We start from the raw sequence: 144,179 nt of genomic DNA on the forward strand, positions 1-144,179 counted from the left end.
CACATACATTATGCATGAGTGTCTCCATATGCACTTGGGCCATCATGCATGCCCTTGTAGAAATGCATTGACCACTGGCATGCAATTACATTCAACTTGTTTCAACCTTCTTTATGTGCACATTTACCTGCAATAATGGTGCAAGCTGAATCTGTGTATTCTCCTATTAAGTGGTAATAGCTTTCCATAATGATTACTGAAGAATTGAAACTGTTTGACTTGACTTATTGTTAACATTTGCATTTCAAATTTTCATCAGTGCCAGCGACGACACATTGAGATTTAAAAAAAAAAACAAAAAAAAACAAAACTATATTTTCACATCTGCAGAATCTTAGGTGCCAAATAATGATCTGGAATTAGTACTTTCACAAATTTTCACTAATTCACTGAGTGTTTTTTGTTTTTTTTTTTATCTTGACGTTTTGCTCAGGTTTCTTATTTCTCATTACAATCAGCTATTTTTTCTGAACTTTTATCCATATCCACTTAAATTACCTTTAGAGATGTTTAAGTCATCTTAAAAATTTGACAATGATGTTATGATGTAATCAGGTTACAATACATCTTTCAGAATGATTCTATTTGATTGTTTTTATTTTTTCCTTTAATTTATTATTTGTAGTAGAATTAGAATTATTAGTTTTTGCTTCTGAGTATTGAAAACTGATTATATTGCGTGTGAAATATGCTACTCTTCAGCTTAAAACCTGTTATTCAACAACTCCCCTGCTGGAGCTTATAGTCTCGTGTCAGAAGCAATGACTTCTCACCAGGACCAAAGGTGTGCGTGAGAGTTGCCTTTGGGTGTTTGAAAATAGTACTTCCATGGGATTGAACCACGATCACTCTGTCCACTGTATCTCTGTTGGCAATCTGTGATGGGAGATCTCCATCTCCAACACGTGGCACTTTAGCGCCCCTCGGAGAGAGAGCTAGTAATCGCAGATGGGTCTCCTGGGGAGTGAACACGAGTTATCAATCAGGGAGTGTAACGACACTGGGAGACCTAGCCCAGCAGCACAAGCTATCAGCTGTGATTGCGGAGAACTTTTGCTGCTTTAGTCAGAAAAAGCAGACCATGTGACTCCATGCAGCTGCTGTCGCTCCTAATGGAATTATATTCTGGCTATAGAATAAACAAATAGATTCCACCCCATCCTGTTCCTATTGCCTGTCCCAGCTCAGCATGGGAAGAGAACCAATAGTTTATTTGTGTTTGTAGTAGAGTGTCCTGGTGATGGTTGAGCTGCTGATTTAAAAAGGCTTCAAATCATTTCAAGTTTCATTCACTGTGAGGTAACATCATTCCTCACCAATCTTTCAAGTGAGCATCATTCAATTAAAACGCGATTGTCGCCGCGCCTGTGCGCGGATATTTAATTAGATTGGGGAGCAAGGCTTCCCGTGTTTTTGTTTTTTTTTTTCTTTTTCCCTTGCACAGCTCTTCGGATTTCACCTCTAAGGCATATTTTCACTCTGTTACTCGTTGGTTAAACAAGGGCATGTATCCATTTGTTAATTGATACAATTACGCATTACGCGTAATGGTCACGTAGGTCTCCAAGCGCACATCAATCACTGGTCTATTGACCTGCCAAAAACCCGCTCCTGCTGGGACTCCCCCTTCTCTCTAATAGAGAAAGATGAGAACATCATCGTCATTAGCTCCTGAATGGACCTGTGGACAGAGAGCCAGAGGCGAACAGAGGTCGTGATTAAAAAAAAAATAATAATAATAAAAATAAAGTAAAGAAAAAACATCTGTTTATTACAAACGTGAAATTGGCAATGGTACTTCATATTTAAGTGGGCAATGATGAATCACATAAAAAAAAATCCATAATACTTTTTAAATTTTTTTATTTATTTTTATTCAGCTTAACAGTGGGTTATCATGCTTTTTATTGCTTCAGTACAGGTTTACCAAACAGTAGGCTATCTCAGAGAAAAAACTAATAATTTCAAAAGGAAAGAAAGAAAAGGAAGTCTCTGAAAAAAAAGAGGGCAACAAGGTGTACAGTTCACCTTAAGAACATCCAGCGTTGGATGTGATTGGCAAAGACATTATTCTATCCTTGGTACCCTGCCGTTCCGGGATTACAGTGACGTCACGCTGATACCCTTGCATGGATGAATGCTAAAGAACTATAGAGCCACAAATAATAGCACAAGCAGAGTCCATATCTTGGAAGACTTACGTTATCCTTTAAGCCTCCTTCGGCTACCACATTTTTTTCCCTCTTAATGACGCTTAATTTCAAATCTTATCGGATCCTAACAGGGATTATTCATTCATATAAAACAATCCGCAGCTGGTGCCAGGCTAAAGTCTCCCTCCTTTGACTGAAGTCATCTATTATTGAGCGAAAGGCCGTGCGTGGAAATGTGTGCAAGACGGTGGATTTGAAGTAGAATTGCTTGCAATCGATCAAGGGTGAAGAATATTCCTGATGGTAACAAAAGAAGCAGCTATGTCTTTCTCCCAATTTGGATACCCTTACAATGCAACTTCACAGGTAAGCCACCACGCTTTTCATTTCTCCTAACTTTTCTGTCTTATCCAAGCAAGTGACTTTTGGCGTGTTTTCTTTCATTTCTCTTATCAGAGGGTTTTTCTTTTACAAGAAAAGGTGTTAATTGAGTGCCAGAATTGACAGCACTGTCAGTTGTTTCCGTATGCTGCTTTTGTTGTTGAAGCAAATATCGATATACACGCACCCGTGTCCAATTACACTGAATTATGAATGAACTCACGTGTTTTTCTGATGACAATAGAGATGAATGTCACCTACTGCACACCGCAAGATGTAACTGCCTTGTTACGCATGAAGATGCTGTGCATCACCACAAACCTTTCTGTGAGTTTAATGGGATCTCTGATTTGATTAATAAAAAAATAATAATAATTATATAAATATATATGTAAACTTTATTAGTTTTTTTCTCCAAATGACAGGTTCAATTAAGTTAATATAGGGACTCTGTCATTATAGTGACAAAAGTTCCTCTGTAGACAAAGTTCAGAAGAATAGCTGCTCATTTAAAAAAAAATAATAATAAAGTAATGTGGTGGTCACTTTTGCTCTGACTTCTCTTTATCAATATAAAAATTATTGTTCTATTTTCCAAACACCAAAAAATGGAGCAGTTCATTTTCACGTGCTTAAGCACAACTTTTATTTTTGTATTTTCTCCGGAAAAAAAATCTATTTGATATTTAGTTTAATGAAAGCAAAGCATCAGATTTTTGCAGCTGTTTCGGACGGCAGGTACTTTTTTTTTCTTCCTGAAATTCTCTGAAAGATGACTTACCTTTGATTAAGGCAGGTCAGAAGTTTAGACAGCGACACCTTGTTTTGTGATAAATCTGCTGTGAACTCCATTTCTCTCATATTTTAAGATACACAACGCTCAGACAGATCTATTTATGCCCCCCAGTCAATCAGTCGCTATAGAGTTGTCACAGATCCTGATATGAACTGAAACAGTCAAATGATCATATCTATCCACGGTTCTCTTCATGCAGTTTTTCGTGTCGGCAAACCCCAGTACGACTTGCTGCGATTCGATTTCCAGGTCGGTCTCTGACGGGACAGGCAGCTCCCAGACCGCCGCCGCCGCCGCTGCTGCCTCCTTCTGTTGTCCTCCCTATGAGAACCGGCTCCTGGCGAGCAGCCGGACGGAGCTGAACGCAGCGCTGGGGATGTACAGCTCTCCGTACGCCGCGGCGGCCGCAGCCAGCCAGAACTACGCCAACTACTTCCCCTACAGCACGGACCCATCCGCTATCTACTCCACTCTGGTGGGCTTCTCTGATGCGCAAAAGGAGGGAGGGAGGGGGGGTTCGGGTTGATCGATCAACTTGGTTTATCAATTTATCTCACACTGCAAAACACATCTTGTCGACAAGCCATTTAATCCAGCTGTCACTCTTATCTTTTCCCTTAAAAAAAAACCCGTGAAGCAATCCTCCTCATTGTGCCAAACGCACGAGCACTTGCTATTGGACCATATCTGGCATTATGTTGATTTATTTTCAAAATGTTCACCTGCAGAATTACTGCGTGTTGGAACAGGTGATTAAATGGTTTTCTTAGATGGAAATGTGGTTGTGGACTTAAACTTTCTTTTTATGTGTTATTACTATGTTATTACAATCATAAAACTTAAAAAAAATAAATTAAAAAAGTTTTTTTTAAAAAAAAAAAAAAAAAGGGAAAAAAGCCATAAAAATGCTGTGCAACAATAAACCTATTACCGATTGGCTGTGAAGAAATAAAAAAACTTTTTTAAATTTTTTTTTTTTATATCATTTGTTGCAATTATTGTTTGAAAACCCGCACATAAGGCACATTCATTTTCCAAGTCAACTTGAATGATTTAGTTGTGTTAAAAGACAGTAAAACTAAGAAATAATGTTAATCTACTAATGACATTTATCTTTAAAATCTTCACAAGCAGCAGTTTAGTCAAATCTGAAAATATTTCTATTATCTGATAAACTTTTTTTTCTCCTTTACAGAATCCACAGTATGATATCAAGGATAGCACAGGCACTTTACACTCTGGCATCACACAGACGGCTGCATACTATCCCTACGATCACTCGTTAGGACAGTATCAATATGACAGGTGAGTTTTACATTCACTTTTGTCGTGACCTGCATTAAATGAATCTCATTAAATGAATCTCCTAATGACTGCACAACTCTTTTTTTTTGTCCTGAATGTATCTTCCAGATATGGGACAGTAGACTTTAATGGCACAGCTCGAAGAAAGAATGCCACACGTGAAACCACCAGCACCCTCAAAACTTGGTTGTATGAGCACCGCAAGAACCCCTACCCCACCAAGGGAGAGAAGATCATGTTGGCCATCATCACCAAAATGACCCTCACCCAAGTTTCCACCTGGTTTGCCAATGCCAGGAGGAGGCTAAAGAAGGAGAACAAGATGACCTGGTCACCAAAGAATAAGGCTAATGATGACAGGAAGGATGACCTTCACAAGAGTGAACAAGACTGTATCACCAAAGGTAATTGTTTGCCTTTGCTGGCAACTAAATCTTTGTTAAACGAATAATGTATTTAAACTACTGGCAGAAAATGATTTTGTTATGTAAAAAAAAAAAGTAGTCAGTGTTTTAAAAAAAACAACTAGTTTCAGATAATTAGAAATGTAAACTTCAGTACATTTCCCCCCCTTGTATTCAGATTCTATTGATTGCAAAGAGGAGAAGGATCTACATCTGAGTGATTTGGATGATATGGATGAGGAAGACTGTGACAAGCTGGACAGTGACTGTGAAAAGGTGGCAGCAGATGAGCAGGACCTCCATAGAGCCATGGCAACTCCTCAAAAAAGAGACTGCAGCTCTGAACTGCACCTGAGTTTAACCAACAGCTTCCATTCATTCCCATGTGCCATCAAAAGCATCACCACCCTCCCCCCTCTCCCATCTGACTTCCTGGATCCTGCAGTGTCCAAGGCATCCTCTTTGATTGGCCAATCAGCAGGAACAGTATCCCTGTCTCACTTTGAAGCATCAGACAAGCCAAGGATCTGGTCCCTGGCTCGTACAGCGGCTTCAGGGGTCATACTGAGCCCTCAGGAGCATGGCTCTGAGCTGAGGACTGGGAGCACAACAGGAGAATGCCAGTTACAGAACAACAGGCTTTCTGGTGCACCGACTGGACAATGTGGAGCAGTGAGAGGCCTCCATGAATCTAGCAGTGTCACAAATGCAGACAGCCCCTTCCACGATGGCTCATCATTGCACTCAAAAGTCTATGGCACAAGCAACTACAGTCACAAAGGCCTCCAACTTAACTGTTCTTCATATGCTGCCCTCCCAGACACCTGCCAGTACTCCACTATTGAAGGTAAGTCCCCCTGTAGATTATGTTTGATACTTCATGCCTTTTTTTTTAAGAATCACATGCACAATCATACAGCACTGTACAGTTTAAATACTGTGGCTTACACCTGTTTTACTTATTGGGTTGCATGGCCCCACAGTTTTTTGGTATTTGAAAATGCATACTTGGGGTTCATGTAGTAAAAGTAAAAAAAGCTTTCAAAAGAAGCAATTTTCATGAGATATGGTTTTATTTGGGTGTGTAGGATTCTCTGGCGGCAAAGCAGAGCTTCAATCATCTGACCTCAGTGAAGCCTGTGGGAGCGTGCATGATGACAAGGTCACTGCATTCAGACCAGTCATGAAGAGGTGAAGCAGGTGAGAATCTGCTCTGAACTGGAAGAAACCATTGAAGTAATGACAGACACAAGAAGCATGAGAAAGCACAGTTCAAAGAATATGAGCATATATATATATATATATATATATATATATATATATATATATATATATATATATATATATATATATATATGCTCATATTCTTTGAACTGTGCTTTCTCATATACACACTCTCTAATACACACACACACACACATACACATACACACACACACACATATATATATATATATATATATATATATATATATATATATATATATATATATATATATATATATATATATATATATATATATATATATGTCAAAAGCACCTTCCAAAATCTTTGAAGTGTGACAAAATGAACTGTTTCAATCAATTTATCAACTTGCATGAAATATCCTTAAAGATACTCAGAATAAAAAAAAAAGTTATTTAATTACCTTCATTTTGGAGACATATTTTAATTCTCGTTTCTTTTTTTTTTCTTTTCATAGACTACTGGAGAGTGTACAACAATAAATAACGGGACATTTTATTATGCACTAAAGGACGAACTGGCCGAGTAGCGGCCTCTGGTATGACACATAGGAGCTACTGCAGTGACAGCTGTCACTGTGGACTTGACTATCATTTTGCACAACGTTTTTTTTTAAAGTGTTAAAGACTTTATGCAAAAATAATTCTAGATGCAAAAGAATGAGAATGCCCCGATGGAAATGGTCGAATTTGTGTAAGGCAATCGTGTAGTGCAGCAAACTTATTTATTTCTTTGTGTATTTATTTATTTTTGTGTTTCCGTCTATTTTTGCTTATTTAAACGAGTTGATTTGTTGGATTTGTACCTAAGTTTTTTTTTTTTTTTTTTTTTGTTAAGTGTTTAGTTTTACTGTGGCTTAGAGTCATTTTTGTCAGATGTAAAAGAGAAAAACCCCGTCAGACCAGCAGCTGACAGAAAAGGACTGGATCCGCTGTTTTGCGCGTCCACCTGGATATCTATATTTTTTGTCATTGTGTTCAACTGTGAGCTTCCCCTGTGTTTATCTTTCATTACATTTATTTCTAATACATTTTTTCCAAGAACTTTCTGTGTTCTGTCATGCTATTTATAGAAACGAGGAATACAAGCAGTCGATTAAAAAAAAATTTGCAGATGTGGATTTGATCAAAGTTTATATTCTTGACTCGACGCAGCGCCGATGGAAGGTCATAATTCAGAGGAGCGACGTGAGTGAAATCCACAAGTTGCGGAAGAAAGGGGACCTCCTCTCTCTATTGTCAGCATCTAATCGGAAGTGGCATCAAACACTTTGTTACTGTTCTGGCAGAGCAACCAGGCAGGAACGGTGGATGAATGCTGTTTTGTCCCTTGTGTAGCGCGATGCTGCACTAACTTAACATTGTGTTAATTAAAAGGTCATTTGTAGGATCAAACCCAACAGAGAGATTCACATGGTCCCTCAAAGTCCCTTTGATTTGAATGTTTTGCTGATGGACTATCTCGTTATGTTCTAACCATCCCTCTCCGCACAGACAAACGTAATAAGATGATCACTGTAGTGTGTGATCCATCCTGACGGTCTGGAAGCCCGTCAAACTTTTAAAATCAAACACTTCCGAAGGGGTGCTGTGCAAACTAATTGCTATTGGGATTTTAATTGTGATGCACTGATCTTCTGCAAAAACTTCCCAAAATCTACAAATGAACAATTCTAAACAATGCAAAGCAAACGTTCTAATGATTTGTATCCGGTTGTAAAGCTGTTCTTGAACTAAAACTTGGGACAATATAAGTATTAAAAGCTATGGTTTTCTAAATAGCTGTCATAAACTAAATTATTCAAACTTTGCTGTTTTGTCTGTCCACATCTCCTGTACTGATTCATGATATTTGTGAAATTTGATTTAATCAGATAGCGAAGATTCAGTTCTGTGAGTAAACTTGATTCCAAACCATTTCCAGAAAGATTTACAAACATTCGTCAACCTCACAAACTGTCATTTCAGGTTGTATTTGTGGGATTATGTTTGTAATAAAAAATGTTTTCTGTAGAGCAACTTATCTCACCTCTTTAGATTTTTTTTCCCCATTCGGTTTCTTTTCTGGGTTAATCTACAAATCAGTAAGGTGAAAGAAATAAATAAGTAATTACCAGATAAAAGAATCACTAGTTTAAATAAGGACAAGTCTATTCCACGTTTTCAAATCACATGCTAGATGCAATAAAGGCCATAGATGAAATCAAGAACTAAAACTTTTATTAAGTAACTAATGAGATAACAGGATGCTAAAAGTTGATTAAGGTCAAACAAACATGTAGGGTAATAAAATCACTAAATGTGAAATAACTAGTCACAATATACGCAGAGTTGAAAAGAAACAAAAACAAATGAGCTAATTGAAGTCTCAGCTCTGTTTCTGTCTCTGCATCAGGGGCTGACAACTGTAACTGCTGTCCTGGTAACGACAGGCTGCTAATAAGGAGCCACAACTTCTTTCTGCCCTTCTCGACAATAATCACCCATGACGCCTCATGCGTCACTCTCTCTCTGCATTAGGATGTTGGGCTGGCATGTATCAAATATTTAACACCAAATTTAATTAAATCGCAGGCTGTAAAGAAAAGCTGCCTTATACTGTTGAAGGTAATGATGCATGCTCAATGGGATTACGACCCTGGCAATGTACCTGAGGGGCAAAGCATGGGCTAGATAATGGCTGTGATGGGCTCATATAGCAGCATGGGCCTGAAGCAGCGAAAAGGTCAATTAGACTGTCCAATACTGTGTGTTATACAAGTTTGTGTGATTACGGCTGCCATATGAGTGAGTTTATGAATGGCAGCTCATCTGTACGTCATGGATAAGAAACATTCTTTTTTTGTTTTTAACATGAGTAGAAAGAAAAGGATTTGTTTGATAAAAATAAAACAGATTACCCAACAACTGAAGTGAGGGTGGGTAAATAGGCATTTTTACTATGTGTATTATTGTTATATTCAGGGGGAGGGGACATGGACAACGTTTTCTGTTTGTCTGATGTTTAATCTGAGGCGAGACATGAAATCTGTGGCAAACTACAATGTTACAGCATAATAATTTCTTAAGGTAGCCTATATGCACAGCCAGATCTCCCTAATACAAGCCTTCCTCTTGGTAAATTACATTTTTCATTAGTGAGAGATGGAGGGAGGGGGGCACGGTGGGAGCCTGTAAGAGCACGTTTGCATAATCCAAAACAGATTTTAGATTATCTGTGAAAGAGGAACAAATATGCAAAAAATAGAAAAACAAGCTATGGTAAACATGGATGCTTAAATTGGTTTGACAAGTTTAATCTGTGACCATCCCTTGTTTGAAACCAGAGGGTGTCTATATACCCTCACAGGTTTTAGTATGAAACAATTACATATGTTTACAGCTCCCCCATCCAGTAAAAAGGTACTGTCATGCATCATTGGTCTTTTTTGGGCCAACTTGCTGATTGCATTCTATGCTCTTTTCAAGTCAACAGGCCAACTTACTGTCAGCAGTGACAGGTGGTCTGTTAAGACAGTGTTTGGAGCACATGACAAATATAGAGGAGAAGACTTGTGATTAATTGTGATTATGTTTGTCTAAGATTGAGTCTCACCCCCTGCTGAGCTGCGTCTTCACTTTTAAACAAAGATTCAGATTCATAACTTTAAACAAACTTAATCCGTGACAGTAGCAAGACAAAACAATGTTTAATTAATGTGACTGATCTTTTTTTTTTTTTTCTAACAAACCCCATGTGATCTCGTTTGACTTGTGATACACAGAGAATAGCACATAAACACATGCGCTGATTTTATGTATTATTTAATTTTCCCTTACCCATGCTCATGAAGGGCCAAGCACCAGTACGAGTTTTGCATGTGTCAAGCTAAAGGTCAATGAGGGGTTAACTTCTGACAAAGCACCGACAGGGACATCCATCACATGTGCACTTTTCATTCATTTAGGCCCCCACTTAATGAGCATGTGCCTGCGATGTAAAAGAATAAGAATTATTCTGACACGATATCAATGGCCTCTTTGTATAAAAAGGAGCCTTAATAACAACAACAACATTGCAAACAATAATTTGCCCTCTAGTCTGACAAAAGAACCAGCATGGAGGTGCCGTTTGTTGTGTCCCATGCTGGGCAGCTCAGGCACATAAAACATAGTCTTTGTACCAATGGCTCAGAGTTCAGACGAGGGGGACGATATACACACTTCATTACATTTTGTCAAAAGGCGCAATGAAATGTGTGTGGGACATTGTTTCTGTGCATGTCTCCCTCCATGGAATTTCTGATTGCCGATGTTGCTACAAGGTCTCTGCTAATGAGTTTTGTCAAAGACAATTACAGACTTGGTGGAATGGACAGAGAGGGGATGAAAAGCTGGCTTTGTGTGGTTTGGGTAGATGTTGCACTGCGACCCTTGCTTCTAACTCTAACCTCTTTGTGACCTGTGTTTCGTGTCTGAAAATCCAGGCCTCAGTTCCATCATCAGTAAAGTACTCGAGGTTAAACAATCAGCTCTTGCTCATTTGATTGTTGAATCTGTGTCCCCAGTGGGATTTTACTGGACCAGTCCAGGTTTGAAGCATGGCACAAACTTACATTAGCGCTGCCATGCTTTGTTTCTCCATTTTATTCCCTTCAGAGTATGCAAGGCCATGTTGAGTGTGGGAATAGAGACTTTCAGATCAAAATGCTAATGAGTACCAAACTTTTCTGTTTCATCTCTAATTACAGGTCACTTCAAGTCTCTCATTGTCTAACTGAATGCAAAACTGCGTGGCTACTATTTAGCTCAAGTGATGCTACATCAAAGAGTAGCTTTCATTGCTTCTGCTTATCTTGTGATTCTTCAGTATTACATTCCTGTTTTAGCCTGTGTATAAGTATTTAAAATGGAGCTCGCACACTACTTTGTTCACACTGAAAGCAGATAATATATATGTATATGTTAAATAAATGTAAAAAATCCCAATAATTAATATCAAATTCACAAAATGTGTCATTGCACCATTCATTTATTCATTTTCTAGACTGCATAGTACAACTCAGGGTTGCAGGGAAGCTGGAGCATATCCCAGCAATTAGCAGAATGGAGGCAGGGTAAACCCTGAACAGGTCACCAGTCCATCACAAAGAGACAAACAACCACTCACGGTCACACATATGGAGAATTTAAAGGGACCGATTAACCTAACATGTATTTCTCTGGACGGAATGAACCAATGCAAGGAGGACACAAAAGCATGTGGTCAAACCAGCAACTTTCTTGCTGTGAGGCTGTGGTGCTAACCACGATACCACTGTGTATGTTGCACCTATGGACTATTAATTTGTATGCAGTCTTGTTCTAGTTTCTCAATTGTGCTATGTTTTTCTGTTGCACTGACAGTTTTTGCTCGCTGACCTTAGGATAGCGTCACCAACACCAGAATAATCTTCTGTGCCATTTAATGCCCTTTAATAATCCCCAGCATCTCAGCTTTTAATCTCTTGCTCTCCTTCTGTTTTTCTTCTCCTTTATGTTGGGCATCTGTTGGCCTTTAGTGCCTACTGCTGAATCCCAGTTTGCCTCTAAAACAGGGTATATTATGTTAAAAGCCGACTGCATATGGGCCATGCAAATCTCAAACACTGCTGTCTAGTCCGCCCATGTAACTGGTAAAAATTCCATATTATTTAATGTAATGAAGAAATCTACACATTATAGTTAATGTATTTACTGGCAGCAATAAAGCACCAGAAATTAGATGTCTAAGAGGGAACATACACTGACACCGAAATGTCATGATGGAGAGGAAATTTTACTAAGATGGTGAATGCAACACCAAATTAATTTGACTGCAAGACAGAGTGCCCATAGAGCAGTGTGGATTTCGCCCAGTTGTGAAACGGTGTACCAACTAACTGTGTTGGGTTATGGAGGGGTCATGGTAGTTCGCCCCACCGTACTACTTGTGTTTTGTGGAACTTGGCCAGCATTGCCTGCAGTAAGTAGAATTTGTTTCCAATGAGGGTTTAACTCAGCCAAGGCTGCCCTTTGTCACTGATTCTGTTCACAACTTTTATGGACAGAATGTCTAGGTGCAGTTGAAGTGTTGAAGGGGTTCATGTCCTCAGGATTGGCTGTCTGTTTGTGGATGATGTGGTTCTGCTGGCTTCATCAGGCCGTGATAACAAACTCTCACTGGAGCAATTCACAACTGATTGTGAAGTGGTTGCATTAAGAATTAGCACCTCCAAAACGGAGACATGGTCCTCAACTGGAAAAGGGTAGAGTGCCCTGTCTGGATCAGAAAAAGGCCCTGCCCCAAGTTAAGAAGGTCAATATCTTGATGTCTTGTAGACAAGCAGTGGAAGAATTGAGCAGGATATTGACAGGCTGATTGGTGCGCCATCTGCAGTGATGCCAACTCTGCATTGGTCTGTTGTCGTAAGGCAAAAGGCAAAGCTCTTAGTTTAGGATTCTATCTACACCTGTGGTCACGGGATGTGGATAGTGACTGGAAGAACGAGATCATGAATGCAAGTGGCCAAAATGAGTTTCCTCTGCAGGGTGGCTGGGTTCTCCCTCAGATTGAAGTGCTACTACTTCACATTGAGAGCGACCAGATGAGGTGGCTTCTAGTCAGAATACCCCCAGGGACCCCTTCCAGGTAAGGTGCCCTGGGCACGTCCCACTGAAAGGAGACCCCATAGAAGACTCAAAACAAGGGAGAAAACCCTATTCTTCTCAGAAAGATCAAGTCATGATAGTTTCATTTTCTTCGAGCTGCACAGGTGACAAGCTGCACAGCTGTTCATTCGCACTGCAGACAGAAACAATGCTCAGCAACAGTATTCTGCAAAGAACAGCAGCAGCATCAATTCTCTTCAATTTATGTCTCCAATTTCCTGAATGCAGCCTGTGCCAACATCACGGAGGATTTGACAGATGAAGTCCAGCAAGTGAAGCCAGCAGCTCATCTCTCTCTTGGAGACTCTGCACCAGTTTTTTTTTTTTTTTTTTCTTTGCTCTCACAAATATGCTGCAGTAGCAGATATAATGAACTACTTCCACCTAAACAGAGTATTTCCACCACATTAGTTTTGTTGGCATCATGCAGGCAGGAAGAAAACACACAGCAGGGCTGTGTAACACTATGGTGTCAACAGCACACTTCTTCACTGGGCTTCTCTTGGGGGCTTGCCTCTCCGTGTGAAGCTCTTGTGTAGGATTAGGTTGGTTGTGCAAGTCAAATGGTTCCTGTTAATAGAGTCTCCACACCTGCCTGATGTCTACATCAGATCTGCTTACTGTAACTCATGGCCCTCATATATCAAGCAGACACACCAAGGAATGCAGAGGCATTTCCAAGAACAGTATCTCCATGATTACAGAATGTATCATTACTGTGACATGTCTGACCTCAAAAACGTATGCATGCAGAGTGGATAAAAATGACAGAAAGCCACACTGAATACCTACCAAAGGCTCCTGATCAAAAACAAAAGTAATTTATGGTACTGGAGGGAAGCTTATGGCTTGTGAATCAAATTATGTCCTTTAGATATATTGTATGGAAGCCATGAAATGTGAAAAATAGCTTTGTTTATCACAAACAAACTGAATGGGCCCTCATCAAACAGTATCAATGTATGTCCCAAAACAAATTAACGAGGTGACGGACAACAAGGCATTATTGTTATTGTTGTTATGTGACTTTGATATAGCAGAGGAATAAGAGGAACCAAAAACTACTTATTGCAACACACTCAGTGTGTAGCGAGGTAAATAGCTGAGGCAAGAGAATGCGGAGTGGAAAAGGAGAAAGAAGGGGAGGAGGGAGGTGACACAGAGACCACACATTTTCAAAGTTCACTCTTAAATACATGTGCTCATAAAAGTACAGGTCCCATTATTCAGCCTGGGATTTTCTCCTTCTTTTGCTTACAGCATGCAGGCAAACAGCCCAAGACCCCTCGAGCTGTGTCAAATGATGGAGCGTCATAATTACACTCTTTTTATTGGCCATCTTATTCCAGCAATGACTGATGTAGCTCCCAACCCTAAAGTGTTTCCATTTGCACTTTCATGTGGCAAACGAGCAGAGAAGCCACGTCTCGCCTGCCTCTCAAAGGTAGGCTTGACAAATATTTATGGCCTGACGTGAAGTCACTTTTAATCAGAGCTGGTGACCTGTTCCAAAGGAATCTGGCTGCTGCAGCACGCTTATCTCCTCTGTAATAAATGAGCCTTCAAAGGGCCCACTGTGCTTGCATTATGTGGTTGTCTAAGAATAATAACTGACACATTTCTTTAGAATCACTCATAATCAAGAACCCCAAGGAGGCAAATGCAGATTCCCGCTGTATTACAGCAGAAACAAATCAGTGACCTCCCTCTACTGGTCAGAGGCCAAACTACAGTGGAATCTGAGTCTGCTTTCATGACAAGACGAAATACCAATAAAATAAAACTATGTGGTTCCATCACAGTGGATCCATTAATCCATTTTCTGTACCGCTTAGTTCAATTCAGGGTTGCGGGGAACAATTTGCAGGCGGGAGGCAGTGCACATCCTGGACAGGTTGCCAGTCCATCACAGTTAAGTAAACTAACCATTACTTTTTATTAGATTTGGATAACTACTTTATAAAATATTACATTTGTTTTCTAAATTCTGTTACAGAAATGGAAGTCCTCAAAAGTGGTATGGACAAAAATGGATTATTTAAAGGACAAATTTTCAACATCCCATGAGCCTTAAATCCATTTAAAACTCCAGGAAAGCATGAATTACCTGGCATAAATGAAAAGGTGAAACAAGTCCTTCATTTTTACAATCTGTTGTAAATCTCTTTTATATTATTTTGGGGCAGCTGAGGACGTGATGGATGGAAAAAGAAGCCAAGAAGAGATACACTGATGAAGTACACTAAAAGAAATTACTTCTAACTTCCAAGGTTCAAACTTGAGTGAGTCAAAACTGAAATCATTTGCTGTGGTCTAACTTTTTCACTGCTGTCACTGTCTAAAAACCTGCAGCATGTTTTAAGCTGTCTAGTTTGAAACCTAAATTTATGACACCAATATGTTCTTTTCCATGCTTTAACAACCTATAAGGCAATATGGGAGGGCGTCCATGGTGAAAACAGATATTTTCCTCCATATTAGGAGTTATGGGGTAAGCACTCCTTAAAAATGAAAGCCATAAATCATTTCCCTCCATGATTATACCATTAACAGGAGCATGGTTTTGTCGTTTAGGTCATGCTAATAGTTTGGGCTTGAGGTTGCGGCCATGCACGTTCCCATCTGCCAGCAAGAGGGAGTCGTTGCAAGAGCTGAGTTTGTCTTGGTGGTCCCGTGTTAGTGCTTCAGCTTTCTTTGCCTAAGCACTGCGGATGTTGTCGGCATCTGCTCTGGATTTTGCTTTTCCTTGATACTCCTCTGTTACAGTTGAAGTTTTCTATATTGGGCCCGGTTGTGGTCTTCCAGAGAGACCCCACGACAAACTATCAGAGCATTTTGCACTCAGCAAAAAACAGCAGATGCCAGCGGAGTATATATTAAATTTGTTACTAATTTTAAACTTGGCATGGTGGACCACGAAGCTGCCACTAGCTCACTGGAAGCAGGCGGATTCAGCCCGACTGAAACCTCAACCACAATACAAACAAAGCATATGGAACAGCAACTCCTAGTGTACTACTGACTGTAAATGTTTAGAAAAGGAACTTTTAAAAATAGCCCAGTGTAATAGCATTAGTGGGAGGGAGGCGCCTGCCAGCATGTTTTCTCCCCGTTTTTCACTTCTGTACCAGATTTAAATAACAGTTTAAGAAGCAAAACCAAACCTAAATACAGGAGGAGTCTGCTGTTGTGTTTTCAGTTCATTCTCATGAGTTGGCTGTGGCTCTGAAAATTTTAGCTGACTTACATGTGGGCTCAGGACAAAGCTTTGCAAAGCAACATTAAAACGTACTTGCTTATTTCAAGATTTCATAGGAGTTATTGACGACTAAGAAAGCAATTGTGATCGTATAAGACAAACAAAATACAGACAAAAAGTGTGACGCCACCACCATTAGCACCTTAAACTGCCTCACTTGGCTTTGGAACCATAGCTTTTGGTGACAAAGCTTCAAGGTTTATGTTTGGTGTTTGGTTATGTGTGGGGTTTCAAGTCTCTCTGAGTACATACTCACATGTCTTTAATCTTTTTCTTCTTCCTCTTGATTTCTGGCCTTTGTCTGAGCAGCTTGGTTAAACAGGATGTAATTGCCGGTCCCAACTGTCTGTCACCCATGGAACTGCAGTGACCTCTAGAGACAGTTTCCCCCACATACAGTGTGGAGGCAACCTGAAGTATTTTGGCACAAATTAGATGAGTTGAAAGTGTGTAACTGTATCTATGTGTATGTAAAAGAGATACATTGCAGGTCAGCTGAGGTTATAAGCGACTTAAAGGCCAAGGCTGGATTCTTTGTTAAATATGAACAGAGAACTGTGCTTAGAAAGCAAAACAAAAAACTAACAAAAAAATAAATTGATGATAAAAAGCATTGACTCACACATAATCAAAAGTGCATACCAACACTCACATACACTCATACAATAAAACAAACACTAAAAGACAAGACCTGGGGCCACCCTGCAGATCACTGTGATCAGTGTGAGAGCCATGTCTTCTCTGATCTAATATGTTTAGCAAACATTCATTTATTCTCCCCAATCAATAACACAGAGCAGCGTGTGTTTATGACTCTGCCTTAACTCACTCAGTTCATCTACAGTTCATTGGAGCTGAAACTATTCTCCCCTCTAGCCCACTTCAGTCAATGACTAGTTCATCACTTATCATTTTCTCACAAATTGGGGGGTGGGAATCTTATTTAATATCATATTTTCAGAACAAATGTGCCTGTCTAAAGCTGTGGGTTCAAATCTTTGACACAAATGCTGGAATGGGGAAGATGCCAAATGGTATTTTACACTTCCCTTCAGCAAACACACAATGGGTTTAAGAAGGAAGCAGACAGAGATTTACAAGTTTCCAGATGATTTTCTTGCACAAAACCGCCACACTAAGGAAGAATGTGTAACCTTCAGCTGTACTAAGGGGAGTAGAAGACTCTGGCTTAATAAAACGATTTTATGGTATCTCCAAACATGCTGAATGATTCGCCATGGAGCTTTTACACTTCAAAATTCCCGAGGTATAAAATTATCCTGAATAAAATGTTCCAAAACGCAGCCTTGAATCAATATCAGATGCAGGTTAGGTTTCGTTTGAGGGAAAGCTACCGTACTTGCTTTTTACTCTCCGCTGAGGAACACAGAGTATCTGATAACGATAAGAGTTTATTTACGCTCTGAAGTGTCTTAAAGGTTTTCATATGGGTAATTATGGACGCTATCACAGTTATCATTCTGTGTGTACCATAAAAGTGGATGATGGAGGATAAATGGATGGCTGAAGCTGAAAATAACAGTTGTGGTATAGGGTTGTTAAACTGTCTCTTCATTTCTGTGGTGGAATAAATAATGTGTGCATGTGTTTGGTGCACATCTGCATTCACCCTAAATATGTTCTGAGAGCTCGTCAATGTGATGCTAAGAATATTTGATGCATTTTCATGTTGAACAAAGTAGGAGAACTCATCCTAACTGAACACAAAGGAGCATTTGCAGACAACGCATGTCCCAGGTGTGACTGTGTCCAGTACTGAATGTGTATGTGAGTGTGTTTACAGTGTAGTTTGTACTTCCCCATTAGCAGTGTACTGTACAGTAGAGGGCCGATGCACAGATGCCCTGAGTGGTGCCATACGGCCGATGGCTCATTAGAGCTCAGATAGAAGACATGAATCAAAGGAGGAGAGAAGAGGAAACAATCAATCTGCCTAATGGGAATCCCCTGTGAGGAGCGTGGGCCAGCCGTCCCAGTGCAGCTGTAGCAGTTTTTATACGTGACCTCCCAGCTTAAACGACACACCAAAATGTCCTCAGCGACACTCAAGCTGCCTCCACTAGAGAACACGGGACACACTCTAAAAGACACTAATCCCCACAACAAGCTATTAGCGCAGGGCCTCCCACAGAGTATGTGGGCGCTGTGCGCTGGTGATGTGGTTTCTGAAGCAGTGGCTAGGAAACCTGACATTCCCATTTGTCTCCAAAACTCTCCAGCACATGTGTCGTCCATATCCTTCCAACCAGGGAGTGACAGCCAGCTTGATGTGGGGGGCAATCAAAGAAGCAACAGGGACGGGATTTATAGCATGGGGGGCGCATGTGCTCTGGGAGGTATGCACAAATTGTATGTTTACTGTCAGTGTGTGAGGTTGTGGCTAAGATTAACATATCATTGTTGTGGTTTAAGGTAACTAGCACTTCATGGGGTCAAGGTTAGGTTTCATGCTATAGTTTACCTGAACTTTGCCCCTTCCCACTTAAGTCTTCAGACAGCTTTCAGAGGCTAACCCTTTGATCTGCTACACCGCATGCCCGCAGACAACTACTTATCTATTCAGTGTGGAGTTGCCAGCAGCCCTTTAAGAATCGAGTTATGCTAAACAGAGGTTGATTTAAACCAGAGGTTGAACTCTAACCTTACCTTAGAGGATAATGTCCCAGGCAAGGAGAGCAAAGTCCTGTTACCATCCATGAATCAGGTCCCCACCGACATTATTTCAAAATTGCTTAGTTGCATGGAACTCCCTTTAGTGCTGAACGGACTTTCATAAAATTGATTTTCTGAGTACACCCTTTTAGCAGCTATAAGCTTGAAATATGAACCCTTCATTGCTGAAAGCATTTCATTTTTTTGCCCCTGTGACTAATGATCTAGGGAAGCAGTGCGTTTGAAATTCTCCTCGGCAGCCATTTCCATAATTAAACACTGCTAATTATAGAGCTTTGGCTGACTTTAAACAAACAGGCACAGTTGCCGAGCATGCTTCCATGCTTTTTCACTTGGAAATTTATGCAAATTGTGCCCATATTGTGCATTTTCTTAGATGAAACTGACAACATTAGGACTCATTGCTCATGCTGACAAAGATCAGATGGTTACGAAGAGAGTTATGCTGCTGAGAAGCTGTTGTGCAGTCGGTGGTTTGAAGGAAATACCTCGCACAGGTATGATGTTCTGCGCAATTAGATCAAAGTGTGGAATACTAAAGTATCAAACAGTAAAATATATTCACTTACATGTGTGTATCTGTGTTTGTGTATGCATGAATATGCATTCATTCATTACTATGAGTGCCCTGAGAAAGAAAAAAAAAGAATCGCGTCTTGGCCAACAAACATTTCTTCATTGTTGATTCTCCAGCTAGGATACTGCTTGTCAATTTATCAGCCTTTGACAACATGCCACTGGAAGCCATTATATCAGACAAACAAAAATTATATATGAAGATTAACATCCAGTCATTTGTTAGGGAGAAAATAGTACTGCTGGAAATAAACAAGCACAGAACTAAGAGCTATGCTGCCAGTAATTCACATATCAACAGCATTTAAATTATTAAAAAGATTGGAAATCATAATTGGCCATATATTTTTCCCATTCTTCTCCACACAAATGGCTCGCCTGGGGTACTTGACATTCAATGCTGGTTTGTAATGTAAATGACAGAATGTATTTTCCCCATATCTTAACAGCAGATGGAGTGATTGACTACTGAATATAAGCAAGCTACAGGTGGGGGTCAATTATCATTAGAATAATTGAGCATCAGTGACTTCCTAGTTTGATTGTGAAGTGTGACACATTTTTATCTCCATGCATTTCAATGAAGTCAGACTGGTACATAAAAGGTTATCACCAAGGAAACATATTTGCCTAGGCGCAAGTTAAACAGGCAAGTGAGATCAGCATAGATATTCAATTTAACCAGTCAACCCTGACCTATAAATATTTCAACAAAACCCAATGAGGACCCCTCCCTCTTCTCCAACCCCCTTCTTTCCTTCTTTGATCCAATTCCATTTCAGCAGCAGGAGATACAAGGGATGAGAGGGAGGAAGGACGTGGGGGAAAGAGGGGAGATGTGAGAAGAGAAAGTCAAGCACATTGCAGCTTATCTATTAAGTGAATTGTTCAATGCATCTGCCATCTTCTCACCCTGGGGACATGCGCTGAGTGAGAGGGGAAAGAGGGGACAGATTTACACTACAGGGCATTGGTGACTCCAAACTTGAGGAAGAGTCGTAGACTAATCTATAGTTGTGAGCTGACAAATCTGGCCTGACACGATGCTCTGTAGCAGGTAGACTCAGGAGATGGGCATTAATCACAGCGTGTGCTTGGCTGAGAACACGAGCACACTGGGGACGCCTCAAAGTGAGCTGGAGGTTATACAGGCAAGGGGATTAATCAATACAGCCCCGTAATAACAGCCAACCAGCAGCACTTAAAGCCCCACCAGTACCAAAGTACAACAACACTAACCTGGCCAACTTGCAAAGATATTTACTCACAAATACATTTAGGCAGAAGCTTGCATGCACACCTAAAACTAAAAATGGAAAAAAAAGAAACAAAAAAAAAACAGGACAGATGCTACACATTTATTTGATCTTTTTTCAAGAAGAGCTCATAATAGTGAAAACAAAAGTAAGCCTGAAAGACTGACAATTACATTAGAATGGGGAAATTACAAAAGCACAATTTTATCAATAATTTGAACTATTCTGACTTTTAAAAAAAAGGTTTAAGTCACAAGTATGATGTGGATTTTAACATTCCATCACTTTTGCATCAGACAGTTATTTATACTACAGTTAATCTACAGCACAATGTATGTGCTGCTGTAAAGTCTTTATTTCGTAACCTGGTCTGCAGTGAAATTTTACTATCTATATTCAACAACCAATCTAAATTTTATTAGTTTTAAGCTGCTTTAGATTGAATTTTTCTCATGAATCCCTTACCCATCCGGAAACCTTTTGGTACTCCCTACTGAAAGTGTTCTGATGGCTGTATACTAAAGGTAACGCTGACCATTCCTAATAATTCAAGCAACCTTACATGTAGGGGTTTCTTGAAGGGATGGCCCTCTCTTCTCAAGGGGAGAGCCATTTAGGCATTTAGGCATACTCTCAGTGGGTAACCTGATTTATCAGGTTAAAAGTTGCACTGAATTAGATTCATCCAGCTATTGTTGTGCAACATGTGGGGATGGTATATCCATGCCAGAGTGCATGTTTACCACATGGCTAATTCAAAGAGAAAGGCACATTTATTGGGTTTATTTTATGGTCATAAATTAACTAAATATAGATTTTTTTTTTTTTGTACAGTTGTACAGAAAAAAACTAGAGCACCTATGGAGAGTCCATACGGGCAAAGAGCATGCAAAAGTCAATGGCATGAAACTGTCTTTTTGTAAAATGCGCATGCCACCAGGTTTATTTCAAGCTACAAAATTCAAATTATATACTGTCTCAGTGATCATAAAAACAAAGAAAGATTTAGCTGACATGTTTGAAGCAGAGGCCCTTTGACATATAAACCTTCACATTACAGCTTCACCTCATCTGAGGATTATCTACATCTATACAAAACCACATTCTGCTGCGATTACACCACAGCCTCCAAAACAGCAAGCTGACAAGTCCCCTCAGCTGGAAGTATAGTATACTGAAAGGGGGGTTAGTGAGGCATGGGGGTTGAGAATCAGAGAGTGGCAGCAGCATGAGTAGTGTGAGATAGCTCCAGTCACCATCGTGCACTGAGCTCCAAAAACTGGCGCAAGTGTTCTGTCAATGACCGGCCCTCTCTCCTTGTTGGGGTCTGCCACCCAAAGAGACCTCGATCAGCAACCCCCTGCCTGACAGCAGATCTGTTAGACTTCTCCTCCCCCCCCCTCAGCCCCATCACTTCATACAGCCAGTAAGCAGACAGTGTAGCAGGAGGTGAAAACTCCAGCTATTTGTCAACGTGGCGCCCGTGTCAAAATGTCAGGCTGTGGGACATTCCCCGTGCAGCTGGGCTGTTAGCTAAGGAGACAGGCCGTATGGTCGGAGCAGGAGCATGCTGTCACCGACCAGTCAAAATGCCTGAGACCAGCAATCAAGGCGCTCTGTCTTCCTTTCCGGCGCTCCCTGTTTATCTATCTATCACAAATGCGACTTCTTTTCGTGGACTCTGACTATTTGTCCTGTTCACTCTCACATCCTCTACAGCATCCTCATCTATTCAGTCTGAATCTTTGAGCCCATCATTTTAATCTCCTTATCATAATTCATCTTCATCCCATTCTCTATTAATGTCCCTTCACCAAAATAAAAACAAATTACTTAAATTTGTGCAATCAGTGTTATCAAGGTGGGCCTGCTCTCCTTTGAACCTTGAAACAGAATGGAGAATCCAGGTTGAGAAAACAAACATAGAGGAACTTCCAGACTATGTAGGCCTGAGGCGAGAATCAAGATTTATTGACAGAGTTGTTGCTTCTAAATATAATCCAAACGTTGTGAAATTCTGTTGTTTGGCAGAATGATGAAAGCTGTTCTGGTAAAAAAGAAATCTCATATAGCAAAATGGTAAACATCTTCATGCTTGATGTGAAAGACTGCTGGTAATTTTATTGTCTTATCAACTGGCCTGAAACACACTTACGCTGGCAGAGACGCAATCCCAAAAGATTAAGAACTGAAATAACAATAACAGAAAATCAAATCAAGTAACGTATGAAACATGAAAAAACAACATTAACTGTATTCATGTGCAACAAATTTATTGCTCTATCTTTTCTTAAGCTTCTTTGACTTGGCATTTACGAAAGAGAGGGTGGAGGATTTACTCTGGCAAAAATGCAAACAGGGTATTTATGGGTCACACACAGCCTAGCTGGTTTTGTGGCAGATTATGCCTTTTTTTCCAGAAGAGACGACAAATTCAGTTTGATAGTGGTTTGATAACATTTGACAGTATTTCTGAATTGTTTTCAGTCACATAAACAGAACTAAGGCTAGCAGACAAGGTAAAACCTGAGGTGAGGATGGGTGATCTTTCCTGACAACTTTGATGATTGTTTTTGTGTGGGTGTTAATGTGTGCTGTGTCTCTTCCTCATGTTTTTCTGTCCATTTTGTTTTTCTCATCTTAACACCCCTCCCAGAGTCCATCTGGTACCTTTTGCTCCCCCTCAGAACGTGGGCCGGTGGAATTCCCTGGCCTAATTAATGAGCAGACACTCACAGACGGTCAAGGGCTCGCATGTCTGTCTCTGTGCACCACCTTGCCTCAGGAGGCCCTTTATTGAATAGGGAAATAAATTAGATCAACTGGACAGAATGTACAAGCCAACAGCGAGACATGTCACACACGCTTTTTGACTGATGTAGTTTTTTGAAAGGTGATGAGATCCTGTTAGACTCCCCTTGCTGATTTTCAATATGTTGAGTTAATACTCAAACACTTCCCTTTAGCCATTTTAATTGAACCTTCATTATGTTTCGGTGTATTCCAGGCAGTGCAGTGCATGACTGGATTATAAGGGTGCAATCTAATAAAGGAAAGTACTGTAAACAGTTACTATAAACAGAACAGTAAAGAGATCATGGTGACAGAGTGACTTTGTGGAATTGCACTTGCTCAATGTTTTCTTGTTTCCCCTTTTATTTGCTTTTGTCTTTATGATGAAGAATAATAAAAAGATGACAGACTGTGTCAGTCTTTTAAAAACTTCCATGACAAATCAAAGGTTTCTCACTAAAAGATTAGTTGACAGGTTAAAAAAAATACTAGTATGCTGTTGCTGCAAGCACACTCAAACAGTTCCCTGATTAATGAAAAGAAAACCATATCAATAATTGCATCAGTCTTTTACTCCCTAATTTCCTAACAAGTCCTATGGATATAGTTTACAAGTTAGCGAGGCAGGGTTTTTTTTTTCTCTTGCAGGCTGTCTGGCAGAGTGAAAGCGAACAAGAAATTATGTGTTTGAAAATATTTGCATTTTTCTTGTCTCCTTTTGAGTCATGACATTATTAGTCATGTGGTACATCAATCATGCAGTGAGTTAATGACACATCCAGCCCATGAATCTTTCAGCTCTTTTCCCTAACTTCAACAAGGCATGCTGGGGCTGTTCCTGCTCAGCAGCTGCTGGAGTAAGGCAGCGCCGGAGCCCGTGTGCATTTGCCAGCGCTGTCACTTTGATCTCAGCTTGTGGAACAGATAGCTGAGAGGCTGGACCTGGATCTGGCTAGGCTGGAGCCTGGATGCTGGACTGCATGGTGCACACACAGGAGCTCCATTCCCATAGGGCCCTTCCCCCCCTTTGCACACTGCCGTGACCCTTCTATTTCACAAAATACACTATACATATATATATACATATATATATATTTGACATGAGCACATAAAGCTTTCCCTGTACTTTCCAAGTTGTGTGCTACAAAAAACATATCAATACTCCTCTTGAAAACAAAACAAAAAAACTGGAAGTTTTATATTTCTTATTTGAAAACATGGCGCTTTACAATTTTGATATATTGCAACTGTTGGAACGTTCATGCTTGAAAATAAAATGGAAACTCTACTTCCTATGAATTTTGTTTATGAGGAGCCAGAATTTAGGAACAGCCGGCTTCATTCACACTCCCTGCGCAGCTCCACTGACACACTTTCTCTGCTAATGGGGCCACCTGCAGGTCTGTATAAGGCCCCGTCCGGACAGTGTCAGAGGGGAATGCAGACAGAGCAGGCGGTGACGTGGGTGGGTGGTGGTGCAGGGCATCTGTGACTGGCACCAGGATAAGAGCTCTTTCATTTCCCCCTGTTCTGCTGAGTGCCATGGGCACACATACAGAGCCAGGCACTGGTACAGGCCAGGGCACCAACACATGTCAGGAAATACTTTCTCTGTGATCTGAGTGCACAGGGCCCAAGTTAATGCTTTCCTGACATTTGGACAGCAGAGTGAAAGCTAGAATGTAAAGGAGGCGGGATCATACAGAAACTCCACAGGGGCAGTCCTCATTTTACTCTGACAAAGTATAAAGCTAAAAAAATGGGCTGAAGCTTTAATTAAGATGATTCCATGTGCTAGAAATACAAGATCAGGGATAGGAGCTGCCACACTGCAACATCATTTAAAATTCTAAGTTTTATCTTTTGAAGGTTGCTGAACTTTGACAATGATAAATTTGTGCTTGTTTGCATCTTCCCAACTTTTTAATCTCATCTAACTGAAATAATAATAGGAATACAACATTATTGACTACAACTCGGAGAACACAGTGTGACACAATGCAATACTGTTAGTCACATGATAATGCAACGGTATATTCCTATCAAAGAGGGGGTCTAAGTAGACATGGTTGAATGACAGCCCCTATGGATAGATGTAAGATCAGCTTTACTGTTTTAACACTCTCAGGTCTGTTAACAACCAGGATTATAAAGAAATAGACTGATCAAATCACAAAACAACTGTGTTAAGCTTTATATATTTAACTTTTGTTTACCCACCCACTAATTTACAACAACCTCCTTCCCACTCTAACTTTTTTTTTAGACTGACCTTATATTCCATCGGCCACTTCATTGTAAACATATGTTGTTTTGAGACACTTGTTGTCACTCTTGTTGGGAGGATAGTCTTAAAATATGACAGTGGATGATCCGAAATAATACCATGTACAAGAACACAATATCCCACACTAATATATTACTAACTATAAAAGATATGACACTGCACAATGTGACATGCAACACCATATGCTGCAATGTTATACTATCAAATAATTTTAATCCACTTTGTAATGATACTATGTGATGCAAAACAGTATAATATACTATAATAAATTGTACAACATTGCCATACAACAATATAAAACAAAAATGTAACAACATCCAGTTAGTGGTGCATTGACACTTTCTTAAACAATTCTTACATTAATGACAAATAACTGAATGTATTAAAACAGAAAAGAAAATAAACAAAAAAAAGAAAAGATTATTCAGCTTCTGTAGGATTTATTCATATGACAGCCAAAGCAATAACTAAAAGTCTAATAAGTTAAACAGAGCATAAAGACTGCAAATTTAAAATAGTGGACAGGGTTCTGAGCCCAATATTCTTGTCAGTATTGATAATTACAGTCAGCTTATACAGTAATCACTCTTTAATATGTGGACTTGCAGCAGTAATTATCCAAGGAGTAATTAAAGTATACAGCAGGAACCCCACAGACAGAAGTCATCAAAAGGGGCTTTCAGTGAACAAAGCCTGAGAACACCTGCTACCTGGGGTGTAATTTCTTTAAACACCATCCTAAGTGGGGTGGAAGGGTGAACACACGGTGCAGTCACAACACACGGAAGCCTGCCTTGAGGCATCCATGTAAATTTATAGGTGTAGTTCACCCATTACACCACAGAATCAGGCTCTTTACATAAACATTATTTTCTAATACACCAGAATGTATGGGTCCATTTATTTAGTCACTAGTCCCCTTGTAAATTTCAGGCAAGTACATAACTCTGTGTGTGACTGAGTACAGTTTGCTTTTAATTTTATATCTTTGTACAATTTTCTTTTGGTAAAGGGACCGTACCTGCTGTAATGACAAGGACTGCCACAAATAATAAGACATGACTATTATACAAACGTTCAAATAAAACACTATGATTAAGGACACATAAGGCAACATACAAAAGACACAACATATTCAAGATTTGATAGTATGCATGCATTTTCTTTTTTTATTCACAAAAGCCCTAACAAGACAGTTGAGTGCAAGAAAATTTACAGATCAAGTAAACAGTAAGCACCTAACGTGAAATGCTCTTCTTAATCCTATTTATTGTCAAGCAAATACGAGTATTAATCAATCAGTATCTTTACATCTAAAGCTTGAAAGTAGTTCATAAATTAGGTGTAATTCTTGTCAAGACTACAAGACAACCATACATTTATGCCCACCTCACAACACAGACCATCACTGAGAGTGGAAACTTGATTCCCTATTCAGAACAAAGTGGAAAAAACGAAGGTCGAGTAAGGAAGGAATCAAAAGGAGACCGATTTCGAAATTCAAGGGGATCAAATGGTAGCTTTATTAGTAGCTGAAGCCGCAGGCCTGGTTTGAATGAAAGCCCAGTCTGTGCTCTGCCTAAATGGCCAGGTCAGGCAAGACACCCAGAGAGAGAGTGCACTCAGGCCTGGAGAAGCCTTCACACCAACAACCAAACCTTTACAGATCATCCCACCCTCCTTAGCCTTACCATGCCACTGCACTAATGTCTTTCTCAACAGGTACAGTGAGCAGAGGGAAGCCAGGTAATCCTATGCTGATGGGATCACTCAGCCTCTCTGCAGGCAGGGCGGTCATTTTTTGTGATCATCGTGTTAGCATGGTTGCTCATGAGATGGCAAGCTTTCAAGTGAATGGGTTGAGTGAATGGGAAAGCCATTGCTCTGAGCTGCAAATGCAGGTGATGACAATTCAGGTCAAAGATTATCTTGCTTCTTGCAGGGGTGTGTGGAACAAATCCAATTTCTACTGCAGGGACAGAAAGTAAAGCAGGCCAAAGAGGATATCATTCATAATTACAAGGCTTAGCCAAAGCAAATGCTCCCCCACAGAGCACTGCAACAATGGCCTTAATTGCATTTTTTTCCTCCAACCCTACCTCAAAGTAAAAACATGGATGACAAATTTGGCATTGGGATTCCGGCTCATGGCTACTCCCTGTGCCAATTTCATTTTTTTTATTGTCTTTTTTTTTTTTTATTGTCTTTTTTTTTTTTTAAACGTGTTGCCAAGACAAATCATATTAACATACTACTAAAGAATACTAAAACCTTTTGGCTTCACACCAACCTACCATTGCCAGTAACTTCATTAAAGCAAAAAAATGCTTTTAGGAAACCTTTCCTCAGTTGCAATTACAAATAAGTTCCTTTACGGACCCCCACCCCCCACCCCCCTTCCTCCTCCTCCCATCATGGGTGGGCTCGAAGCCCAGGGGCCACTGGCGTGCAGACAACTGATCACTAGTCTGAAAGGAAAGCAAGTCCAGGGAGCCAGCTCAAGTAACTGCTTTTTTGCTGAATAAATGTCACCAGCAACAAAGTTCACAAAAGCCTATTTGTCAACATGTTTTTGCATTGGAGGTCGATAACAATGGTGATGATGCCCACCTATAAATAAGTGTCTAAACCAATCAAGGAGAGGACAACTCTAATAACACTCCAATAACACAAAGCAACCTTGTTGGGGACCGGCAATATTGCTTGGGTTGAGCCACACAAAGGAGTGCTTGAGTGCTTGAACCAGTGTGAATGTGTAAGGTGAGAAGACAAGTGTTTCTGAGAACACTACAGGAGACTCCTACATATTTTCCTGCCAAAGGCTTGAGTCTCTGCAGGCCCTCAACTAATGATAAAAATGAAAGTCTCCCTGAGCTGCTTCCCCTAATTAAACCTAACTAAAACACACTGAATTTGCAATTCATAAGTGTTTCACAAAGCTGGCAACGCTAACAGTTTTTCAGCCTCCTTACAGACCCCAAAGGTATGGGCAGGCACATAATAACATATTAATTTTGTTTAAAATTGCATTATTTATGGCTTTTTTTTCAGCAGCCCTTTTTTACAGTGAAATCTGCACAGTTGCTTTCCATGTAAAGAATCACCGAAAGATGATTGGTGAACAGTACTGAAAAAAACAAAGGTGGACAGAGAAAGACCTGCAAAGCTGCCTCACCTAAAAATTAATCTTGTGAATGGAAGTAGTTTATCAACATAAAATGCTGTCTTTTGCATTGAGTTACGGCTTTAGCTATGGCTTTGATCCTCCCAAACTTTTCTTTAAAGAACTCAGCCTTCATTGAATTTTGTAAAGACAAGAGTGCTTTTATGTATTTTGTGTCAACATGTTTTTCTCTTGTACAAACTGTTCAACTTGACACTTTTCAAAAAACTTGCAGAAGAAGAACTGGAAGTTTGCGTGGTTTCAGCTGCTATTCAAGCTTATTTTTCTATAAGGAGAGCCGCTGAGTCTTAAGGCCCTTTGACAATCTTTTAGGCCAATTTTCATCTACAGGAGGCCCCCTGAGACTCACTAGAGACTCAGTTATGAATGGGTGAGCTGTTTGAAGAAGCCAGCCCAAAGCAGGATGCTGTCCTTGCCACTCCATCATTCAGTGACGCATCCACAGGGCTCACCAAACCAATCAGCAGAGAGGCCTTAAAAAAATCACCCAACCTGTCTGATGAAATCCCTAGTCAGTCAGTAGACCCTTCCGTGATCTGATCCGCAGGGTTGGGGCAAGTAGAGGAAGGCGTTTATTTCAGAGAAGCCATTAATCTTTCTTCCCTTCTCCTCCTGACACCAGAATCAGACCCACCCAACTGCCAGCTGCTGAACAACAGCTTCCTCTCTAAGCTCAATAAGATCTGATTGGAGCCACGTGGCAAGCCCCCTGAAACATTATGCCACTTCCAAACACATGAATGAGCACATATGTACTGTATAACTACTGCACATACACAAATGTACACTTCTTCACTGCTCACGAACATAAACTCATCAGAGAGTAACTCTGACAGCAAGCCGATCCCTTCCCATCATCTCCCACACAGTCGCACGTACAAAAACATCTCTAACTGAAAATGCATATTATTGTAGTCAGATGCCAAACGACTGGGAGCTGGGGAGGTTTTAGAGATGACTTCCAACACAGTTGCCAAATGATGCACATTTAAGATGCTCTTGAGGATGGGGGGGTGGGGGGTGGGGGGGGGGGGGGGGGGGGGTAAATGCGTGTTTGAACATACATAGGTGCTCTGAATCCCAGATGTTATTCCTGTGTTACTGACACTAAAATGTTTTTTTTTTTTACATCTAAAAAAACCCGATAATGATGTTTTCTCATAAACTGGGTGGATGATGTGATGACAGTAAGTTCAGAGGATGCTGATGATGTGCAGTGATACGACAGCTTACAGCTGTGATACCTGTTTAGACAAACCCTCTGACAACAGCATGTGTCACTAAGCAAGGCTTTAGCGCAACCGATTCCCTCATAACAAGATGCGGATTTTCTTACCTTAGAGGTGTGAAGACTTGTCTCGAAGCCTCACTTATGACAGTTAGCGCTAAGCCAGAATGTTTACACAGCCCCTCTGGGCTATTTCACTTTCTAGCACCAAAATAGCAGTCATCTCCCAAATCTCCCTGTGAGGAGAAAAGTCTCATTGATGAGGATCAGAGGAGAAGGGGACAAGACAAGCTTGGGGATTAGAGGCCCTAAACTCCTGCACAGCACACTCCACCGTCTGGTACTGTGCATTGAGCTGTCTTGACAGGAGAGATCCGTATGGCAATTGAAGAGGTTAGATGGGGTCATGAAGCGTTGCTCAGCGGGGATTAGGAGGCGTGTGGCCCCCTTCACTTTTAATCAAAACCTTCCAATCAGGTCAGATTATAATGGGATAAGTAGGTTCAGCACTTTGTGTGGTGCACCATCTTCTACAGAATCTCCCAAAATCTTTTCTCCTTGCAGGAAGAGGACATCTGCATTATGTCAAGAAAGTGCAAGTTGCTTTAAAAATGATTTTTAATGAAGTTGTCTAAACAGTTTAATCTTTGAAAATGCCCTTAGTTTTAGTTAAATTCTCTTTTTGTGTTACATCTTATGGGTTTTGTAAAAAGAGCAACTGTCCCTCAGGGCATTTAATGCTGCCCTTGTGCAACAAATCAAATTTGAAGTAACTTTATATCAGACAAGTTAGCCATGGCTAGTTTTGTATTAACTGGTCATGAACAACATCTGGCTGTCAGACAGGATAAAGTATTTTTGGACTTTATTAGTATAGGAAAGAAAATTGTCTTGACGTTCGAGGCTGCTGGTTTGATTCACTTGCACGTCTTTAGATCGATACGAGGCAGATCACAGAGGGGTTTTGTCCCAAATTCTTCTTTAACTGGTTGTTTCAACTTTGCAGAGATTTTCTGAAGAGCTGGATAAACAGTGTTAACAAGGTAGAGGTTTTTCATGGTCTGACTGAACAAAAGCCAGCGATGAGGCATTCTGCCTGCCCGACCATTCAGCACGATCAGTAACCTTAATCTTGGAGTCAGGCTGCATACCTTCTGATTTCTCTGTTAGAACATGGATATAAGAGCGGTCCGTGGAACTTCAAAGGGGCAGGGAGACGCACATGGCTGCTAATTTTTCAGACTGGGCATATGTGGCGGAGAGCATGGATTTGAGGCTCTCCTCTCACTTCAAAGTCAGGCGCCTTAAAAGGTCTGGCTGTGTTTTGACGTGGATCTGCAGAGGTGAATGAGAATCAAGCACCCGCTACAGACCCTTCAGAAGTCAGGCTCACTCTGTTTAACCCCCCCCCACTCCCCAGTTCTCCCTCTGCACACACGCTCTCCTCCCTGCCTTGACAAAGAGAAGAAGAAAAACAAGAAAATTCAATAATGCCTTTGAGAGGCAGGATTACCTGAGGAGACGCCTGCACTGCTACGCCGCGAGTGAAATCTCATGTGCCCTCCTCTCCTTCTGCTCTCACCACATCCCTTCCTCTTTTTCACTCCTCTCTCCCTTTTTACTCCCTATAGCTTGGTTAAAGACAGCCCTCGAAAAGCACATCAAAACTCTCCTTTGATGTCATGGCAGGCAATTAACCCCTGGAGTCCAAAATTACAGATTGCCTGGGATGTGACATATTTTGGAAGGGTGGAGTGGCATGTGTGTTTGCCTGATTCCATGGGATGGGTGGGATCGAGAAGGGTGGGTGTATTGTTTGTTTGTTTTAAAGGAGGCTACTTCTCTAATGAAGTGATGCTGTGGCAGATTTGAGACAACCCATTTCTGTCAGTTTGAAAAGTAAAGTAGGGTAAACCTCCAGAGAAAGGGCTGGCTTCACCAGAGGAAGTGTTTGCCCTCCATTATTTGTACTCCTGCTCACTTCTGATGAACAATGCTGCAATAGAGAGGGAACAAAGGAGCCAGGCTCCTTGCGAATTTTAATTAAGTTGTGGGCGCAGCCAAACAATGATGAGGTCTATCCCAATTTCAACTCTGTTTTTGTGTCACTCACTCCTTTGTGATGCTTAGCATAAAAAATAATTAGGCTGGGATGGAGCGGCAACGTTGGATGGAGCTTGTGGATAAACCTCTGCATTCCCATGACTGATGTAGGTGATGAAGTACGTAACACGTCACAGGGTATTTACTCAAAGTGAGTGCCATGTGTGGCTTTGGCACAGCAAAACGATTTACAAAATGACTCCATTGACTCAAATGACTTGTCAGTTGCAGGGCAGGTGTGTGAAAAGAGTTGCCAAGTTATGTAACTATGACATAATGTGAATAGCTACATTGGTCCATAGCACTAAATATGGCTGTTTCACAATTAAGATAAAACTTTGTACATCCAAAACAGAGATCAGTAACACCAGTCCTGCAAGTTCTGACACACATCTGTGCAGAGTTTGAAATCAACTCTGCACAAGTCTGCTAATTTCCCATTGATTTGAGTAATGTGTGTCAGCTGTGTTGCAGCAGGGAAACTCCTAACACTTTCAGGACTGAGGACCTCAAGGCCTGGAGTTGCCCACCACTGATCTAACTTTTTTTTTTTCAACCTGCTTTGTTTTGACATCCATTTTTACTTGTTATTAGTCTTTAACAAAACTTTAAGGGATGAAGGCAGGGATTGGGGAGGTCAATCATCCACCAACCTTTGAGCAGAGGTTTCTGTTTCCAAACTCCTCAACAATGTTTTCAATAGTCATTTTACTTTTCAGTTCTTTATGAGTCATTTGTGCTTTGTTGTTTTTCTGTCAAAACAACACTGTCATGCAATACACAGGTGGTGCATTTGACAAATGCACATATGTAAAGTGCTGTTTGAAAAACAAAAATAGCTGCAGGGAAGACTGTGGAAGCAGGTCTCTCCTCCATTTATCTGTACGGCCTACCAAAACCTGAGATGGCGCAAGAATTGTTTATATACAACAAATCAAATATTCAAATACTAATTAAAAATAAACAAAAACAGTAACACTTTTATGTTTTTGTTTGCATAATGTTCTTCTGTTATGACTTCTTTTGCAATACCTCTATGAGATTAATGTTTTGTTGTTTTTTTTTCATTTCATTGTTTATTTATTCTAATGGCAACAGTTTTTGCAGCATAATATGACAAAATTCAGCTGTGCGTATGTATGACGTTAGATTAAACAATTCAGTTTGGGAGCCTGCCAGCATGTCTTAAAGACATACAGGCATGGATGTCTGAATTTTCTGCTTCTGACACAGACCCAGGATATTGTCTTTGGAATACGCTTCTCAATAATTACTCTTGATGGCATTACCATGGCTACCAGAGCACCTGAGAGTTGTTTTACACTAGAATCTTTCTTTAACTTGCACATAGGACATGTTTCTACCTGCCACCGTCTATTATCACAGAACTTGGGAACAGTCTCTGTCAGAGTCATGAGGAAAAAGTTGTCCATGTTTTTTAACTCCAGATTGGATGACTGCTTCTCATGTTTTTTTGGTCCCAAATAGTCTGAAAAGCTTCATTTTCTGTTTTTTTTGTTTTTTTTTTTTTACTGCATTCCTTTGACTGGCTCTGCATTAAATACAGAAAAGCATTTAAACATTTCTTTTTCTCTCCTAAATTTTTTGTACTTTTTTCTGTGCATATAAGACATTATTTCTATCAGTCAGCAGGTACCCCTGGCCTGGATTTATCGTACTTATTGTCATTTGCTTTCATACCTGATCTGGACTAGGAAGATGACCTCCTGCATGAAAATGTTTCTACTGGAGGTTTCTTTTTTTCTGTTAGTGTTTCATTGCTACTGTCATCTGTCACTCTCTGCATGCCAAACACAGACAAAGTCAAAGTCTAGATTCAATGGAACTTGTTGGTGTTCTTAGTTGGGTGATATTCCACAATCAGACATTGTACAGTAAAAGGACAGCTAAAATTAAATTGAATGATTTGAATAAGCAGTAATCGGATTTGATTAGATTCTAATGAACAGAATTGAATTATAATTTATTGTAGCTTGATCAAATTAAACTGGATTTTAGTTTGTTTGATTTGGATTGTATCTTTTAAGTGCCTTGAGATAACTTTCATGAACTGACAGTTTAGTGATAAGCTCAACTTCTATAGAGGTGTGACAAACGGCACACAAGGTCATGTCAACAGTCGACTCTAAGCTCAACTCATCCAGTGTACAATGACCAATAAACTGTGGCCTCTGCAGAAAATGTAACAGACAGCCCCATACCTTGTGAATGATATTACAAAGATGAAAGCAGATTCCGCTTGGTTTGAACAGTCTACATAATATCAGCACCGGCCTTTTGAGCTTTATGCCAATATGCTCCCTTTTTGTTTGTGCATTCTATTGTTTATGTGAAAAGAAAATCAACCATCATCATGATGGCTCTCGTCATGGTGAGTTCTGTTTGTGGCTCACACCCAAAGTTAGTTATTACACTTTAAGTTATCTTAATTCAAACAATCACACAGTGACGGATCTAAACAATCAGTGCATGGTGCAGAAGTCAGGTACGCAACGTGAATGTGCAGCTTCACCTTGCTGAAAACAAGTCATATTTCCTTCTTTCCCTGCCTTCTTTTACTGCTAGATTAGGCAAAGGCTTCTGATCTCCAAGATATTGTTTTACAGCAAGCTATCGCGCCGCCCTCCCCTGGCAGACGGAGAGATTACAGTGTGATTATAAGCGCCTCAATTTTGTATGACAGCCTCTTCCATTTGAGGGACTTACAATCATGTTTCATTAATTCAGCTTGAATGAAGCCTCATTTCAAGCATAGAGAAGCTTAGAATTTATGTGAAATTTATAACATAACAGATGTCTTCTGAATATCCTATCTCTAGTATAAATAAGGGAAATCAGTTTTTATTGAATGAATTAATAAAAACTTTAGACGTGCATACAGCAAGCCTAACAAGGGCGGCACCTGAGGGTTCAAGAGCTCTTCACTTACATCATGCACTGACAGATACCTCAAGGGGTGTCAAGTGACATTTTTTTTGTTTAATCAAATGGCCTTATTTAACACTGCCTTTGAGTTCTAATACCAGCAAACCGAAACAACCATTGTGTTGGATATCTCAATGGGATGCGATCACCGGGGGAGTTTGCTGAAACATGGTATGCATCACAGCTTTCCCTTTTTTTAATTTTCATGAATTGCCATTACTTCTCATCCATTCTTTTCTTCTGTAACAAAATGCATCTGTGTTTCGAAAATGTCGAACACACTTTGTTCAAGCTCGGGGAGCCCTGCACAAGATAGCCTCAGGCCAGAGCTGCTGTACTCTCTTTCCCTTTTGTATGCTCTGTGTCTCTGCATAGACTAAATATGGGGACATGAGCTTCACAGTCTACTGTCTTGCATGCTGCTGCCCTCCCCAGGTACTCTACCAGCGCAGCTCAAACAGAGGCAGCAGGGAGACAGCGTTTCTCAGCTTCAAAGAGGGGGGAAAAGATAAATCATTCAGGTTGGGCTTTTGTTCCAATATGCCATGAAGATGCGATCACAATCCCTTTTTCCACTTTCTTTGTTTCCCAAACTAAAGCATCTGGATGTGACAGTGAATCTAACTTCCTCTGCAGGTTGTTTATGCAGCTCAATCACGAGAGTTCCTCAAATTTGAAATGACACCATTGACATTCTTTTAAGAAGAGTGGCACAGTGAGATATTTATGTATAAAGATTATACACAGGATCTTTATATATGTCTGACAGAAGTTACACTGATAAAAATGATAGTAAATTCTGAACCTATTTCAGCTCCAGTGGATATCGATTTACTTTTAATCTAATCACATTTATTCTGCTTCAAGAAGTTAGCTGAAGCAGGAATCTAACTTTATGACACTCTCATTGAAGTGGGCCTTTATTTATCCTCAGTCTCTGTCACTGAAGTAAATCCTGTGTGTGTCTTTGTCAAGCTGAGCTGCAGAACTCCAGTCTATGCCAGCCTGTCATCCTGCCCCGTTAAGCCATTTAAAGGAGTACAATGCAAACAGAAAAAAACAATAAAGTAAAATCAGAGTTATTAAATTGGATATTGCGGTAATTTATAATCTAACTTCATCTCGATGGATCTGATGGAAATTCATTGTTGAGCCAGAGAGAGCAGAAGCACTCCAGTCATTGAAAAACCAATTGAAATTTATACGAGAGCCTGCTGTATGCAAAAACTGGTGGATGGAGGAATGAGGTGTAGGGAAGCATTAATCTTGATAACGTTATTGTTTTTTCTTCATTTCTAGAATAACAATTGTCTGCTGAATAATGGGATCAAAGTGAGTTTGCTAATAATGTCTGAAGAGGAAGGGGCTTACTGTGTGTCAGTCAAACACTTTCCAATGGTGTCTAACTCAAAAATCTTTTGCTCTGCTCGTTCTGCTTTACACATCAATGGGCACAGTGTCCCTCCAGCCCCTGCCAAGAACACAGTGGGGCAGGATAAAACTCAGCATTGTGCTAAATGCTCTTTAATATATTCACTGTTAAAACTCGGCTAATGACAATTTATAATTACAGCCACATAACAACCGCTCCAACTTCTTTTTTTCATTGTATATTCTCGCTACATCGCACCATTTCACCGTCGGAGCTGATGGGAGATGTCTCTTAAAGGAAACCTTTCTTGCATGCTTGTATAAATTCAGCATTCTCTTTGACTGACATCCAAACATTTCAGGTCATAGAGGTGATATGGTGAAGCTGAGACATGTGGTGGTGGGGGGGTTAAAGCATATCAATGTGACATGGTGTTCATTAACTAATAAATAAGGGGATGGGAGAGTAACAGAAGGACCAGAGGAGGGAGAGTGTTCCTGCCTATCACCCCTGGGGTGATGAGTGGATAGACTTGCCGTCCAGAAACTCTGGCCACTTGCCAATGCTACAATAACTGTACTTGTCCCCGCTCCACCCTGCTGAGAGAACATCCATCTCCCTCCTCTGTCTGACACTCCGTTTATTCCCACATTCATTTGTCATGTCCCCAATCAGCTGGATGAAAAGAAAAGCTATGACTATGATGGATAGTGGTTCTAATTATGACACCCCCCCCCCCCCCCCCCCCCTCTTCCCGTGGAATCAAAAGGAAAAAAGATTGAGACTCATTTTAAGGTGCTATTACCCTTCTTTACCTTTCCTGTTTATCAAAACAGAGAGGTTTAGAGTCCTATCTCTCTGCTGTAGGTCATCTGATAGCAGAGAGACACAGAGGGAGATGTGATGGGGAATGGGGGGGCAGTGGAAGTAACTCTGAACCCAAGACACTTTTGTTTGTTTGCTGTGTTTAAAACAAAGAGTGTATGGCATTGAGAATTCCATCTGAAGGAACTCCCCTCAGAGATTAGTTATTCAAAGGCATGCAAATGACATTGCCATGTGCTGGTTTACAAGGGGATTGTGTTCATTTTGGATCTGCTTAATTGCTTCATTTCTAAAATAACTTCTCTGTTGTTTACCAGTACAATACAGATGAAGGCTGTATGTTGGGGAGCTGCGGCACATTCCATGGGTCTTTTTTCTGGATTCTGAGTGCATTATTTTATTGTTAACTATATTATGTGTTTATCAAATGATCATTGGCCAGCTTTCTTCCCAATAAAATAAAATAAAATAATTAAACTTAAATACAATAACATTTTTTTTTTTTTAAATCATGGACAAACGTTGGTCTACACAAGGATGTGGATGGGAGCACCGGAGCCTATCACACCTGACATTGGGTTAGTGCAGTGGTTCCCAAACTGGGGGTGGGCCCAGAGTTATCACAGTTTGGAAGGGCACAGCAATGCTAAATAAAACTTGGAATTTAGGCATTTTTGACATTTCATTGTTGTGAAATTGGGGTCCTGCAGAATAAATTTGGGAACCACTGGTTTAGTTGGTACAAACAAGGTAAGATTTCTAATGCCTTCATTATCATGCCAACTCTTTGGGGCTGACCAAGTCTTTATAAACCCACATCTCTTTATATGTGACATGCATTTTGCCTACATTTTGCAAAAATTGTAAATTGTCAGGCAGATTCATAAAATGGATACGCTTGATACATTTTCAAGGCACCATAAATTGTACATGCCTATATAGTCCTTTTCAAATACGAGCATCCTTACATTGTTGACTGATATGGTTACACGAAGTTACCTGGTTAAAATCCCATCTGAGTTTTTGGATCATTCCAAGAAATGCACAGCATCCAAGATAGAGACCTGTTGCAGACACTGCAAGAGCTTTAAAAAATACAAATTACCCTTGTACATTTCATATGTTTTCAGCTCTTATTGCCTGGACAGGAATACTCGAGCACAACAGTTCCCATGTACAGTATCTTCCAACAAAATCTGTAATTTTGGTATTCCTGTACATTAAAATAATCTAAATCAGTTAATATTTTTTTTCTATGATAGTTCTGGTTTGGACTTGTCTTCTCATCTGTTAGATTAATATGTATGCAGTCAAACACAGATTCATGTCAAAGTATGTAAATTATACCAGTTTTTTTTTTTTTTTTTTTAAAGGGGTGCTATTATGGTATTTGGAGTTTTCTGAGCTTTCTACAGTGTTACAGTGTTGAATCCTCATCAGACATGTGAACGGCACTGTTTTTTATCACCTAAACGCATGTTTGAGTTTGAGTTTGAGTTCCAGCATGCTCTCCGTTATAATTATTGCGAGTACATCATTAAATAACAAGTCTAAACAGTGAATGAAAAAGTGTTTGGAGTAAAAAGGAAAAATATAGTTTGAATGTAAAACTGTATAAAAATAAAGCAACTAAGAACATTAAACTGGTATTTTTATTTTGTAGAGTTTAAATATAGTAGTAAACCAACCTCAAATTAATAAACGTAAAAAAAAAATGCACTTACGTATGACAACATTTCCAACAAGCTACTCACCAAAATATATGATTTTCCGTTTCTATGAGCATTTCCAAATTCAAGTCAGATAAAAGATAAGAGCATAAATATATGGCATTTGTGCCACTATGCATGAGATTACAAGGAGAAAAAAGGATAGTCATTACACATAATCCCAGGGAGAAAGCCCAGCAGCACTTGTGTCCGAGAAAGTTAATCACCTTGGGTAGGTGCAGAAAGGCTGGAATGAATTACAAGAAAGCAGCATATCTGTTGAAATAAGCCATGCGTGACATGCCTGCACTCCATTTAAACATGCAATGCCAGCAGGCGCCCTGGAACTTAAAAATCATTGAAAAGAATCAATTACTGTAAATTCAACAAGGGCAGTCAAGCATGTAACACATGGCATATCTTTGAGGAGCCTGAAGTAACATTTTAACAATCTATTATGAATTTCTGTAGGGCAGTCAGTATTATTCCTAACTAATATGTGACGTATATATTGCTACAACAATGTCAAATACATTCTGAATGCATCTTTAGTAAAAGACCAATATCAACCCACAAGTGTCAGATTTTCAATATGAGATACAGAAAGGGACATTTTCAGCTGCCTTTACATCTCCAGGACCAAAACTGAGCCAAACATAACAATATGCTAGTTTACTCAATACCACACTCAACTAAGCCGATACATTCATTTTTAATATAGATTTTTTTGTATGTATTATAGGAGGTTGTGAGTGTTATTAAACACCAAAACCACACCATAAAATGACTACAAATCAAAGTCTCAACTGAAAAGTAATGTCAGGCTTTTGGATTGCCGTCTTCAACTAAGCTTTTCAAAAATAACCCCAATATTGCCCAAATATTCTTATTACGCACATCACATAACCTTCTTTGCTTCCAATCAGCCCAGAAGCCCTACTTCGGCTTTATATCAGTAGTAACATGCCTAATCCCATGTTAAACGGAATAACACATAATAAAAGGGAAAAAATAAACATCATCCCACTGTAAAGGCTTAAATCTCTTTTCCATGTTTGCCTGAGTGGACAAGCAATGTTATTTATTGTGAAACAAGGCGGGGACAAGGATCAGGGCCCTTCTTTGAGCACCATCTGAGGACTGAACTGCTGTTTTCACATCATATCCCAGTGTATACAAGCTGTTAAATCGCCTTGGTACGGCCTTGGCCCTTTGTTAACACTTGTATATTAGTCCCTCCCTCGATCAGACATACTTACAAATATTGATCTCGACACATTTCTGACATTGTCCTTATTGCTTGGACAGCAACCTTGAAAAAAATAAGGGCTAATACAGAAGAGGATTTCCTGTCCAGTTCTCTGTGTCATGGGATGAAACCCCCTCACCTCCCCCTACCTCTTCTTCCCTGCTCATGTGATGCTTATGCTGGCTGTTCCTGTTTGAGGGGCATTGCTTGATCATTCATTATTAGCTCATGTCTGTCAAACCAAACAATGAATAGACTGCTCAAAATGGATGACTATATAGAAGTGCATATGAGCAAAAAGGCTTTCATTTAGTGCCCTACACTCCATGTAAGAGGTGACAGTCATGATGGATATGACACTATACCCCAGATTTATCTTGGAAATGGAATAATTATGCACTTAATGCATGACTGGTGGTCTGCATTCATACTGATAGCTAACAGGGCAGGCAGCAGGATAAGCAGAGGGGGTTGAACGACAAAGTCCATGAGGCCTTAAAGCGTCCAGCCACATTGGAAATCTTATAACTACCAGAAAACACTGTACATTTACTTTAGTCAAGGTTAAGATACAAGTCTTCTTGTGCCAGCTAACACACTGACAGTGTTACCTCCACAGGGACACCTGGCTCATTGCAAGGTGACCTCAAATTGGCTAATGGTGACTAATACCCCTGCAAAGGGTAGCTAAGGGTCATAACAAGCCACAGCACTTGAAGGGGAATAATACTGACACACTGATCAATATTCTGCACATATTACACATTCTTCCATCTTTCTTTGTTCCTCTCATAAGATCAGACAGGGAGAAGCCTAATGCAGAAATAATGTAGATTTTCATCCAATCTCCCATGAAGGCAGTGCACAAACACCTGACATGTAAAGGCTCGATGCTTCGAGAGAATGACTCTCTCAGCATAGATGCTCTGTTTTGGAAACACAACATACGGCTTTACAAACAGCACTGACTTTATAATTGAATGTGTATTTCACAGGCATCAAAAGGATCTCTATAATGCAGTGGAGCCCTAACTCCAGTCAGGGTGGAGGAGAAGAGGACGGAGTGCCTGAGTGTTGCTACTGAGTGTTTTAACAAAAAATCCTTCCCTCACAGAGGTATTGCAGATATTCGTCATCCACGTGTCAATTGTGCACGTTCCACATGCTGCTGGCACCACTTGGCTGCTCACTTCCTGATTGCATGAATAGTCCAAGTGACACAGTGGACTGCATCCAATTCCACACCTGCTCAGACATCCCAAGGCGTGGGGGGAAGAGGTGGTACAGGCTATGACACTTAAGGTTTTTGTATGGAAGCATGCATATGTATGTTGTTAAAAATACTTACATAAGCATTGATGAACAACATCAGCGTGAAAATGAGAAAAGCTTGGAAATTAATCATGCGGGAAAAGGGTCATCAGAGTGCCTAAGAGCTCATATTAGCTAAATCTTCTGTGTTTTTACACCTCAAAGACAGCTACTTTGTAATTCAAGTAATTGTCATCATTAGCCTTGCATTTTTTTTAAAATAAGAAATTCCCAGAGGCAGTGTATGATTACATTGTTCTGCTCAGACAAATTTAAAAAGCCACAAATCCACCCTGGTGTAAAGCAATGTACAACAAATGTTACAATGCCAAATTCCAGGTACAGGATAAAGAGCAGCAGCTGAATGTGAAAAGGGTTCAAATCCATCTGGCGGATTCCGATTCATTTGTGTTCCTGTGGGGTTTTTTTTACAGCATGCGGAGGTGGTGAGCTGTTATGCCTTTGATCAGCTAATGGAGACAATGCAGCTCTCCCCAGTCCTGTGGCACAGGGGTTTACCTGCCTCTAAGTCAGGTATCACAGCCGGGGACCGAGAACCTTAAAGAAGCTTTAACCCTACTCTGGATCAGGCTGACATGATTCATGTGGGCTGGGTGTGGATTTGAGTTCCTGCTCTTGCACAGTGTCTTTCATGTCAGTATGTTTATGGGAATATGGAAATGGGTTTTGTGTGCTCGTGGGTGTTCCTTAAAGCAGCGATACGACCTCAGGCTAGTCTTGATCCCTGACGAGTCAGAATCTACCTCTCGATGAATCTCATGTAGCACACTTAATACCCTTAGGAACATGGTGCACGAGGCCCCCTCATCTTGGTAACAGAAAGGAATTTGAGAGCAGATTAATATTATGAACAGTAATATTCCCCCGGCGGCATCTGCATGCTCCAGGGATTACAGGGCTCTGGGGTGATTACCGGCAGGGGAAGTGGGGCTACAAGTCCAAAAAACTTTTCATCTTTACCCCGGGCACAAGAGCACACACATGAAAAGACATATAAATATGTAATAATAAAACTTGTGTACACGTTTGTCAAAATATGCGCCTTGTTAAGTTTAAGTAGAAAAGTAATTCCTATCAGCATTGGCATGATGGGGTACATTTTCTTTTTAAATTAAATCCCCCTTTGAAAGGCAGTAATTAAATAGATATTATGAAACAACAGTTTGTCATAATGAGATTGACAATAAAACAAAACTGAAATAATTCTTCATCAACAAATTAAAACTAGACTGTGAAAGGTGGCATTAATCATTCACAGCCTGCAACAATCTGCAAGATCACACACTACAATCTACCACCTTCTCCTGAAAGTAAAACTATATCCTGTGCAGCATAACGTTTTCTTTGTTCAGAATGCAATTTACTGACTCGATTTTACTTTCAGCCTGTGTTCTGCATTGCTGTCGATAACAACTGTCTCGCTCCTCCCCAGGATTTTAGTTAAACATTACAATCCTACGGTAATAGACACTTTAGGATCTCTTCAGAGGACAAATGTAAATATAATTTTGGTGAATTAGAGAGTTTTTACAGCCTCTGAATGAATCCTAGCTCTGTCAGTCAGAACTACAGCAAAGCAGAATGTCACAGACACTATGTGAAGTTAAGTCTTTTTTTCTTTTAATCTCCTCTCGTTACATGTGAAATACCTACAAAAAATGGTTAAAAGTTATTTTTTCAAGTTTTCCTTCCTGCATAAATGCTGCTTAAGTGTATCATCATCTGAACATCAATTTATGTTATTAAAATGTTGATATTATAAGTCTCCATATTTGTTTTTAATGCAATAATCCAAAGATAAAAGATGACCAAGGCTAAAGAGGCTAAAGGCTAAAGACCCAAAAGAAATAATGCAGTCTAGTTAATAAAAATACATGATTATAAACATGAATGGTTATGGCTTACTTAAATCGCATAGTTGGATAGTGTTATCTCTGGGAACTATGTGCAATTGTAGAGGACTGCATATCTGTTCATTTGCATTTAAAAAGGGACACATGCAGGCGCTAAGAACCTTGGAGACAGATACCTCTGCGGAGTTATAAAACAGCTCTGCACGTAACCCAGAAGTGAAAGAACAATTTTTATTTCTGGGGTCAGATGTGCATCCCACGGTTCAAAGTGTCGATTGGTTAAAACTGTGTGTGTAATTGTGCTATTCACTTTGCCCCACCTTCCTCTTTAAAAAGGAATTGTGGCTCATTAATGGAACCACTTGGGAATGACTTTTACTGCAACGTGGAAACTCTGATGAGCAGCATTTCCCATGCTGCCTGTTGGAGCAGTAGTTCAGAGGTCCTGTGGGTGTTATTCAAAGGTATTAACAAATAATTTAATTGCCCATTTTCATTAGAAGACTTGCAACGACATTTTAGAAAAAGTACCAATGGCAACTAGTCAAAAAAGCAGTCATATATTTTGCAGAATTAAATGAGCTAGAATTAGAAATAGAATAGATTAAACTTAGAATAGATTCTTTTAAAACAACTGAAACAGCTTAAAGTAGGGAGAACATTGTTATAATGTACAAAGTATGAATTTCTGAACTACTTTACCACTTCACAGTCGCCAGTTTCTGAGACTACTTAATCCAATTTTTATCTTTGTGATGTGTAAGGATATTATTAGTTTAGTACATTAGGAAAGGCTGCCTACAAGGCGAAAGGTTACAGCAAATAATCTCCCAAAGGATGGCTTTAGAAATCCCTCAGGGTTCAGTGTCCAGCCCACTATATATATCACTTTTCAGTGAGGACTGAGGGTCTATCAGGCTTAAGGCCCTGCTTACTCTGAGCCGCATTATTCCCCCTTCCCACCAGGCTGACGCCAGGCCACGCGTGCAAAGCAAGCCAAGGAAATAGCCTGCAGGACTTATTCTGTGAGGGAAGACACAGCAATTTCCTCAGCACCTTTTGCATGAAGGGAGCACACAGTCTCCATGGCCATGTGCAACCAATAAGTTGATCTAATGAAGGCCCATGCCGTGCAGGCAAAAGACCAGGATGAAGTGGGCCTCACATGTCAGAAATTTTCCGGAGGAAAGTGGTCTGACATGCTGTTTTGCTGCTAGGTGTTGGTGTGAAAGAGAAGAAAACGACCCTGTTTCCATTTAGAGTTGAGACGGAATCAGGGATCACCTGAGATTGTGCACATTTGTGAGGGAAAACAGCAGGATATTTCCTTTCTTTAGATTCCAGTGTTGACTTTGTATATTCCACAAGCTCTCAGGGATTGAGTAGAGGAAGGAAGGTGAGGGGCACTGTGGTTAGCCTCCATGCAGAGTCTGAGTTTGTCAGCAGCTCATAAGCTTGGAGTTCAAAGCAATCTGATAGAAAATCTGTCTTGGCAGCGGTTTCCTCCCGTGCGTTTGCCAGAACTGCTTCCGTCAGACTGCACCCAGTGGTCATCAATTAGAAAACTGAAGGGTGCTATCCACACACTACTGTAACAGTCACTATTTAGGTATTAGTTGTGCAGACAGTAATTCAGGTAATATTATAGGCTTACACATACATGACTACAAGGTACATTTCACATGATAGATATTTTTCACAGTTCATAATTTATTGCTTCTATGTTTGAACTTCTGTATTTAAAACCTGTTCAGTGTGAAATGAAGTAGACAGAGTCAACAACTTTGCTCAGTGTGGCTTCTCATTTGCAAGAAGACAATGATTAAGTTTATAGTTTTCACATCACATATTCAATGATAAATAAATTTTGTTGTCATGCAAATGACTCAAAGTTTAATGGTGCAGAAGAAAGCCTGAATGAAAAAAAAAAGTTTTTAACAAGCTAAAGAAAAGATGAAATATATTTGAATCAGTGAATAAAATGTCATACCCACATAGCTAGTTACAGTGTTGCCTGTTCTACCGTGTTGACAAAGAGTTTAGTTTCCACAATGCCAACAGATGTACAGATTAATGTAAAATGTGTGAAAAGGTCTCTGAAAATGGTTAACTACTAAAAATCCCCCCCCTCCTCCACCTCTACAGCTGCCCTTAACGCTACATGTAGCAAATACACTCCAATGCCCCCAAGACAGTGATGGCACAAAAAACTGTTTTCAGGCTAAAGCTTCTTAAAACCTGCAGGTGACAGTCAAAATTTGTAACTTGATGGCGAACACAGAAACTTGTTCAGCTGCTACATATCCTGACATTCCCTTTGGGAATATGTGGAAAGCGTACTTAACTTAAAATTTGAGTGACTTAAAGCCACCAAAAGATTAGACATGTCATTCCATATGAATGGCAATTTCTATGTATGCTACGATGTCTCCTTTTGCCAAAGAAAACGAGTTTCACAACTTCATATTGGTTGCCATATGAAGTTGAAAGGTGATTTATGTAACCCTATGTGTGCTGCTCCACAATAAATGAGTATAGTTTATTTAAACTTCATATTCACATTTAATCTAGTAAAAAAAAAAAAGTAAAATCTAAAATCTATTCAAGAAAAGAAATTGTACATCTGTTTTTGTGTGGTATAATTTAAAACACAAAGATCCAGTAAGGCTCAAATGTGTGTCTGCATTTTGCAAATAGCTTTTTAATAATACACAGGATTTCAAGTCTGCAATAATAGCATGTGGGAAATTATACAAAGCCAAATGATCTTTTGACCTTTTATCTAAGTATAATTTAAAGTCTTATGTGAGGAAACATCCCTATTCATAATACTTGAAATACATCATTATTGGAATAATGCGTTGGATGAATTACTTTGCCAACACCAGGCGCCTGGGGGGTGACCTGTGACAATTCCATACAACACCTATCCAGAGCCGAAGGAATTCATTTTCATTTCCCACTGGCTGTCTTAATCACCATGTCTCAGTGTGACAAAGAGTTCACTCCAGCAGCTCGCATATCAAGAATGGGACTCTAAATTGATTTCACTGCTATCCAGTAGTCTATTTTATGAGTAGCAACAGGGATTTTAAGGACATTTAGAAAGCTTTCTTGATCAAAACAGCATCAGCTTTCATGACTCTTTGTAACTTCCTGTTAGTTAAGGATAGGACATTGTGAGGAAAGGATTTTAGAAAGTAAAAAAGGTGAAAATCAACATCTCATAGAGTATACAATGACTAACTTCTACAATATGTCATACTATATCAGATGTGTGGGTGGATATTCTGAAAGGATTAACATATAGGACACACCATAGAAAAACCATCTGTTACAGCTCAGTATCCTATCTAATCCGATGATCTTCAATTGACACATTTCAAATAAGCAATGAGATATGAAGATTAAAAAATAAAAAGATCCAACTGTGCAAGAACATTACACATTATAAAGATTTTTGTAGTTTTATCTTAATATGGTTGGAGAATATAATTTCAGAAAGCATTATCCGCTTTTAAATTTAGTAAATAATGGCTCTTAACATCAGCAAAAATTATGAAAGATGAACTTTATGGTTCAGGTTGTTTCAATGACAATAGTTCTGGGGTTTAGATGTGGATGGAAACTGTGAGTAGCAGTAAAAGGAGTGCTATAAGCGTGAGAGCAGGGATGCTGTTGAAATCAATACAGCATCACATTTGCAATGCTTTGATCATGTACAGCACGACCAGGAGATTAAGTAATACAGATTCTCCCTGACAGGCCGATCATTAACTCTAGTTTGCAATCTGTCTGTGCGTCCATTCACCCTGTCTAACGCCTTGGGAAAGACAAGTGTTCTACATAAGTGAATTTAGGAGGGCACATGTAAGACAGTGACCACAGCAGGCGGAATAGTGTACTGAGTGAGTTTTGTCCGTGTAAATCATTATCTGATTTCAATAACAACTATTGGCAGGGGACATTTAAGTAAAGGAAAGGGTGCATGTGAAATCCCATGCTGCAAGAAAAACATTAAAATCATAGTCAGTGAGGATAAATAAAAATTTGACCTTTGCCCTGTGTTAGCATGGTCAGTATGGTCCAGTTATTCTCTAACTCCCAGTTTTCTCACCTTCGCCCTCCAATCTTGTCAAAGGTCTTTCAGCTTTTCTGATTTTCGTTCTGATCCAAGGACACAAAGTTCTTTTTCAAATGCCTCTCATATTCTTAATGCTCTACATAAGACATTTTTGGCCACAGTCTGCCCCCACATGCCCAGTCTCAACACAACACAAACACTCACAAATGAAATACAGGATAAAATCGGGTCTCAATATGGCCCAGTTATGGAAATCACTGTCCCTGATACATTACAAAGATCTAATATATAATATAGTGGATTATGCTCAGATATCAGCTCTTACTTATTACTGTGATAGGAAAAAAAATACCTGCCCTCTATCCCTGTAGGATCAGCGGATTAATCTTGGTAAGACGTAACACACACAGATGGTCAGACAGGAAAAATTAGAAAAATATGCAATGTGAATACATTTGTCTTGTGTAATTTCAAATATGATTCATCTATCAAAGAGATAATGGCTTGATGCATTGGTGTACTTAGCAAAGAGACAAAGTTAATTTCTTTATAGGCCGAATATTTCCACCAAGATCCCCCTGTAATAAAAGTCGTTCTTCTGGGAGTATTATATAAATTAAATGTAAGCCATCTATCTGGTTTGCATAGTAATGGCGATTGGGCATGCATGTGCACTGATTCATTTCAAGATGCATGTCAGTGCTGCCAAACAATGCAGTCAGGAAGATATGTGAGCATGCATTGTGTCATTTTATGTAGCAACATATGAACAACAAAGACTAACAAAGAACGGAAACCTGGCGATTGTTTCGTTTCTTCCTCTCTTTTTATAGTAAGATTTTTTTAGCCAAAGAACCCATTGATGATTCCATATTGCACTAATAAGTTAGTTGGTTATTAGGATGTAGACAGAAATGTGATATGGTCATCTGGAACAGCATGAACACAAGTCCCAAATGGCTACTGGGCCTCAACTTCCTGCCAAAAGGTCTTTTTCAATATCCTGCAAACACGGACAGCAGTGACATGCATGCTATCCGGTATGTAAAACACAGGGGGTCTGTTGGCTACAGATGCAGCCTGACAACAAGACTCAGATCACAGGTGGCAGCAATAGAAGGAGGCACAGCTTCCGTGATCAGAACACTGGCTCATACATTGACACACCTCTCCTATCGCACTATACAACAAAGCTCTTTTTATGCAATGCTATGTAGAAACTCCTTGCTACTGCACATATGTTATTCCTTTGCTGTTTGCCCAGTAAAAGTTATATGCTAAATTTGTTTGTATTATGAAAGGCTGATCAGGGGATATTGTTTTTTAGGAGGCCTAAAAGTACTGACCAGACAAGCAGTAATTCAACTATGTGTTACCAATAAGGTAGCATGGGGTTGAACTTAAGAAAGAAATAAACAAAACTTAATTGAATCATGCTCCTTCATGCTTAGAGGTGACATCATGCTTGTTATTGGCAGAGAATAGGAAATTCACTTTTGTCTGGAATTTGTGATGGTTGGCACAAACCATAACAGTGAATGACCTATTTGAGCTTTGAAGGCATTACTGTTATCTTCCAGGAAGCAGGTTTGGTTAAGTGACTGGGGATTTGTTTGATCCATTTTCAAGGTGACTGATGTCTAAATTTGGGAGGAAAAAGCAAAAGGAAAAAGTTAATAAAGTCCAGTTGTTGAGGTTTGCTGCGAGACACCCTTCAACATTATCTTCTGTCTCTTAGTCCACTTGTGTGTGTGTGTGTGTGTGTGTGTGTGTGTGCTCACTAATCAGGTTGAAGTTTGTTACCTGGGAAAATTGTTTTTTTTTTTTTCATTAATAAAAGGCTTGTCAAGTCTGACAGACTTCAGTGGATAATGCTGCAGCATTTTCCCCATTATGTACTGATATCAAATACCTGACTTTAACACTGTTCTTATTTGGCAAATACTGATACTGCATGATAATAAAACATGTTAAAAAAGAGGCTAAGCCGTTTTAAAAGAGCCAGAAAAGCTGCTGCCAGGCCTGGCCGTCGCCTTGTTTTAATGAGTGAAAGAAATCAGAGCTGATGAATATGATTTCCCAAAGGGTCTCTGTTGTTTTGGCAACACAATTCTCTTTCCCATTTAATAGATAATTACTTACGTTTTGATTGTGTTTTTCTTGGTTTTAATTACTCTCCAAGTGTAAAAAAGAAATGACATTTACATTAAAGAAACAGTCATAATATGTGAGTTATGGATGATGTAGTACTCTCAGATTATAAGTGAAAATATTTTCATATGAATATTCCAGTACAGGAGGAAATATTGTCGCAAAATGATAATTGTCTTTAGATTTGCTAATTTACATACTGATAGCAAGCACTGTAAGGATAAGACTCCAACACTGACAAGTGAAAACAGCTCTTAAAACTATGAAAAGCTTTATGCAGATGGCAACATTACTCTCCTTTCACTCACTTGCATCACACAACATTTCATTTTCAAGCAACAATCCAGGTAGTCGTGTTTTTGACTTATCATGACTATCCATTTACCGTCACGGCCAAATCAGATCGTCACTAAAATATTCATCCCCAAGTGTCAGCCTGCGTGCAACAAACAAGAACCATGGCACTCCAAAATACTGCTGTAAATATTTCAAAATTACTAAAAGCAATCCAAGGTAGACATTCATATTTCATGCGCATGTCCTCGCACCTCAAGATATCTTTGAGAGTCATTTGTCTTTGATGTGAAAGAGGCATCAATATTTGAATTTCTTAAAACATTGCACAAACAGGCCGATAAGATATCCATTGAGACAGACCAGTTTAACAAATGAGCTGCTTAACAGGCCTGAGTGGGAAAATGAGTCTAAAATATGAGTAAACATTCAAGAAAAAATAAGAGAGAAGTAATGGGAGGGATACAGAGTACAAAGATATAAATTCAGAAACTGAGATATAACTGTAACAGATATAGCTTTGGAAAGTCGAAGGAGAAAGATGAACACACTGCTGAAAAACACACACACACACACAGTGAAGTTCTGAAGTGGGGTCAACCCTCCCCTCGTGCTTATTTCCATCTGCTGTTGCCAGCCTCTGCCACAGAGTGGTGCCAACGCTGCTGTCTTGGAGTGAGTCAGGGCCAGCCCCGTGTCCCATAAACACACACAAATCATTTACATGCTGTACTCATCAAAGGCAAGTCTTCCTCATCTCCGCCGGGACTTGCTGCTGATCTGAGCTTCCAATATTGCATCTCAGAGCGTTGCGGCTAACCTTTGCAACTGCCAAGAATGTGATTAATTTTTTAAATACAGCTGTTGACCTATTATTGAGATGGAGAGGAGCCACGCGAGACACTCATCCCCTCTCCTCTGTATAATGGAATGCATTATTGCATCAGTGTTTACAAGGCGCGCTAAAAGAGAAACAGAATGAGGGAGAAAGCATTAAATAAAGCAATTCGCCTAATGTCGCTTTGGGCCTTGTGAGCACACAAAATGTCAATCAAAACTCGCACTTCTTTGATTCATTGCAGTTTGCTCTGGCAGTTGCATCTGAGAGAGGAGTGGTGACACAATGTGGAACAATAATTACCCTGCAGTGTTAAAGTCCTCCAGTGTCTTGGTGCATTCATAAATAAAATATGTTCAAGATAATGGATTTGTGTTCAATAATTCATCGTCAGAATGTTTCAATCTGAGTGATATAATATGTGTCACAGTATTCTGTAACACAGTGCTTAGCCAAATTAAGTTATCTTGAAGCAGATTTATTGACAGGGCTGTTTCTGTATTCATTTACTCAGCAACCATTGCCTAATTACTCCTGCAAAGCAATAAAAACAAACAATGCCAATACACTGATTCTAAACCATTCAATGTCAGTATTAACTACACATCCTGGTTAACTGTAACCTGGACAAAACAGCCATTAGCATCATACACGTTTCTCCCAAACACGTTGAGCTGGAGTTAAGAGGAGAATGGAGGGACTCTGATATTTGTCATTCATGACCTCGGGGCTAGCCTGCCATAGAGGGAATTTGGTTTGATGACCCATCAGAGAATCTGTCATGGTCGTTGCAAGAGCCAGAGGACCAGGGTGAAGGGAAAGGGTGACATCCAGGTTTGTGGTCTGTTCAGCTGGACGGGGGTCAATCAGTTGGCTGGAAGATCCAGAGCCAGCTGGAGAGTCATGATACGACTGGCCTTCATGTCCAGAATGTCCCATTCCCAGTAGAAAGTGGAGGCCTCACTGGCATGCTGGAGCAAGCTACTCACCCCTATAATTAATGACATGAGCTGATGTGGTGTATGAACAGGGCAAGCATGTTGCAGCTTTGCATTAAGTTGCGTTTGAAACACATAGAAAGTAGTTTAATTATTAACATTAATGGTGGTCATTCTTAATGGAAATTGCTATCAGTAAAGCCACATGTATGACTGATTTGCACTGGTGTCAGCACTGACGTACAAGTGAGCTAAAGGAGTGTAAAACACTCCATAATACCATAATTGTGTTTAAATCAGCATTCTCAGCAACATACAAACACAAATGCATGAGATGAGCTCACAATCAATTGCAACAAGACTCCTGATTTGTTAAAAAAAAAAAAAAAAAAAAGAGAGAGAAGCAATATTTCATGAAATACACACGTTTATAAAGTGCTTAAACCTAAAGCTTAAACCTTCAGCTGGGGCAAAAAAAAAGAAAACAATTTACATGCAAATCAAATTTTATCAACCCAATCTCTTTATGCCTCCTTCACTTGCGAAATTGCTTTCATATGCACAAAGGCGTTCAATTACTGTAGCTGTGCCTCAACTCTTCACATCTCAGCATTTTCTATTTGGAGAGGCAGGCCTATGTACATTTAATGGGTAGCCATTCTGTTTCCCCTGCTCTGCGAGAGATCACTGTGAGTGTGTCAGTTAGAGGAGATGGCAGCATGTATCAGTGCATGAAATAAAGCTCCGGCTCCAAAGTGACAGGCCCTGGATATTGTTGGCAAATGGATGTTAAATTTGTTCAGCAGCCACCAACAGCAGCCCCAGCTATGAAAAATTAACTGTACTCTGGCTAAAGGGAAGGGAAATTGCTTTGCTAGATATACCACAAAATCCTGTTTGTGAGCTATCCATCTGTCAGATCTCTGTGTAGGGAGAAAAGCTCTCGTTTTTTGTTTGTTTTTTTTTCTATTCAAGTCTCTGTTCAGAGTTATCTACTATTAGAGTGGAAACAAAAAGATGTCAAAGAGTGTTACAGTAAACTCCAAATCTATGCAGCAGACTGCAGCTCTGCAGACAGTTGTGCAATTGTGTGAATCTCAACCGCTTGGGCGCGGCACTTTCAATAATTTCAAATAGTACCTCAGATAAACTGCAGGTACTGGCACGATTACTAATCCCCCTGATTAGAACTCGTGAATCATCCCATAGTCAGGTTACATTTTAACCCATTCTTACAATCATTCTAATGCTTAAAGTTTCAGTATGACCAAATATTCTTGTCAAAAACCTCTCTTTTTTTATGAACATTAAAAGCTTGAATACACGTTTTCCCTTTATACTGAGTTTTTAAGTATATGTGAGTTCTACGAAGGAGAAAAAACTATCCGACTATTTTTCATGGTTCTGCTGCATGTTTTTTCCTAAACCCACTTTCCTGACTACTGAGGCAGTTTTCACATCCTGCCACCAGATGTCAACACAGTACTGCCAGTCTGCTGTTAAAACCACCTCTGGACCTTCTGCAGCCGGGTGTCGCTGTGTTTCCACAGCTGCAATCTTATGTTTAGGCTTGATGTGTCAAAACGAGTTAGTGGAATTGAGTTGACAAGAAATATGAATTTAAATTTACAGAGAAAAGTCAATACTGTAAATGCAGGGCGCAATCTAAAGGGTACACCAATGATGCTGAAATTAGCAGATGTGGAGGACAGTGGCGACACCTACTTCTGGTTAAAATGGTTCTGGTTTTTATCCACTTAAAATAATTTAGTGAGTAAATGAATCATTTTCCAGCTGGCTCACTCCAATGTTTCTTACTTAATGGCTTATTTTAGTGTGTTTTCCTATTAAGGTTGAGAAACATGAGCAGAAATGGATCACTGCGCTCCTCTTTCACAAGCTGGAGACTGCGCACAAAGTGTTGGGAGGAAGGGAAAAAAGTGCACGAGCAAGCAGAACTGAGAAAGTTCATAGAGTCGAAGTGCAGGACGTCCCGTTAAGGAGAGAGAAAAACCCTGCAGAGGCAACACAAGCTGCAGGGACCCGAAGTCAGTATTTATCCCACTGAAGACAGTCAAACTGAGAAAAATGGACTTTCCGACGATATTACGTTGTCGTCGGATTGTTCTCAAAGTGTTTTTGCTTCAGTTCATAACTTTTCAAGCAGCAAATGCTCGTCCTTCTCCTATCATCAGGTTTCCCGGAGACGACTCTCCCAAAACAGACAAAGAAGTTGCTCTGGTAAGTTTTTTTTTTGTTTGTTTTTTTATGTTTATCCCTCAGTAAACATAGCTTTTGTGTCGGAATGGCTGAGCCTGCTTTAAAGCGCAACTGTAATTTAAAGTTGACTTAAAAATGTATTTATAAATTAATAATTAGGTTGACCCTTATCTCTCTTGTAGCACTATCTCAATAAGTTTTACGGATGCCCACAAGACAGATGCAACCTTATGGTTCTCAAAGACACCCTGAAGAAAATGCAAAAGTTCTTTTCTCTGCAAGAAACTGGAGAGATTGATTCCAAAACTGTGGAGATCATGAAAAAGCCCCGCTGTGGCGTCCCAGATGTCGCCAATTATAACTTCTTCCACAGGAAACCCATGTGGCAGAAGAACGACATCACCTACAGGTCAGCCACTTTTTTTCTGGAGAAACTAAGAATTTAATGATGGAAGTGCGCGTGACTGTTGCAAATGGGTCCAGTGGGTTGCCATACTGTAATTACTTTGGATGCATGTATCACATCATGGCATAATTTATTGTTCAGATTTTCACCAGGCTTGTCTCCTCCCCGAAACAGGTCATAAATCAGCATATTTTGTATATTGTGAAATTCTATTTGCCCATGTCTGACCTTCTAAACTTGCCCAATCCTCCTTGAAACCCTCCAGTCCACCCCGCCCCCATCCAAACAGTCTAAAGTGCTTGCATCTGATGTCTTGCTAACATCAGCATTCCTACACAGTATGTGTCAGGTCTTTTGTTCTAGCTCTGATGTGGATGTAGTTTATATATAATACCAAGTTTATGCGCCTTTATCACTCCAGTCCAGTATGTTTCCAAGATAGACTGTAGGCCAAAGACAATAACAACTGGGAGATCTTACACTGTTTTCAGGAAAATGGGCTGTTGGACAGGCACAGTAGATTGTGGGTTTGTAGAAAAATGCTGTTTAAGGAAGTGGTCCAACAGATGAGTCATGTGCTATTACTGTCGAGCCTGATTTTCCAAAAGCTCCACATGCTTTGCAAAATTTAACACTGAAGGAGCCACCTTCTGATCCCACTGGTCACATCAGTAGAATTTCTCTTGATTTTACTTGTGTTTCCTGTTTTGTTTAAACCATATTTCACGTTGTCTCTGCAGAATTCTGGGTTACACCCCTGATCTGGATGAGGAAGTCATAAATGATGCTTTCTTCAGAGCCTTTAAAGTATGGAGTGATGTCACACCACTGTCTTTCACCCGCATCATGGATGGAGAGGCTGACATTATGGTTAATTTTGGCCGCAATGGTATGCAGCATGAATATCTGTACAAAATGCAGAAATACTTGCTCATTACCCAAAACTGTAGCTGTCTTTTTCAACATAAACAATATCCGAAGACTAAAACTGCTCCAGCAGTATCTATTTTATCACTCCACTAACCAGAAAACAGTTGAATAAAGGTTCACTGGCCTGCAGACTAATGGCAGAGGAACAATAACACCCATGTTTTTAGAGTGACTGTGTTCGCCGCCATCCTATATTTTAGGAGTACATCATGAAACAGAGGGAATTGTGGTCTTAACTCGGGTCATTCCAGCTAAAATAAGCACTTGACATTTGCCTGCAGTGTTGTCATATCGTTCTGTCTAGCCATAGCCGACCCTTTCAAGGACTGCTGTAATTACAGTGGAAAGCAAACAAATGCTATACTCAAACTTGATTAAATTCTTACAGAAACAAAAATATTTAATATCACTTCATGCCAAAAAAGGAATGAATCTTCATGTTTATTTTTTTGTCGTGATATTTTCTCATCAGAGCACGGAGACGGTTATCCTTTCGATGGCAAGGATGGACTTTTGGCTCATGCCTTTGCTCCAGGGCCAGGAATTGGGGGAGACTCCCACTTTGATGATGATGAGCAGTGGACTTTGGGAGAAGGCCATGGTAATGGAGAAAAATCCAAATGTGCAGTAAAATGCTCCACCATTTATTTAGCTACTGCTGATGGTGAAGTGCACTCTAACAGTTCATTGTTCTACCAGTTTGATAGAATTTGTTGTGAATGATTTATAAAACTAAATGCAACAACTGTAGCAGAGTAGAGGTTGTGTGAATTAATTGCTTTTACTGACTGAATTTATGACACTGATAATGTTAAACTGACTGTCAAATACTTTGTTTGGACTACTTTTACAACTTTTTCCAACTTTTTCTTGCAATTCATGTATGAAGCTGCTAACATCTAGAAATCAAACAAAAAGGAAAACCTCTGTTGCATGCATTTGCATTGACCCAGATAATTTAATCTGAAATATTTCTCAATATTTATATATTTTGCTTGGATTTATGAGTTGTGCAAAAACAATATATGAACCATAATACTTCTATTCAGAAATAATTAACATTATATTAACATATATTGATAATGCCTGACTGAGAAATTTTCAATTGCTACTGTTGAACAGCATTTCATATTTCTTTGGACAGTGACTGACTTGTTTATAGCTGGAAATTTGCTTTACAACATAATCTGATATATTTTTCATCTATAGTTTCTTGCTTTACTTTATTTACACACTCACTTGTGTTACCATGCAATGTTGTCTACACATTAGACCCATATGAGTTACAGTATTTACTTGTGTGAATCAGGTCTCCTATTGAAGCTATTTAAATCTTAAATCTGCCTGGGCAGATACAAAGCAAAACAGTACATAAACAATGACATTACAACACAAAAAAATACATCAATAGAATACATACTAAATGAAACAATATAATACACTGAACATTTTCAGGCAAACAGTTGTGGACCCTGAGCATACCAGCTGAAGCTTGTGACACATACATGCATGTTTTACATAATAGTCATATATTATAGATGATTATATATAAAGCTTTTTTTTTTTCTTCGTAGATCATCATGCATTCATTTCTACTGTTTATTGATTTTCTCTAAGTTCATCACATACTTCTATTACAGTGGTGAAGGTGAAGTTTGGCAATGCAGATGGAGAGTTCTGTAAGTTCCCCTTCCTGTTCATGGGCACTGAGTACAACAGCTGCACGTCTCAGGGCCGCGATGACGGCTTCCTATGGTGCTCCACCACCTACAACTTTGATGAAGATGGCAAATATGGTTTCTGCCCTCATGAATGTAAGTTTTCCAGTGGATTCCAGTTTTGTTTTGTTTTTTTGTTTTTTTTTAACACACACAACATATTTTTTGGGAGGGGGATCTTATAAGATTTATATGTTTATGACAACTCTTTACCTCATAAACACTGGTGTCAGGGCCTACTTTCCCCTTGAAAAATATTTAATAGTTTGGTGAATTGAAATTGGCAAATACTTTTTTTTTAAAAAACTTGGCAGAAAAAATGTTAGATTGTTGTTTAATTCAAAGCTTCTCTGCTGATTTTGGACAGGAATAAAGTAGGCTGAGCTGCATGCCAGGAAAAAAGTGTTGTTGTCTTCATTTGGAGTTGATTATGGAACGTTTCTTTTCCAAGTGACTGGCCCACTTTAGAAACATGAGGCATTGTCAAACATGTTGTTTATCTGTGTTATTTTGCTGTCCATGGTACTAACATTACTGTATCCCTGTTAATACTTACAGCCAAACTACACATGTACTATGTTGTTGTGTATGATGTCAACATAAGAGACGCCTGTTTGTGCTGGAGCAACCTATTCTGTTAAGATTTTTTATTGTTTAAAAAAATGTTTTTGTGGCTTTCCTTTTCATCATTACAATTGATCTTCTTGTTGGGAACATCTTTCTTGCACCACTACTCAAAGATGGTGTAATGTAATCATAGAAATGTAATCTAATGTAGTGATATTTAGTTCTCTGTGAAACCTAAATGCAGTATTTGTTTAATTCATTTTGCAGTGCTGTTCACCCTGGGTGGGAATGGAGACGGCGCTCCATGCAAATTCCCCTTCACCTTTCAGGGAGAGAAGTATGACAGCTGTACCACCGCAGGGAGAGATGACGGTTACCGTTGGTGTGCAACTACCGAAGATTATGACCGTGACACATCCTACGGCTTCTGCCCTGAAACTGGTAGGAAATGCCTTCTGCTATCCGATATGCCTCGTTACATGTCAGCAAATTTCTCTGGGATTACGTTAAAATAACACTTGCCTTCCTTTTCTACACAAATGATGTTCACATGTGTTCAAATTGGTGCATTGCCTTCAGTTTGTGTTTGTATTTGTGCTTCTATACAATAGATTTCACAGGCTGGGTGTGTATTTTGATATGCACATTGTACCTCTGCCATTGTTGGTCTACAGGAATTCTCCAGCTGGGATTTTTGGGTTCTGGTCATGCTCAGCTGAATAGCTGTGAAAGCATTTTAATGTGAAGTGGCAGGGCTTATTTTCCATTCTGTCAGTGTGACTGGTTTTAAGGTTGAGATAGAGCGGCAAATAGCGAGAGAGATGGAAAGAGAACTGTTAGATCATTTTATCGGGTTTTATTCTATTAAGAATGTAGCTTCGTTGCTGAAGTTTGTGTGAGAGCTTGTGTTGAAAAATAAACTATAAAAAAAAACAAAAACACACCCAAAATCCAGTGTTCAGATTAAAAATGATCTTTCTTTAAAAAGAAAATCAATTTGAGCAGGAGCTTTTTGGTTTGACGGCCAGTGGATTTCTTTATTGATGTTAATTTGTGTTGTGCCAGCTGCTTTCATGGTGCTGTTTTCAACGACATCCGCTCTCATTTCACAGTTCAGTTCACAGCAGACTTTAAAGAAACGTAATTGGCATACATATCAATTCAAAAGTTACAGAAGTTCACTGAACGCTTTAAAAATTTTGCCTTTGTGTTGCAATCTTCAGCAATGTCAACAGTGGGAGGGAATGCAGAGGGAAGCCCCTGTGTCTTCCCTTTCACCTTTCTGGGAGACAGCTATGACTCCTGCACAACATCTGGACGCAGCGATGGCAAGATGTGGTGCGCTACCACCAAGAGCTACGATGATGACCGCAAGTGGGGTTTCTGTCCTGACCAAGGTATGAGAGTTTTCACCAGCGGTATTGGTGGGAAGGTTTTGCTCTAGTTTTGGATGATAATTGCCAAGTGGATTGACCACAAAGAACAAAATAAGGATATTTTTTATTCATACAAACTTTAAGCTGTCGTCCAACAAGCAGAAAAAAAAAAAAAAACATCTGATGAGTTTTGGCAGTTGCAGGTGAGAATGGGAGTCATAGAAATAAATGAGCAATTTTTTACTTTGTAGACATGAAATGATGACCCATACACTGATTTAACCAAATTTTATTTTTAGGCTACAGCTTGTTCCTGGTGGCAGCCCATGAGTTTGGTCATGCACTTGGTTTGGAGCACTCTCAGGACCCTGGAGCACTAATGGCCCCTATTTACACTTTTACTAAAGACTTTAGACTGTCTCAAGATGACATCAAAGGCATCCAGGAACTCTATGGTGAGAACTAATATTCATGTCCATGTACAAAAAAAATATCTTTTTCCTATTTGTAGCAGAGGAAGACTACATTCCACTCAATGTGTAATTTATTTATGACATAATAAAAAGTGACATCGTCTGGTGAATCATACAACAGGTGTGCCAACAGACAAGCCTTTGCCGCCCACCCAGGGTCCTGTCACTCCGATGGACATCTGTAAAGAGCCAGTTGTCTTTGATGCCGTTGCACAAATTAGAGGAGAAACCTTTTTCTTCAAAGACAGGTAAATGTTTCATACAGGATACTCATTGTCCCTGCATTTGTTTTTACGTCTTGTTTCTACTCACAGTTCTGCCCCTTAAAAATCATTAACTACGAGCAAATTGAGGTAAATGCGCGCCACACATGAATTTCTGCATCAGAACAAACATTGTTAGAAGGAGTGATCAGATGGAGACATTAAATTCTTTAAACTGCCAGTTTTTATATTTATATCAGGAACAGCATTGACTCTGTCAGTAACAACAACAAAAACACATTTTTTCCTGGTTGGGTTTAAACAAAACCATCATGAATTAGGGTATTATACAAGACAGCTGCCATCATTATGGACATCGTGGACATTGCCATGGTTAAATGTAAATATAACACATTATAATAAAACCGTTATTCACTGGTTGGCTTTAGGCTATAACATCACTTGATTAAGATAAGAAATAGATTACTATATGGCTAAAATGCATACTTTTTCTAATATAACCATCACTGCTATTTAGAAAAAAGCAGTTTCATCCATCAAGTGCTGTTTCTTTCATGATCACGCGTTGAATGTAACCATAGTCCTTATATGCCTGCATGCATTCTACATGGGTACATTTTGATCAGTCTCAGTTAAAGATGTTATCTCAACAGAGTTTCTGTGAGTTTATCGATTCCAGATCAAGACAAAGCATGGAAGAAGCTCTTCAAAATCCCTGACAAGACTGAAGTTGTGACATTGTGTATTAAAGCATTGGTTTTGCCCAAGCGGCAACCTCCGGCGGTTAAAAGTGAACCCGATACGGAAGTGCATAAAACTGCAGTTCCCCCTTCATCCGCTAGGGGCTTCAAAACAGAGCAAATCCCCATAGACTCCCATGTTAAAAAGGCCAACTTCACGGCAGAAATAAACATGTTCATAGCCTGGTTCAAAAATCCATTTTCGGTTTATAGGTTAGGTTTACCTTTATGACAGCTGTGGGGGGAGTGAATTTTTTTTTTACTCACCCGTTTAAAAGTAATTTAATCTCGAAGTTCGGCATATTTAGGGGCGTGTCCTTTTGATTGACAGGTACCAATCTCCGGCTTCAAGTCAGAAGAATGTAGAACAACCGCGGTTTTTAGCCGGTTAACAACGTGACTTAGCTTTAGCCCGCTTACCTCTGTTAGCTGGTTAGCTACTGTTAGCTCCGAGTTAGCTCGGTTAGCTTTTAGCTACAGAAAGCTCGGAGTTCGCTCGATGTCAGTCATCCACAATGATGCTTACAGCCCCCCTCTCAGCTCCACCCCTTTGCCCATATTTGTATTTTCCGGGCGAGACGACACGCATGACGCTGCCAAGATGGCGATGGTAGGAACCGCCCACCGAGCTTCAATTCAGCTCTTCAGAAACCTATGGGTGACGTCACGGAGGCTCCGTCCATCTCTTTTTATACAGTCTATGGTTTTGCCACTAATTTTTCAGATTTTAAGCTGAAACTTTTGCAGACTCTTTAAGACCTTGCAGGGCCTGCCAAAGTCTGGATGAATTTCCTGTCTGTGAACCAAAGCGAACAATCACATTCAAACCCAATAGCCTGCTTTAGCTTTGTTTTTCATGTAACTTATACAAGGCAGACTCAACCAGTTATGATTCATGATAATTCCCCCACAAACAATGTCCAGTTTGACTTGACGTTTCAGTTTAATTATTGTTTCTCACACTGCAGTCTTATTCCACAAGAAGACTGCGGTCAAGAAGACTTGATGTGACAACTAGTGAAAGGAGAAAACAAATTATTCATTCAAGCAGTTACAACCAAAATAGTAAACATAGTCTGCAATCCTCTTCTCCTCTGGCGCCAGTGAATCCAAAATCTTTTAAGCTTAGTGTATGTCTACAGGCTGAGGCTGTGTAGAAGAGGAGTCTCAAGAAATGCTGTGGTTTGGTCAACAGTCTTTATGAGTCAGTGTACTTTCCCACATTTTCATCACATTTTCTTTCATCAAATCTGTGACAGACAGATTCCCCCCCGAGACAGAAACAACAGCATGGTTGAATAGAGCTGATAAAAAACAAATCATTTTGTGGTCATGTTGAAACATTTACTCTTTATAATTTTAAAGTTAAGAGTTGTATATCTGTCGCAGGCATTTTGGAAATGGGTCCAGTACAAACAGGCGAGTGGACCTCCCTACCACAGAGTCTAGACTTTCAGCTTTTCACTTTGCCTCGCTGAGAGCGTCAAGTTAGAAACGGGAAGAAACAAACCGCAGTCTTGCTCACAAATCCTGCTTTAATGCAGATTTACTTTTCACCTGGCTGTGGCTCTCATCCACACATTTGCAGTGAGCAACAGAGCAGCACAGAGACTAAGAGGGTGCTCTGCGGACCGTGAAATTTTGGCCCAGTTCTTGGAACTCAAGCCGAGCTGAAACCCAATTCTCTTCAAAGCTTTGTTGGGTTGACGATTTAGACAGACACAGAAAGCCCAACAGTCCATTTATCATCACTGCTGCTGCCCTATGACTGCTAATAATGGTGATGTACAGATGTAAACATGCCATTTAAATACCTCAACGGCATCAGTAGTTTTGGTGATCATAATCGCTGTATTTTAGATATAAAGTTGTTCGTCTTTTTTGGTTTTTACAGCTGGGCATGGGACAACTGATGTGGAAGTTGTTTTATTCCTCAGTAACTCAATTACATTTCACTGTATAAGAATTCTTTATTGCTGTTCTACTCATGTAAAATAGCCAGAAGCCAAAGTTATGTGAACGGGTCTTGGTTGCCGTAGTGATTACGATTTTATAAAAAGGTAAAAAGAAGTGGATTGATTAAGTTGCTTTCACTTGACTCAAATAAGACACCAAAACTAAGACAATGCTGCATTGCCTTTGTGGAATAAACATAATACATTATATTATGGTAATAGCCAATATGATGAATAAAACTACTGCAAGCCAATGTAAAAGAAAACAAAACTATCAAAGTATAAAGGTTATAGAAGTATATAAGTGATAGCAGGTTGTGGTAATAGCAGCGCTGACTGTAAGAACAGTTGGTTCAATGTAAATTTAGACTTTCTGCTTCATTGTCAGGACGTGTGAGGTCATATGTGTGAAGATTCGGGTCACTCTGCGATATTTTAGCTTGTGTTAGTGTTATATGACATGCATGCTTTATCCTCCCTCTGAAAAAGTGAGCAACTCTGAAAGACTGACAAGTAAAGGTGAGCTGAAAAAAATAAAAGTAGAGTTCTGTCTTGTATCTGTCTCGGACTAGTAAAGTTTCAGTATAGAACGTAATGAGTTGTCTGAAGGTTATATCGGTACTGCGTGCTGCAGAAGTTTGCTACCAGCACATTTTCATGGCTCTACAAAAAGAAAAGTGCTCTCTTGGCTCTTTGATTTAGGCTCACTCGACTTGTCCATTGTAAAAGTGGAATTTCCTTTTCTGCTGAATCAGCACATGTGTGATGTCGGACAAATCTTAACATGGTGCACTGAGTAATGCTTGTAGCTCTCCCTGAGCTCAGCATAAAAGTGTGTGTGTGTCTGTCTGGTGGCTTAAGGAAAAGGCAATTATAAAGTCTGTCTGATTGAAACAACCTGCTGATTAGATTTGTTGCAAGTAACACACTCACATGCTTGTATCCAAGCACACGGCAAGCAGATGACGTTTGCTAAATGCAGTGTAGCTTTTAAATTTCAGCCCTGCTCGAACAAACCAACCAGCTTTTAATACACTTCTACTGAAAGATTCTCTGAACAGCTTATCAGAAATAAAACATGGGAGCAAAAATGTGCATTTGTTTACAGAAAAACCAAACAAATTCTTGTTGTAATGAAAGAATCATTCCAAACAAGTTCACCTGCCTTTTGCTATCATGCTGACCACTTGATCGTTAATGTTTCACACAACTTCGTGTTGTACAATATTAACAGCAGCTACCTTGGAATGGCTAAGAAAGGCCATTCTTGCTTTATCACAGCATTTTTGCTGCTCACAACTTTCACTGCTATGATAAACATGCTGTATTTTGTTTGGCTGCTTTGGCCATTTTCACAACAAACTTTCATGGAAATCAGTCAAAATATTGAGCTGTGTTTGCACTGCAGTTTGATATTATTTTATGAATACAAAGATTTGGCAAACACGAAGCTTTCATAAACATTTAATAATTTCTTACACCTGGTCCTGAATGATGCATCGGTTTTCTGTCAATTTAAGGCAATCTTAGTCCTCCACTGTGTGTAAACATGCTGCATGGCCACAGAAGAACTGACCACAGGAGGAAAAACAGGAAAATCATTTCATTAAAAAAAAACATTAGATTAATTTAAGTCGGATACCTTTTCACAATATTATGGTCTTTATATGTAACCTGTCACTCTTGCAGTTTTCCACTGATCAGCACCAACACTAACTTATACAGCCAAGAAAATAAAAATTCACAAATTAGAAATGTTGGAATAGATCAACAACCACAAGATAAACTGATGCATATTTAAAGTATTTAAAGAGCAGAAGAAATCAGCAGTTATTTAGAATATACATAAAGAAATTTAAGATGAAAAGAATATATGGCATTAGAAAAGTTCAGAACATTAGTGCTGCTTCAGATATCTCTTAGTGTGTCTTGTGAGTCTGTCCTGTTTTCCAACCCTAAGGCTCTAATGTTTTTGCCTTTTTATTAAATATGTTCAGGAAGTCAGAAGGAGGAAAGGATGAAATCAAAGCTTTTATATGCACTGAAAACCCTCTGGATGTTGTGTGTGCTTAACAGAAACGTAGCAGGCTGACCCAAAAGAAGAGTAAAACGACAAATTTCCCAGATTGTTATTTTGGAGTGAGATGTGGCTCATTTTTATCCTGACAAACGGATTGTTTGAACATGTGTTTTTTACGTATGCTATTCAAGTTTGTTAGCTTTATTCTGGTGCTCACTGTATCATTATAGCCCTCATCCTTTACTGTTGGCAGATCTTTCCCTTTTTTTTGTTGCTAAAAAATAGGTCAGTGGAAAAGAGTTTGGGAAGCTGCTGCTGTTGTTGTGCAGCTGTGTATTGAAAATCCAGGCAAGATGGGTCTTGTTCCGCTGGCGTCTGCAGCCTTAGGCCTAACGAGAACCAGATGCTCATGAATCAGGCCATTGTGGGCTGGCTGGGCCAGTGAAGCACTTGCACTAAACCTCATAACTCACACACATTCAGACACATAACACCCCAATTTTTTTTCATCAACCTTCTCTGCTCGCCTTTCACTCTCACTCTGATTTCATCTCCAGCTCCTCTGCCTCATGATCGCTCACCTACTCATTCTTTCACTGCTAGGTTCCTGTTCAGGTCAGTCAACTTCAGAAGCAAACCCAACGGCCCTATGCTAGTGGCCACCTACTGGCCTGACCTGCCTGGCAAGATAGATGCTGCCTATGAAAACCCAGTGGAGGAGAAAACAGTCTTCTTCTCAGGTATGCAGAAGAAAGAAAGAAATGAAAGAATCGGCGAAGATCTCTATTACCATTAATGTGTTATCCTTGCAAACAGATGCATTTCTGATTAAATAAAAAGAGTTATCTCTGCTGTTTTACTATCACTTGATCAGCCAGTTCTATGTCCCGAAACATTAGGAGTAACAGGAATGTTGGCTGAGTGTTCTAGTGTGTGGTGAGACCTTCACTATTTCAACCATAGTTATTAGTGGTTTGTGATACATTCTCAGTCCTAAAATGACAGCTTTCCTGAATGCTGATGAGAGTCACATCATATAGTTGAATAAAATCTTAATTAGAAAGTCTTTTATTAAAAATACTTACTTATTGCTTTGCCCAACTGATCATCCTCTTTGGCCCATCTGTTCCAGGCAATCAGATGTGGGTTTACAAAGCCGATGAGCTGGAGAGAGGATACCCGAAGAGATTCTCCAGCCTTGATCTCCCTGCTGACTTGTCACAAATTGATGCAGCATTTAACTTTGGGAAGAATCGGAAGACTTACCTATTTTCTGAGGACAAATTCTGGAGGTAAGTAGAGGAAAACCTTATGCAAACGTTTGCAAGACTAAAGCCATTATCTGCATCACTCTGGCCTCGGCACTTGATGCCATGGCCTTTTATTGCTGTGCTGCATCTGGATTGAGTTAATGCTTGGTGAAACATAAACTTTGCTTTAAAACACAACAGAGCTAATCATCTTTACACAACATGGGATTTTATACTGTTCTAGTGCCAGGAAAAATCCTGAATGTGTATAAAACACTTGGGAAAAGATGGACATAAACTAGTCATTGATGTTTGTGCACAGATATGATGAAGACAGGAAGAAAATGGATCCTGGCTTTCCCAAACTTATTGCTGATTCCTGGAATGGTATCCCCGATGGCATTGACTCTGCCTTCAGTCTCAACGGCATTGGTAAAATCATTACCTTTTTCCTTTTTTAACATGATTTGCACAAGTGTAGAAGTGTGTGAAAGACTTGGCCTGAAGCTACGAAGAAAAGGTAGGAATTTGACAAATTAGCTCACCAAGATAAAATTTGCGTGACCAATTTTACAAACCTCCCATGTTTGGAAACTATTTTTTAAAAAGTAGCATTTGTTTCAACCACAGTTTCCATTAAGCAGTGTCATCTTGAAGCCAAGTCCTACAGCTATGCTAGCACTGCATGCCCCAGCAGAGCTTGGTTCTGCACACAACTAGCTTGTTGATAATAACTGCTGTTACTAAAGTTTAGCACAAGTTTAAACAGTGTGGCATTATCATGATAAAAATAATAAGTTCTAAAGTCCATCTGTGTCAGAGTTAATCCCTGCAAGTAGCAAGACATTTTAACTTAAAGCCTTGAATATCAACCTCATTATGAAAGTAAAGAATGGTTTGTACAAATAGAACGATACCTCAACAGCATCAGTAGTTTTGGTGATCATAATCACCGTATTTTAGATATAAAGTTGTTCCTCTTTTTTGGTTTTAACAGCTGGGCCTGCAGTAACTGATGTGGTAGTTGTTTTATTCCTCAGTAACTCAATTACATTTCACTGTACAAGGATTCTTTATTGCTGTTCTACTCATGTAAAATAGCCAGAGGCCAAAGTTATGCAAACAGGTCTTGGTTGCTGTAGAGATTATGATTTTATAAAAAGGTAAAAAGAAGTGGATTGATTAAGTTGCTTTCACTTGACTCAAGTAAGACACCAAAACTAAGACAATGCTGCATCGCCTTTGTGGAATAAACATCATACATTATATTATGGAAATAGCCAATATGATGAATAAAACTACTGCAAGCCAATGTAAAAGAAAACAAAACTATCAAAGTATAAAGGTTATAGAAGTATGTAAGTGATAGCAGGTTGTGGTAATAGCAGCGCTGACTGTAAGAACACTTGGTTTAATGTAAATTTAGACTTTCTGCTTCATTGTCAGGACGTGTGAGGTCATATGTGTGAAGATTCGGGTCACTCTGCGGTATTTTAGCTTGTGTTAGTGTTATATGACATGCATGCTTTATCCTCCCTCTGAAAAAGTGAGCAACTCTGAAAGACTGACAAGTAAAGGTGAGCTAAAAAAAAAAAAAATTGCTGTTCTAGTAACCACATTTTTCATTAAGCAGTGTCGTCTTGAAGCCAAGTCCTAGCATGCAGTGCTATGCTAGCACTGCATGCCCCAGCAGAGCTTGGTTCTGCACACAACTAGCTTGTTGATAATAACTGCTGTTATTAAAGTTTAGCACAAGTTTACACAGTGTAGCATTATCATGATAAAATAATAAGTTCTAAAGTCCAACTATGTCAGAGATAATCCCTGCAAGTAGCAAGACATTTTAACTTAAAGCCTAGAATATCAATCTTATTATGAAAGTAAAGAATGGTTTTTACAAATGGAACGATATGAAGTATATTGGTAAGTGTTGTTGTGCTGCTGGTTGAATTTTTCACTTTGACTTGCTGTTTTGATTATTGTTGCTTTCATGTTATTTAATTAAGCCTGCAACACTAATATGACTTTATTGTTGTTTCATGCTAGTACGATGCTAAAGTGTCAGCAGACTTAGTTTTGTAATTGCCAATAGTTCTGTGTCTATATAGCTGCTGCATTTTGTTACTTTAAAAAGCAGCTGGTTTGTTAGAGGATTCACACTGGAGCAAGGGTGGGCAAATCCCTGCAGCGCTGCAAGTGTTCGGAGTTTCCCTGCTGCAACTCACCTGACACACATCAGACAGAATTAGCAGACTTGTGCAGAGCTTCACATCAAATTCTGCACACGTCTGGTAATTACTCATTGATTTGAGTCAGGTGTGTTGCAGCAGGGAAACTCCGAACATTCAAGAGCTGCGGCCCTCGAAAACCGGAGTTGCCTGCCCTGCATTAGAGGGTTGGGTCTGGGAACCTGCAGGACCTGATAAAAATCTTGTAGCTGTGGTTTTCATCTGAAAACCAGTGAGATCAAAATTTAGAAAATAGCTTTTTACAGACTGGAGTTCAGTCCATGAATGTCATCACCAGAGTTTAGTTAAATCCACAGAAACCTATCTGACTGCTGTTGGAATTTTATACTTTAAACTAAAAAGCTGTCAAACTGAACCATTGTCCCAGCAGTCTTAGTGGTGTTGGGTTTTTTGTGGTAGCTCTTGTGCTTTAGTTTAACACTGCTGATTTTACATGTGCTAGTTTACTGTCTGTGGACTGCATTCCTTTTGGTAAATTGCAGGAAAATCCAGTCAGCTTTCTTAGCAAGTCTGGAACTGGGCCTTTAGCAGTAAAACCTCAGATATATTAGAATTCTGAGGGTAGTGACGCCATCTAGCTAGAGGTAAATTGTTCAGAGGAGTTGCCTGCACAAAAAATGTAAGGAAATGAACAGAAGAAAGTGAGTAGGCAAGGTAAGTTTATTTATCTAGCACAACAACAGGGTGATTTGAAGTGCTTAACAAAGACAATAAAAGATTAGAAAAAAAGAAGCATAATTTAAAAGTAAAAACAAGAAAGCAAAGGAAAAGAATTAACATTAAGTAAACAAACATGCATATTTGGAATTTAAATGAACTCAAAATAACTGAATAAAAGCGACTGAAATACAGCTGAGAACAGGAGGGTCTTTAACCTAAATAAAAAGAGTGTTTTAGCTGATCTGAGGCTTTCTTGGAGTTAGGTAGGGAGTGGTATTTGGCCTGACCATGATGGAAGACAGGACAGTCAGTGGGAGAACAGCTGCTTTATGTTGCTCACTCAGAGATTTAATTTGCAGGGAGTGAATGACACATGATGGTTTATGTTCTCTCTGCCTGCTTGGTGGAAGGCCATTGCAGATATAAATGGTGGTGATTTTTTAGTGCAGCAGCACTACTAAAGTTCTTCTGTAACAGTTACATTCAACCATGTATTCCTCAGGTAAGAGGGGGTTATGCAAATTTTCAGGTTGGGATTTTTCCATTACTGCCTTCCTAACATACACACAATCTGTAAGCATCACATAGCCTCTTAACCACACACTGCACACACACATTTATATAAAGCAAGCCTGTAACCGTCTACAGGGGTCTCTCTGTATGCACTAGGATTTGCATAATTCAGAAAGAGAGGTTCTTCTTTGCCCTCACCACAGCCTGATTGGGTATTCCGATGATTGCCACCTTGATTGAAACAGATTATTCTGTTTAATATGTTTTTATAGAGAGTTTGATTATTTTACTGTTGTGAAATGTTTTTTGTTTCTAAAGCTGGAACTTCTAAACTTTTAAATCTGCATGTCACTGCGCTTGTCTTTAACAGATTACAGCTATTTCTTCAAAGGAAACCACTATTTCAAACTAGAAGACAGCAGCTTGAAGATTGTCAAGTTGGGTGAAATCACAAAGGACTGGCTTGGTTGCTGAGCAAAGTGGCTTTCAGCAAGGTGATGATGGCCTTGTCTCACAAGGCCATCATCACAGTACTGCACACAATTTGAGGTGGCCACAGTGCACACTGTTATTCCAGTAACTCAGCACGCTTTCAGTGGGACATGTGTCCCTTCAGCCTATATAACCAGTCTCCAGCTCTGTAGAATGGCACATCAAGACCTTTTACACAGAGTGAACATATGCAACTGGATATTTGCTTTATTTCTGTTTTATTTTGTCATTTTGTAATGTTGATGAAGATATATAAAGATATGTACCCCAGTTTTATTTTTTTATTTTCATCATTTTTTAAAAATTCCGACATCAGGTATGTCCACACTGCATTGAACGCAGTGCTATTAAGTACTGTTAGATATTACCATTTTATAAAAATTTGATTCTGAAACTGTTTTCCACCTTATAGGGGAACTCATGTTAATTATGGATTTCCTCTAAGTCCATTGTAAAAAGTACAATTTTATAAATATATCAGTTTTGATTAATTTTCTCATTGTTGTGCAATACATTTGAAAAAATGACATTGCACAATGTGACCGAAAATGGTGCTTTTAGAGATAGCTTTTCGCATGTTTTCTTACATATATATATATATATATATATATATATATATATATATATATATATATATATATATATATATATATATATATACTGTGTATTTTATAATCTATGTAACTATGTCTAATAGAACTACTTTGTATCTTCTGAATATCAGAAAGTAGCAATCGCAAGCACACATTATTCTTCATTTTGGTAGCACTTTGTATAGAACTATACAAGGGAACTGCACTGTAAGGAGACCGGGTATTACCATGGCAACTCCATGTTGCATTGTTCTTCAGTAAAGGTACAGTTTAATGGCACAGGTTGCCTGTAGAGTGTAGATTTGCTGTATGATGGAATCGTGACAAGAATACTGCAGTAGAATTGTTTACTGATTTTTTTTTTATATATGTATTACATTTTATTTCTTGGGTTTTAACAGTATAGTCATTATGTGTTGTCTTGTGTTCTTTTTTATGCTTGTGCACTTTGTTACTGTCATCAATAAAGATGGTCAATAAAATGGACTTGTTATGTATGCGCATCTATTACACTGGTAAAACCATAAAAAATTACTAGAAGACTTCCTTTCAAAAAATAATTGTTCCCTAACGGATCACTGCAAAGACAATTGCATTCTCCAGCAGGCTAATTTCCTCTACTATTTGTCCTTTCTGACAGACAACCTCAGCATTGCATCTTACTTTTTGGTCTGTTATCTAGATGAACAGCTACAGTTCACCACTACCATCCCTCCATCCAGAGTGAAATCAGTGTTCTAGCTATTCTTGGTCCTTCAAAACGCTCCATAATCACATACGTATGATCATGTTCAAGATGATGTGATCATTGGATGATTCCCTGTACTTGGTCTCCTGTCCATCATCATCAGAGAGAAGACAAATTATGAGTTTATTCCCTTGCGGTGTCCCTGTGCTACTGATAACCCTCTTTGACACACAATCTCACAAACTATCATCTGTTTTATGTGACTGTGGGAGTGTCCACAGTCACCCCCACTGTGAACAGTGTATTTTTTTAAAGTTTCTCACATATCAATGCAAGCAGAATGGCATTACCCTGAATTAGATGCTGTTGCGTTACATATTATTCATGTCTTGCAATGTAAAGGCCCAATCCTGTATTCAATTAAGATTTCATCCTTAGTCACCAAATATAAGCCTTTCAAAAGAAGATGCTCTTTAAAATGTATACAATAACAGGTCAGTCAAATAACACATTGAACTTTCCATATTCCAAATTGGGAATCAGATATGTAAAAATGTTAAAACACAGATTCTTACAGCTATATAAAATGGGATTTACTAAGAAGACATGCTTACTCTGTGAAAATATGGTAAATAAACTTGTACTTGGATTGCGCTTTTCCTGTCATATTGGCCACTTTAAGCACTTTACACCAGTTGGCACATTCATCTATTCACACACATACCCCGGTAGGCACATATGGTTGACACCATGTGGACACTTCAGCGTGTAGTCAGAGAATCAATCTCCCGACTTATTGTTGAAAGACAACTGCTCTTCCTCCTGATCTAAAGCCACTCCCTATAGTATTTACCACAAAAGAGCTCAGACACCTAACTTTATGGCATCTTGCTTTGCATTCCCAATTTAACATTTTTGGGAAGCCAAATGGATAGGCAATTCAATTCAGCTTTATTTGTAAAGTACCACTTCACCACAATGTTGTCTCAGTGCACTTTAAAGACACATTAGTTCAAACCAATTCATAAATAGCCTAGCTAATGGAAACCAACTGATTGCATTTCATCTTGACTTCAGTCCAATCCCCCATCCGGAGCATGCATGTGACGACAGTGGGAAGGAAAACTCCCTTTTAAAAGGAAGAAAAACCTTCAGCAGAGCCTGGCTCAGGGAGGGCAACCATCTACTTCAACTGGTTGGAGTGGAGAGGACAGGAAAGACAGATCAACATGTACAGCAGCTTTTATTCAGGAACACCTGCTAAAAAAGGAGAAATATGTTAATGATGGCAATACTGTCAAATATTGATAATATGAGGGAAAAAGGAGCATGGTACTACTCAGTGCTTGGGGGATGCAATGCGTCCCCGTGGCTGCATAACTAATGGATACCTGTAAACCTACAGTCTGGAATATATGGAACAATGATAAATTTGATGTAAAATGTGGCTTGGTCATGGAGAGCTTTATATGTGAGAAGAATTTTAAACTATTCTGGATTGAACATGGAGCCAGTGTAGAGAGGCTAAAACTGCCGAAATATAATCTCTTATCTGCTAGTTCTCATCAGAACCCTCGCTGCAGCACTTTGGATCAGCTGGAGACTTTTTAGGGCATATTTGGGACAGCAATAAGGAATTGCAGTAATCCAATCTTGAAGTAACAAAAGCATGGACAAGTTTGTTTTTTTTTTTTGCATCTTTCTGAGACGAAATGCCCCTAACTTTTGCAATATTATGCAGTTGGAAGAAGGTGGTTCTACAAAACTGTTTTAAATGCGAGCTGAAGGACAACTCCTGGTCAAGAATAAATTCAAGGTTTCTCACAGGCACATCCCAATGTCCTGGGTACTTAAGGAGACATGTCGGCAATAAATTTAGACAAAACAAACAGAAAATTATTACTGTTGTTACTAGCTATCATCCATAATAACATTTTAATAAAATGTAAAATAAAAGAAATACTGACTTATATTGTCTTTGCCCAAAAGACTACTGGAATGGGCTCCAGCTTCCCTGCCACCCTTCATCGGACTAAGCTGTTCAGAGGATGAATGAATGAATGAATGAATAAATGAATGAATGAATAAACGAATGAATGAATGAATGAATGAACGAATGAATATACTGTTCAGTAGCAACAAAACAACTGATCCAACAACATACTTCTTGGTCATCTTTCACGAATTACTTAGAATCATGGGAGTGTTGGAGGCTACTCCTTCTGGGGACTCCATTGTTCTGCTGGGGGACTTCAATGCTCACGTGGGGAATGACAGTGAGACCTGGAGGGGGGTGATTGGGAGGCATGGTCCCCCCCCTCTGAACCCACATGGTATTTTGGACTTCTGTGCTCATCATGGATTGTTTATAACAAACACCATGTTAGAACATAAGAGTGTCCATATGTACACCTGGCATCAGGATTTCCTGGTCCGCAGTTCGATGATCGATTTTGTAGACATTGGCTCCGAATGGGCTGTGTTCCGTGCCTCTATTGTGGAGGCGGCCATAATAGAGGTCTTTGAGCTGTATTTAGTCTGGTCCCTCCCCTAGACACCTGTTTGCCATGGGTGACCCTACCACGAGCATAAAGCCCCCTACACCATATCTGCTATGAAGGAGTTTAAATATCTCGGGGTCTTGTTCACGAGTGAAGGAAGTATAGAGCGCGAGATCGACAGACGGATCGGTGCGGCGTCTGCAGTAATGCGGACTCTGTGCCGGTCTGTTGTGGTGAAGAAAGAGCTGAGCCAGAAGGCAAAGCTCTTGATTTACCAGTCAATCTACGTTCTTACTCTCACCTATGGTCATCAGCTGTGGGTCATGACTGAAAGAACGATATCTTGTATACAGGTGGTTGAAATTAGTTTCTTCCGCATGGTGGCCGGGCTCTCCCGCAGAGATAGGGTTAGGAGCTCGGTCATCCGGGAGGGGCTCAGAGTAGAGCCGCTGCTCCTCCGCATCAAGAGGAACCAGTTGAGGTGGCTCGGGCATCTGGTCAGGATGCCACCTGGACGCCTCCCTGATGAGGTGTTCCTGGCACGTCCCTCTGGGAAGAGACCCTGGAGAAGACCCAGGACACGCTGGAGGGATTATATCTCTCGGCTGACCTGGGAACGCCTTGGGATTCCTGCCCCTGCAGAGTTGGCAAATGTGGCTGGGGAGAGGGAAGTCTGGGCTTCCCTGCTTTGGCTGCTGCCCCGCAAACCGACCTTGGATAAGATGGAAGGTGACACAAGATGGATGGATGGATGGTGTTTGATCAACACTGCTTCAGTTTGCTGTTAACAGTTGTGTCAGCACTTGTTTCAACAGAGGAAATGTGGGTGAAACCCATTTATAAGGTCCCCATCCTTATGAAAGAATGGAGACCTTCTGAAATGTAAATTAAGCATCTCATGCTGTCAACAGAGCATCATGTTATGATACTGTGTACAAATTTTCTTATCATGAGAGTGTATCATGTGTAATGTCAGCATGGAAGAAGGGGAGCAGAGGAATCTCTACATTTTAAATGCAGCTTCAGTTAATGGTCTGTCAATACAACACCATTATGAGCATGGCCCCTAGCCCCCAAAAATGCTGTTTGAGGACAGAGAGAAGAAAACTCTCCAATTCACACAAACAACGTCAGTCACCAGACGAAAAGTTGGCCTTGACAAAAATAGACCCTCAGAGCAATCATTATAGACAGATAAACTTTGTAGATGCCAGACAGGTCTGGACATTATTCTAAAGGAAAAGGATTTTGCTCTTGTAGGATGATTAAAAAAAACAAAAAACAATAATGGGGTAATTAATACATGTCTCTGATTCTAATTATTGTTTAACTCATCATGTCTTAAGTGAGGTCAAGGAGCTCTATCAGATTATCCAGGTTGAAGATTAAGGATGTTATTTTAATATCACAGCATAAACCTATTCACCCAAAATGTTCTTTACCACTTTTGCAAAACCAAAAGGTGTCGTCCAAAAGGCCAAGTTTTCCATTCTTTCAGATTTAAATGATTAAAATCTTTGAACTAGATTTATTATGAAGAGGCGTAACACTCACTTCAGAAAAAAACTTTAACATTTTTAGGGCAGATATGAGCAATAGTTTAATATGTCACGTTAAATTTAAAGTACCCATAAGTCAAAAGGAGCTGCGCGAGCTCCACATTAAAGGACGAAAGACTAACTTTTTAAATGTTTTGAAAATGGTTACTTCTAAAAATATTGTTTAGTGTGGAAATCGTCCAAACTCTGAATAAATTATGAAGAACAATATACTTTTTTATTGCTACATAAGAATGAATCTTCAAGTATTAAACAAATGTGGAAAGAATGATAATTTCTACTAAATTAAACAAAGCTTAACCACAAGGAAATATGTTGTGCGACGGCGCCATCTGGTGGACAGATACATGAATTTAACACAGCTTTATAAATCACCTTAATCTCTGCTTTGCTGCTTTTGCGTTTGGATTTTACTCCTTATTAACAGCATATGAAACCATTTTGTGGTCTTTCTGTGGTCTAATTTAAAAGGCAGCTATTCTAGCATGAATGAACACAAACACGAGACCATGCAGACACCCACGATGAAGGTAGAAAGCGGAAAATAATGCACTACTGGCGATTAAAACGGAAAACACTCCATTCAGCTTGGAGGAGGGGCTTCACACCAGAGCGGAACTGCACTAGTCAGAGTGCGTGCGTGAGCGCGCATATGTGTGTACCGCGTTTCATAGGTTGTCTAATACGTGAGGAAATGAGAACAGGTCCCCCTCTAAATTGGGGAAGTGAAATGATAACATAACGGCGCGGCGACTGCAACGTTTGCCTGTTTCTTAGCGGACGGACAGCAATGCCGCCTCAGCGAGTTTTCGCTTTGCCGAGGCAGCAGTCTCTGCTCCTGCCAGCGGTCATCAACCCCTTCGTCCAAGACACCAAACTGACAAAAGCTGATATAATCAAAGTGAGTATGGTGTTTACATTAATTGGTAAGGGCAGACTTCTATATAGTGACCATTGGTTTCGGTAACACAGCACTTGCAGTGTTTCAGATGTGTGGGACGACCACACACACACACACACACACACACACACACACACACACACACACACACACACACACACACACACACACATACACAGGCCACTGTGTGACCAGGCCTATAATCTTCTCCAGCGGCTTTGACAATCGGCTTGCAGCACTAACAATGAGAGCCGTTGTGTGTTTTCTAAAGAGCTGTGCAATGATGTGGATTTGCAGAATCGTACATATTTCTGTTCTATGAACGTAAGACGTCAGCAGGTGCAGCTGATACAGGTCTATGATAACAATGTGTCTTCTGCCGTCTCCATACAGTGTGTCCTGTTGGGAATCTTCCTGGTCCCTCTTCGAGCCATCCTCATCTCTTTGGTCTTGATGGTGACATGGCCAGTATCTGTTATAATAACCTTCAAGCATCCTCTAAAAGGAGCTGTGGCACCAATGACAGGCTGGAGACGGTAACTATGGATACAACTCCCATCCCACTTCTGCCTAGCCTCCCACAGAACTCTACCCATGTCTTATGACTAGTGTAATGGTCTTCTCAAAATGGGCTCGCTTAACTTAAAGGAAAAAAAAACAAACAAAAAAAAAACTGTCATTTTATAACTCAAGTATAAATAAATTAAGCTCAGTTTACCGTTTGTAAGCTTGTCATTGGCCAGGATAGAATAATAGCTAAGCACTTGTCTCACTAAAACATGTTAAGAAATGGAGTTAATTACATTTTTTTATGGAACACATTAGATTTACTGTCACCATGATGAAAGACAGGCTTTCACAATAAGTTTGTGTTAGCTAACACTGTACTAACACCACCATTATTGTTAGAAGATAATAACACAGTGGTGGTAATAAGTAGTTCTGTAGAGATAAGCAAGTACAAGATATGTAAAGAATACACCGGTAATGCTGAGTTCTTGAGATAAAACACTGAACTCTGCTTTTTCTTCCCTTTTGCAAAAACTATGAATATCATTTTATCACCTCCCAAACTTCACTGACAAGAAAGGGAACTTGCTGTTCACTTGCTTAGCACATTTATACACACCGATGACGAAATTTACTGACTTCAAGGGAAGAAATAGTTTAATTGAAATAGAGAATTTTACTGAAAGAAGAAAAAGGAGAAGATTTGGGTGCTGCCCCTTCATAAAATGGAAAACGCAGAGGCAGCACAAAATGATCGTCACTGATCTGCGTGCATTTTTGCAGAATCATGCTTTGTGAGATAATATCAGGCATTACCTCAGCTCAGCTCAACACAGTTCTCAGAAAGGAAATAGTTGGTTGTACTGGAGCAAAAGCGGAACAGAAAATGGAATTTCCTTCCTTTCGCATTTAAAAAGGAAACCTGTAAACATCTAAATGCAATACCAGTGTTATTATTATAAACTATGTGTAATAAATGGAAAGCGCATTAAATCTAAAACCATTTTGCAAGTGTGTTGTGTTGCAAATTCAGAGTATCGGATGGTTGTGGTTCATTTCCATTTGACCTCTCTGACTATAGCAGGGAGAAAATAACAGCTTTGCATTCAGTAGATGATTCATACTCCTGTTTTGCTCACAGATCTTGTGACCACAGCTTTCTATATGATTATAACCAGACGTAGTGTTGGTAAACGATGAAAACAAGCTAATAATGTATCATCTAATGTTCAGCAACTAATCGCTGTACAATATTCTCATGGTAGTGCAAGGTCTGGATGCCTAAAAATAATATTTCAGGTTTTTCTGTTAGCACAGTTGACTGATATTCCGTTGCAGTATTTTGCATAAGTTTTTGTTTGTGCCGCACTTGTGTCGCTCACTGATCTCACTGATAATTGTCACCCAGTTTTATGCACCTGCACATTCTGCGACCACATTCAGCACATTTTTGTTTGGTTTATTGGGTTATTTTCTTATCATCAGCTGTCATCAAGCCCATCTTGTAATGTCGTATGAAGCATTTCTCAACTTACCAGCTACTCAAGGCTTGTGCAATGGGAGTAAAAGAGAAGTATATATTATAAGAAAAATCCCAGGTATGTCATGTTTAATGCAGATGCTAATGATGGAGACCTTATCATAGCGAGTAGAACCTGACCAATTGATTTAAGTTGAAGCTCTTTTTATTTTTTTTACTCTAGAAGCAGCATGGCATGGTATTAAGTTCCCTGTCTAGTGGAGCAAGATTAATAAAGCTTTAAATATTCATGGCTTTGTAATCTCTGAACAAGCGTTAAAAGTTACACAGTGCCATTCGTCATTTTATCCGAGAGATTCTGTTAGCTCCCTGTAGATTTTGAGGAAATAGCTGGTGTCTGTAACATTCACTCCAGTTCCACAGTTTCAGAAAGTATGGCGCAACCTTTGCTCTTGCTAAATCTTTCTTTTTCAGTAACTTTAAATCCACCCAGCTTCATTTAAAATAATCTTTTTATAAATAAAATAACAGAGAACTTTTTTTTTTTATTTCTGTCAGATTCATGTGTCGGAATGTGATGGCTGCCTTGGGGAGGACGTACTACTTCTGCATGGGCTTCAGAGTGGTGGTGAAGGGTACGCAGGTCAACAGCAGTGAGGCTCCCATCCTGGCTGTGGCCCCCCACTCCACCTTTTTTGATGGGATCGTGTGCATCGTAGCCGGCCTGCCCTCAACTGTCTCGCGTGTCGAGAACCTGGCTACACCCATCTTTGGCAGTAAGGCGCTTCCATTTGGGTTGTTGTTGCAGGACTGGAATGTTGAGGGAGTATGTGCTTGAGGAAACTTGTTTTGTATCACAAACATCCACCTTGAGTGATGTGCACATGGGAACTTGTGAAAACATTTTTGACCATAAAGTTCTGTTTCTTATCTGATGGCGCAAGTGCAAACTTTCTGTTAAAGAGTGTTTGATTACGAACATTTGCTGCCCCCATTGTGCTGCAGACATTAACCCATGTCAACCCAAATGTTCTTTGGGAAGTATGATGGTGCCCTAAAGTGCATAAACATTAAAAAATGTCCATCTGTTTCTTGAGTGTTGTGACACTGCTCAGTTTGTTTGATTTAAGAATTTGTATGTCACATCAATACGTGACTGTCCAATGAAATGGACCCCCCCTGCGATCTCCCCACCACCTCTTCAATGCAAGTCCAGTCTGAGAGAAATATTACAAAAGTCTGTAACTGTTATGTTATTGATGTTTTGTTTCCCAATGCAGGGTTTGTTCGCTGTCTGCAGCCGGTACTGGTGTCCAGAAAGGACCCGGATTCCAGAAAAAACACAATCCAGGAGATCAACAGTCGAGCCAAGTCAGGAGGCCACTGGCCACAGGTTGGTTGATTTGTCCCTCAGTACAAGTAGAAAACCAAGAACCCCTCAAAGGCACAATTCAGGATATTGGTTTGACATGTTTATTATTAGTCAGTTCACGTAGTCTGCGCTGTGAAAAATGTTCTAAACAATCCCAGAAAGGACTAAAATGTCTACAAGTTTGAGTCACATTTTATAAAAAGCGCTCTGTTTCTTGTGACTATTATCTGCAGTCATCAAATATGGGATACGAATATTCAGTAAAGGCGATTTGTTTGCAGGTTCTGATATTTCCAGAGGGAACATGTACAAATCGCTCTTGTCTTATCACTTTTAAACAAGGTAAGTGGAGAAGACAGTATGTCATACAATGTAATCTGAAGCAGTCTTGTTTAAATTGCAGCCTTGCATTATAAACCGAGAAGAACAACAGACAGAAGACAAATATCAAACTGTTTTCTATTTCAGAGTTTCACCTTCTGTTGCTTAAAGCACATCCAGCATTTTCACTTACGGGCTGATAAGAAACCTCCTCAACAGAAAGACCACTTAGTAATTTGTCTTCCAAAACTTCAGAATAGGATGTGTTTTCTGCATCAGCTTATGGCTGACTGGCTTGGAATAAAGTTGAAAAATTAGGGTTCATATATGTCATGAAGTCTAAATGAGCGATTTAAAGAAACAGACTGATTAAAAGGCTACTTCTGCTAATGCTAAACAAGCGGCTGAACATTACGGACAATGGCAATGAAACAAGTAAGTATGTTCATTCAGAGGCTTCTTCAGGTCTGCTTTGACACTGGAAGGTACAGGAACTCAAGAACAAGAGCTTAAATTACCATTTTGTTTAACAAGAAATTAATGATTTTCGGGAGATATTGAAAAAGTATCTTCCTATCCATGTTTCCAACCTTCTAGGTGCCTTCATCCCAGGCGTCCCTGTGCAACCTGTGCTCATAAGATATCCCAACAACCTGGTGAGCTCTTGTGACTCTTCAACACTACAAAAAAAAAAAGAATAAGTAACACATTTTTCTTGCTATGAATGAGAAAACAGTTACAGTTTACTTCCATCCTCGCAAAATGGTTTTGTATTTTATTTATTTATTCATTCTTCATTATTATTTATACATTCTTGTTTTATTTTCCTCTCTTTAGGATACAGTGACTTGGACTTGGCAAGGCTTCAGCTCGTGAGTATGATTGAACACAGTTGTGCCTCTTTATGTTTCTCCTACATGTTAGCGTGCATGCTCCATGAAGGCTGTGTCTACGATTACTTTTTACTTGACAGTGAGCACTACTTGCTGAAAAGAGCAGTAACAGCTGTGGCTTTGAATGAACATATGCAACAGACTGCTGTGTCTATGTTGTGTCCAGGAAGACTCTACTGCTTTTAACACTGTGCCAGCTGTACACGACTGTTGAAATAGAGGTAACAGCTGTTTTTCCTCTTGATATTAAGTTGTATCAAGGCTTTTTTTTTTTTAATCTACTTTTCTACGCATGGTTTCGCAGTGTTGATAAAGAGAAAATATTTAGCGGTGGTATTCAGCACTCCGTGGTACTGTATCTGCTGTGGCAGAGGTGCTTTCTGGCTTTCATGCCAAGGTGTAGGAGTTTACTTTCTACTTGACCTTCCTTGCAACCTTTTTTCCTCTATTTTCCAGTTCCTGCCGCCGCACGTCCCCACAGAGGAGGAGAAGAAAAGCCCTGCTCTGTTTGCCAGCAGAGTGAGAGAAACTATGGCCCAGTGAGTATTCATTGGTCTGATGCCTTTATGGAAAGCGCTCTCTTTTTGAATGGTGCTATACGAAACACTTTCCTCACTTAAGAGTTGTACATTCCACCGTGCATCCCTTGAGTGCTCTGTATAACAAAGTTCAATAGAAAAGTGAAAGTAAATATTTCAACAAGTAATGAATGGAGCGGTAAAATGGCTTAATGTGCATGTAAGTTGATGAGAGACACGCCGTTTGGTTCCTGCACTGCTCTTAACGCCCTGATCTTTCTTGCCTAATGCTCCCTACAAGCCATTTGAGCTGACTAAACCTCCTGCTTTCAGTGCTTTGGGAGTTCCAGTGACAGACCACACATATGAAGACTGCAGACTCATGATCTCAGCTGGCGAGCTGACACTTCCCATGGAGGCTGGCCTGGTAGAGTTCACCAAAATCAGTCGCAAACTCAAGTAAGAACGCCTCACTAAGCTATACTTGCTGCTCTGGCAGTCATTGAAATGATCACTTTTAAGATGTTTTAAGAATTACCATATATATATATATATATATATATATATATATATATATATATATATATATATATAAAATAGTCTGCATTGCGCTCTGTCCACTTAGTCTAAAGTGGGATCATCTGAAGAAGGAGCTTGAGAGTTTTGCAAACATGGCCAGCTCCTGTAAGGGAGGACGCATAACTATCGAAGAGTTTGCCAGATTCCTGAAGCTGCCTGTCAACCCAGCCCTGGAGGAGCTGTTTGCACTGTTTGACAGGGTGAGGATGTGTTTATTTAACCACAGATTGGTTACTTAATCATTTTAATATAACCAATTCGACTCAAAGCAAAAACAAAAAAATCTATTTTGAAATAATAATAAATATGGAATTATTTTTGGTTGAAACTGCTTATTGTTTCAGTAACTTCACATACAGGAGAGAAAATGTGCCCCAACAAATACTGCTAATGTCATACACTATGGTTACCGCATAGTAAGATTGGATCTCTTCATATCGTACCTACCAGTGAACATAAATAACATATGGAGGAACATGATAACAATGTGGGTTAAAGGTTTTTGCTGCCTGAATTATAACTGTCCCATGGTAAGAAACTGGCCATCTTTTCTAATATGGCATCCATGTTTAGCAGTCAGCATTGTTGATACCAGAGACAAGAATAATCTGATCTATTCTGTGATCAGCTTTGATGATTTATGGATTCCAGACAGAAAGGATAAAGGACAAAACGCTTGTCATTGTAATAATCAGGACCGTCTCTCTTTGCCTTGTGTAGAACGGAGACGGCACCATTGACTTTAGGGAGTATGTGATTGGTGTGACCATCTTGTGCCGACCAGCTAACACCGAAGATGTTCTACGGATGGCGTTCCAGGTAGGATGGGGGAAAAAAAAGTACTTATATAAGAAGCTGAATGTAATGCAAGACTGAATTGGAGTCATTCTGCAGCATTAAACATTGTTAATGTTATGAAATGTTGGAATGAGTTGCATATAAATTGTATATTTCGAGATATAATATGTTTTTTTTAATAAAGAATAAATGATTAAATGACAAAAAAATAAATAAAAAATAAATGGAAAGCAAAAAGGATTAAGCTTGTTGCCTTGCATTTCCTGTCTGAACACAGTAGTCAGTAGCAGCACTGCTCCAGGAAGAACAGAGGCAGCATTCAGGGGGGGCATGGATAATGTCAGCTTAACAAAGTGTGTCTGTTGTGAAAAACATGGAGTCATTTTGCAGGCTAGAATGTTAGATGTGGTTTTGAGGAAATGGCAAGTGAAACTTTAATTTTGTTTGACTAATTTATCAGAAGTTAATCCACGGACTTGTGTATTTTCTCCTCCCTGTGTTGAATTTTAAGATGTTTTTGTTATAGTTTAAAGGTTTACATATAAACATGCCCATTTACATATAGTTTGCATAGATTTTCTTTTTTTCTTTTTTTCCCTCTTTGTTGCAGCTGTTCGACACAGACGAAGATGAAAAAATCACCCATGAAGAATTTAGAGCTCTGCTGCGCTCTGCTCTGGGTGTGTCAGATCTGAACATGACTAAACTCTTCAAGGAGATTGATGCTGATGGTTCTGGTTTCATCACCTTCAGTAAGTTGATTCTCCTGCAGGATGAAGCTACATTTCAGCCTTTAAGTGTTTCTCTGTAAATTCACCAGCGTGTCAGTCTGAAATGGGAGTATGAGCAGTAAACAAATACATTCATAGTTTAAGTTACACTGAATCCTGATTTTTTTTATTTGGGGGTGGGGGGGGTTATCTCTGTGCTTGTGAATCCTTAGGTGAATTTCAAGCTTTTGCCACAACTCACCCAGAATACGCCAAGCTCTTCACCACTTACCTGGAGCTTCAGAGATACCAAGCGATCCAAGAGGCGATGCCGGGTGACCTGGAATTGGGCGGTAACGGCATTTCCGAGGAGAAAAACGAAGACAGCACCTCTGATAAAAAGGATGACTGAGACTGAGAATGACTGTGAACTTTGTTTGCCTCAAGTCTGCCATCTGCTACCTTGTTGTAGTTTACTTTTGCAAATCCATTCCAAGTGTTTTCCTGCGTGGTTCTCGTGTGCTTCTATTATCATTATTAGTGCCTTATAGAGATTTTAAACAAGAACTTTTTCCCTACAACTTTCTAAAGGAAGCTTTTGTGTAGTTTAGAATAGAAACCAAGTCAAATCCTTGTCATTGGGTGTAAATATGTTTAAAATAATTATGTTTTATCTGTTTAAACCTTGCAGTCTTCAGATTTACCCATAGAAACTGTGTTTTATTATGTACTTGTGCATTTCCTTGAAATCAATGTGATGTTCAGATAGGTTTGAACTGACCCTTTGTTGCACAGAGATGAACACAACCTCTTGTACCTTACCCTTGTCTTTGTGGTTTATCTGCAAATGAGAGGAAAAATTGCCAAACCAACACATTTTTAAATTTAAGCAAAGAGTCCTGTGCTTCTGTCTTGCAGTATAATTAGCATTCAGTTAGCTTTAGTCAGATCTTTTTAGTCTGGCAAGCAAGATACATATCCTCTGTATTAAAACTGTGTTTACAACAAGCATAGATGCTGTGCATTACACTTTCTTCCAGCGCTCAGGGACCCAGACCTTGTAAGACGGCTGTATAATTAGCCAGAGGTTTGCTTTGCATGTGTACCTATTTGCATTTCTACTGAAGACCGTTGTTGCTGAGACAGCAGCATGTCTGCGGCTTTAAGTTTACTAAAGCAAATCAACCATTGAAAATAGGGCAATTTGTGAGCAAAAAGGCAACAGAGCTTCTTCACAGCAGCATATTCCAGCGGGGTATGCTTTGAGATTAACTAGAGGCATTGTTATTTATTGAGCAGGGTGTGTTGCAATTATGTGGGTTTCTCTCTTTTTTTTTTTTTGTTAACACTGCAAAGTTTGCTTTTTAAAATAAAACAAGAATACAATAGTCTTTCTCTGTTTGTGTTTGTTGTATTCATCACTTAAGAAACTTGTTATAACTTTCTCAGACTTTGTTTATAATGAGACCCAAGTGGAACGAGTGGGCTTTAGCTGCACTGCTGTATCTCTGAAACCACCACAAGGTGCCAGCAGTTACCTGGTAGTTCCTGCGTTTGCTTGTGTGTGTGTGTGTGTGTTTTCTGTCCCAATGCTTGAGTGAGCTTTCATAAATTCTGCCATTTGGGCTTAAGTTTTTTAACATTTAGGGTTCAATTAAGAATCAGATATGAGGTAGGATTAACAAGAATGTGTAATTTTTAACCAGTCATCAGCAGGAAGTCGTGTTCTGACCGAACGCAACAAATACTTAGAGAATAATTTTCTTTCAGTATGAGTCAGACTAGTTTGAGTATTGATTTTATAAACAAAAACATTCACATTTCAGCAAATGCAACCATGAATAAAGGTAAAGCAGAAGATGAGGAATAAACTACCGGATTCCTGAACCATTGTTGTATTTCCATACCAGCAAATCGATAAAAACTTAATCTTACAAGCAAATATTGCAAGATGACATATCCTATTTCCATTGACCCTCTGATGCATAAATTCTTGAAAATTAATGCCGCATTTTTTTTCATATGCGATATTTTACTTCCACAGACATTTTTCTTTATCTTTTATATAATTTGACTTTTTATTAAGTTTATTTATTTAATCTATTTCATAGAAATATTTATAAAGTAATATACTGTCATATTTATATTTTGAAAATTTTCCATAAAATCTGCCAAGTATCATTTTCTTGTCCTGTTTATCACAGATGTAAACTTTGTAATTACATGTACATGTATATGTGACATTTTATACTCTATTTGTTTATTCTTCAGTGACTAGCAGTGTGTTGGGTGACTTTCCTAATGTCCACTGAAGTGGCAAAATTGCAAAGATATCATCTTCACTTCTGAATATACTAAAAAACAGCCTTCAAATAGGCATCCACTGCAGTGGACATGATGCATCAAAGGGTTAAAAGCACAGCTGATCTTAGGAATATCACAGGGAAAATAACTGCACCGTGGGTTTCTTCATATGATATCTCTATGAGCCTGTGTATCATTGTGAGATGCATCATCAACAAGTACTAGTTCTGAGTCATAAAACAACATACAAAAAAATTGTTAGGGAACAATAGGTATTCAAAACTTGACCTGACATTATTTGTATTCAGTAAAAAAACCCAACATATTTTTCTAGTCCAGAAGTTGTACAGTCCAGTGTTTATTCAATTTGAAGCTGATTGTTTTACTTCTGCTTATCCTTCAAAACATTGCTTGTGTGTCAATGTGTCAAGATTATTCACTCATTTTTCTGCTCAGCTGCTGTAAGAAGTGGGTGTGATGCTAATATAAGATGCTCTAAATACTGCTCGACTGTGCTGCGCACGCACAGAGCCACACAAGAAGTGGCACTCTTGCCGTTCATTCGGCGCACACAGGAGGCTGAAATGAAGGATGGAGAAAGGACCTCCTCATTAAAAGCCTGCTGATAGACAAACTGTGATTACCAGCTGTGATTTCCATGTTCAATTTGTTTTAACCTTTTCAAATGTGCAGAGGCTCATTTCATTTTGATCAGAATTGATGAGATGGCATAGAATCAATTAAATCACATCGCCGCTGTGCTTACAACAGTTTGATTCCTTCCCTAGCCCTCAGTGCCCACTCTCTTCCTTTGGCCCCACGCCCCTCCATCCTCCTGCTTTCTCCTGGTTGTATATTGCTGTATCCATTTCAGCCCTACCTCGAGGGTGATCCTGTCGCAGTAGATTGTGGGAGATATGTGTTGGTAATTTGATTTGCTCTCCTCAGGACCTGAGTGAATGAGCAGCCTCTGTTTGTGAACACAAGCTGGACACAGACCATACAGATGGGGGACTCACTGTGTCAGGCTGGAGGAAAAGGTCAGAACCAACAGGCCTTATCATTAAACTGATGTGGCACAACTATGTGCGTCAGCTCAACCAGGTAGCCAAGCTTTCAGAGACATAGGAAGGACTAGCCCTAGCTAAGTTCCACTTTCTGCAGTGCTGGAAGATTCGAATGTCGATATATATGTTAGGAACAAGTACTGACCTTCTGGTAAATGAATCCTTTTACTCCTTCAGATCTCTACTACATATGCAGATGTATACAATTTCAGGTCGTATCTCTGCAACTGATAATTATGATGGGCATAATTTGTGTGAGAATGTTTAAAGAGGTTACATAAGAGGAAGAAATCTGTTATTTTAGCCTCACTTTCCTATAGAATGGACTTTCCTGCCTATAACAACAGGATACCTGGGTGTGCTCATACACTCCTTTGACCCCTGTCTTCGTCCTGCATGACGAAAATGGATGTAGGGTTTCAAAAGGTCAGCACAATGTGCACAAACACTAGCTTACAGGTCAGAAAAGCGCAGAAATTTGCTGGACAGAACATCCAAGCAAAACACATTTCTGTAAATGGTGGAAATAATGTTGAAGTGAAATGTATTTTCATAGTCCACATGCCTGAAACGCTTCCTTGAAAAGGTTGTTTGCAGGTCTCTAAGTTCTCCAGGTGTCTTGTTCTTTATTGTGATATCAGTCATGACATGGACGTTCAAGTGCAAGGCTTGTGCATAAATGCATACACTGACTAAGAAAACATAACAAACATCTGACAAACTTAGGATATTTTACAACAAAAAAGTTGATTTCCAACTGTGCTTGGCTGCATGACATAATTGGATAAAGATGAACTCATGGCTTTGTCTGTTCTCAGACCACATTGTCCATCTGCTCGGTTTTGAAGATCTGTTTAATTCAGATGGGTGTTTAATTCATAGAGTTTGGCTTTGTGTGGATTTTTAGACATTTATATTGTTACGCAAGCACTCACAGCCATATATCTCCACACACCCTTGATTCCAGGAGACTTATGCCTGGCAGCCTGTCTCCTTGAGCTCTTCGGGGAGTTCCTCCAAACCTCATTGTTGGGTTTCCTCACCGCACCAGATGACACCTTGTTGATTTTCTCTCTCCCATTATTCTCTCCGGAAAGTGATTGTTTCTCATTTCCCATGTGATGGTTTATAGGAACAGTGAAGGTCCTGGTGAGGGCAAAGTTTGAGATACTTTATGAAACATGGGCTGTCCGACAGCACTATTGGCACCAGTATCTGCAGTTACAGGTTTTTTCTTGCACAATGTTTTGGGTGTTTCGCATCTCCGTGTTTGGTTCTTCTCCAGTTGTTTTTTCTTGTTCTTTTTTTCTTTATTCAGATGAAGGGCAATTACTTTTCCTGTGTAATATTTGAGTATGGGTCAACCTGAGGTTGTTGAAAAAAACATATTTTTACTTGCTAAATAAAGTGTTAAAGTGTTTTTGGTTTCCAGTTAAATTAAAAACTACCTTCCAAAAAAATGTGTAAGCAAAAAAACCAAGTCACCTTATGTTTACATGTTACCTTTCGGTCCAGTGAGGGAAAACTGTGCTGCTTTATAGTGTTTATGACTGCTGAGTACTGTCTCATGCAAAACTTTCAGAGCAGGAAATTAAAACTGAGGATTTAGAGATTAAAATGTGTCTCTTGTAGAAGATGCAAATTCAGTCTTTAACTGAATATCTCTGAGACTGGTTAATCAGACACAGATTTTTTCTCTCTCTCAGTTCAAACAGCAGTCATACTAATCCTATTCAGACCTGACCCTTTAATTGGCCCCCATGCTCACGCTCATCATATATGCCTTTCCTTTGGTGCTGTGAGATGATGTGACCTCCCTATATATACGTCTTTCAATATGTTGTGTCCCTGTTACTGAAATAATAACATGAGGACAGATGCTCCTTTGACTCCCACACATTCAAAGTACAAGAGGAAGAGAAGTTTCTTAAATTCTTGCTTAAATATGAGTCCACGTTTCCCAGATGTGCTGTGTAACACTGGGAAAAAAGTCCCTCTGCCATCAGACAGCTGACTCACACTGATGATTTTGTCACTAAATGTATACAGTGTGCAGAGCAAAAGACAGATAGTTGAGATATTTAAATCCTTGCACAAGACAGTCCAGAGGGAAAAGCTTAATGATACTGCAAACATAAGGAGGCTGGAAGATTTAAACCAGAGATTGAATGGGGTGCACAACAAAACAAGGCCCACTCAAAGCTAATTCCATGACCTGATTGCCATGTTGTAATGACCTGCTACCTAAAGTCTTTGAAATGATGGTGTCTGAAATTTTATGAAGACAAAAATGTCATTTATCAGTAAAGCGTCAGTCTTCCCTCATGCATGTTTGTGCACATACATAAAAGCAAAACGACAGAAAGGACTAGATTCTACTTGCTGTGACTCTGACCAAATGCTCAGGTTAAATCCGCAGGGGTTATATTGTGGCTGCAGAGAGGCTGTGTCGTCTTTCATTAGATTCTCGTCCAAAGGTCGACATGGGAGAGCTCAAACCTTAAGAGAAAGACAAGCAATGAGGTCTCAAGAACTCTTTCCAATCAAAGTGAGGGATCCAAGATGATCAAGCTAAACATTGAAGGATGGTATTATTTTTGCCTTGAGCAATACTCCCCCATGGATACAAAAAGATTGAGGTTATGGCTCCAGGTCCTACTGTTAGCAATTCACTTTGTGTTGCAGCAACAGAACTTAAACTGTGCTGTTACATTGCTATAAAGATTACTTCTGCTAAACTGCTTATGTACTGTACATTACACTTGCCAGTGAAGATACCCACTAGTTAAACAGAAAAAAAAACAATACTTAAGAATCTACTTTGAACTGCAGCCCCCACCATAAACAACCAACAGAAAACGTGGTAATTCTTGACTAAAGATATAATGTGGCTTACAGTGCTGAACGCTATAGAAGAATAAGACTTATTGCAGAGAAAACAGTAATAACAACATGATCCTTTTCTTGTTACCTGGTCCATGGCTTTACCCTCACTGCAGTTATTCAATCTCCACAAACAAAATGCCCAAAAGTAGCCCTATTAGGGCTTTATAAAACAAGCACTGGAGAGCAAAGAGGACATTCATTGACTTTAATGGGATGAACTGATCAACCATATCTAATAGAAATCATTGCCCCTGGCAAAAGCTGGTGTAGAATTAAATTACACATGGAACACAAAGCTTTTACGGCTTCTTAGAAAACTGTAATTCAATCTGTTTAGTGCAGAGAAAAACAGATACGTTCAAATTAAAACATTAGAAAAGTTTGTTTGTATGGTAAATTTAAGTTCTGAAAGAACCTAAAGGTAAGATGATGCTATATCTGATCATAATGTTATATCAAAGTTCAAATGCATACCTATACACAGATACACGACCTATCTTTTTACGCCACACTGGAAAAAAAAAACAAAAAAACCAAAAAAACCCAAAACGTTTAAACGCGTTTGTGTTTACGGCCAGTAAAAATGAAAACTATCAGCAATAGAAAATGTGTCTTCGTGATGTGTTGTTTCACTTGCATTAATCGCAGTAGTTTGTTTAGTCAGAGGGAAATGTTCAGCTTAAGTTTATGGGAACTTGGACTCAAACTGCCAAACTGACATCAAACTGGAGAGAAAGCCTTCTATTATAAAATATCACGTGGAAGAGAGAGAGGAGAGTGATTTAAAAGCTCGCATTTTTTTTATGCTCTCTGCTTGAGAAGGCGAGTCTCAAAGTTCCTTCAGAATGGGCAATCTTCCCTCAGATGCGTCCGGACAACAGCAACATCGGGTCACAGAGAGGTGTACCTAACTTTTACCAAGTACGGCGAGGAGCCTTTTAATTGCCGACTTATTAATTGCTTTAATAAGTCATATTTAAATAACTATTGGCTTTTCTTGGAACCCTTATTACTAATCTTTTTATGTAGCCAAATTGATTGTCCGATGCGCTCACGCGTGGTGACGTAGAGATGAATATAATCTTTCAGTTGTCACTTGCTGTATGTCAGACCACATTGTTTTTCCTTACTACTGTATTTGCATTAAAAGCACAGAGACACAGTGTCTTTCTGCTGTAGGAAGAATTATGTCATATATTCTAGTTTTCCAGTCCTGACCTGTAGGCTTCCCCCCTTTTGTACTTAACTTTATTGGAACTTTACGCACACACACCAAACCTCTCCAAACTCCGTTTCTCTTCCCTCCTCTCCAGTCGATGTACGCGGAGGTGTCACCTGCAGTTAACACGGCGGACAACACTTGCTTATCAGGTTTTGTCAGCGGGAGAGCGATTCTCAACCCAGCGCCCCGTCGCAGTCCATCAGCTCCGCCAGAACCCGCAGGGGGCCGTGAGAGCATCGCGCCGGTGTGGGCTTCACACGCATCGCAGAGAAGATGAATATCCAGGTTCTACCGGAGCACAAGCTCTCTTCGGTTGCCCCGCTGAAACAATGTAATGTGGAGAAAAAAGAGGTAGAACTGATACTGGTGAAGGACCAGAATGGTGTCCAGTACACCAGCTCCTCAATCATTCCCACCCCTGGTCCGCCTGGATCCACCTCCGAAGACGATCGAGAAACTTGGGGCAAGAAAATAGACTTTCTCTTGTCAGTTATTGGCTTCGCTGTGGACCTGGCCAATGTTTGGAGATTTCCTTACTTGTGCTACAAAAATGGAGGAGGTAAGTCATGTGTTTTTTGTTGATTGATGTGTGTAAATCTGGAAGAAGCTCCTAAACTTATTGCATCGTTGTAGCTTAAAGTAAAAACACATGGCAGAAATAACTTAGGGACAGAGGTATACTCCATCTGGCTTTTAGTGGCCTACCTGTAACTTGTTTTTCTATATATTGTATTTCATTTTTTGTTTCAAGTTTCAGTTTTCACGTTCAGATGAAGCAAAAACATTCCGAAACGGCCCCAGAGCAAATATCTACTTCAGCATTGTCGTTTTAGATGTGCATATTTAAAAGTGATGATAATTACTGCTGTTCTTGTAATTTTAGCTACTTTAATATCCTTCAGTAGTCCCCGGTGTGTAAATGGAGAAGTCTATTTAGCATTAATCAAGAAGGAAATGCCTCATTTTATTTTTTGAAAGCATGCACAGCTGAACTGTTTAATTTTAGTCTTTCAGATCATTCATGAAAGGTGAGAAAATCACAGAGCAGAACAACTGGTCACTGCAGGCAGTGTATTTTCAGATTAATCTACAAATATTATATGCAACTCTCAGATAGGATAACCGCAATTTAATCTGTGAAATAATGTTTCATGGTTGCAAATGTATGAGATAAAGAGTGTCAGTGATGTTTAAAGTAAAGTTTTGACTTAAAGATTTAATTATACATTTGAAAATGTTTGGTTTGTGATAACAAGAACCTCTCTGTTGTCTAAAGTCACTGTAACTGTCAAAGTGACCTGTAACCTCCTTTACTGTCTGTGATGCTGTTAATGTTCTGTTTGAAAGCCATATCTGTGTGGTTTATCTGGATGCTTCAGCTTGTGTTTGAGCTCATATTTGCACTGTAAATCTGGCTGCTGAGTGTTTAGAAAGAACAACTCGGAAGCTGCACCATAGTGAAAAATGATTAAAGTAGCACACTTTACCATCAACATTCATAACAACTGAGTGCTCTCTAGAAGGTGTGCCTAACACTATGTTGTATGTATTCACATGGCAAAAATAAACATGTTGTGCTCTGTGCTCTCAGTGGTCAACTCCACCACCAGCCTGTCAATCAAACTGGCCCTCAGCAAAATGTATTCATTACTGCGGATAATGTGTCATTTCTGATGGACAATGTCAGGAGCAGTTCAATTATAAGAGGTCACTTCCGTGTTGGTGGATGTGGTTCTGAGGCACAGCATGAAAATAGCTTTGAGCCTCCCTGCTAGTATGCTATGGGTTGTTATTTTTCCAAGAATGTCATGCCCCCTACCACTCCTGCTTCTGTTTTCGTTTTGAGGGGGTGTCTTGTTTTGTCTAGTACCTATTCTAGAATCAGGCACTTATTAAAATGGACAAGTATTTCTTTTTTTTATTTTTTTTTATTTAAATATCAAAACTTTCAGAAAAACATTTAAATTTCATGTAATTCTCTTTTACCAGGTGCCTTTTTGATCCCCTACATATTTTTCTTGGTAATTGCGGGGATGCCCTTGTTCTATATGGAACTTGCCTTGGGCCAGTACAACAGGGAGGGGGCAGCTACAGTTTGGAAAATATGCCCCGTCTTTAAAGGTGATCTGCAACACACACAAACGCAAAGACATAACACATGAACATGCATGTCTATGAACTTTAACCTTATTGTAACCTATTAAACAGTGCTACTGAGCCTTGTTCTTTTCAGTTTTGCTTCTTGAGAGTTTTGCCCTTTAATTTTCTCTCTCTAAACATGTCCTTTTACCTTCAGAGGTCCATGACAGTCAGCTGTAGCTAAAGCCTAACAAAACAGCTCTTGAATCTTGCAAAAAAAACCCAATAAAAATAGACTTCATTGTACTTTCAAGCTTATGTATCTTTCTCCAAAGATAGATAGATAGATAGATAGATATATAGATAGATAGATAGATATATAGATAGATAGATAGATAGATAGATAGATAGATAGAACAGGCATTTAAAAGAACTTTTAGCATTGAGTTGAGGAGCTCTGACAGATACTGTCGGATAAATATCGATTGACCCAGCAGAAGCTGCTACTTATGTTGACTTCAGTGTTGAGGCAGGTTTGTTTTTTTTCCTGTGTAGAACGAGAGGACAGGTTTATGGGCTTCTCTGTTCCATGTAAGGATATCACATTCCAGTGGAAATAGAATAACACATCCCAGAATCCACGCCCTAATAACGGCTCACAGTGATGGACAGTGACCATGTAGATGCATGCATGAAAACACTTTTTCCTACTGTTGTTCACTGAGAAGTATGTTTTGTTAGGTAATAGTTGTGAACCACTAAAGAGAAAAAAACAAATAAATAAATGCACTTCTTAGTTCATGATATGATGAGTTTTTCAGTGTATAACAGATTGAAAAAAAGAAAAAAAAACACATATGCAGTAGGAAGTGATTGTCTTTATTGTACATTTAACAATGCTGTGTTTCTCAGGTGTGGGCTATACTGTGATTGTCATAGCCCTGTATGTTGGCTTCTACTACAACGTCATCATTGCCTGGTCTCTCCACTATCTGTTCTCCTCCATGACAAGTGACCTGCCTTGGCTCAATTGTGGCAACCGCTGGAACAGTCAGAACTGCACCGATCCTTTTGCCAATAAATCCCTACTTAAAAATGTCACATCTTATTCCCAGTACAAGTTCACCCCGGCAGCAGAGTACTACGAGTAAGTGACATTTGAAATTATTATGAATAATTAATGAGATAATATTCTGTATGACTAATACAGACTTTTTTTTTTACTCCTTTTCTGTTCTATATATATATATATATATATATATATATATATATATATATATATATATATATATATATATATATATATATATATATATATAGTTTTCCTTTGTATTTGACTGTAGGTTTTTTCTAAATGTTCTTTATTAAGTAATTTGACCTTGAACCGGCTATTTAGACTGGCCAGTGCTCTCTGCACATGCTCAGTTCCTGCCACAGGCATCTGCCTACAGGTGAAATGTAGACAGTAGTAAAGATGCCCATCTTACTACTCCACATGGTAATATTTTGACATGAGCAATGCTGTCTTTCTTATTTCAGTTCATGACGTAATAGGTGGAGAAGCCAAGTGTTAACAAGCTGATCAGAGCTTTTCGCCGCTTATTACAGAGTCCGACATACTTCCTGTTCTGTGTTTGTCTATTAGAACTAGTCTAATTAAAGGCCGCCACCATTTTCCCATGTTAAAGGCTCAGCTTAGCTATGCAAGGAAATGAACAATTTGGTTGAATTCTCAGTCTCAGCTGAAAGTGATGTTTTCAAATATCAAACAGCAATAATGTTTTATACAGTCCCCTGTTAATATAAAGAGGATAACCAAAAAGAAGAATCTGAGAAGACTCAGCCATATGTGTTTGCACTACAAAAGATGTGTATATAAAAAGTTCAAATGCACTCTTTGAAGTCTATGAAAAGAGCACCTTCTGTTTATACATCAAAGACAGCCAGTTCTTCCTCAGCTTCTGTGAAGACTGACTGTGCAGCCCAGAGGAAGTCTGCGAAATAACTTGGACAATACAAGGGACACATGCTAAGCATGACACACAGAAGACACTGAGCATGCATCATAGCCAGTAACCAAGATTGTTAAAGGTTCACTCCTATTCTGCTGAGCAACACAGTCCAGAACCATATGTTTACTTCAACAGCACTTATACTTATATTCCATTTTCCAAGAAACTCCAAACCTGAGATATCACATAGGTATGTAAAAACTTCATTTTTATTAACCACAGTATTTCCATGAAAGCATAGCAGATCTTAGTGCAGACCTCCAAAAAAGTGATGCAACAACTCCTAGTGAGTATGCACTGCCCTATAAAACTGACAGTCAAAGTATGCCGTCTAGTTGTATTGTTATACTTTATTTACAGGAAAGAATTCAGCACACATGCGTGGACAGCCTGGTAACAATAGGGTACTTTGAGACTGATCATCCATGGGGTTTGACACTGTAGGGGACAATAAATCCTCCTGCTTAGTGTACAGGAGCAAGGCCAAGGCACAGCATGAGGGACGCCAACTGAGTCAACAATTCGGTTGCTTCACTTCTTACACTCCTCTACATCCACAAACTCTTTTGAGCTTAGTTTGCATCACAAGCGTCATGTGCGGCAAAACTGAACAGTAAAACAAACTATGAAATGGAACATTCCTTCAGACTGACTTCGCACCTGCCCCCGTGTGCTTTGATGCTCAGTGGAGTTTCAGCTCACCAGCTGGGTTTCTTAATGCACTTTACAATTTATTCTGAATTTGTGGCTCCTTAAATTCCAATCTGGGGGCAGGGACCCCAGATTGGAGTTTAGGGGAGCACTAAAAATCACAAAGAATGCTTAAAGTTTTTAAAAAGCTCATACAAAAGTAAACATTTGATGGATTTTACAAAGTAACAAGTTAAATGAAAATAGCATACCTCACAAGTACATTTACAGTCTTCATAAAGCTCAAAAAGTGGCTACAGAATATTGAATCAAACATAAACTAGATTCCAGAAAGATGAAGTATCGAACTGCGACAGCGGCCAAGTTTACATGGAAATTTTAATTCCTCTTTCATGCCGAATAAAAGTTAAATCCGCTTTAAACTGGTAAAAAATGTCCATGTAAACACATAATTCAGAATGAAAAAGTAAATTTGGAACTAAATTTAATTCTGAAGTAAGTGGCTGGTTATTATTTTAAATCCAAACTGATTAATTCCTCCATCATGTAAACCATAATTCCACTCTAAAGTAACTTCCTTCTCCTTTCCAGCTGCTGAAAAAAGTGAAGTCGAATGCTTGTGTTGGGCTGGTGCTTCAAAGTTATAGTCAAAATAACGGCAAAACTGGTACTTTTTATGTAGTTTTCCATGTTATGACTGAAAAAATTCCAAGCAGGAAGCAAACTTTGTTTATTTCCGTTAGTTGTAAGTATATCATGCCCACCCCCTGTCCAAGAGGAATTAAATATTTCCATGTAAACTCATAGGAAAATACTGTGAATTCAGAATGATTTAATTCTAAATGAATAATTCAGAACAAAAAAACATCATGTAACTGTACCCAATTTCTGTTCCATATTTAAAAGTTTGGTAAAGTTGCACCCCTGTAAAGGGGAATAATGAAAAATAGACACAGACACGGTGTTGCTGCCGTCACATCCAGTCTTGTAATGTATTTTTTCCATAAGGACCATATTTTCAGCAATACATCTTTAAATGAACGTATTACAAAATAAAACAATAGGATTAAATTATAACTAAGCACTAACTGCCAAAATCACAGCACAAGCACAAACGGAAATGGATGAAAGTCGTACCATATACAAGCTAATAAAACAGACATTAATAGAAATACTAATCCAACAGAATAAACAGCCTGATGACTTCCACTGTTCAAGTCAGCACCACGTTATTAACTGTACAAAATTATATTACAGATTTAATTAACAGGTTTAATTAAAACTCTTTGCACACAGAAAGTACAGCGGTATCTTTTACGGCGTGACCTGTTCGATGCGATGTAGCTAGCAAGAAAATTCTAACCGTTCAAACTTAGATGAAACATAAAATGAGTTCTGTGGTCGGATTTCACTTCTAACTTATCTTTTGAATAACAGAGAACATAAATACAGATGTAAAATGATTTAAAAAATGGACATTTTACTTGGAAAGGGGAATAATGGAAAATAGACAGGCACGGTGGTGTTGCTGCCATCACGTCCAGTCTTGTAATGGACGAGCAGGAGCAACACGTTTCCCCTACGTTATCTCAGACATCATCTATGGAGAGACGATCAGAAGGTAAAACTCTCAAAACCAAAACTTTAAAAGAAACACTCTATAAAATCAGTGTTCAATTAAACAATGAAACAATATTCAAGTCATGGCATTTTTAACATGTTATGCTAAAGCACCCTTTTCATAGCTGTTTTTATATTACACGACCAAAGTAGTCGATCGCAGATAACTTGATCAGTAATAAGTGCATTTACCTGGACAAACTTTCCTACAAAGAGTGGTTGCTTAAGAATCCTTTCTCCTTTTTTCTAATTACTATTATGAATAAAAGCATCTTACTTTTAACCATATAATATTACAATTACACTTTACGCCATCAAGCAGTTCTATACATGTCAGTAACATTGTGTGGTATCGGATTTTTGTACCCATTTTGTTGACAAGTCAGTGTGTTTTAGGGGGAAAAAAATATTTTTTCAAAATGATACTCAAGCTCATCAAAAGCAGTTTGCAGCCATTAACCGGAAGTGTTTCCAGCTTGATGCTGAATGCTGTGAATATGAGTTCATTCACCTTCAAACTGTTCACATGTAAAAGAATAACAGTAAAACATTGAAAATAGTAACTTGCAAAACTTGTGGATTTTCAAAGGAAGCATTATTTAACCCCAAAGGTTGAAGTTTTTCTCTCAGTCTATACTGCATAATTTGACAACTAGTTATTTAAAAGTTCATGTATGCACATGTTTAGTTTGATCATTAGTAGGCTTATAGAGGGGAAAATTACAGGAGTCTATTCAGCTGAACGCCTCAAACCAGTAAACTGAAAAAACATCTGCTTTCATAGAAATTCTCACTTTTGTTGCTCAATCAATCAATCAATTGCTTTTTATAGCACCACTTTATGTTTTAATATGTATAAAAATAAAGCTTTTAGTTTTTTTTTTATTAACCTTTTTAACACTATTAATTAAGTTACAAGTATGCGCATGTTTTGTACAGGATATTCATAATACAACACATTGTTCAATGAGATTTTTGTGAATACATTGTAAAGTTAAATAATCATGAAGCTCTGAACTGTTAGTTGACTTTACAGATCTAATCAGTCAAGCAGACATAAAAAAGATCCTGTAAGGATCAAGCGAATGGCTGTCTGACTCTTATTTTCTTTACATTTTTATAACCAGTTAATAAATATTAGGAGTGGGAATTTGACATGTTAATTATGATAAATTAATTACAAAAAAAAAATTAATGCATAAAAAAATGTATACATTTAATTGTGGAACATTTGACACTGCACAATTTCCTGGTACACCGATTATGGTGATGCACATGATAGACCCGTTATTTACTAACTAACTAACTAACTAACTAACTAACTAACTAACTAACTAACTAACCATTTTTCAAACCCTTCTAGTGATTCTGTTTAAAGAAAAAGCAACAAAAACAACAGAGTTGACAACTTCTCAGTAAGCAAAGTAGCTATTGGCTGTCCTAAAAGTCGCTTTAAGAAGTCATCACCGAATTTGCATAATCAAACTGGTACACATAGTTGTAATGGACAAATAATGGTGTTGGAAAGTCAAAGTTGCTGATTTGTGACCCTAAATATGTTTAGAACTAAAAAACCTTATGTCAGTATTTTCTTTGTTTTTTATTGGAGTTTTTATTAAGTGTAGTTTGGTTTTTAATTCATAGTCTACAACATGTTACAGCACTTCTAACTATTTTAATGGTTTGGCTTACGCGCTTCTTCGGTCGACATTGATATCTGACGGTAAGCCAGGATGGGATCAGCCAGTAGCAGCTTTGCGTGTTTCATTTTCAGTCTGGTCAGTGCAGAGGTGATCGCCTCCTGCTCTAACTGCAGCTGGGAGGTGGGACTGCTGCTGTCTGTGGACTGAGTCATCTCCCAGAGTGTTTGGATGCAAGTCCTTTTTCTGGAAAAAAAAAAAAAAAGTTGCTAGAAGTGTCCAAAAACTCACTAAATACAGTGAAAAAGTTGGCAACACTGCTGCTCTGACAGCTACAAGTTGCTGTCAGAGCAGGAGGAGATCACCTCGGCTGCATGACCTGCATGTCTTTATTATTTATTTATTGTCAGATATTAATGCTATTAATGAAGAGTGTTGATGCAAACATTTTGAAAGTTAAAATTACGGTAATATGTTGTAGACTCTTAATTATTAACAGCTGAAGCTGTTTGTTAAAGTCTTTAAAATGACACTTAAACTTCAGGTCTGTTTAGTTCTGGCATATTTTCTTTCTTTCTTTTTTTTTTTTTAAGACTTTTTTCCAGACATGAATCGAGCCTGAATTTACTATATTAATGTCTTTGTCTATTATTTGATTTAGTCATCCACTAAAATCCATTTTAATCAAAAGAAATAATTTTTGGGGCAAATTCTTGTTATACAATTAATTGAGAGTGATTAATTACAAAACCAATAATTATTGAGATATTTTTAATGGAGCCCCACCCCTAGTACATATAGTAGATGAGTTTGTATTTCTGAAGAATGTGAAAATACGTCTTCATTTCATCAGCATTCATGTGAATCTCCTGAAGCCATCACATCTGATTTCATGCCAGACATAAGTGGACCTCAAATTTACTGAATTTAAACAAAAAGTTCAAATAACAACTTGTAATATAACACATGTGCTAAAATCCTTCTTTTTTAAACAAAAAAAGTCTGAACAACATGTAATGTACAACATAAAAATCAGGTTGAAATGAAGAAATCTTCAACTGCCTCGTGACTCCCAGGCCTTTATCCCTTTTATTTATGTTTTGCCTGGCTTGTTTCTCGTGTCATAACTAACATTAAGACTAGACAGCATGCAATCGTATGCCAACATTATGTACACAGAGACCAGCTTATGGCAAGCGTGTGAGAAAAGCAGGACAACCGGCTTTCTAACTGACGATAAGACTAAATGTGTTTAGAGTAACTGGACCAAAGGGACCCGGACCAACGTTATTGTGTACAATTACAGGAAGTGCATCATCAATGCTATCAGATGAGCAAGGAGGCCTTTTTAGCTTATAACACAACACTGACAAGATACCCTCAGGTCAAAGCATAGTCTCTAAATTTCTTTCCCAAAATAAACTGATGTCTTCACAACACTATCTGCCTCCCCAAGGACCTTATAGCTTTGAATTTATTATCTGTCTAAGATAACTAAATGCTAAAGTGTTTCACAGATCCTTCATTCCCAAAGGAGTCTGTGTCTGAACATAGTTCACTTTGCGTGTTCTTGAGGTTTTTCTCAGTTGGACAGTTGTGTAAGCAACCTGAGTATCTGATCCAAATAAAGTTCCACTGTTTATCAGCCTATAACATCACATGCCAACTAAATTGAATCTTTCTAACGGAAAGTTTTAGGGCACATGCAAGGAAAACAAAAGAGCGTTTTAATCTTTTACTGCTGGATACTGATATCCAAATAAAATCCATCTCTCTGCTTTCAGCTTTCAACATCTAACAAAATGAATGATTTCAAACATTTGGTGCAGTCTGTCTCTGTTGTCGAATTTATGTTTTCCTATCATGAGTTTTCATTGGAGCAGACAGAAAGAGCTTTACTGAGCACAGAATTTTCCGTTACGTGAAAAAGAGCTACTGATCACAACCAATCATAAGTGATGGCCAACATTGTTTGGTTTCCTCAAAGTAAAGTAAAGAATAAAGTGAAAGTTAAAAAATGTATCATCTTCAGCAGGAAATGTTTCCCCTTCACTGTATGTTTTATGAATAACTACATTTTTCTGTCAGTGATACCTATTTATATAACTACTCAATAACCGAATAAAAACAGACTCTGGCCTACAAGACAAAACCGCATGACACTTGGGCCACAGAGATAATTCCAGGAAAAAAAAAAAACATATTTTTTAAGTTTTTTTTTTTGTTTTGTTTTGTTTTTTTGCAGGGAAACTTTACATTTGTACTTGATGTCACTGTCCTTCCCTGACAGAAAACACCTAGAGCTTAAACATATTTTTTCTATTTCTGTTTAGCCTTTTCCTTTTTTGCCCTTAAAAGCAGGGTTTTTCATCTTGAATTTCATGATTGAGACTCATTTACTTTTATGGTAAAAGATGTGGAAATGTCAAGGTATTTGGCTTAGGTTAACATAACATGGCCGCAGGGATTTGTCTAACCTTATCCAATGTGCAGGACCTTTTTGCATCTCTATAGTTTCGATGGCACAACACACCATGTTAAGTTCCTGTAATGGGAAATGTTTAGGATGCTGCACAACATGACCCTAATTTTGTTAATTGAAAAACAAGACAGAAAGACAAACTGCTCCATCGTCTGATGTCTTCTGAAAGTCAAAATTGTTTGACATACATGTTAGCCCTTGTGCTCTAGGCTATTCTTTCAATTTTCCAACTGAAAAAACACCCCTAAATTTAGTCAGTAACAGCTGCAAAACTGAGAGGTCAAAAAGAATGAGCTTGGGCTCCAAAGATAAAAACACTTCAAATACAACAGGTCCCCTTGTTCTTATCTCAAGGCCAATGTAAAATTAGAAGACCTCCTCAGAAGAACAGCTGCATTTGCATTCTCTTTTAATCAAAACTTTCAATTATATATTCATAAAAAGCATCAAAGAGTGAGTAAAAGCTGATGTAATGTACCATAGAAAATGTTGCATAATTTCCTGTCAGAGTTGTATCTGGCAGTTTCATCAGTTACAACATCACACAAGAAAACTTAAAAAAAAAATAAAAAAATAAAAAAAAGGGAAATACTTTATTAAAGCAGATCTAACACGATCGGGATAGAGCGACTTCCACAGTGGAAGTGCTTATGTAAATTTTCACATCTGGCCCTTTTTTAAATGAACTGCATCGAGTTTTTGAGGATGTTTTAAGTCATGTAGATGTTGACAGATGAATCCTGGTATAGCTTCACAGAGCTGTGTGTGTTTTTTATTTTTCTTTTTGACCAATTTGGCTCTGATATTTGAATGCAGTGTATCACATTAACTTTATGCCATTGTAAACTGAAGTTGTACACTTCCTTCCCATTACTCTACAGCAGACATTCCAAAAAAAAAGAGCTTGCAGCTGGAAACAATATTTAGGTAGGGCAGTAACAGACACCATTTTTCTTCCCTTGTTTCATTATATCATAAAACACTTGAGTCATTTTATGCTCACTTTGACTTGACAGCATGTTTAGCTAAAGGAAGATGGTTGATAACAGCAAAACAATAACAGAGTCATTACCAAGACTTTCCAAGCATTTGCATGAATTTCAGTGAAAAAAAGGAAAAAAGAGTTGAACAAATAGGTCTTAAGCAGATGTATACAACCAGCTCTCAGCATTAATGTTGATATAAGATGAGGAATGTTCACAGGTGAAGAAGATGATTCAGACACATTTGCCTGGAGTTATTAGACTTGTGATAAACTAATGTGAAATAAAAGCAGCAAGCTGGAAATGTAGAGTGAGGGTGTGGGGCGGTCATGCCTCTCCGAAGAGAGCATGTCTCTCAATCTTCTACTCCCATCTTCTCCTCAGACACCTGCATATGGGCTGTTTTTTAAAACTCACATTGCTATTGCATAGCCTGGGTGGGGTTGTTCAACAATAAAGCAGGGCTAACAATTAGATCCGGACAAAGAAAACACACCCCATGCGTTGGACTATTTATGTTTCATGTGTGTCAAGTTGTGCATAAAACAAGCTAAGCTTAGCAAGGCTGATTGCTAAGGCACTTGGAGAAGAATTCAAGGCATTTGGCACCCTCTGCCACACATGGTTTATGAGAGCAACAGAGTTACCCAAAAATTTGAAATATATCGATTTACAGATGACACATTTTTCTTATCAATTATCTTAAAGTGATTTTTTATTTTGAGTCTTTCCAATTTCAAAATGTGCTGGAATCAAAACAACATTATCAACTCATAGTGACAGCAACTACCACAGCTTGCAAAATATTTTGTGACCTTCACATATTGTGTCACTGCGCAGTACAACAGGGCACCGCCACTCCAGAGACTGCTAAATCCCTCTGAGGGTCTTAAGCAGAGCTTTTGATTGGTCTCTCTAAGTAGATGCAGTTTTCTCAGAACATATTTCTTGATCCTGTACATCTCATCATGACCTCTGCAGTTTATGCTAATCATATTACAAGTTGAGGAGGTAGCTGCATGACAACATTTAGCTATTGTTCCATAGAGTTCCCTTGACACGCTAAGTATATTTACTTTTCAGAGAGCAAAATCCATGTACGTCAGGTAGAGGTTTGAATGAGCATTAATTTTAAAGGTCTAAATATGGCAAAAAGATCATGAAAGTTTTATGTAAAAACAGACTATTCAAAACTTTTGCGGTGTTAATGTGAACTGGACCATTCTAATTCTCACTGAATAGTTTTATCCAAAAATATAAAAAATAAAAATAAAAAATGGAAGCAGCTTAAATAAAATGATATGTAGTAAATTTTTTTTTGGAAAAAAAAAATCCATCTATGATCTATATCAGCCTGTTCCAGTGCAGGGTCACAGGGAGCTGGAAGCTATCCCAGCAGCTCGTCCGTCACAGGGCCAAGCTTCAAGACTCAAACTTTCTTATCCCGGAGGGGCAATTTTGTTTGCTGCCAGTGATGAAAAAAGATGAAAATGAAAAGAAACATTTATAAAAAAAAAACCAAAAAACATGAGTACAGCACATGCATCAAAAGTATATATGACAGTACATATAAAATGCCAGTGATATTTGGAGCATAAAGTGACAAACACCCACCCGCACACACTTCAAGAGAGAAACCAATTAACCCCGAAAACATCTTTTTTGACTGTGGGAGGGAAGCCAGAGTACCCAATGAGAACCCATACATGCATAGGAAAGACATTCAAACTCCACACAGAAAGGGCCCAGCTGTCCTTTCAACCAGGAACCTTTTTGCAATAAGGTGCCAGTGCTAACTACTACACGACTGTACAGCCTGGAAACAATAGTATAACTCATAAAATATCTTCTACAGACACCATTTTCATCACAGTTGTGATTGTTTTATAAAATTCCCCCAAAATCCATACTTTTCTAATTTGTTTTCAATTGATTTTACATGCTTTAGGTTGATTGTGTTTAAAAAATAAAAACACATCTAGACTGTGAAGCCTGCGAGATGTGTAAAAGTTGGAAGTCATGTTTACTTTTGTGATGTATCATCCTTTCTGTAGAATTTTTAAGAGATGAGTTGGTTGTTGAAGTTTTGCTAAAGTAACTTTGTCCATTTTGGCTAACTACAAGATTTCCACTGCTCGACAGTGTTGCTGTTGGCTGTTTCTCCTTTTTTATTTGCTGTAAATTGTCCATAGAAGGCATCTTTGGACAGCAAGCAAGCCAGTAAAGCACACACACTCTGTCTTTGAAGCAATGCTGTTGTAAGTTATACAGAAACGAGTCTGGCATTGCCCTCCTGAAATAACCACAGAGACATTGCTCTGATGACACCATTTGTGTCTTTAAAATTCAAATATGTATGACTCAGTGGTAAACCGCGTCACTTATGCAAGTCACCCATGTCATGGACACTCATGCACCCCTATACAATCACAGATGCATGCTTTTAAGTTTTTTGCTGATCAAAGATAGAATTGTCTTTCTCATCTATGACATGTAGAACTCCCCCACCACCCCTTATATAAAACTGAAATGTAGACTATCAGACCATAGATCACATGCCCCTCTGTTCATTTGAGATGAGCTTGTGTCCAAAGAACTGGAGACCATGGCATGACAGCTTCTCAGGCCTCGAAGATGATAAACATTCAACACTGATTTGCAACTTATTGAGATTTTCCTCGCATCCCTGAAACTTCTAACTCTGGGTATATTTGTCTATTTTTCTGCAGACGGGGTGTACTCCATCTCCATGAAAGTAGTGGTATCCATGATCTTGGTTTGCCTCGTTGGGAGTTAACTTTGTGCTTGGTTGTAGTCGTCTTTATCCTCTACTTCAGCCTATGGAAAGGTGTAAAGTCTTCAGGAAAGGTATAAGCCTGGGCCTGCAAACAACCGCTGCTTTCTTCAACATAAATCATCTCATTCCAAGTAATTCATGAAGAATCTAGTTGCAGCTAGTTAAAGTTATGGTACTGCTTGTAAGGTATGATAAACATTGTGGCTGGGTTCCCTTATGTTTTTTTGTTCAGCACTGTAGAATGAATTTGAAGCCACAAACACTACAATTTCAGGATGCAATACAGGAACTGTTGCAATTATTGAAATCGCAGCTTTAAACTGTCACCAGTGCATCAGGTCATAGTTAGAAAAGGTTAGAGGGATTTTCTTCATTATATAGAAAAAATTATTTTCGTATATACATATATATTATTTATTTATATGTTTTTTTCTATTTGTACTATTCAGGTGGTGTATATTACTGCTACTATGCCCTATTTAGTCTTGTTTGTGCTGCTTATTCGGGGCATAACTCTCCCAGGGTCGACTGAAGGCATAAAGGCCTACCTCCACATTGACTTCAATCAATTAAAAAATCTGCAGGTGAGAAACAGTATTTCTGAGCTGCATTGCATCAATGAATGTGGGGATGTATTCATTTTGAAAAACAAACATACTTGTTGATGTCTAGTTTCTAGTTTCATTGCTAGACGTGTCTTTTGAGTTATTGTTTAACCTCTGGGTTTGTGTAAACTTAAGGAACTCTGATCTTACATGCTATGAGTAACATTTTTGTCTGGATAGATTTAAAAAGTCCCCCATCTGTATTACTGTAATCCACCGGGTGGAGTATCAAATGCTCTAAAGGGGCTAAAGGCTAGATTCCTCTGGTGCCTCCCATACTGAATGTACGTATAGAATGGGAATGAGCACACTTTATAAACCCCTACCTAAGATACAATCTTCACCCAGCTAAGCTCATTCCTGTGTGAAAGGGTTGAGAAAAAGTTCATCTTTTGCAAAACATTTGCGGGCCTCGTGTTTTAATGTAATTGCCATGTTGTGTAAATGTGAAGCAGCAGATCCTGGGTGACAGAAAAAATATATAGGTATAAAAGAAATGTGTTCTCCAAATGAAGCAATGCAGCTGGTTTGCAAAAAATTTGGATTAGTGATGTTAGAAATTTAAATAATAACATTTTTAGTTTATATTATACTTATCTTGCAAGTAGAGTATTTTAGTGTAGATTTAATTTTTAGGGGGTATTATTAATTTTTTTTCTTTTCTTCTTGTTACTTTTGCCTGACCGAAGGTGTGGATCGAGGCTGCCACCCAAATTTTCTACTCATTGGGAGCAGGATTTGGTGTTCTAATTGCATTTTCCAGCTATAACAAGATTGACAACAACTGTTACAGGTAAGGAGCTTTTCGGTGATAGCCTGCATTTAGTCCACAACACATCCTCGCCGTTTCCAAGCAGCCTGCCTTTTCCATAGCAGAAAGGATGCTAATCTGTTCAGCCTTCTCCAGTGTGCGGATGTATGAGGATAGATAAAGTACAGACCAGAAAGGGTTGCCAGATAGTAGCCAAAGGCTGTTGGCTTATGTCATACAACTGCCGTTCCTCAGAAGAAACCAGGCCTTGCTTATCTTTTAATGCATGAATACAGGATGGTGGTGGTGATGGAGGCAGCTGCTGTTGACCAAACAATTCAATTCAACTTTATTTATATAGCGTCAAATCACGGCAATGCCATCTCAAGACGCTTTACAGACAGAGGGGAAAACATAATGAAGGCCAATTCATAACAGCCTATATAAGGAAACCAACAGATTGAGTTGAGTCCAACTCAATCTCCCATCCTGAGCAAGCACACTGGCAACAGTGGGAAGGAAAAAACTCCCTTTTAACAGGAAGGAAACCTCCGGCAGAACCCGGCTCAGGACAGCATACAAAAGATATCTTTCTGGAGCAACACAAACTTTCAACAACTAGGATTGCTCAAGTGATTCCACCCTTGCAGTGCCCCAAACTGAAAACTACAATCATTATTATAGAATAAATTACCTCTCAGTGTGTGTCACGCAATCCTGTATCTTCCCAGAGCCTTCCAAGATTAGCAGGTGCTGTACTGCGTGCTATAAGCGATACAAACCCCTCCTTTCCATGTTCTGTCTCATTCCCTTCACTTGCTTCAACCCCAGACGGGGCCTCTTCTTCCTCTCTCATGTCCCACTCAGAATTATGCACGGACTTTTGGCAGGTGGGATTTGCATTATGACCTTTGTGGCAAATGAGCAAATTTGAAGTAGGTGAAAGGCACAGGTATGCCAGATATGTCAGAATACAAAGACTGCTGGTAGACATCTGGATGAGGTATAGTGCAATGAATAAGTGCATTCTCTATTACATCCGTTTGCAACATGTGATCCAAAACTTAGTTTGAAAGAAACTATTGCACTTAACAATAAATGAAAGCACAGCAAACAACACAGATAACCAAAATGAAAACAACAAACTTTAAAATTTCAGGAGAACATACAGAAATAGGCAGCCTTCAGTTTTAGGATGGACACAAAAGCCATATTTCTTTTCTTTGTCTTAATAATCATTTGTCTGATCATGTTTGTATACATGTGTAGTGACCTGAATGACCAGACAGCAGGGCTGTGTTTGTTAAAACATCTGCAAAATTGTTCAAAGCCCTCACACAATAATAAAAGCAGTAAGAGGGGAAGTGAAATGGAAAGAAATTGTTCATTCAGAGGTTTCTGCTCTCTAAATCCGAAGGTGGCTGAGGTCAAATTGACCTTATTCATTCTGTCAGTGGCCACGGAGCAGCACTCTAATTACAGATTAAACCACCAAGCAGGAGCAGAGAACAAAAGCCTCTGCTTAATTCAACAGTTCTCACCAGGAGATCAACCCTTGAAACACTTGAAAGATGCCAAGTAACGGACGACTCTATTCTATTTTAACATAACCGAAACAGAGTACTACTGATTTAACATGTGATGTTACCCAAAGCATTGAAGAACAATTTAAACTGAATCCAAATGTCAAATCAATTGAGACTTTGAAAAGAAAATTCTAATATTCACATGAAAAACAGCTTTCTTTCTAACTTCTTATCTTTGTCATTTCCTTAACCTATAGGGATGCTCTTTTGACCAGCACTGTGAACTGCGTCACCAGTTTCTTCTCAGGGTTTGCCATTTTCTCTGTTCTTGGATACATGGCTTACAAACATGACGTGAAAATAGAAGATGTGGCAACAGAAGGTGAGTTCTGGATTTTATCTAGAACTAGTTCAATTCCAACACAACATAACCAGCTAAAAATAAAATATTGCTACTTTGGTCTACTACTTGAGCTGAGGAAAATCATATTGTTTGTTGTATGCACAGGGCCAGGTTTGGTCTTTATCATCTACCCAGAGGCAATTTCAACACTGCCTGGCTCAACATTTTGGGCTATAGTCTTTTTTATCATGTTGCTGACTTTGGGCATTGACAGTTCGGTAAGTACCATGGACATCTACATGTCCACGCTATCATATTGTTTACTAATAACATAACATTACCGAAAACATTTTCATTTTATAGAGACATTGATGAATAAGTGAATTAATTATATGTGAATAAATGCATCAAAACCTAGAAGTTAATGAATAGTGTAATACAAGTTTAATAGGGATTGTGATACAGATGTGTAAGTGGACCTTGTAAGTCAAGGTTAAAACCTCTTTCCCTTTTATGCATCCATTGCAATTAATGAAGTATTTTTCATTTAATTTCCTATTATGGCATTGCTTTATTGTACGCTTACAAAAACCATATTATCAAATATAAATGTATGCATTTGTGTTGAAAACCACAATAAAATATGCTAAATCTTTTTAAGAAAACCTCTTTAGTTAAAATTTCTGGTGTCTTTGGGAGGTATTCAACCATTTTCTTTTATTTTGGTACATTTTTTTGTGATTTTATGTAATTGAAAAGTTTAATTAAAAGAGGAATTTAAAAAATAGACTATAAACATAATAGTAGTTTATTGAAATGATCCCCCTATGGTGCTACCATTGACCTTTAAGTATTGATATACTTGCTGTGATAAGCCTCATTTAAGCTCCATGTTAAATAGTCAGTCATCTGTCCATCTTCTTTCTCCTTTATGAGCATATTTTAGTCCATTTTCACCCAGATATACCCAGATATAGCAAACAGAGTTTTACCACCTGGAACCATGGTGGTAGTGTTGTGCCATTTAACTCACATGTAATCAGTAAAAGAAACACAGATGAAAAAGAAATTCTAATGCATCTAATGACCACACATATCACACCATCTAGTACACTGCCTTTGTTGTGGCTCTTTCTGAGACATTATCACGTGCTGTTCCATTAACATCATGCCTGAATCTGAAATCAGAACACAGATTTGAACTCTGAACTCTGCACTGACCTCTAGTGGCTGTATTGCCTAACAACCATTCCAGCACAAAGGATGGGTGGGAGAAGAATGAAAGTCAAGTTTCACTATGTTTTACACATGTTTTACGCATTTACATGTCACATCAATTAGCCTTAAACGTTCAGGCAATGTAACACCACTGAGCCAGAAGCACAGTGAAGAAAATGAAACTCACCTAACAAATGGGGGACCATGTTAAAAGATGTACAGATTGTGGTTAGGTTCTTGCAAAAAGTAAAAAAAAGAAAAAAAAATCTGTATCCTGTAGCTCACCTATAAATCCAGTCATTAAAACAACTTTAGAAATGTGTTCTTCAGTATGAATACTGAAGTCTATCACTGCAGACATTGTCATACAGGCTGATACAGGGTTATCCATTTAATATGTATGTAAATGTATATGTATATATATATATATATATATATATATATATATATATATATATATATATATATATATATATATATATATATATATATAAATATATATATATATATATATATATACATACACGGTTATTGACGGTTATTTGGTTACTTTAACACTTGCTCATAGGAGTGAGTGTGAGCGTGTGTGGTTGTTTGTCCCTGTGTGGCCCTGTGATGGACTGGCGAGCTGTCCAGGGTGCATCCTGCCTTTCGCCCACAGACTGCTGGGATAGGCTCTAGCTTCCCCGCGACCTTATTGGATTAAGCAGTTAACAAAATGAACTTTGTTCTTTCAATAGCTGACAACAAAATCACACAAAAAGGCAGCGGATGTTGTCCTGAGGGATCTCTTCTCAGACCTGGACTAAAGCATCCGCCAACTCCTAGACAGATCTTTCACCATCCAGGCCTTCTCCAGTTCTTACTTGAGGCATTGGTAATTCTTTTTCATGCTCCTTTTTCCTGATATTTCCATCATTGAGGAAGGATACATTCATCACTACGGCTTTCCTCTGCTGCTTATCCATGATTACTATGTCGGGATGGTTGGCCACCACCATTTTAACTGTCTGGATCTGGAAGTCCCAGAGGATCTTAGCCCTCTCATCCTCTCATTCTCCACCACCTTGGGGGGAGTTTCCCACTGGGACTTTGGAGTCTCCAATCCATATTCTGCACAGATGATCTGCTCTTTGCCTGTCAGTTTCTTGCACCCTGCTGCGAGGTGCAGGATTCTTTCAGGGGCTTCTTTGAATAATCTGCACCTGGGATCCTGCCTGGTATGGTAGATCTAGGCCTCAATCTCTCTGGTGCACAGGGCCTGCTCCTGTGCTGCCATGATTAGTGCCTCTGTGCTGTTCTTCAGTCCAGCCCTCTCCAGTCATTGATAGGACTTGTTTATATTGGCCACTTCGGTGATCTGCCAGTGGTACAGCCCATGCGGGGGCTTTTCCTCCCATGACGATTCTTCCATCTCGTGTTCCTCCAGACTCCATTGTCTGAGACATTCACTAAGTGCTTCCTCCCTTGGTGTCCTCTCGCTGATGTATTCATGGAGCTTGAATGTTTAATCTTGGATAGTGGCCTTGATGCTCACTAGTCCCCAGCCCCCTTTGTTGTGTTTCGTGTATAATGGCTGGACACTGAACTTGGGGTGGAACCCTACATGCATGGTAAACAGCTTCTGTGTTTTGACATCTGTGGTCTGAGCTTCCTCCTTTGGTCATCTTATTATCTCAGCAAGGTATCTGATCACTGATCACTCGTCGCAAGTATTTAGCTGTGGCAATTTTCATTGTGGCTTCTTAATGGTTGCCATTCACCTCTGGTATGCCCAGGTACTTGTTGCATTCTTCCACATCTGTTATCCTGCCCTCTGGGAGTGCAATCCCCTCTGTATGGATTACCTTCTCTCTCTATGTTGTCATCTGGCCACATTTCTCCAGTCCAAATGACATTCTGATGTCCCTGCTGTATATCCTAATGGTGTGGATCAGTGAGTCGATGCCCCACTGAGTCTTACCGTACAGCCTGATTTCATCCATGTACAGAAGGTGGCTGATGGTGGCCCCGTTCCTGAGGCAGTATCCATAGCCATCTCTTTGATATATGCCACATTTGATGGAGACTTGTGCAATTGGCTTGAAGTTGGTCTCCAGGGTGGTCTGCCACAGCTTCATTGAGTTTGCAACGAAGGTCCTTATGCTGCCGTTGATCTTGTACAGTTTCAGACATAGCAGGATCCGTGTGTGGCATTTCTGGTAGTCAATCCAGGCAGTGCACAGGTTTGTCTGTCTGGTTTTGCAGTCCCGGGCAACAGTTCTGTCAACTAGCAGCTGTTGTTTGGCTGCTCTTGTATCTTTGCCAGTGCCTTTCTGTGTCTGTGTCATGTGCCCACTTACCTTAGCCACTAAGATGCCTGACAGGAGCTTCCATGTTGTGGAGAGGGAGGTTATTGGCCTGTAGTTGGATGGGACTGATCCCTTGTGGGGACCGTTCAGTGTCAGGACTGTTTGTCCCTTGGTCAGCTATACAGGGTGAGTCCCATCCCTCAGGAGTTGGTTCATTTGTGCTGCCAGGCGTTCATGGTGTGAAGTCAACCTCTTTAGTCAGTAGACAGTTTTTCATACCTGAAAGTCTATGCTGGATATCTGCCACTGTGATGGTAACTGGATCTTGTTCAGGGAGGGTGCTGTGGTCTGCTCTGAGATCTTTTAACCACTGTGCTTCACTGTTATGTGATGCCTCCTTCTCCCATATGCCTTTCCAGTATTGTTTCGTCTCCATACTTGCAGTGGTCAGCTTGTGTGGTATTACCCTGCCACTGGGAGTACACTTTGGCTGGGTTAGTTGAGAATAGCCAGTTTATTCTTCTGACCTCAACTTCTCTTGTGTATCTCTTCAGTCGCACAGCAAATGCTTGGAGTCTTTGTTTGGCAGTTTCCAGGGCCTCAGGTCTGGACATCTGGCTGTACCTCCCTGGCACCCTTTTCATGATTGTGCCCTTCTGGAGTTCTGACAGTTGACTAACTTCCCTTTGAGTTGCCTTGATCTTGGTTTCCAACCTCCTCTTCCATGGTGCCTCCTTCTTACCCTTGATGTTATGTTGGCCAAGCTTCTCCAGGATCACTGTTGCTGCACTGTATATGAGCTCATTGGTTTCAGTGATGGTTGTGATAGGGATTGTACTTATTGCTGCATTAGGGGTTGCATTAGGCTTTCTGGTGGCACATCACTAAGTTTTGCCAGTGGGTGCCAGGGGTTGCAAACTCTCATCTTAGCTATGATGCTGTCTCTTAGGCTGATTATTCCCTCACCTATCTCTATCTCTGGGGCTTGGTACCCAGTCTCAATGTGGGAGTTGATGTTAACTCCCCCATGCCTTTCCCCACCAGTGGTCCCCCTTACAATATTAGTGTATTGTATCTCCTCAATCTCTATCCGTGATAGCAGCTGTCGTTTGTGTATGTTGGAACATTGTGCTATTAGGTGTTTTGGTGTCATTGTTGACTGTGGGTATCGAAGTATCCATATATCCCACAGCCTCTTCATATAGCCCCACTCAGTTGGGTTACTTGCATAGTAACATTCCAACAGTACCTTATTTGCCTCTCGTGTCCAGTGCCGTCTACTTTGTGTTCCAGTACCCCATTTGTCATCACAGCATCCTGGTTCCTCGGTGTGTGACAAAGACCTTGTTTGACCGGGCGACATCTGAGCTGGTATCTCAGCTTCATTATTTCCACTCATCATGAGGTATATTGGGCAGTGGCGCTAAAGGTTTTGCCCAAGGACCCAACTGAATGATGTTGTATTGGAGCTATGTAAATACCATTTTACCTACGGGATTCAAACTCGGTTCACTTGCACCCGAGGCATATGCTCTACATATAGAGTTGGAAGAGCTTCTCCATATCTTGAAATCACCTCCATGTTCCTTTGATATGGAAAACTATAACTTTTCACAACTATGTAGCTCCAGGGTAGTACTAGTACTTGTTCCATTAAACACTAAGCAGCAATCTCTGTCTCCTAGATGCTGCTTCCCAAACACAAGTACAAATATTTTCACTTTAATTTTGACTAAAATTCCAGTATCATATAACCTTAACTTTCATTTTCCTTAATCATACATACAGCATAGTTTTGTATAGGTATCTTCCACTTCAAGATATCAACAATGTCATTCTGACAGGTTAAAACTTAAGTTTATCTTTAAAAAGATTAATATGTGTATAGAACTGTAGCCTATTCAAATTTAAATGCACTTATTTGATAATAAGTGCATTTAAATTCGGATTCTGAATAGTCATATTTCAGTTGCATTATCTGCAGTAAGATATCCACTGCTCATTTACAACTTAGGTTTTTATCCTTATTGTTTACAAAGCATTAATTAGGTGCATGATACACTTTTTAGATGCAGGTTTGCTAAATGTTTTATCTGCAATCCAAACTAACCACTTGCAGATCTACAGTCATTGTTGTTGTATGTTCACCCTTTTGCAGGAGTGGAATAAACTAAGGTCCCTTCAGAAAGTCAGTTTTTGTTTTTTTGTTTTTTTACAAGTCACATTCTGTCCAAAACTGGGCAAATCATGCTGATAAATTCTACTTTAAAATTACTCTTATTACAAGCCTTTAATTTAAAGCTTTCTGTGCAGCCAGCCCTACTCGGATCCATAATTCTCCTCACTATGACAGCCCTGTGCTTGTAGTGCTGGCGGTTATAGGTTTACTTAGTTATTCAGTGGTGTAGACTTTTAGAAAAATTGCTGTGATTTTTAGATGTGTGAAATTTGATGTAAGATTTCTATAAATTACATGCATAAAATAAAATAAAAGTAATGCAATTTTTACAAAACAGGTCAAACATATTATCTGCAAACATAAAATGCATATAAGCTTTTGATTTTTCTAACATTACTGTGAAAGATAATTGCATTCCAAACTACAGGAAAACTGTATTTATATCACAGCATATCACAACATAAGTCTTCTAAGCATCACACTTCCAGGTAGGAGCAGTTTCTGATAAATATGTCTGTGTTTGTGTTCTCCAGATGGGTGGCATGGAGGCAGTCATCACAGGCCTGACAGATGACTTTAAGATTCTCAAAAGAAACAGAAAACTCTTCACCTTCGCCACAGCCTTTGGGACCTTCCTTGTTGCCCTCTTCTGCATTACTAATGTTAGTATCAGCTGTCAGTGCCAATAGTAAATAGAGTTATGGATATTTTAATTTAGTAATGTACATACAGTTCTGCAGTGCCAAAACGAAATATGTGAAGGGTTAATTGAACTTGCCCGTCAAGTCTCATGATGTTCTGCCGTCACAGAAAAAAAAACGTTTCACAGAATTTCACAGAATTCAGTCAAAGAAATGATCAGATGAGCTATTGCATCACATTCGGATAATAAATCTGAATTCAATTAAAACTGTGGCAAGGATGTCAGCAAATCATTTTCTTTGTGGGTCCCTGTTCATTCACATGGGCTCAGCAGCAACGAAAACGTTACCAATTACAGAGATGCAAAGTCTGGAGTTTTTTGAAAGATTATGTCACTGATTCACATGATTTCTTCCCTTTAATCAAATCAGTGAAAAATATGGAGAACGTCAGTGATTCATTTTGCAAGCAAGTGCCTGGTAAAAGTTACAGACTGTACTGCTCAGGATACAAACCAAAGATTTATTGCACAAAAGCTCAAACGGGGAATCTCTCCATCTCACATCTCACATGTGTTAAGGGAAATAATCTGCAAGGTAAATCTAAACTGCCCTCCAAGGTGTAATGTGTATTACATTATGCTGGATAGAGTGTAAAGGACCCGTGCTGAATTACTGCACGCAAGGGTCTTCTTATCTTAAAGTGCAATGATGTACAAACAGGCCACACACTCAGAAACACTAAATTTTAATTTATCGTTTCCTCCCCTGTAGGGTGGGATCTATGTTCTGACCTTACTAGATACATATGCAGCAGGGACGTCTATACTTTTCGGAGTGTTGATCGAGGCCATTGGAGTGTCATGGTTTTATGGTAAGACATTTAGTGCTAATTACACACACACACACACACACATACATATATATATATATATATATAAATATATAAATATATATATATATATATAATATATATATATATATATATATATATATATATATATATATATATATATATATATATATATATATGTATAGAGAGAGAGAGAGAGAGTGAGAGAGAGAGAGATTATATTCATTAGAAACACTTATTTTACCACTGGCTGCCACTGGGAACATAATAGTATGAAAATTAAACATTTTAAGCACTATCCACATTTGCCATCACTTTAAAGACATTAAATCAACCCAAACTAAAAACATGCGACAGAAGTGTCAAATGTAGGGAAAAGAACAGAAGGTGGGGGGGGGGCTCAGGTTTAATGTAACGTAAAGTTTATAAATCAAATATTGCGTGACATAGTAGGCCTGTGTTGCCTATTAAGTTTGGCTGGTAGGAACATATAAGTAAATGTAGATAACAACATTGCAGTCTTGATGAGATAATTAAGTAAATACGTCAAAAGCACATGATTTTAAGGTCAGCTTAGAGCTGAAAATTATCAGCAGACAAGGGTGCAAACCAATATATGTGAGATTCCCTGCTGCTGTCCAGGGAGATTGCATATTTGGCACAAGAAACTTGCTGTAGCCGTCAGTGTTTGAATATTGATTATCTATAACTCCACTCAACCATGGAACCATTTAACTTTTCATGATCTTTGCAGGTGTGGACCGCTTCAGTGAAGATATTGAGCGAATGATGGGCTTTAAGCCAGGACTATACTGGAGGCTATGCTGGAAATTTGTCAGCCCAGCTTTCCTGCTGGTGAGAGAAGGGAAACAAGACCCGACATATAAATTTAACCTGAGTAGATAAGACACTCAATGGCACAATGTTGACCCTCTTATTAATGACATTTAACAGAGAATTAGACTTTTGATTGCATCTTTATCAGAATGAACAACAAAAGCAAATTAACTAATGCAATAAGATGAGAAACAGACAACAGAAAGCAGTCACTCACCACCACAGAGAAACAGATTCAATCATGGGCAGTAATGCTTGTTACTTGTACCAAGAAGGATGGTGGGAAAGAGGAAGATAAGTTGAACCACAGTGCAACCCTTGATGAGTTCCTTGCAGGCAGGTAAATTTAGTTGTGTGGCACGCCACGTGCATCAGAGGGAGCACATGGTTGTGTTCACTATTATGCATGGGTGGGTGTAGCCCACCATGTGCTTCCTTCCATATAAACATCTGTCTGCACCTTCCACTGGAAAGTGGTTGAAGTTTGTAGGACTAAGCATAATATGTCATTGCACAATTATTAGAAAAATGATTAAATTAAAACTCAAATTACTGTTGTTTCCATATTTATCTTAGTATTCTAGTATTATAGTACTTAGTAGTAGCCCTTTTATATAGGTTTGGTATATATTTTATATATACTGTACACTCAACGGAAAAAAAAAAAACTACAGCTTCATTCAGTTTGTCATATCCAAGGCAATAATAATCATCATAATATTGATAATGTCAATAAATTGATAACGTCAATAAATATCTTTAAAATAAACCGAAATTTCAGAAGATGCTTTTAGGCATTTTAAAATATGTGTCACAGGTACAAAATATTGGACATTCTGGATTCAGGCAGTGTCTTCATAAAGTTACAGAACACATCATGTAGGCATCAGGGCTCTGAGGGTTTTGGCCAAAGTTTCTCGTGGTTGAGGATAGTATTGTGATTGTTTGAGGTCATTGCCCTTCTGATTGATGATTGAATGTAAGTTCACTCAGATGCTTCATTCGCTTATTCGATGATAGATAAGCCATCTTAACCATGTAAATGCCTGAAGCAATTGCATTGCACTGCATACCAACAACTGATATAGTATAGTTCTGTCTTTTACCTTTGGCCTGACCAAATGTTGGTTTTTATGTGTAACACTAGATTCTTTAGAAGGTTTCACAGAAAAGAAGAGCAGTCTTTTGTGGCCTAAACAAACTCAGTTCAGTTAAACAAATACCATTTTTAGAGGATCTGGAAAGGAACTTTAATGCAGCACATGAGTAAAAATAAAACAAACAAGAGCCAATACAATCATGTCTAACACTTCAGATGGGTCTGTTTTCTGTCTCTTTATGGTTCTCTCTTTTCTTCTCTTTCAGTTTGTGGTTATAGCTAGTACTGTTAAATCAACAGGCCTGAAGTATGATGACTACATCTTCCCTAATTGGTCCAACCTTCTGGGCTGGGGTGTGGCCATGTCCTCCATGCTGTTTGTTCCTCTTTATGCCATATATAAATTCTGCAGTTTACCAGGAACCTTCAAAGAGGTTTGTATCAATAAAGTTTTGTTTCAACCTGTAAAAAAAAAAAGAAAAAAAAAGAGCACTTGTGGATGATGGATAAACATTTTTGTTGACATCTGAAAGGTCATAAGCTAACAGAAAGTTTTGGCTGGATGCTTGAAGGGAAGAGACTTTTTTTTCCAGATCAAAAACTTTCAGAAATATAGAATTTATGATTGCAAACATCAAAGCAGTGAACAGATTTTTTTTTTTCCACAGCAACCAGCCAGTGTCATCTTCAATCACCTGTGACAATTCCCACATCCCACCAGTATTTCCTGTTGATATTCAAGACTGTCAAGGACAGTCAAGATTTTTCATAGGTTCTTAGGATATACAATATGTTTTTTCTCAAAACATCTGACTTTGTTCTGACTTTGTTCATTTGGTTTCGGTTCTACTTTCTTGTGGACAGCCAGTATAAACATCTGTGCGGTTGTTGAGAAAAAAATTTCATAAAGAAAACTGTTCTGATGAAATTGGATTTCTTTGCCTCTTGCATCCTAGTAACAGCAGATTTTTTTGTTTGTTTGACTTCAAAAACTGTTAAGAAACAAACAAGTAAAATTTTTAATTGTAAAATGAATAAATGTGAAAAAATAATTTAGTTAAAGTTGGTGTTTATATATTTTTTTAAGATCTCATAACTACTGTGTTAAGACTTTAAGAATGATGTTATTATTGTGTTGCTTGTTTTGCAGAGGATAGCATATTGCATCACTCCAGAACATGAACATCATTTGGTGGCTGAAGGAAATGTACGGCAGTTCAAAGTAAGTGCAGTATTTTGTGTTTTTCTGGCTATTTAACCATAGAAATAATACAAATAGATGGGAGTGGTGTAGATTTAACATATTTGTTCATTGATTTCTGCAAGGATTTTTGCAACAAGCCTTTTTAAGTTCAGCTTTCATAGACACACATAGATAGGAATTATTCTTAACTGCATTACAAATAGGCTCTGGGAAGTGAGAAAATTGGGAAAGGTAAAACGGCATGTAAAATGTCATTAGGGCATAATACACTTGCAACTTTGTTCTGTTTTCCAGCTCAGACACTGGTTGGCCATTTGATCACATCTACCCAGAACTCTTTCATCATTCTATTGGAGTTCCTGTGCAACAGTGGTCAGTCAGACAAACAGAGCAACAGGCTCCAGTCTCTTCTAGCAGCCTCTTCCTTCTTCTTGTGCATTTACCATGCAAGGCCTTTGTTGTCAATAGTGGCTTAAAGCACTTTGATTTCAGAGTTATGCCTGGTAGCATCCTGAAACAACTTCATCTACCACTTCAACTCATAAGGGGCAAGTCATGGGAAAATTTACACTAACTTCCATGTGAGCATAATAATGGTTTTTATACTTTATACTAACTTTTATTAATGATGTCAGTCTTATGTGTTGTTACTATTACCTCTTGGAAGGGATCATAACAACAGTTAAAATCTAAATAATCCCTCATTTATCCGTGTATTCCTATACGGGGGATCAAAATAGACAAAATAAGATCAGTGATTGTTTATTTTTGTGGTATTATAAGTTTATGTTTTGTTTTTTTTTTGTGATAAGTTTTTGCTTCTCATTCTGTTAGCACAGTGGCTTATCTCTGTCAGTGCCTTATTAAATGAGACTCTCCGTCATCCCTATAGTCCATACAGAAAGACAGAACAAACTGTGTTGACTCAGGAACCCACACAAATCAAAACAGTTGTGGATGGCAATCTCTTGTGTTTGGCTCAGCTCTTTGACATTAACATTAAAGAGCTGGAGGTCGTCTGGTCATCAAGTTCAAGCTGTTTGGCTAAGAGGAAAACAGACATAATGTTTTTGTCACATTGTATTACTGAAAAGGGAATAAACCATAGATGTATCCAAGCTTTTGGAGAATTGAGGGCGGCTTCATGAACTCTTGTGCTTTGAAAAGGTGGACTAACCACCAAGCTTCAGTCTAGAAAGGAAACTAAATTAGAACTTGGTCAATGTCTGGCTGCTTAGTTGGACTGCAGTGGAAAAAAAAAATCATCACCAAAACAAATGGCGCTACTGTTACAAATATTTTTGTGTTATTGTTGTGATTTTGTGTATATATACACACACACACATATATATATATATATATATATATATATATATATATATATATATATATATATATATATATATATATATATATATATATATATATATATATATATGTATATATATATATATATATATATATATATATATATATATATATATATATATATATATATATGTATATATATATATATATATATATATATATATATATATATATATATATATATATATATATATACATGTGTGTGTGTATATACTTATATTTTGACATTTTTGTCTGTTAAGTTTTTCTAAAGAATATATGTGGCTTTTCCTCCAAAGAAGAAAACGTGTGGAAACAGTGTATTGGGTGTGTATTGGGAATTGTCACCATACAGCTTGCTGTTGGTATACAGTACACTGAATTCATTATTTCATTGTGCTGTATGTTAATTACTATTATGACTCTATGGTAGCAACGTTTATATTTTCATTCAAAGTACATGGTAACTTATGGTGTTTTTTTTAATCACCATATAAGTGCCAGTGTGTTGCTTTTTGGAGTGATATTACCTTTCTCTGTTTTCTTTTCTTTTATTTATTGGAATGAAGTTGAATTTAACCTGGTGATAAAACTCCCTTACTGAAAGGAAAAAAGCCACACACACAAAAAAAAAGTACAATTATATGTGGAATATATAAAGAGACCTAAAAATATATAAATATATTCTTTTGTTATATCTAATCTTGTATTTATCAAATTGTTTATAGCAAATTGTGAATGTAAAGTATTTTAAATGTAACTGTCCATAATCATAACATGGTGTTCGATGTATAGCTAAGATGAACTATTTAGAAAAGAAAAATATTCTTCAGTGTAACCTTGGACTACCTTGTCACATAAATGTGAACAAATACACCCTGGATCTCCTGGACCATGTTTACAGAAATACTATGTACAATACCAATGTCCTGTTAAACGTGAGTGACAACTGTCTAAGAAGAAGTCTGAAGTATTCATACTACAAAAATAAAGAAATTCTCTTAAACACACCTAAAGGTTATGTGTTTTGTGCTTTAATTTTATGTTGTCAGTTCAGATAGCTTAGGGGCCTCTCGTAGCATGATTCCTCCTTTGTTAGCCAACTGTGCCACTGCGGTGGAGGTCTGCAGTGCATTGTCTTTGCAGCTTTCATCTCATGTTCAGTGTTCCTTTCATTGACACAGAACCAGGTTCAGGACCATCAGTTATGCATGAAGAAATTCTGACGTGATGCTGAAAATACAAAACTGAATCCATTCTTTGATTGTGCATGGTTGGATGACATTGTCACACTTTGTGGAACTAGGAAACACACTGACATCTTCAATTATGTCCTGTTACAATTCCATTGTAAACATACTTACAGGGCAATATAAGAAAGAATGCTTTGCACTAGTGATTAACCAAGGATATATTTACAAGAACAAAATAAATCCCTAACCAGTAGTACTGTGCCAGTTAAAGCATATGTGGAGCCCTAAAATACAAAGAAAACAGTCTTATAATGTAATAAATCACAGTATAGAAAAAGCCATTTTTACCATTATACTCCATTAAAGAGCGTAAAACAGAAATACAAAACTAACATATATCTTTCACAAAGGGTTATAAAGTTTGGCTTTAATATAAAAGTGTCATGTGTCTTAGCTTGTCCTGGGTCCTCTTTAAAATTTTTTGCTTGTTTTCTGAGTCAAGTTTTTTTAAAAATATATTATATATATGCAGGCCACATACATAAAATTTTGTTCTTAAATATATATATATATATATATATATATATATATATATATATATATATATATATATATATATATATATATATATATATACACAAATATATATATATATATATATATATATATATATATATATATATATATATATATATATATATTTGTATATACATTTACATACATATCGAATGGATCACCCTGTATCAGTTTGACAATTCTTACAGTCTTACACCAAAGGAAGATCTATTAGCCAATAAAACTGAGTAAGCATGAAAATAAGACTGTATATCTATGCATTTGTTTGGAATATGCAGAGGAAGAATAACTAAACATCTTCCATTTTTAAAAAAAATTGCAAAATGAAATACTTTGCAAAAAAAATAAGCCATTCAAAATGACTGACAACATTAAACATGCAGTGATGCTGGTAAACTAAACCACTATGAAAACTGAAATTTAACAACATCAACATCATTGTGACATTTTAGGGATGACATACAACACCAGTTACTTATGACACACCAGTAAAATGTGGACAAAATGCAGTGTGAGAATTAAGTTTTGTAAAGGTATATTTATTGCAAAAGAGGTTAAAACGGCTTCCACCCCAAGTCGGGGAAACATCCTAAAGTCCATGTGTGCCAATGACGGGAAGGAGTCACTGAGAACATTGGGTCTGTTACTTCTGTCTTCTGTTTGTGAGGCAATGCCCTAAAGCAGGCCCAGCACGATCGAGCTTGTGCTGAGTTTGATCAGACTGACATGAACCACTGACTCAGATCCATGCTGTTCCTCCTCCTGAGCAAAGCCTGAACATCTCCCCCCAAGCACACCTGGACACAGAGAGATTATTGTTCACAATCAAAGTGTTTCCGTTTAAACAAAGGGTAGGTAAGCACAAAGGTAAAGTATGTTACGCCAAGCATGCAATTACCTGGTCAGAGTTCACTCAGCCACCTGGTTTGCTCCACTCACAGACATTCCCAAAGCAAACCACATAAAGGTGCAAGATGCAGCTCTACCTGCAACAATTATTTTCTGTAATCTGACAGCATGTAAGACCAAAGTGTCTCACTTAGTTTATTCAATGTGCTTGTTATAGTGTAACTCATCATTCATTCATTCATTATCCTAACCGCTGAATTCAGTGAAGGGTCGCAGGGAAGCTGGAGCCTATCCCAGCACTCTTTGGGTGAAAGGCAGGCTACACCCTGGGCAGCTCACCAGTCCATCGCAGGGCTATAGTGTAACTATAAAGCTTTATTTACAGAAGGATGTCCATTTTAATTACATATTTGTGACATTAAGTAGCTGCTTGTTCTAAATGTGCAAAGTTAATATAACCTTGACTTTTTTTTGGTGGTTCATTCAAGAATGTGTTCATGTCTCCCTCAAAATAAAAATTTGATACATACCTAGACCACATATAGTGTATGATAAAATTAATTACTGAGACTTTAATTTAAAAGTAAATCTATGCAATCTGATTTTGTGCCATTTACTTTAATTCAGTGCAACAACTATTAACATTTATATAACATTGTTTTTTTTTATTCTTATATAAAGTAGGTAATTTACATGACATTCATTTCCCCCTAAAACAGTTAGATTTCATAAAAGACTACAAGCAATCAGAAGTGTGCATGATCCTTAAAAAGGATCAATGAGCCTCATGCATATGAGAAAAAAATCTTTGTAGCTATATATAAACTTTTTTCAATTTTTTCCACAAACTCCATTAAAAATACTTTTGCAATATAACTTGATCGGCATTATCAAAGTCTTTTTTGTTTTAAGATAACTGAACTGCACAAAATGACTTTTACTCAAGTTAAGTAGCACTATTTTAAGTAAAGTATGAAAATAAGATTAAGAAGATTAAATAGTTTCCGTTGGAGCTATTCCACCATTCTTACATGTGTTTTCATTTTCGATAGGCATCGAAATAAAAAAGGTTCCTGCACAACAACCCCCCCCCCCCCCCCCCCCCCCTCCTTCCCCCCTTTCTTTTAACATAATATAAAAACACTTCAAAGTGTTGTTTAATTCCCTGGAAAAACAAGGAAACCAGAACTACTAGAATCCAGAAAATTGCTTTATTAAACCATAAATGGTTGGATACAACTTGGGTTGCTATAAATAAAGAACAAGTTTGGTTCATTCTTATTTAACAATTGTGCATTCATTTGTTTTGTTGGTGACCATGTTTGCTCCCTGTTTTCTGTAAAATTTAGAATTGATGCAAACATAGAGATGCTGTTCCTACACAGTTTTCCTCTAACCCATTAGTTCTCCTGTCTGTTCCTTTTTTTTTTTTTTTTTTTTGAGAATGCAGCTCTAGTATTCATCACCCTGACGAGGTATAGATCTTTATTCTTCTGACAAATTACACTTTTTTGGAAGTATTTAACTTGTCTGCTCTCACCGATTCCTGTTAACTTGCTGTAAATTTATCCACTTACTCCTAAAAAAGAGGACAAACTAGAGTCTTATACATCTGGAACTATCTTTGGTGTTCTCGTCTCCCTGCACACCTGTGCACTGAAAGTAAATAGCCCCCTTAAGCCTCAATGCTGCAGCCAAGAAAAGCCTTTCACTTGTGTGTCCAGAGTTTCTTCAGCATGGTTGAGAACCCCCTTCCTTTTCTTTTTATACTGTTGCCTTTTACATTAATTAAGTACTTAGTGCTCAGAAATTCAACATAACAACTATGTGAAATTGCCTGAAGAGCTGCAGTTTATTTTCCTTATTGTCCCTTTATACCTTGTGCACACTAATGTCTGCTACATTCTTTCTTTGTCTAGGTAAAGGAATGACAGATTGAGTCTTCTGAATGTTTTTTTTTCTCCTGGAATGTGGAACTGAATCCTGCTCTCCTCCCCATTAAGACCTTGAAGTTCTGCTTTTGTAAGCTAGGAAATCTTCAAATCATTGACTCGACATCAAATTACAGTGGACTGCAACATAAAGTTCACTCGAAAGAATCCTAAACACAAGAAGATACCTGTTTTTGGATTTTGCAGCGTAAACTGAGAAGATTGATCTTCTCAAGACTGTTTATAGGATACTTACACATACCAAAATCTACTTATTTACACACACCACACACTGAAACAGAAACTTTTCATAAGAATTTTACACCATTGGGCTGAAAATCTCATTAACAAGGCCCACAAGATATTTTATTATGTAATCATGACAGTTTCTAAAGGACATTTTCTGTCTGTTTTGACCATAACTTCACATTCATCAAGGCATCCAGTAAATAGACATCTCAACTAAGCAAAATAAATATTTCATTATGACAGAATGGACTCTGGTGATCACAGTAGACTAATTTGATAAATATTGAGGTGAAACATAAGTGTATTAACTTTTCCCCTGTTTTTTAAGAATATGATCTTTTGTATGTAATGCACTCTTCACAGTATTTACCAGCAGCAGGTACGAATGTATCAGTACATTCAAATGTAACAGTTATCAATTAATGTATCTATCAATTTTCACATATAAAGCCCCTTTTGATCAAATAAATGTACTGCAAAGGGCTTAGCACTAAAACCATAATAAAACAAAAACAAACAAACAAACAAACAAACAAAAAATAAAAAAAAAAATTCAAGAAAACCAAATCCTCCAGATCATGAACCCACAATTCACACATATGCATAACATACAACACGAGCATACATATTATAACACACCAACACACATGTACTGGAAATTATGCCCCTAGAAGCACCATCCTAACAGTCACTAACAGCATAGGTAAGCTTAGAAATTGGAAAAATAAAGGATGTTAGGGAGAAAGCAAAAAATAATTAAATAGTAAATACAATACACTAACAAAATAAAACAGGATTAACAATTAATTATAGTCTAAAACATAACTGATCAAAAGCTTTACGAACAAAATCTAAAGCTGCCACTTACGAATATCTGTACTCCAGTTGCCCTTAGGTCCCATGGAAAGTTATTGAAGACCATAACCACTAACATGTGTCAATATGTCTTAGTCCCTGAGCTTGGGATAAAAAAAAACCCAATTATTTCATTGAAGTGAAAGTATTTCATCGTTTTTATGTAGACTTCTTTCTTTATTCTTTTTCTTCTTTCTGACCTTTATTTTACCAGGTACAAAGTTAATAAACCAATGTTCATTTGCTAACAAGGCTTGAACAAAGAGAGTATTTTTAATGAACAAACTAAACCCAAACTGCATTAATCCAAAGCTTTAGCCCTCAGCTGCAAGAAGTGTAGTCATTCATTCATTCATTTTCTGAACTGCTTATTCCAATTCAGGGTCGTGGGGAAGCTGGAGCCTATCCCAGCTGGCTTTGGGCGACAGGCAGGGTACACCCTGGACAGCTTGCCAGTCCATCGCAGGGCCACACACAGAGAGATGAACAACCACACTCATGCTCACACTCACTCCTAGGGGCAATTTAGAGTGACCAATTAACCTATCATGCATGTCTTTTGGATGGTGGGAGGAAGCTGGAGTACCCAGAGAGAACCCACGCATACACAGGGAGAACATGCAAACTCCACACAGAAAGGCCACTGACCAAACCAGCCAAGGATCGAACCAGCAACCTTCTTGCTGTGAGGCCACAGTGATAACCACTGCGCCACCGTGCAGCCAAGAAGTGTAGTCCCATATAGTAAATACTTTGTTAGCTATATTCATGATATAATAACTAAGCAACAATGTATTAACTCATCAGATTATTTGAAAAGTATTTTCACATTATTGATTATATTATTGGGAGGTACTGTGTACTTTGCCATTATTGCATTAGCTGTTGCTACAACTCCTTTTTTTTATTTTTTAGCAGTGTTTAAGTGTCTCATTGCTTCCATTTCCTTCAATGCCCTTTTTATCTTAATGCAGGAAAAAGGTCAAGTTTGCAAACTTTCATCAAATTTGTTTAGCCAATAAAAGTCAGGCCAGACCACCATAGACTGCTTCTTAATTGTCAATTCTGTGCAGCACTAATGTGATTGGAGCAAAGGAGGGTCATTTTTAAATGTCCCTCCTTAGACAGAGGATTTTTTTTATACTACATCTCAATTGCCAGAGAACTCTCTTCATTGTCGCTGGTTTTTGCTGTTGTTATTTTTCCATTCAAAGAACCCACTATCGAGGCAAACAGCTAATGTTTCTTGGGCCACAATCCTGCATTACAAAATGAAGATGTGTATTTGCTCTTCATAAAAACATAATTGCTTTGATTCATGGAGCTTTGCAGCTGCTATGCAAGAGGTAGCTTTCATAGTGCCAAAAAAGAAGAAAAGATATAAATTGAGATGCTATCAACAGATTATTTTAAGCATGATTAACTACAACAACATTAAAAAGTCGAACCATTAAGCCTTTAGCCAGCACTCTTTGAAAAGCTTGAAAATTTTGATTTTCACCACAGAAAAGAGTGTTATTACATTGGATGACATTAGAAGCTTTGAAAAATTTGATTTTTTTTTTTCTTAAATAACTCATGTTGTAAGGTAGGTAGTGTTCAGTACTAACAGTTTTTTTTTTTTCAAAATTAATGCCAAAGTGTGATCTAAATGCCATTGCTGATATGCAGCCCGATGTTTGATGATTAGTGTAAACAACTCAGCGAGTTTCTATGATTATATGGATTAGCATGTAAAGGTATTTCTTATGTCTAATAAAATTATCAAATATGGCCATTTGCCCAGTAAAGGGTTAACAAACAAAGACAATCAGATAGTCATAAGTGTGTTAATTAATGCTTTGACAAACTAAAAATCATCATATGATTAAACAATTATATAAAATTGCGAGAATGGGAAATATGACAAGGGCAGAAACCTCTCACTTTATCATCCAGAACATATCAATAACCTAATAAACATTATGGGCAAGGGATCACCCTGTGGAATATAGTTAAAGTAAAATACACTACTTGAACATTTGCAGTGTTAAAGAGAACTTTGGGAAAACATTTGTGGTCAAGCTGATCAGGAGTCAAGATGATTTTTGGAAATTAAACTCTGTATGTCTGCTAAAAGCTCAAAAGTCAGGTTCTGTGTTGGTATGGGTTTTATTGCTGTCCTTAAATTAATTTGTTACCCTTTTACATTGATGGTATCACTGCAGAAATGTACTCTGAGCAAAATATGCTGCCTTCAAGTCAGTCACCTTACACTAATATCCATATCCAATATCCATATTTTTTCACAGACAATGCAGAAGCACATCCTGTACACATCATATAGCTGCTACAGCAGAAAGTCTGGATTCTGAACAAACCTGTCTGTATACTGACCTGTTTCATATAGATTAAATATTTTAAACTGTAAAATGTGACAACAGCATTATACTACTTCTGCTAGCATTAGTTCACAGGCTGAATCGATGAAAATGAAAAAAGAAAGTGAGTAGAATAAAACAGAACGCTTATTCAAACAGGTACCAAGTGACTAAACACAAGGCAGATCTCTTCCACTTTGTAAACATGGAATTAAAGGCAGAAAAGGTCATTGTAAATATCATGGTACATTTTTTAGTAGAGATTATTATCCAAGAGGAGACAGACTTTGAAATGACTCTCCTTTGGAAGTAGCAGTAGCGGTACTACAGAGTGGAAAATTCCCTGGCAGATGAGAAGAAAGAAAAAATACAGAGAAAATTATACTGTAAAATGTCTCAGTTTCAGCATTATCATGTTTTTGGTTTTATTCTCCAAATAAAGTTTTGATTTATGACATTGTGCAAGTCGTTGCATTTTGTTTTCATTGATATTTTACCGTTTCTTTTTTTCCCCACAGAGATTAAATTACAAGTTAAACTGATCCAGTTTGTTTAATCTCTCTGAACAGTAATTCCATCTGAGCAGTAAAATCTCAATGATGTTGGCAAGAACACTTCATGGAGAAAATCCTGTCATAATAAGCAGAGTAATAAGCGCTGGTATAAAAACGCCACAAGATTCCTTTGTGGAAAATGATTAATTGTACAAGTTTTGCTAAGAGTACATTTATCAAAGAATAAAGAAAAAATATTTCTTAAAAAATACATGGTTTTAGTATTACTATGAATTACTATGTACCTTTTACAAGGTTTTCTCTTTTTTGTTTATTTATTTTTTGTCTAATCTGACAACTGCACCAGAAGATGCATCTATTATACACATATGACCCCTTTTTTGTGCATACTTCTCTCTGTGATGACTTAAGAAAAATAATGATACATAAATACTTTATCAATCCTGACGGGACTCTGCAGCATGAAAAACAATAGAGAAAAATAATATGAAAAAAAGAATAACATGAAAAAAATATTGGAGTAAGATTGGTATTAGGTGAACAAACACATTCAGTAATGTATATAAATAAGTGACCACAATGAATATAAACAAGTCAGGTTGAAAGTGACGTGTCACGATAACATCAAGTGACCTGCAGGTGACAGTCTATTATCCTGTCCACACACTATCTTTGGTGCTCTGGAGCTCCCCTTCCCTCCACCTCTCCCTGGTCTGCTGCTGAATAGTCTGATGGCCCTGGGTAAGAAGCATTTCCTGAATATGTCAGTGGAGCAGCTCTGTGACAGCAGCCTGCTGCCAAATGAGCTCCTCTGTGCTGTGATGGTGGCATGCAGAGGCTTACTGACGTCTTTAATGATGGTCAACAGCTTTACCAATGTCCTCCTCTGTGCAATCGCCCCGACAGACAATAACTCCAACCCCACCTCAGAGCCAGCTCGTTGGATCAGTCTATCCAGTCTCTTAGTGTCCTTCTTTCTGGTTATTCCTCCCTGGCACACCACGCCATAGAACTGGCAAATCCTGGCAACTGCCGACAAGTAAAAAGCAGTTTTCTGCAGGGATTAAAGGCTGTCAGACTCCAGTGGAAATACATCCTGGTCGACTCCCCTGTAAGGGTGGTCACATTCTATTGACCCATTCTAGTTTGTCATCCAGCTCCACGTGTACCTGTAGGATGACACTACCTCAACCTCCACCCATCCTATGAGGATTAGCTGCATTGGTGGTCTCATTCTATGGAAGTTCAGTACCCTCTCCTTGGTCTTTGATGTGTTGATATACAGCTGGTTCTGGAGACGCCAAACCACAAAGTCATCTACTAGCTTCCCGTATTCCCCCTCCTGCTCCACCCTGATCCAGCCAACAATCGCTGTGTCATCCAAAAACTTCTGGACATGACAGAGCAAAGTGCAATGGAAGTCAGTTGTGTCACTGATGAAGAGGATGGAGGACAGGGCAGTTTCTTCTGGTGCTCCCATGCTGCTGGTCACTGTGTCTGATGTGTCTTCCCTCAGTCTGACAAATCAGTTGATATAAACTAGTAAACAAGAGGAAAAACTCTTGGAAAATTTGGCTGTAAGAAGTGCATGGTCACCTTCTGGTATCACTTCTGAGAAGAGTAATGGCAATTAAAAACTGATGTTGCCTTTCCACTGTAGGCTTGTTTACAAATTGGCTGCCGGCTTATACAGAAAGTAAAAGTAATTTATCAGAATAAGAATCACTTTATGTGCCATGTTTGTGCAAACAAACAAGGAATTTGACTCTGGTGGCAAGTTGCTCTCTGTTGTACTTATATTAAAACGCCAAAGAATAAGCAAAAAAACAAGAGAAAGAGGTAGATAAATGAACATAAATACACAGAAGTAATAAGGGAAAGCAGCAACATGGTTACAAGCAACACTGAACATTGGTTATTTTCTTTTTACATGGCATCTACACGGCATTTACCAGCAACTTCAGGTCACATGGATGTGTGCAAATTTGCATCAGTGTACATTTGGTTCTAGACAGTGATGGCCTGGGGGAAGAAAATGTTCCTGTGTCTACTGGTATTTGAGTACTGGGCTCTGAACCACCTACCACTTTGAACAGAGTGTGTGCTAGGTGTGAGAGGTCTGTACAGATGTCAACTATCCATTTTCCAACCGGGTTCAGATACAAGTCCTGGATGGAGGGCAGGTTGACCCTGATTATCCTCTCCGTAGACCTGGTTGTCCATTGCTGTCCGTTCCACTATCTGACACAAACTGGAGGATAAAGTAGTTGCTGGACTACCTGCCCTGTTTAATGCCAAAATAAACTTTACTGTTAGATTGAATTAGGTCACTTGTCCAGCATATATATATATATATATATATATATACCTATTGTATACAGGTACAACCACCCCCATCAGTTTTGGAGTCCCTCTCCTTCATGAATCATCTCCATCTGGTAAACGCTACACTGATGTCATTTTCTAGTTATTATTTCTTTTTCTTGTTGTGGCTATTTTTTCCTCCCTCCTGCAGGGTAAAGAGTATGGATGGTCCTCCATTTCTACGGAGAACAGCAGGTTGAATGATCTACAGTGGTCTTTGCTTATTTTTCCTCCTCCCCCAACAACATATAGGGATTTACATAAACACGTAAGGCTAAAAAGTTTCTCCACTTCATACCGTATTCAAAGATGGCAATGCATTATGGCAGCCTTCTGCTGGGTGCACCACCACCTATGTATTTATAAATAACTCATTCTAAGCTAGGAGAACACTTTCATTTGGATGCAAATGTGATTTTACTTCTCTAAAAAATGTATTTACAAAAGCAGTACTTGATTTTTGCCAAATGAGTTACACACTGTACCTTTCAGTTATGGTTCACTACCATCTTGTTGATAATTCACCTGCATTGATCCTACCTATTTTGGTGGATTTTACAAATATTTTTTTTCTGGATTTGAGTTATATTTTATTATTTGCTGTTATTGTATTAGGGCCTGAATAAATGGTTTTTTTTTTTATCAAGTTTATCATGTTGAAAATGGACAGGCTCTCCACTCATGTCTGCAGGTTATAGATAGACAAAGATGTAGATGGATGAACAAATGAACATGTTGAGTTCATTTGCCTCCTACATTGCAGGAGATGCAATGTGACACGTTTGTTGATGATGATAACAACGCCCAAATGATATATAGTCCAGCTATAGATGAAGGCACAGCAAAGGTCATAGAAAAGAATTGTCACAGTGCCATATTCCTGGTTCAGGTGGGTGTGAGTCCTATGGAGGAGAAAGTGAATGGTGTTTTTAACCCCCATATTCTTCTTGTACATAAACTGAAGCGGGTCCTCAGCATGCCAGTCCAATTTCTTCATATCTTGGGAGTTGAGAATTACCTTTCTGAAGTATTTGAGTCTGCTGGGGTGTCTTTTCTTGGGGATAGGTGTGAGACACAAAGTTTTCAACAGGTGGGAACAACCCCCCAGATGCAGGTTTAGATTGTTGATGTGTTGTTGTGTTGTTGATGTGGCTCTCCAAGCTTGTCAGCGCAAGCACAGCATGGAGTCCAACCAACTGAAGAAGGTGTAAAACTTGTTGACTGTCTCCTCGTTCCCACACTGTTGCACAGTCGGTGGTCTGGTTGGAGCCTAAGAGTCTCCAGACCGTTCAAAACTTTTGTGTCACAGCTCTCTGGCTGTTCTTAATCTCCTCCATATCCTTGTTCACAAAAGCCCTCTTTTTCCATTTCAGAACAATCTTGACTTCGCAAGTGACCTGGTTTATATTGTTAGCGAAGATGTACATGTTTGGTGATGTTTGTTAAAGTGGGAGCTTTCAAAGAGATTCTGAGTAAAGTTCAGCGTTGATGTTGCATACTGGAAAGAGGAAATTATGTTTTTCCAGTGTAATGTCCCACTTTAACAAAAACCAACCAGAGCATAATAAATTTTGTTCATATTTCCTGCAATTTCCAATATTTATGTGACCTTTTTTCTCTGAGGACTGGATGCCCCATTAGGTGTTTTTTTTCCATTTTCCATTACTGAAAGCCAAATACGACAAGCGAATTCATTACTAGCTCTGAATGAGAAGCTGGTATTGGTTTCACAGTGCGAGTGTGTGCAAATGTCTATGTGATCACAGACAGTGTAATTACATTGGTAGATAGTTTTTGGTTTGATTCTGTTGCTATTAGTGAACATTGCTCATATCACCGGAAATCAAATTACACGACTTCTAAAGAGGTCACATTCTTAAACACACAGCAGCTGTCTTACACGATGGCCAGCATTCCTCTGAGGCAGGAAACTCTTCCCTGTAGGCACGCTCCATAGATGATGTACTTCCTGTTTATTTCCTGGGCAACCCCGACAGCTGTGAATCCCACGAAGAGCTTGGATTATGTCCAAAAAGTCTTACCAAGAATGAGATTAACCCTGTCTATGTGACCCCTTCTCCCACATGTGTGGTTTCAGTACATCCTAATTTCGCTATTGGTAACAAAGTTTTCATGGAGACAAAGTGTCTGTTTCCTGTCTCCCAAGCAAAAACAGACATGAATCTAATAAATGCCAAATTCTGATTCCAACATAAGATATAGTCATAATGTCTCAGAACTCCTTCTTGTTCTCCTTTTTGACCTAATGTCATGAACTTAGCATGGATGCAGAAACTTAAAAGACTTTATATTTATAACACACAGTACAAATGTCCTTTCCCTGAAACAGTTTACACCCGAGAGAGAGAGGAAGACTTTGTTTACTGTGTAATAAATCATATTTGCATTTATGTTCAGATTCTTGCCAAAGTATGATTTGAGAGCACTAGATGAACAGTGTTACATTAAAGAAAATTCATGTAATTTTCCAAATATCCCAAATTTTCTATACAGCTTTATTGAACCTGTTAAGAGTTATGTGGGAGCTGGAGCCTTTTCCGGCTGCCGCCTGGCATGAAGCTGGCCACACTGGAAGTTAATCAGAGGGTAACCATAGAAACTCACACATGGTCAGTTTAGAATTATGAATTGACCTATCATGTAGTTGTATTCTGGGACCAATTCATAGGACTCAGAAAACCCTGTCAGAAATAAAGCAACATGCAAATACAATACAATGCAAAACATGCAAACAGAGGTGATCCAACCAACATTTTAACCAGGAACTGTTGCTGAAGTGACAGCATGCTCACAGTATTCCCAAATACACTTATTGGCTACTTCATTAGGTTTACCAAGCCATTGCTGAGTTGGAACCACTGTCACCTTTACCTTTTTTTAGTTAGGTGTTGAAAAATGTTACTCAGTGATTTTGGTCCATTTTGACATGAGGACATCACACAGTTGCTGCATCCATCATGAGAATCTTCCATTCCACCACACCCCAAAACTGCTCTGTTGGTGTCTGGTGATTGTGGAAGCCATGTGATGATTTGAGTTTTGCAAAATGTTGCATTGTTCTTCTGGAAGTAGGTGGAGATGCAACAAGTGTACTTAAAGCTCATTTGGTACTGAAGAGCCCTAAATGTTCCAAGAAAGTATCCCCCACACCATAACACCACTACCACCATCATACAACACCAACAATTGATACAAGATAGAGTGGATCTATGCTTTTATGTTTTTATGTTTACACCAAAGTTATTTGAGTTAGAATTGCTTTTTTATGACCCTAAACCAGCCAATCCTATCTCTTCTGACCTCTGACATCACCAAGGCATTTATGGGCAACTACCATTCACTGGATATTTTCACACTATTCCCTGTAAACGCTATGGGTTAGTTCAAAGTCACCCAGATCTCCTTTCCTCCCCATTCAGATGATTGATTTGAACTTCAGCAAGTCATCTTGACCAGGTCAGCAGGCTGAAATTTATTGAGACGTGATTGGCTGATTAGCTATCTGTATTAACAAATGCACCAAATAAAGTGGCTAATGAGTGTATGATGTAGTTCAATATGATTTTTATCAGTTGTCCTCTTTTGCCAAAACTGTTGAAGTTTTGGAATGTATGACATTATACACGTGATATTTAGGAAAATCATGTAGTCTACTTACATTGGAATCAACAGATACCTCACGAGAGGCCCTAGTTTAGGGTAAGCCAGGAAGTTTTTCAATAAAGTAATGATTAACAGCAAAACCCAAACAAACAGCTATAAAACTGAAATTGAACATTAGCTTAAATCAAAAGTATATTTTAAAACCAAAATACACACACACATAAACCCACATAGTCGTTGCTCAAAATAAAATATTGATTTATTTGAGCAGCTAGCAAGGATCATAACAATTCAATCAAATGTAAAGACTTTAATGCCTAAAAACATGAATAAGAATTCTCCGAGGCCACAAATAAATTGAGTTATATAAAGGCTTGATAAACCTAATTTCTTTCAACCATTTGTGCATTTACAATTTTTAAACAAAGAGCAAATATTTCCATCATGTATAAACACAGGGACACACATTTTCATACCTCTGCTGCAAACCACAGAAATCCTTCAGGGAGGGATGCTGTGAGGTTCAAGTTTAAAAATAGGCACAGTGTTGCTGCGCAAATTTTCCGTTAAAAACTGGTGAGAACATAAACTGGAAAACCACATTACGTGACAGCCCACACAGACAGTAAACAATTATTTCCATTCATGATAATGTGTTGCCCCCCCCCCCCCCCCCGTCTCTATTACATGATAACCATCAGAGAAATTCATGTCCCAACCTTGACGATGTGAAACTTTTATTCTTTTTTCAATTGTATGCCTCTTGCAAGGCTCCCAATTCCCTGAGACCCTATATGAAACTAAGCGGTAAACAAAAGTAAAATCATTGTATGCCTCTCTCCTATTTTTGTATTTGCAATTTTGTATTTGGACCTAACTGGGAACCTTACAATTTGGACCAATTGGTTTTAATATTTACAGAATGTCAAATGTCAAAACATGAGAAGTTCTCTGACTATTTATATGAAACATGGACTTGTGAGAAAAAAGAATAAATTTTTTTTTTTTTTTATTTGTTCAATGACTGAGGATATTTGTGTTTATCCAATTAATGAAAAACTCAAGGAAAAAACAGACCAGTGAGACTGAATTATGCAGAACCTAAATGTCACTTTTACATGTAAGATTATTTGTATGAACAACATTTCTTTATTGTTAAATGTTAAATGCTAAGATAAAGTTCTTCAAATAAAAAAAAACAAACAAAAAAAAGTAACCACAGGGACACTTTCCGAATTTGGTTGATATCCAGTAAGCACGTGCAATTTGCACATCAACAATAATTAATGGGTGTTCTGGCCGAACCTGAGTGTTTATCAGAGCAGGAACTTGTAATGACAAGAAATGGAGATGAGCAAAACCCTCAGTATAAATAATTTCTGCGGCTCAGATATATATTGTTTGAAAGTCTCGAGCATTTAATACCTTTGCTGAAGTATCCATCTGCATCACGTTAGATGGGTATTTCGATGAGATGATAAGCCCTCTAAAATTTAATAACACATAGCCCTTGGAACATGCTAAACATGATCTAAATGCTGATTTCCCGACAGACAATATATTTGTAATAAAAGACCAAAACAACAGAGATGATAAAAAGCAATGGCCAACTAAAAATAAGCGGAAGATTTGAAGATTTATTCCACCATAAAACACATCTTCATAGAACAGCTTTCCTTCATTTGTGGAATATTACCATCGCCCAGTACTATCTGTCCACTGGCTCCCTGTAAAATTTAGAACAGAATATAAATCCTTAATTATTACCTTAAAAGTTTTGGTCAAACATAATCATAATATTCCAGATCTCATTGTTCCCCATCAACCAAAACAAAATCTCCATCCCCAACATGTGGGCCTCCTTGCACATTAATGACATTGCTGGAAGTAGAATGGGAGGCTGAAGTTTTAGGATCCAGGCCTGTCTTCTATAAAAGCAGTTGTTTTGTAAGTGTGCAGGACATGGAAACTCCCTAAAACTAATTTTCATGGAATAAAGCAGCAGGAGGTAAGGATGTTGGACTCAAAGCAGACTCAAAGCAGATGGAGGAATTATGATGTTTTAATTTACAAAAGACACAACGGAATAACATATTAAGGCTAACTGTCAAAGGAAAACACTATAAATGATGAGACTTGCGTGTCAAACACAGGCTAAAACAATTTGGAACCAGAAAGCAGGTGAGCTTGGAGTACTTTAAACAGAATACGTAAAGGGGACATTGCATTCAAAAATCACTTGAATTGTCTCGAGTGACATTTTAAGTCACAAACAAAAAAATTGTATAAAAAACAGTCCGAAGGCTTTTAACAGAATTTGAAATCCAGCATATAAACAGCTTATTTTAAACTTTCTATTTTTATGATGTCATAAACTGTAAAGTTCCTCCCTCTGCTGGTCTTCAACACTGCCCATGTCTGTGCGGGATTTGCTCACTCAGCTTGCTTTGGCCCGTCTTTAGCCCAACAGGAAGCAGTAGGAGGCATGGCCAGCCTGATGAAAGTCTCTACATAAACTCCCAGGACCAGAGTAAAAAGGAGCTGCCTTGAACGAAGTTTCACCTGAGCAGTGCTGTCGAGTGAAGTGAGAGAGAAGCAGCTGCACTCATACTATGGACCGCGTTTACTTAAGCAGGGCTCCAAAGATTCATTGATATATCAGAGAACTGTTTCAGAATAGGGATAAAGTACATTTAATTCTCCCTTTAAAGTATGCTACTCTATATTATGCAAGTATGATTGTACTGTTTAAATTACTCAACCAAAGTATGCTACAGCTAAAACTGACAAAAATATTGTGATAGCAAGTAAGTCCAGCTTCTCACACAATGAGCTCGGGGTTGAATAGATTTATAAGTGCATCCATAACCGACATCGCTATGACATTTTTGTGTTTTGCACATGTGCAGAAGACATAGTGAGTACATCTCAATCAGATGGATGGAGCCTCCGGTCATCACTCATGGGTTCTGAAGATCTGAATTAAAACTCATTTTGGAGTTTCTACCATCGCCATCTTGGCAGCATCACTCGTGCCATCTCTCCTGAAAGATAGAAAAATGGGCAGAGGTAGTTGAGAGGGGGCCCTGTAAGCGTCGAGGTGTATTCTTGACATCTATCAAACTCTTACCTGCCTGTAGCTAAGAGCCAACTGAGCTAACCCAGAGCTAACAGGAGATAACTAACTAACTGAAGTAGGCGGATTAAAGCTAAGTCATGCTGTTGAAAACCATGGTTTTGCTACATTCTGCCTTCTTGCAGTGGGATATCAGGTACCTGTCAATCAAAAGCTGTGAAGTTGGCCTTTTCAACATTGGACTCTATCGGGACTTGCTCTGTTTTGTAGCCCCAAGTGGAAGAAGAGTGAACTGCAATTTATGGCACTTTCACATAGGTTTCACTTTTAACCGCCGGAGGTTGCTGCTTAGTCTCAATGCGGATGAAATGTTGCGGAATCATTGAAAACCTGTGGGACTGCATGGACCGAATTAAATAACACTGATCGTCTGTTGTGTGTCGGTAGACGAATAACTTCTAAGGAGTGATGGTGATGTGGTGTACAAAAAATTTTAAGACAAAAAAATAACCCTTAAAGAGCTGTGCACATTTCAAGATGTCAGTACAGTGACAAACATGAACAAGGAACTACAGAGAACACACACTGCAATTAAATTTATTAAATGAATTTATTCTAAAGTGACTGATGAAATTTATGTTTCCTTTTTTTATTATTACTTATGAGTTAACAAAAGATTAAATATGATAATTAACTTAATAGTATCTTAAACAAGTAGTTTGTAACTGTGGTTTAATTTAGTTACACACCGTTCATTCACTGACAGGTGATAGGTCAGTGGTGTAAGAAGGCAGATGTAAGGAGATAGGTAGAAGTAATAAAGTGAGGTGAGTCAGCGCCAAGTCAGTACTTCAAACAGATACAACATATTTTACAAAAGAGAACATTCATGAGACGAAGAATTTATTATTCTTATTTTAAAGCTGTTCTGTAATGTTAATGTTATTCCATAAAATGAAGAAAACTATTAAGATTAGCCTTTCCCGTTGCTGCTGTTAAGTTATCAACCATCCCAAAAGAGATGCATTTGTTAAAAACTGGAAGGCATGTAGACCAAACACTGACACACACATGGAAAGGAAGTGTGGTTATAAAATCTGCCTAGTCTAGTCTACACCACATGTTTTGTTAGCTAAAAATACACCTGTTCTTGGGATTAATCTTTTACTGCTTTTTCAAGATTGAAATGGAACAAGATTTGTAGGTAAAATGAAGTTGACTCAATTGTTTTCACTCCACTGCTTACAACATTATAAGCTCAACATGCAGATTACGTACTCCGCTGATACCTTTTTAATGTCCATGTCGGCACACAGCCTGTAGTGTTCCATATTTATGGAACAATACAGTCATATTCATTAAAAACTGAAATATGAGTTTTGAAAAATATTTTTATGTCCATTGTCATCTCTTAAAAGACGTGTATTCTCAGTTGAGTGTGCGTTAAAACAATTCTCAGCATCGTAACCAACAGCAGGAGGTCTTTTGATACTGGCAAATATCCATCTCTCGCATTCATTCTATTCACATTGTTGCATTTGCTTAGTTTTTCTTTTTAAAAACTGCTGACAACCTTAGTTTAGTCATTTGCGCCATAGCTATTTTGACCTTTTAATCATCAAAATCTGGTTTGAACAGACTTACAGGAAAAAACAAAACAGTTGGTTAGGTTGGCACGGCTAATGCTTGATGGTCTAAGATACTATTATGCAACTTGTTAATGAGATCAAACCAGAAATTAAAAGTTGCTGTGTGTTCTTGTGTGGAAAGGGGACGGGAAGGAAGAGATGGATGTAAGTGAAGGAGATAAGCAAATGATGTATGTTGAGGAAACACATGCTTGCCACATTAATTCATGGACCTTAATTCCCACCCCAAAAGAATATATGTTTTAGCAATTACTAAGAGAATGCTAAAACATTTTTTTGGATCACAGGTCTATTTGACAATGTTTACTAAAATAGAAACTTATAAGTGTCACACAAACGTATAACATATACATAGACATATTACAGGTTACTCAAACAAGCAATATGTACATTTTAAATGTTATCAAGTTATAATCAGTCCTCAGGTCAGCCACATTACTTCTGAATTTGGAGAACCAAAAAGTGAGTGTCTCATCATTTTGCAGGCCAGAGCCAGGTGGTTGCGGTAATTCTGAGGGAACAAAACAGTGCATGACATACGTGGAACAAGAAGCTCCATGTTTATACCTACCAATTGCTTGCCACTGTTTTTGTTTACCATTTTCAAAGCACTGAAAAGCGAAGAAGTTAGATGACGTGCAGTGGCCAAATACAGACACAAAGCAAACACGAACGTCCTGCCGTGAGTGATGGGAATGTTTTCTTCTAACCCTGGGTTAATGTCTCTACCCCTTCTGTGTCTCTGTTCCAAGGTTTCTCACAGTTTGCTGTTTCTTCTACACTCCCATTTCCCCTGTTTTTACCTTCCTCTTGCTCTACATCCTTTTTATTCTCTCATTTGAAATCCTGTTTGAGCTGCTTACTGGTCTGCAATCTGTCAAAAAAAAAAAAAAAAAAAAAAAAAAGAATATGGTCGGTTTGTTATCAGGTCCATCGCCAGTAGATTTCCGGAAAGTGGTTGCATTAAATATGTGTGCACGTGCATCTGCACGTGTCTGTCATCATGGGTAAGCAGTACAAGTATTTTACCAACTTTCTTTTATTTTACACAATAAAAAAAAAGATATTTTATTCCTGTGTTGGCTGAATATAATGTATGTGCCTAATAAATCCTAAACTTCCATTTTTCTTGTTAACCTGTTTGCAAAAAGTAATAACTTAATTTAATTTTAATACAATTTTGCACTTTTGGAGCAAATTTCATTTGACATTGGCTCTCCTTTGCAACATAATTAAACATGCTGTCTTTTCCGAATCAGCATGAGTTATCCTGCCTTGCCACTGTATCTCGAAGATAAGACACAGAATGTGCACTAAGTGTGTGTGAGAGGAGACATGGTGCTATGTTATCAGAGCTTTTTTCTTATCAGCAAGATTTATAGTCTTTGCTAGGGCATCTGGTATGGACGATGTGATCCACAGATGTTGCTGAGGGACAGGGTGGCACTCAAGGAATTGCAGATAACTTGGAGGATTTAAGGAGTTTTTGGGAAGATTGTTTATAATAAAAAAAAGAAAATATTCATAAAATGAATGAATAAACTTGACTGCCTTGCACTTGTTGCTTTTTGGTGTTTCCAATTCTCAATCATGTTTGATTAATAATGGAATCTTGACATATAAAGAAAATAGTAGTGTTAGAAAACATGTGATTCACACAGTGTTGATAAGGAATCCAAATAAATGTTTTAATTTAACTGCTGGTTCTTTGGTTGTGGAGGAAATAGTAGTACAGTCATGCATCAACACAGGTGATATGACATGACATGCATTTTCTGCCATGTTGTTATTCTTTTCATCTAAATAGTCTTAATCTTTAAATGCTGCTGTCTTTAAACAACTTGTCTTACTCATTAAATACACTATCAAGATTTCTTCATGTCATGTTTGGATACAGGGCTGAACGGTGACATAGTGGTTAGTACTGTGGCCTCACAGCAAGAAGGTTTGATCCTCGGCTGGGGCGAGGCTTGGACAGTAGCCTTTCTGTGTGTAGTTTGCATGTTCTCCCCGTGCATGCGTGTATTCTCTCTGGGTACTCCTCCCACCGTCCAAAGACATGCATGTTAGGTTAATTGGTTACTCTAAATTGCCCCTAGGAGTGAGTGTGAGTGGTTGTTTGTCTCTGTGTGGCCCTGCGATGGACTGGCGAGCTGTCCAGGGTGCACCCTGCCATTCGCCCACAGACCGCTGGGATAGGCTCTAGCTTTCCCGTGACCCATCATCGGACTAAGTGGTTAGGATAATGAATGAATTAATGAATGTTTGGATATAATGCATGCATTCATAAATATAAAACATGTTCTTTCCAATGAATGCATAAAAAGCCAACCATTTTTGTCATCTTCTTTTGTGGTTGGTACAATGTAATACAAATGTTACAGGCATTACAGATATGTAAAGATGGGCATAGAAATTACTTCAAATGCCAAGAACAGATGTAAGCAGACAGTGGCTATTGATGGCCAAAATTCTCCCAGATATAAAGGTGTTTTCATCTGTGAGTGGATCCAGTAGCCTGAGATGCTGCAATGACTGCACTGCAAGTAATACTTAAATAATGTATCCATGTAGTGTTTTTTTCTAAATGTCTTTTAGGGCATTACTTATCCAGATTTAACCCCCTCACCTATCAAACAGAATTAAAGATGTACTATGGAACTTTGCATGGCTAGCAGTGACATATATTACAATTGCATTTTATTATAGTTGTTAAATTTCTTTTTTTTTTTTTTTTTTTTTTGTATTCAGACTTTTATGCAGGTTTCCTTGATTTCATATGCACTATTTAGTGCAAAATCAGGAGATGCTTAATTGGCCAAAACACAACCAAAGCACCAGATTTTTTTTTGGTTATTGTGATGTTATTTTAGGATTATACTTGTAAATACAAGGTTGAATATGGGAATTCTAAACTGAACATGAATGAGCCTTTCTATGATCCTGATAAACTTCCAGTACTACACTAATGTTATTGTTTTATTTGCCATTTTGCTTTTCACAAGTCATATAATCACATTGGCCTTTCCACAGAAACACATTTCAGCAGTGCTTGTTGGAAAAAGAAGTGATGCTGTTTATTTTTGCTTTTGTTAAGTACCAGCAAAATAGTGTGACAGTGAACCAGTAATGCAGACCATCGACCCTGAAAGGATTTCACCTGAATGGAATTCGGCCATACTAAATTTCATTAATTACAGCAGAGCTTTTCCTACCATATCATTGGCCCAAAGTAACTAATCAAAGATAATCAGCTTCACATGCCTTTCCTGTAGCAGCACAATACTATCCTCTACCATGAAAGCTGATGGACATAAGGGTGAACCTGAGAACCAATAGCTCACATATAGCTTGCTTTCTCAGCTGTAGCATACGTTATTAGAATGACAGTAGCATTTCATCACTGTCCATCAGCCTTCTCAATGAAAAATCCACTGCTATTGCTGTTAGGTCGATGGTTAGTTAATCTAAAGAAAAAACAAAACACTAATTTTTATTAGCATAGATGAAATTGCATTCATTTACTTAGTGAGTTGGCAATGGTTTTCTGGTTTACAGTTAATACCCTGAATGAATACAAAAGAACAAGCTGAGGGGGAAAAAAATCAAAATGTTCCATTGAAAATTTGCGTGGAAAGTATCATCTTTCAATTTAAACACCTCTCTCATGGAACATGATGCCAGTGGAGTTCAGACCCTATTGTTAGAGGAAGTGTGCTATGTATCTATGAGGTATTTAAAGAGACCATAGTGTTTTGTTACCTGTTATGACAGTGAGGAGGCTGCATAAGACACCAAAATCAAGATGATTAATTCTGTGGTCAGGTCCATATTGCTCACTAAATAGTAAAACATGTCAAAACTGATGAAAACCGTGTAATAAATTCACCAGACATTGCCTCGCCTTTCGATGCAAAAACTGAAACAGCTGTTGCAAACAGAACACATTACCTGGTCAACCTGACACTATAGGGTAAACAAGCTTTGCTGCATTCAGATCCAAATCTTCACTTTTGGACACAAAGTGGAAGGGCCCCTGGGTCCGTGTCAAGCTAATCATGGTAGCCAAAGGTAATTGGATTGACTTAAGTCCCCTTAGGCATAGTATTAGAAAATCCTAATCAGTGTCACTGGTAGAAAGACAAGGGAGTGCTTAGCTTTCACAACCAATTAGAGTTAGCGATTCCACTGAGAAGCATTCATTCATAATGCTGGAAAATCCCCTCATTTCGACAACAGTCTAACTTGGTTTTTTATCCCACAGGATTTCAGGGCATCTTGGAAGGTAGAACAATAGAAAAGATGACCACGATAAAATCCTTGACATGTCAAGAATACTAAACATTTTGCAACACAGTTTTTACTTAAGAAATAAATAAATGAAATAATGCTGAATATCTTTCAGACAATATCTGCTGAGATATAACCTCATTGACAAATGCACAACACTGCTGCTCGTTGTCCTGATTTTAGCACATATACAAATAACCTGAGATCACAATTGATTGAGTCACCTTTTTTTTTTTCCAATTTAATATCATCAGTTCATCTTCCTCACTCGTGTTCACATCTGAGCTGCAACTCTGTCTTCATCTGTTAAACTGATTGTTTTTAATTATTTGTTTGATCAAAAATTGGGAACTGAAAGAGAAAACCATAGCATGTACTGTAATCTTAAATGTCTGACAGATAAAAGATGACCACTTTTCTTTTATATGGAGGCTGTTTTGGCAAAAAGAAAATTGTTCCTCTGACATTTGAGGTAGTCACATGCTGCCATCTAGTGAGTCATAGCTGTAATTGCAAGTCTAAGAAGTAAAAGAAAACGAGCACAAAAAATCCAAAAGAGTGAGTCAACTTTACAGTAATTCATTTCAGCAGAATAATCTGACATCTTGTGGTATCACGCATGATCAAATGCCAAACACACCATGCACTCTGCAGGAAAAGCCCACTAGTCAAGGGGCTTAAAATAAGTTATTATCATATTTTATCACCATCTTTGATCTGAGTCAACCAGTTCTTGAAACATGTTCAGTGTTAACATTGACCATCTTTAGAGATTCAGAAGAAGATGAGTTAGGATTAGTATGAGAATCTCTTACATCAGTACTTTCTCACCTTGCAAACCCTGAGGTCATGCTGTAAACAAGTGTACCCT

The 144,179-nt window shown here is 38.6% G+C and overlaps 4 protein-coding genes across 4 annotated transcripts; all 4 read left to right on the plus strand.

The window, feature by feature from the left end:
* Positions 1-2,453: 2,453 nt before the first annotated feature.
* On the plus strand, positions 2,454-6,234 carry irx6a (iroquois homeobox 6a; the record flags this gene model as incomplete). The annotated part of the gene is made up of 6 exons (XM_079265082.1): positions 2,454-2,519; positions 3,530-3,805; positions 4,526-4,635; positions 4,744-5,039; positions 5,218-5,886; positions 6,128-6,234. The coding sequence occupies 6 exons, from the start codon at positions 2,454-2,456 to the stop codon at positions 6,232-6,234; spliced, it is 1,524 nt and encodes a 507-aa protein (XP_079121208.1).
* A 47,660-nt stretch (positions 6,235-53,894) lies between these two features.
* mmp2 (matrix metallopeptidase 2) lies at positions 53,895-70,318 on the plus strand. The gene is made up of 13 exons (XM_079244711.1): positions 53,895-54,165; positions 54,327-54,553; positions 55,291-55,439; positions 55,953-56,081; positions 57,121-57,294; positions 58,033-58,206; positions 58,989-59,162; positions 59,441-59,596; positions 59,736-59,862; positions 65,157-65,293; positions 65,686-65,845; positions 66,126-66,235; positions 69,596-70,318. The coding sequence occupies exons 1-13, from the start codon at positions 54,013-54,015 to the stop codon at positions 69,697-69,699; spliced, it is 1,974 nt and encodes a 657-aa protein (XP_079100837.1). The 5' UTR covers positions 53,895-54,012; the 3' UTR covers positions 69,700-70,318.
* A 5,377-nt stretch (positions 70,319-75,695) lies between these two features.
* Positions 75,696-84,435, plus strand: lpcat2 (lysophosphatidylcholine acyltransferase 2). Its single transcript, XM_079242703.1, has 14 exons — positions 75,696-75,959; positions 76,353-76,495; positions 78,508-78,725; positions 79,230-79,342; positions 79,603-79,663; positions 80,240-80,298; positions 80,480-80,514; positions 80,702-80,756; positions 80,992-81,074; positions 81,387-81,512; positions 81,679-81,832; positions 82,353-82,451; positions 83,041-83,182; positions 83,374-84,435. The coding sequence occupies exons 1-14, from the start codon at positions 75,849-75,851 to the stop codon at positions 83,550-83,552; spliced, it is 1,578 nt and encodes a 525-aa protein (XP_079098829.1). The 5' UTR covers positions 75,696-75,848; the 3' UTR covers positions 83,553-84,435.
* A 6,457-nt stretch (positions 84,436-90,892) lies between these two features.
* Positions 90,893-118,968, plus strand: slc6a2 (solute carrier family 6 member 2; the record flags this gene model as incomplete). Its single annotated transcript, XM_079264324.1, has 14 exons — positions 90,893-91,178; positions 92,609-92,740; positions 93,611-93,845; positions 104,816-104,954; positions 105,333-105,467; positions 106,178-106,281; positions 108,023-108,147; positions 108,274-108,386; positions 114,330-114,458; positions 115,212-115,311; positions 116,045-116,145; positions 117,493-117,660; positions 118,377-118,448; positions 118,725-118,968. 14 exons carry the CDS (start codon positions 90,893-90,895, stop codon positions 118,746-118,748), a joined length of 1,863 nt encoding a protein of 620 aa, XP_079120450.1. The 3' UTR covers positions 118,749-118,968.
* Between the last annotated feature and the right edge of the window lie 25,211 nt (positions 118,969-144,179).

The sequence above is a fragment of the Telmatherina bonti genome (assembly GCF_933228915.1).
Source record: "Telmatherina bonti genome assembly, chromosome: 1".
NCBI lineage: Eukaryota > Metazoa > Chordata > Actinopteri > Atheriniformes > Telmatherinidae > Telmatherina > Telmatherina bonti.

Excerpts from the sequence above, each read along its gene's own strand:
- mmp2 (XM_079244711.1), top strand. The coding sequence starts at position 54,013 with ATGGACTTTCCGACGATATTACGTTGTCGTCGGATTGTTCTCAAAGTG. Across the intron at positions 58,207-58,988 it reads CGGCTTCTGCCCTGAAACTG|CAATGTCAACAGTGGGAGGG; the intron begins GTAGGAAATGCC and ends TGCAATCTTCAG. Across the intron at positions 59,597-59,735 it reads AGGCATCCAGGAACTCTATG|GTGTGCCAACAGACAAGCCT; the intron begins GTGAGAACTAAT and ends ATCATACAACAG.
- lpcat2 (XM_079242703.1), top strand. The coding sequence starts at position 75,849 with ATGCCGCCTCAGCGAGTTTTCGCTTTGCCGAGGCAGCAGTCTCTGCTC. Across the intron at positions 81,513-81,678 it reads AAAATCAGTCGCAAACTCAA|TCTAAAGTGGGATCATCTGA; the intron begins GTAAGAACGCCT and ends CTGTCCACTTAG. Across the intron at positions 83,183-83,373 it reads TTCTGGTTTCATCACCTTCA|GTGAATTTCAAGCTTTTGCC; the intron begins GTAAGTTGATTC and ends GTGAATCCTTAG.